Source organism: Thunnus albacares, chromosome 10, assembly GCF_914725855.1.
Source record: "Thunnus albacares chromosome 10, fThuAlb1.1, whole genome shotgun sequence".
Taxonomy (NCBI): Eukaryota; Metazoa; Chordata; class Actinopteri; order Scombriformes; family Scombridae; genus Thunnus; species Thunnus albacares.
The window spans coordinates 21,020,127-21,133,376 of record NC_058115.1 but is presented as its reverse complement, the minus strand read 5'-3'; the positions used below and the strand labels follow the sequence as shown (position 1 = coordinate 21,133,376).

The following is a 113,250-nucleotide window of genomic DNA, read 5'->3' as shown; positions in this document are numbered from 1 at the left end:
TTGTTTCATCTCTGATCTGAAAGGGTTGCTTTAAAGCAAACCTTGTCTCCTAGAAATTACATGTATGTTCTACTAAGTTGTTGTGTCAGTCATGCTTTGAACAGAAACATTACTGCTGGCTGGATTATGTTCTAGTTGAAGAAGCACTACATACATGTACCTCACTGAATTCACAGGGATGTGGTCAGGGTTGATGGAGGCTGTACAAAGTGCAGTGGGGTTCACATCCTGAGTCATGGGTGTGGTTAGGTTTAGGCAACAAAAGCACTTTGGTCAAAATTAGGGAAAGACTGTGGTTTTGGTTAAATGATATGGCTGGTGATTTTCTATATTACTCTTATTATCAACAAATCTCATGTGCAGAGCCAAACCAGTAAAGACCTAATCCTACTTACAAGTATTGTACATATATCCAAAGACTGATATATCTTATTCCTCTGTCCTGTAAACCTCTGCTGTTGTCCAAAAACTACTAAAAACATGTCCATGAGTCACATCATTGCACTGGATCATATGTTCCTTTGCCCAGAAGAGTTTTGGGCCTGGTAGTTTGTTTAGAAACACTCCAAAGATTAGCGATCAAGTTTTCAGTCTCCAGAGAGTAGTTCCATGTAAGGCTGACGCCACTGAGCATGCAGAGAGACTGTAATTCTGTTTACAGAGCTTCGCTAGCTTGTTGTGCTACATATCACAACCTCTTGACCTTGTACTACATTGTTCATTTCTTAAAGAAATTTAGTACAAAGTCAAGAGGTTGCGATATGTAGGACAACAAGCTGGCGTGCCCAAAACTCTTTGTGGCAAAGAAACATGTCACTCAGTACAACGGTATGGCTATACGGCACAGAGGAATAAGATATGTCAGGCTTTGGGTGCACACACAGTAATTAAATTACAAGTATGACCAATTTATTGTTGGTTTGGCTCTGCACAGATTTGTTGACAGTAAAAAAATATGGAAAATCGCCAGCCATATCCTTTTAATGTTAAACATAACTCCTTCTGTCTCATGCTTAAAGTCACATTTGAATTTTTTAATGTTTAAATGAGACCAAGAGCTTTCCCCAACCCTTACCAAGTGCTGTGAGAGCCTATAACTATAAAAAAGGGTGCATCATTAATTTGCTACAGATTTTGTACTGCGAGAGTGGATATTGTAGTAAAAAAATGAAATGTGTTGTCAGTGAATTTTCCTTCCTATATGTTCAGTATCAACATTTTGCAGCTTGGCAGATACGTTAATTAACAATGTTTCCTCATCATGTTGATAGAAAAATGAATCTGGCTGGCAATATATTTCTTTCAAAACATATTTGCCTTTGCAAATAGGTGGTATATAAACTTAATTTCTAGGAGGGTTGTATAATGAACAACCTCACCGAAGCATGTTTGCGTCTCTGTGAGGCAAAGGTACAGCTCGTAGGTAAATGCAAGCTGATGTGGCAAGACCTATCACTGTTATCGCTACTCTGACAAGAATGAATTATACTCCCTCATCATTTACGCATGTAGGTGATGGGGAAGCATCACACATTGTGCCCTGCCTTTCACGCAGGCGAGACCATTATCATGTGTGCTGTGTGAAATAGAGTGGAGGTGACTGCAGCAGTGTAGCTGCAGTGTGTGTGTGTGATGCTGTCACTCGGATGTGTTATGAGCCATTAGTGGAGCTATGAAACAGGGGCTCAGAGGGAAAAGTCATTGATCTTTTGTGTGTGTTTGTGTTTTTATATGTGCACCTATGTGCAGTTTTTTGAACCTCTATAAATTTCAGGTTATAGGTCTGTAAGTGTTGGTATGGATGGTTGCATATGTTTGTGTGAACACTGTGAGTATGCTGTACATCAGCCCTCATTTATTATTCTGTAGACATTTCCACAAGGCTTAACACCTTTAGAGCTAATACTGGAGCACAGTAATTGTGAGAGTGAGGGACATTTCATTGGTACCCATTGGTCCTAATACCACCACTGAATTGCCCTTCATTAGGAAGAAGTTAATCCCTGCTTATAGTGGTAGAGGCAGACACTAAGAGCGCTCTGCAGAAGTCAACACATTCATTACTCCATAGCCTTTGCTGGAGAAGGGCATTTATATTAGGTGATGAGGGCAAGTCTGATGTTTTTAGCTGGAGTTTAACAACAAGGAGACAGGACGTATTTGTGATATTTTGTATTTCTAAGGCATAGCTCCTCTCTCTATATATATTTAACTCATTTTCTTTCTGTTAGTCCAAAGCTATTCCTTCATCTTAAGTCAAGCAAACACTTGCAGGTGGCGTCTTCTTACTGTACCTACTGTAATTTACATCGTCTGAACTTAACTAGGAAAAACGGAGGAAACCTGTGCCAAGATGAGGAGCACATGCAAAGGTCATGCATGCAGACTATGCTGGGAATTAAACCACTGCCATGCGTGCAGTACTGTGGTTCCCATTTTGAACATTTACTAATACTGCATACCCGGAGAGGTTTAAAAATAGGCTGAACTCTAGCAGAACCTTGCATTCTTTTGCTTCCTGGCCATGATGTTACGCCAACTCTTTACACTCGTCTTTATCAGTTGTCAATGGGAAAGAGGGATTACATCCTTTCTATTCTGTTTATTATCATTACAATGGCCACACAGTCCACACAATCACATTTTCAGCACAGAAACAAACAGGAACAAGGGGAATTCTGCCAATATACCAATGTAAAAATAAGTTCTTTTGCAGTTTTTGTTGTTGATGTGTCAGTTTACTCTTTCCTCTGTGTACTTAGTCTTTAACATTTCAGCTCAGGCAGCAAGCTTGTAAAATGAAAGGTGTAATAAAGTATGAATAAATCCCTTTTCATTTAGCAAAAATTCATAAATGGTCTTACGGGCAATATTGTGGACAACATTTGAACTTAAATCATGCCCAGGAAGCTATACAACCCAAGGTTATGCCAAAACTCTGTATCTCTTCAAAATATACATGTGTTTTTCCTCATCACAAATGAATTTGCTCCAGATTTTCTCTTCAAACTGATGAATATTTTTACAGCTTCTCTCTCAGTCCTCGCTCCTTACTCTGTCATTGCAATACCAGTAGTGCCAAAGTAGAATTTCTCATTATTTACACACAGATTATCCACTGCTGACTTGATTATTTGAGTTGCAGTGTAGTATCTTACAGCTAGGCTGGTGCAAAGTAATACTATAATTTTCAGATGAGAACACCAAGAAAAATGACCAAGCAAGCTTCCATTACCTAGCTGGTCTGTCATCCGGCTTATCCACTTAAAATGCATGAGATAAAATGGTGTTATACCAAAACTGCATTATTTGTGCTTTAAAGAACTCGGGTGGCATAAAAGAATAATTACAGAGGGCATAGCTTTGTCTGCAGAGTTCTGTAAGCAGCTCAGGGTCCACCATCCTCTGAAGTAATGAGTCAAGGATCTGAGCGGTATCACGCTGCGGAGAAATGGCTCTGATGTGGGAGACCTTACCCAAATTATCAGAGAGGCAGAGTCATAAATAATGCTGCATTTGGTGGATGACAGCTCACCTTGAGTCCGTCTAATGTCTGATTGAACAGTGGCTCCAGGCGGCTCTGAAACATCACATGTAAATGTATCTATCAATTGCAGTAATATTAGGTAAATAGCCTTGCAGGCCTCTCCTCACTTTGTCAGCAGAAAGATGTGCTACTAGAACTGACTCGTTGCCATGAAGGATGACAGGACACATCTGAGCAGCAGAGTGGAAACACACATCCTGGCTCACAGGCTGCTTTGAAAAGTTCTGTGTTCGCGTGTGTGATGGCAATAGGAGTTATGTGGCTCTGTGAAATTGAACAAACAAGTTAATAAAATCCCCCGGCTATCTGTTACCCAGGAGTGTGCCGAAGTTGACAGGCGTGAGCTGATATGTGTGGCGCGGATCGTTATTTGTGTGACGGACGCCTTAGACCCGCAGGCTTTCATCGAGAACAGTGTTTTCAGTGAAGGTATTCTCCAGATTACTTTATGTTTGGATTAACTTGTGAATGGATGCTGGTCAACTACTCCCAGCTCAGAGTCTGATTCCACAGCTGAACTGAGTTGGACTATGGGTTGCCATGTCACGGTGGGGTCGGATGAGCAGACGGCGTGGGCGCCTGTGATTGAGAGCGCTGTCACAGCACCTGCGGTCACAGCCTCTGACGAACTCCTCGGGGGGCATGAATAATGTACACAGTGGGCCTGAGTGATGGGTGGTGTAATAATGCCAGGCAGAATAGCGTGACCAGAAACCCCAGTGACGGCCAATGTCTTAACCAGCCTGCCAGCCAACACACACACATAACTACCAGGGGAGAGAGATGTATTTAGCTTGCAGTCTGCTACTGTATGGTCTCTTGAGTGCTGCTGTGAAACTGTTTTGCTTTCCTTTAACATCTGAAATTTTTATGTAGGTTTGGAAACATAGCCTGGCTGCTCAGATGAATTAGATTTTACAGTTGTTACATTTAATGAACTGGGACCCAAAAGCAGACTCCTGAGACGAGGCAGATTTAGTACAAACAGGCTTTACTTGAAGGTTGGTCAGCATAGGTAAACAAGTCCTGAGGGTAAAGGCAGGAAACCACAACAGCAGAGATGGAAATCAAGAATAGGTGCCGGCATTAAAGGATAGGTTCACAATTTTTCAAGTCTGTCTTAAAGCAATAGTCAGGTGCAGAAATTAATTTTGAAAGAGGTTTTTCTTACTGTAATCATTCCCTCTGTTCATACTGGATATTAAAAATCCCTTCCTAATGCATTTTCAATGTAAGTGATGGGAGACAAAATCCACAGCCCTCCTTCTGTACAAAAACGTATTTAAAGTTTTATCTGAAACTAATATGAATGACGGTTAGCAGCAATGTTCCTGGTTCAAGTCTCACCAGAGACTTCTGATTCTGCCATGATTGAGATTTTTTTTTACTCAAATCCCTGCAGGATCTGACAGTAGAGTTACATAATGATGGGAAGTCAGAGATGCATAAAATCAACTTTTCAACCATTCTTCTCTACAATAACATTTTTCCTGCCCTAACTTTTGCCAGAATCTAGTTGGACATGTGTTGTACAGGTTTTGTAGTCAAAGGTCAAGGCAGCAAAATCTGACGGAGGTCAGAGTACACCTTAGTTCGACTTTCATCTATAATTTGCAAGGTTGGCCAATAGAAACAATATTGTCTTGATGCATCATCTGTCTCTGAAAACAGAGAGCTGTTATGCTAGTGATATGCTATTATCTGGCAACAAACTCAGGCACTGCTCTCATAGACTGTTTACAGTCTATAATTGCTCTGCTCAATATTTTTTTACTACCTATAAATTGACCTGTGAATTAGTGCGATTTACTGGACAGAAGGCAAACGTGACTAGCAGCAATAAGACTAATGAGTAATGAAGAGCAGCTGTGGAGGGATGTGGCTGATCACAAAGGATGTCAGGTGATCCAGACATAAGGAGCATTTACTGAGGATAACTAATAGGCAGGTATAGTACAACAAGGTCTTAAAAACAGAGAAAAAGGAGATGGCACAGGCGTCACTATGACGACAATGTGCTTCAATATGGCACTACTTCACAGCCACTTTGAGACACATCCTGGTGTGGTGTGGAGCATTAGTGGGTGTGACATACAGTTGAAGACACTGGATCTTCCTGTCACCAGTGCAAGGTGGTTTGTGGTGAGCCCAAAAAAAGCTCCTGTCTCTCTGACGTTGCAACAGTGGTTTCTCCAATAACATGTTGCTTATGTCTTTCTGGGCTTAATTTTCTCCTAGTCCTCTCAATCTCCTTCTTTCTCATATCCTTGTTTTTCTTTTTCCACTCTCCCCCCTCCTCATCTACCCAACATCCTACCCTGAAGTCTTTGTCTAAGTGAGTCATTTTCTTGGAAATGTTGATTTGTTTCTACAGAAAATGTGCATCCTCCAGTGGGGCTTGGCCTTGTTGAGTACTGCTAAGCTCTTTCCCGCTCAGATCCTCGTCTTTCATTGACATCGACTCCTCGTTGTTTTCCTCTCCCCGTTATCATTGATTCTCCCTGCATCCCTCGTCGCCACACTTTTTCCCTGTCACTTATTGTCTCTGTACTACTCTGTGCTATTAATCTTTTTTTTATGTGTAGTAAACAGCTATGCAGGTAGTTTGCGACAACTCAAGGCTAATGGGAATAAAAGAGACATGGGAAAACACTACCCACTCTCTTGCCATTGTCCTTAACATCTCCCACCTTCTCTGGGATCGAGTGGAAGAGCAGGCGGGTAACAAGGGAGAGGAAAAAAGGAAGTAGTGCAGATTACTGGAAAAAGACAACGTCTTTTTCTTGGCTGTTGATGGGGCACCAAACACCACACTGCATGGCAGCACTGTGATCTTCAAAGCCTTTCTCCCTCAGTCACTTCTCACTCCCTTGCTCCCATGCTCTGTCACTAGAGAGACTGTATATATCGGCTAGCTTCAGGCGGGAAACTGTTGTAGCTTCAAAGTTGTGATCCTATCATCACAGGCTATCTTTTCTTTCATAATTATTTTAGCAAAAAGAACACTAAGGTAATACATTTTGTGTTTAAATGCATCATAGTGACAGTGCCTGGAAAGGTTAAGGCTTGATTCATTAAAGTTTCCAAGCCAATAGTCACAGTACATCACTCTCTTTCTTTTTCATGGCTCATACCTGTCTCCCGCAGGACAATCTTTTAAACATGTCACCATGTACCAGCTCTCTCTTCAATTCTCGCTCACTGATGGCTGGCATAGAAGAGCTCGATGTACCATTGAGGACAATGCTCACATCTAAAGCAGTGCCATTGCCTCGATTTTTCAGGGAGAGGAGAGAGGACTTGCTTTGATGGGGGTTTGCTATTTTGGTGCTTCACAAAAACCTTCCATGTGCTGTTTTCTGCTTTTGAAAATCCCTTCCATTTAATCCAGTTTTTTACTCTTCACAGACCCCCCCCCCCCCCAAAAAAAAAAAAAAAATGGACACAACATTTGTCATGGAGGTGTCGCTCAATATTTATTTAATCAAGATGAAATATTGTTGTGGGCCTTAATACAAATGTTAATTAAATGCATGTGGTAATATCTTAATTCAGGATCATGACAGAGTGATGGTAATGTTTACCCAGCAAGGTGCCTAAAGGAGGCTTTTCAGGATGGTTTATGAGTCTGGTTAGACACTTGATTAAAGACTTGCTTTCCACAGGGGCTCCATCCTCACTGGAGCACAGAAAAGACACAGCAAGCTTTAAGTCTTTCTTCCATCATCTGTGGATACAGAATGTATGGCACTTCAAATATTCATGAGGCAAATTAAGCTGAAAACGTGTGAAAAATGCCAGTATTAACAACATAATCTGCTGTGAAAATAAGCCATTTGTTCATTGATTATAGGTTATCTGTTTTAGTTGTTACAGGTGGCAGAAACACACTGATGCAATGGCTTGGCGTTTAAATGAAAGCTCTATACAGCGAGCAGCGCCTGTGATTTTTGCACTATAAGAGCTACTAATCAAAGTCATCAAACTTTCATTCCTCTTCCCTCAGCAACACCTTGCCTTCTTTAGTGGTAGCAACAGGAGAAATCAGAGCAAGCATTAGTGACGTCAAACCTTGACACCAGAAATCAAACTTATATGTTCATGTGGAAAAACTTGATCAAACTCCTAACAGAATCTGTTTGCAGTGTTGTATATTACATAATAAGCCGGAATGGATAAATAAGAAACTACCTGGGCGGATGCCACGTCCCGTATGAGTTCCCTGTCTAGGTTTGGCTGGGAATCGAACCATAATTATTTCATGAGTTCTTGTCAGTGTCAATCCCAATGCACTGTGTGTGTGTGTGTGTGTGTGTGTGTGTGTGTGTGTGTGTGTGTGTGTGTGTGTGTGTGTGTTCTAACTTCATGATGAGTTGGCACTAAGAGGGCAAAGTGTGCTACTCAGAGAAGAGCAGCAAATGTATACAGACATTTTTACAAGTCATTGGCTCATCACTGTCAGGCTGTAGATCAGATGTGTCTTTGTCACACCTGTGTGCCTCATACTGGTGGGAGGTCTAGATGAAAGCTGGCACCCCTGTGCTGCTTGGGCCATCTGGGCAATCTCAGGATACAGTGAACTCACCAGTGATTCTTTGAGTCTCTATTTATCAGTACCAGACAGTAACTATTTGAAATGTTTCATATATAATTATTAAATTGTCAGATTTTAAGTACAATTTGCTGAATTATGTATTACAATTGGTGCAAAGTAACAAGTAAATTTTGTACTATTTTTTACTGTTTTTAAAGGATAATTCAAGCATTTATTCAATGATTTATTACAACTTTGATCTTTTTTTCATAGTTTAAGTCATCACTCTTATCGGTTATGATGAAATTATACTCAGCAAGTTAGTTGCTGAGATCTGGGAACACAATGACATCGCTAACAAAAAGTCTGAGCAAGAACCACAAGCAGTAAACTTATGTTTTAAACAAACATACAGTATATAGACTGTGCAATAACAACAATTTTACAGGTTCACTGCATGTCACATTGTGCGATATGGGTCTAATAAAGTCTTGGTCTCAATCAGTCAGATCAGAGTGTACAATATCAATTTTATGGCATGTCAGATGTTGAAACGTAGCACTTTAGTGTAAAAACAGATTCAAGCATAGACACGTCATCAACTTATTTTATCCATCTGCGCTGCTCTCATGTATACAAATGTAGCAGAACAATAATGCTGGCAGCTCTATGCATCGAAAAAACATCAAAAGAAGAGAGTGTGGACCCAGTAGTGGGAAAGAAAAAGAAGGCAACCTGATATGTTGATTTCTGGATATACCATGACCTTGATAAGAATCTTCACAGATATTTTGAAAAGTGAGTTTGAGTTTTTTTTAGCAGCATTATACTAGCTTGTCAGTGTATTCTGTATCATTTCATGTATTCTGATCGGTTGGTTTGTTAAAGAGGGTCGTGGCAACAGTCACATTGTAAGATTTGGGTCTTACATTTCTGACACTGGCAAGGTGTGTTCAGACAGAAAGCGAAGCGTGTTTGCACCTCGCCCCATCTGCATGTTTCTGACTGCTGGACTGTTTGTGTTTATATGTCCCAAACAGCCAAAATACCAACTGTGCATTAGCTGTAAGCTAGCAACAGATGCCTACAGTATGTGTCTATTCGAGTCCGCCTGTGTGTTTGTGTTCAGATCAGCTTCTCGCTGAACTCAGAACTTATCAGTTATTTTGGTTATTGCCTTCCAGTCTGTCTCCTTTTTCCTCTCGTCTCTGTACATCTTCAATCAAGTAGATTCATAAAGCTCTGGGATACGTGCAATTTTTCGCTCAGGTTGAAACAATTACAAGTCACGCGGATGTGTCTTTGCATCAGTTTGCGCCACCCTGGGTGAATTTGCGTCCTCCCGTTGACTTTGTATGTAAGCCTTGGTGGACTAGTCTCACAGGGCAACCACTGTTTTTGATTTTATCAACATTTGTCTGGGACAGCCCAACATCGCAGTGTAAAGGGGCCTTTTACCAAACTTATTTGGAAGGAGAAACCAAGGTGTTTGCCATGAAATTATTCCCTAAGTTGTCCTTTGTCGCAGTTCACAGAAGTACTTCTGGTTTTAACTTTAACCTACCATACTTAGGTGTATGTGCAGTGAAGGATGTTAACGACCTTTCGGGTACCCTTACTTTTGATTTTACTTCCACATTAAGCAGTTTAGATAACCTGACTTTATTGGCTTGTTTACAACCTGTTTATGTTTCTTACTCTATCAGACTTTGTTGACTTCATGTTACTTCACACTTTAACTTCAGTATATTATAGTTGAAAATATTGTACTTTTTACTCCACTAAGTTTATTTATGAAAAAATATTGTAATAACACGGCCAGTGGCTTAAAACCTTAAGCCACCAGACACCCCACTGTTATTTATTTGACAACTTTACATAATAGATTGATTTATTTATTTATTGAATGGGACAGTGTGCAGTTTGAAACATAGGGGATGCACTGCACCAGAGTTAGCCTGAAGCTAATTTGCATCTGTAGTCCAAAAAACATACAACAGCACAACAAACAGTAAAATTCCACTGAGTTGTGGCTTTCACAGAGAAAGCTGACTGCCCAAATGCAGTGTGACAAAATGGTATGGTACAATCTTTTATAGAGGATATTCTTATCTAATCTAATAAAACTTACTGAGCATGTGTACACAAAGTCACATAGTGGAGGAGGGGCCAAACCATTAAAAATTTTATAAACTAGACACAAATAATTATCTCAATTTTTTCACCTTTTATGAAAATATCAGCATTATACAGTTGTACCATAGTCTTAGAGAAAAACATACTCTTTGTCTTGTTTACATTTAGACTCAGACATGATTGATCAAGCCAATGTGTGATCCTTTCGAATGCGATTGTTAGCTTAGCAGCAGCTAACTCAGCTGTTTTTGCATGTGTGTACACAACGGTGTCATCTGCATACATTTGTAGTTCTACATCATGACACTGTTGAGGGAGATCATTAATATATAGGCTAAATAATAGGGGACCTAACACTGACCCTTGTGAAACACCCATTGTGCACTTCATGTTACTGGACAGTGTGTCACCAACTTTAACACATTGTCTCCTATTAGAAGTTAAATTTAGAGAGTTTCGATATTAAAACATCATGATTGACTGTGTCGAATGCTTTATACAGATCTAAAAATACAGCACCAACTACTCCTCAGTCAAGTCTTGATTTAATTTACTCTATTAAGTGCAAGGTAGCAGTTTCAGTGTAATGATTTGCTCTAAAGCCAAATTGCATACAATGTAGACCAAAATTGCTTGTATTAAGAAATTCTGTCAGTTGTTTAATGACAACTTTCTCAGCAACCTTTGAGAGTACTGGCAGTGTAGTTACTGGCTTCAAGGCAGTCTCCAGATTTTAAAATAGGCGTGACAATGGCACATTTCCAGTCATCAGGAAAGGAGCTGAGTTTAAAAGACAAGTTAATTAAATGAGCAATAGTGGGGGTTAAAATATCTTTGTGTGATTTGACAAACATGATGTCAAATTGGAAAGCATCTCTACTTTTGGAGCTTTTTAAGGAGCTGATGATTTTGTTTACTTGTAACTCATTAGTTTTTACCAGCTCGAAAACCTGGCCTGTAGCATCTATAGGAACAATATCCAGTTTCCTTTTTGTAAATTTTTTTCCTAACTCATATACAGACTCAAGAAAAAATTATTAAAGACAGAAGCAACAGTAAGATGATCTTCAATTAACTTTCCCTGTACTTTGAGTTTAAAATCTCCTAAAAATTTTGGGTCCCTCCTTGTGAGATTATCAATGTTTTTCCAGATCAATTTACTGTTGCTTTTTGCCTCATTCAAATTATTGAGATAAAAGCGAGATTTAGCTTCTCTTAGCTCTTGGATAACTTTGTTCCTTAAACCTTTATAAATTTCATTAATTTCCACAAATTTTCATTAAACCATGGTAAATTGTTTTTATTTTTAGATTTTATCTGTATCCTCACATTAAATCTTTCCCTTACAGAGTTAATTCTGTAAGTAAAAGTATCATACCCGTAGTCCAGATCATCAGAGGACAGTACATCATCCCAGTTCAAGCTATTAATTTCATTGGTAAATTCCTCTTGCTTAGCTCTGGGTATGCATCGAAGGATCATTGTCTTAGTTGCTGTGGTCTTAAATCTACTTTTAGTCAATTTTCTCACACATTCTGTCACATTCTGTGAGTTGATCATAGAAAGTGTCATCTGCAGAAGGGGGCCTATAGACACCTATGATGTTAAAAGACATTTGTTGGGATAACATTATTTTTATCCCAACATATACTAACGTGTTACCCGCATTATAAACCACACGTTCACATTTGATTTTGTCTCTCACATAAAAAAGCAACCCTCCTCCTCTTCCATCTGGTCTGTCTCTTCTGAAACATTGGCATCCAGGTACTGTGAACACATTCGCAGGAGTTGTTTGTTTCAACCATGTTTCAGTCAGACAGAGAAAGTCCAGATTTGAGTCAGACACAAGATGAGTCAGCTTATTGCTCTTTGCAGTAATGCTTCTGATGTTAAAATGTCCACCAAATAGCCACTTTGGTTTCAGCTTCTGGTCCCATTAGACTTTAGGCCCAAACGCTTTAAAAGCGATAATTGACAATTGACTGTCAATTGATACTCCTATGGCGCACTGCAGGCATCAGATTTGAAATTCCAACACAGGTTTGTCATCTTGTTCTTTGTATTAATCGCTGCATTAATTGGATGTAATAAATGAATGAAAAGGAGAAATGCAGAGGAGGAAAATTAATCTGAAACTAAGAGCGTCTGTGTCCACAGTAAATCATCTGTTGACTGTTTGATGGTTATTTATTTGTGCGTTAAAACGTAACTGCCGTGATATAATCAGAATAAAACGTTTTATTTCTCTCATTCAGAGGTTTTGTTCTTACCACCGCTTGCTCTCCTTGCTCGACCAACGCCGCACTGTCTCTCTCTCTCTGTCGCTCGCCCGTACTCAGCTGGCTTGCGCTATCTCTCTTTTTTGGCTGCAGAGAAAACAGTTTTGGTCGCTGGGTCCTCATTTGACAATCCAAAAATCGAAACAAGGTCATAGTAGACGTGTCAAGGCAGTTTGATGTGCGTCATGGCGCTTCTAGTGCGTGTTCGGCCTTTAAAAACAATCGGTGTACTTCAAAATGCGCGCGTCAGATGCTTCCAGTGCGTTTAGGCCTTTTTGCATGATTGACAGTTTGGAAGGTTTTGAATAACCTCTGCCTCCTCACTGCAAGGTTTTGACACGCAGTGGTGTCAGCAGCAGGTTTTGTGAGATAGACACTGGACCTATCAAGGTTTCCACAGCCCAGTAGTGAAAAGTTATTCATGGAGCCATCATGCCTGGTGTTAACAAAGTTTAGTCTGTTAAGGGAGAAGCCCGGCTCAGAAAGTTGCTGCTCATTCGTCACTGGCACCAGAGGAGTCCCAGACACACTGGGGCACAAATCAGCATCGAAGTTCTGCAGCACTCCAGGTGTCACTGGTCCAGGTTTTAGCTGAACATCTCTGGAAAGCAGGATCAGCATGAAGAGGAGACCTGCTATTCTCCGAAGTGGGGTGGCAGATGACTGGTCCACTGGATCAGTGATTCGCTCTGGTCCATGCTGCAGGACAGAGGAATAGATTGCAAAATATCCCAGTAAGTTATGATGAAAACTCACTGTAGGAGCATCAGCTGGCCATGAGCCAGCATTTGTCCCAAGCCCAATCACTCAGTGTCCCACTTGTTTTCCATCAATGCTGACTGCTCTGGCCAGACAGACACGTACAGGCAATACAGCAATGAGTACCAACAGTAGTCCAAAAAGCACTCCATGAAACACAGCGCAGGTGTTTTTGCTGATGAAACACTGCTTTGAGCTTGACGCAGGTTTTGACAGACATTCTCTGTAGTACGATAAACTGCCTCGGAGGACAGTCCTATGTAGCAATCCCATCCAGGATCCCAGTGGCCAGAGGGTAGAAGCTCCTCTTAAGCCCCTCAGCACCAACCTGGTGCACCTGGCCGCCATCTGGGCGGTTAGGAACCACAGAAGATCCATGTGGCCAGGACCATTTCCTTCAATGTTGAGATGGATGTACAGATGGTCTTACTTGATATTTAATCTGATGTTTATGTTTGAAAACCTGGACTGGCCTGGTAGCAGAGTCGGCAGGGGGGTGAGCTGACCATCTCCCCATCCCGATGAGTGACCCCCAGTCATATGCCATTGCTTCTTGAGTCCAGGGTGCATAGAGAGGCTCCAGCATTCGTGGACTACATTACCAGCAAGGATCCTTTAAGTTTTATTCTTGCTTTAATAAACAAACAAACAAAAAACAAAACTGTTAGCTTCTTTAGTGCTGTATCTCCGTTGGAATATTGGTAACAGCAGGTAGCAGTTAGCAGTTGACAGCTAGCTAGTTGTTTTGATTTGAAAAATATATCCAAAGATGATGTTTTCTCTTCTGTTCTTGCTGATCAATGCTATTACTTCTTCTATAGAGTCCTTTCTGAAGATTTTTTAGTGTTAATTTGCAAAATGTTCCACTTTTTTGGGTCCAAGTTTGAGATGTAATCAGGAGCTCACTCCCAGTGCAGCCACTCCAAATGCTAATGTTGTCTAATGTAATAACTAGTTAACATGCAGATTGAGATTTAACTTACAAAAAACTGATACTCTTTACAGTTCTTTATTGATTACCAACCAGTTTATAAAATGTTATCTCCTTCTCAACTACAAGAATAAAATGCTGCTTACATGTTCATGCAACAGTAATAATAGTCCAATTATATAATATATAGACCTATAATAATATAACATTCTTAAAAGGGGCCCTGTCTGCATACTGTCACATTTTTATTTGCAGAAATGATTTGAATACTTCTTCCACCACTGTCTGTCACATTATCATCATATTTTATAACGGTCAACATATTATTTTTACTCAGCAGCATACACTGAACATCATTCGTTGGCACTAATTGGACAGAAAGGATTGAGCTATAATCTATTTTTCTTCATTAGTGAGATTGAACATCCATCTGCGTGTGAAAAAAAGCACACACACAAAAAACAACTTGATTTGCTACAATTTGCTACCACGGGGCTCTCATATGACATTTGTTGAAATTTTCCATTACATTATATTTTTTAGTCCCTACCAGCCTGACATCTGACACCTGTTTGAGCATTTATTCTTTCCAGACCATTGCTGAAATTGTTAGTGTTGACTGTTGTTTATCATTTATTCACCACTTTATCGTCCTTGGCCATTATCAAGAGGCTTGCCGGAACAGACCATTATGTTCCAAACTGGTTCCAGAGTTGGGAGAAATGAGTCATTCAGAGTTTACTTTTTATGCAATGGTATATTCAGTCATTAAATGTCAGGTCAGTTCTTTCCGTCCAGCTCTCTGCCTATTGTTCTTCAATGAAAGGACAGTTTGTTTGGGAATATGTTTGCAAGGCCTACTCAGCTTTTTCTCTTCCAACCAGATTTGCAGTCCTGTCCCACGTGTGATGATATACGGCAAATGCTGTGGGTCTAAAATAGGATTTATTCCCCTTTGGGGTAGAATCTTTGAAATAATCAAAAGGGAGTCCATATGAATAGACCTTGAATTTATGGAATCAAGAAGGATAAAAAGAAGTGAGCGTATGTTAATGCAGGTCTCAGAGTTTCACAGAAGATGAGTTCTACCTGAATATTTTAAACTCTCCTCCATCATTAGCTCTTCATTAGTGCATTGAAATCCATTTGCTCATGTCTGACTTGTTATTTAGGTTAAGTTTTGAAGAACTGAAACATTCATTTTCTCATTTAAGTTAAGCTCTTTGCTTTTCTTTTGGTGCTCATTCTGTGTCCCAATTTCATCCCAGTGTTTACCATTTAGTCCGTCCTGTTTTGGTGCATGTAAATGATTCTCGAAACATATTTTTTTATAAATTCATTTGTGTTCAGCGAGAGGAAAACAGACATGACCCTATTTACGTAAACAGCTGCCTTCACACTGGATTTGTGCCTGTCCCAATTACATAGTTAGTCAGGCAGGGAGTTAATGTCCCAGTGTTTTGTGACACAGGCAAAGCATCAGTGTTGCATTTTCTATTTCTGTTGTAATGTTAGTTAAATCTGTATGTCTCCTGTGTGTTTGCATCTCCTCCTCTGTTCGGCAAAAGTGCAGTGCTGCTCAGTGCTGCTCTCTCTCAGTCAAACTCTGATTTATGCCCTACCTGCAGCTCATTCTGTAGGCTGCAGATATTCTGTAGAACTCATTGTCACCTTTTTAATGGACAGCAAGCTGTCAACTAGATTCCCGTCTCTTGGAATCTCTACGGCTCCCTCAGCAAATAGGAAGTGACAAGGCTGACAGGCAAGTGAGTGTGGACAGTTGAGGAGAGAGCCAAATGTCACACCAAACCCTGTCAGAAGCCTTTTCTTGCTGTTATAATGAGATTCGTGCTTTCCAATGAGCCTTGGTGGAGTGTTGAATCCATTAAAGCTTTTTCCCTGTTGATTTGTGCTTTCTGCAGCATTTATTACCATGGATGTTCATCATTAGCACATACCAGCACTTTATGCACAGTTGTGTGAATATTCAGTAATCATACTTTATTCTCCTTTAGATATTAAAACCTCTCTCAAGGCATTTTGAGCATCATTTTTAAAATATATTTTCACTTCTCTCTCTTGAAATCATATGATTTGTAACATGTCAAACATTTATACATGTCTCTCTGTCAATGGCAGCAGGTGACTCAAAAAATCGGAGAGGACAGGAGGATAACCAACTAATGGCGTCATGTTATTTTACACCAGTTTGGCTATGTATCTCTACTTTGTTATGTTGAAATTATGTTATGTTCTAATGTTCAAATGCAGGGCCGTGCAGAGACCTGTAGAGGGACAGGTGCTCAGAGTTAAAAAGGGGCACATGGAACAAGATTTTAAAACACCATACACCAACATAATTTATAGCATAACCTGCTGAATTATAGCAACCCATATTCAAACAGAACGTAACGTGGAATCTTACAACAAACCGTATCGTACTATATCATTAAAATTGAAATTGGAGGGAGGGACAATTTTATGTGTCTTACCACTGCTTTACTCATTTATACTTACTTATGCTTACTTTTAATTAACTTTACTACTTATTGTGTTCACTTACTTATACTTATTTACATACACTTCTTTGTTTACATCTTTACTTGGTTAAACTGACGTCTATTTTTGCTCCATAGTATTAAATTATATGTACATGATGCAGGGGTTTTCTACCCAGAGGTTATTGTAAACAAACATTGTGATTGGTTCTATATTGATCACAGATCTGACAAAAGTCTGGATGTAATAACGTCATTTAAACTGCTGTTGAACTGTTAGAAGTTGCTACTAGCAACATAATGTTAACTGACACCAGCAGTCTTTGTTTCTCTTTGTTTTGTGAAGGTGTTGCCATCATTTTGTTTTCTGTCTCATACAGAGTACAGATCCAGTATACTTCTGTCATAACACCAGTTTATGAGGACTGGTGTGTTTTTACTTGCAACTTCTAGATGTTTTCATACAATATTATTTATGTTTGGTCTCTGAGGATCTACTTCAGGAAGCAAAAGCGGTGAGAGTAAATGTCACAATGGGGGCGTCATCAAATTGAGAAAGTGCAAATACTGAAAGCACTACATGAGAAATGATTTGGAGTGAACCTGCCCTGATGACAGGATTAGCTTTTAGTTGCTAGCAGTAACTAGCAAGACAGCAGTAGCATTAATAGCACGTCATCTTTAGCTTGCCATACAAAGTACTGTGTGTAATAAACTGCTAGGATCTTTTATCCAAACATTTTTTTGGCCAACTGATGAAAAATGACTGCTCACTCTGATCCTGTTTATTAGTTTATTCCTGATTTTTTACATTTTTTTTGTTTTAAGTCTTGTTTTGGCAAAGTTCTTGTATGAATGTTTGTTAAAGACCATGTCTTGGCAGAGAAACCAAAAAAAAAAAACAGTATTCAAACTTTTGTAATGATAAATATTTTAGGAGAAATGAAAGGAAACACTTTGTTGGAGGACATTTTTGAGCTGAAGCCCACCTCATATCAAATAGCTCTCTGGGTAAAATGAGAAGTGCAAATGCATTTCTTGGAAGCTGCATCAGGCAAATGGTGTATAGACAGGGTAGACAAGGTAAGCACTTCCTCCTCTGTAAAAATCTAATTAAAATATGCATATTATTGTTTATTTCACGCTTTTTATGTTCTCCTTGTTATTGTAATCATTTTAAAACATACTAAATTTGCACTTTACCTGCCTCAGAGAGTGCCAGCTGTTTCACATACGGGCTATTAATCTCAAATGCTACACAAGGCTGTTGCAAAACCCTGGCTTTTAATTTGCATTATTTTTAATGTTGTTGTTGGCTGCTGTGTCATCTAATTTTGTCTGGACGGATGAACGAGTGGATGGATAGATTATTAGCATCTGGTGTTAAGTCACAGTAGACTACATGTTCAAGGAAATTAAACAATGACAAAGCGACATGCTGCAGCCATGTTTACGGACCAGTTGAGAGCTGAAATAATTGAATTATGATAAGTTATAAATGTAGCAGGATGAACATGTCATTGTGGGAGCACTGTGGCAATAAAGTAAACGATGAACCAGAGAACATAATGAAAAATAGTCACTGTTTTTTGTGAACAGGATCAGAAAACGTAAAAATGGCTTACTCTTTGTCTTTCATTCTCCACCAACAGAATATTTCATCTCCTGGTCTTTGCAGTAGAAGAAACTCATCTTAATTAGCAAGGATTTCAATTGGGGGTTTGCTAAATTACCTCTTTTCTGAACCAGGCGTTCCCTCTCCACACATCACTGCATGTTAGAAAGCAATGACAGGGTTGACTTTTAATCAGCGTTGCTTACACAGTAATTGTAAGGCGGTATGTGCATTTCTTTGTGTTAATTTTATTTAATTAACTCTAAACACAGCAGATGCTCTTGTCAGAAAATGGATATTTCAAACACAAGGGATTGTCTTAATTTATTGACTTCCAGAGATTTCAATTTTTTTGCACAGCACTCCAAACAATGCAGCTGATGCCACAATATGAACTCCTTTGAGATGAATGGTTTTATGTCTCAGCTAATCCCTTAAATGCCTTTTGATATAATTATAAAGCTCTGACTGACTAAATAATCTGTTTAAGTTATGGACTGATATGTTTTAAATCCTCTTTAGTGGTGTATTGTTCCAGTTATTTGCCAGTTTCCACATCATATACTGTATATATTATACCACTGTACTGAAATGATCACAGTATACATCCTACATGCAACATTGCATTCCGAAAAACTTTCTTGCACTATGAAAATGGCATTGTCCTGACATTTAGGGCATTTAATTTAATTCATAGTAGACAACATATCACCCGCTGTATCATATCTAAAACCCACAGCAGAATTGAGTTTCCTTTTACATCTGGCTGCTTAGTCTCAAAGCTGTTCCTCTGCATTTTCAGCCCATTTATTTTTTAGTCTGCTCACTCAAGTTTGCCGAAGGTGCGCTCGAAGTCATTGACCCAAGAAAAGTATTCCAATCTGTTAAGTTAATCACCATTTTTGCTTTTGATTAAGTAATGAGCTTTGACGTCCCTGAAATCAGCCGAGTTCATTTTCTGATTTCCTTCACAAGTAATCTCAAGCCCTGTGGTCGTCTGTTTTTAATTTGTAACTTTGATTCATATCTGCTTGTCATTTTCAGAAACCGTTTCATACAAGGAGCTAGTTTTTTTTTTTTGTTTGTTTGATAAAGGATGAAATATCTATACTGTCATCCACTGCCTTAAAATAGATTCAAGACCAGAAACAGTTCCTTAAATCTCAACTCTATTAAGCTCTGTTCATTTGTCATAAACATAATTGAACAGATGACAAGTGAATATGAAGGTGGACATTTGCATGTAAGATGCACACACACATGAATAGAAATGCATTATGGTTAAACAAGCTGCATGTGAGATTGCATGACATTATTCAGCTTTCATTATGGGTGCACAGCTGTAAATTCAATTTTCATGAAAAAAACAGACAGCAGGAGAAGGCAATATGACTGTATGAAAGAAAACTGGAGAGTGTTCACAATAAGCTCATTAGGATGCTGTCTGTACCGATAGCATCAAGCAGCTGAGTAAAGTGGATATTTGCTTGTGATCTATTACTTGCTGGGGGAGCAGTTGAAAGCAGAGACCACTCAGGGCACATTGCAAAAATAACTCCATCTTACCAAGTAAGTTCTGTTTACCATTTATCCCTAAAAGTCTTGTTTTCTTCAAACAAGTGAAAAAAAATCTGCCAGTGTATTAAAATTCAGCCTGTTTCCATAAACGAGTGCCAGCATCTTGAAAAAGAAAACAAAGTTAAGAAATTGGATGAATTATCCGGGCAGCCAAGTTTTTTCAAGTAAAAGTCATATCAGTTTTTGCATTTATAAGTTACTGACAGTTGGAGCAGTTGATGCTTGGGTGGGTATGAAACTCTCCTGGTTAAATCATCATTAAAACAGATGAGCAACTAGATTATAAAATATTTGTTTTTTTTCATTAAAAAGGGAAGATTTTGGTTTTACTGCCTGCAGCTTTGCTTTTATATTCACCGCTCTAACCTTCACCATCTCACTGCTCTAATCAGCATTGTTTCCACATGCAGTAGGCAGTCGTTTGCAGCAAAAAAAGCGCTAATAAACCCCTTCTGCTCTATCTGCCCAGCACCAAAGCACCAGACAGATGGACAGCATTAGATACTGTAGCTTAGATACTGTAACTGGCCATGTGAGGAGTAACTCCTAGAAATAAGGGGTGTGTCAGTCCTACGTTTTTGGTCTAAGACTAATTCACTAACTCATTTGCGGTTGAGTTAATAGGAATCCAATCACTGTACGAAAATACTGAAACGATACAATAACACCAGAGATAATGGTTTACACAACTCTTTACTCTCAACACTGGAAAAATGCAGTTTGGAGCGCTGATTAAGTTAGAATATAACCGCTGTCTGTCAGAATTATTAATCAAAAATATGTGTACATTAAATAATCACCGACTGCAATAAATAAATGATTAAAGCTGATTTCATCAAAGGGTGAAGATTTACTCAGTCAACTGAGAAAATAAATCTCACTATCAACATGTAGATGGTGTTTGATGTCAGATATACAGTCTACTTGACAAGTCAATACTTTCCTTTGTTTCATGGAGGAAATTTGTGTATAAAATATCTTAAATATTTGTTCATGAAATGCAATGTGCAATCATGCCCTGTGTATTGATGAATATTTTCCCTAACATTCACAGACACAGGCCAGTCATCTGTCAGCCAATCACTGTGGATATAGTGATTAAGATCATTGATGAAACAGGATGTCATCCATAGCAACAAGGTCAACCCGCCACTTCTCTCATCTCAAACGTTGCGCTCATTTTCTTACTTAAAGTTGTTCTCAGCAGCTTTGTGAATCAGTCTTAAGAGAAAACTCTTCTCCAGGAACTTTTAGCGCCAATTAAGAGTGGTAAAATGAGATACTTTTCCAATACAGTTCTACAGTATCGCCTCTGGAATTGGTCAAGAGGACATGAGGACGGTGGTAGCATGCATACAAACACATACAAACTATCACATAATAATCAGCCAGCCAGTTGATACTTCACTGCTGCTCTAGAAGCACTTCACCCATCATGCGGTTGAATGAAAAGCATAACCACAACTCACCTGATGCTTGAATCAACACAACGAGGGTCCAGTAAAGTGCTCAAACAGCGCTTTCCCACTTCCACCTCCAGCGATAATGATGTTAATGTCAGCCAACCTCTATTTTCACTGCCGTGCTCTCGCTTGAAAGCCGTCTTTTCGGGACAAAAAAAAGCACCATGTAAATATAAATAAGTGTATGGATGGCATGTTTGCTCCGGGGGGAAATTACTTTGTCATTGAAAAGATAATAAAGTACGAAGGGTAATGAAATATCTGGTTGGAGGGCAAAACACTGTGAGCATGACAATGTTTCAGTGGAAATGGGAGTACAGGAGGAAGATGGCAGGAGGAGGGGAAGAGAAAGTCTTCCTTGCTCCTGCTGTTTAGTTAGGTGCTTCCAATCACAAATCACTCTGCCACATGTCTGCAGACTAAAGGAGTCAAGCATGGGAAGAGTGTGGCAATGTTTCGGGGGGGAACAGTAACAGTTTGACAGCTGCCTGTGCCCAGCAGGGGTGTGGAGGGTATACTGTGGCTGATGTAGTTGGAAATGTGCCTTTTTTTCCTTCAAGTTCATGTGTGTCAGCATGAGCTTGTCTCTATGCCTGCCTACTGTTACTAGACTATATTCAAGAGTGCCTATGTGAATATGTGTGTGGCTGTGTACTGTATGTGTGTGTGCTGTATCACTGGAGTTCCTCCAGCCTCTCCAGCAGTGTGTGACGGTTGCAGCTGTGAGGGGAAGCTCAGCTCCCTCATCCTGCTTCAGCAGGATGAGGGAGCTGAGGGTGGTCGTGTGTGTGTGTGTATGTGTGTTTTCCCCCTTCTTCTAACTGGTGGCTGTTGAGGGGCTGTGGGACGGCGGGACGGAGCAGCAGGGAGGCACTGGTCCAACCTCCACTAACCCCTATCAGGCACAAAGCCAAGAGTCTGCTACTGAAGCACCCCAGGACACACACACTCACAGAAATGCACAAGTATACTTGCACTGACTTGTATTCACACACTATTTACCAGCAGGCCTCCTGGACACTGATAACTCTGAGTCATTGTTGGCTTGGCATTTATTTGTTGAAGTTAAATCAGTGTTCGGCACATTCAGTGAAGCCCAGCCGTTGAGTTCTAGGCGTCCGTATCAGCACTTGCCAGTTCTTTTGGACAGTGCATAATGGTTTATCACTTCTGTTAAGTGTTGTAATTGTGGGTGTAAAAGGATTACAAATGGTTGTTGGCTTTAGCCTGCTGACAGAAGGATATGTTCACAATTACAGTACAGAATTAGTTCCATTGCAGTACAATCACTCCATCGGTCACAGCTGATATATATTTTAATATGAATGTCTAATCTCTGAGAATGAAATGTCCTCGACAAAACCTTATGCTCCCTTAGGCCAGACCTTTGCCTCACCCCAAATGAGTTTCCTTAATCCTTATCTTTTCAACTATTTCCCCCCCATAGGACAGCTCTGAAGAAAATTAGTTCATATATTAATTAGTTAGAGGATGTGTTTCACAGCTGTAGTCATTGACCTGCCTACCTTGGTAAAATGCCTCCTCCTGTTTCTAACAGCTATCATACCAGATCATTTAGATGGTTAATCTTCCATGTCTGCAGAGTCAGATCTGATCTTGGCAAAACTGCATTTTTGTACTACGCATGCTGGATTTGGAATAATTTACAAGATAAACTTCATTTAGAAACACCGCCTTCATATCAGCCAAATGCCAGATTCCAAACATGTTGGAATGAAGAATGTAACAGTCAAACTCCCTCTTTCATGCCTCTCGAGTTCTGGCCAAGTGGAAACTACCATGACTTGAGGCTGACGCCAATGTGCAAGTACCTTAAAGTATAATGCCACTGACACTTGCTAGATGCTGGCTCCAAAAATCCCTGCCTTCAATTCAAGTCAATTGCTAAATTTGGGCCCTCTAATGAATGTGCTGGCGGTCATTTGGGAAATTATTGCTCCGTTAATAAGATTTGAAGACGTATAGTAGCTTTGATGACTGCCGTGTGGGCGTTGATTGACAGCTGTGTTTAACAGTTCACTCATGTGCTGCTCTCCCCGCCTCCAAGTGGGTACTGGGTGGGAGGCTTACCTCTGACTTTCAGCTTCTTTAAAAAAAAAAGTCCTTACAGCTGACCTGTGCAGATGTGTAGCAGAACACAGAGCATTAATTAGTGTCAGATCCCGACCAATCTGGTGTTAATGAAATTACTGCTGCTGTGCCGCATGCGTAAATGTGCACAGCCTCTTTCTTAGTTTGGATATGCACTTATTGTTTCAGCTGCTGTGTGATGCTGCAGCCAGCTGTGACACACAGTAAGCTGTGGGCAACAAACAGAACGTCAATAATGATATTTCTGCAAAATCCTCATTCATTCATTTACATTCAGTGAAACCTGAACAACATTATTGTAAGATTCAAACATTAAACTAACATGTTTCATACCTGCCTGAGTCACATTAATGGCTGTATTTTTACAGGGCAAATTGCACTCAGTTGCAAAACTTTATGGGTATGTTTGTGCCGTTATATAATTACATCAAGTCATCCTATCCAGCACAGTTCCTGAGGGCTTGCTACCAGTCATTGTTCCCAGTAAGCTAGCATTTGTTTCAGTCGGGGGTGTGTTTCCAGAGTGTGGAAGTCTACATCCTGCACTCCTTATTTGGAGGATCCTGGTTCCAAATGGAAAATATGGTGCCAACCATAAACAGCAGCTCTGGGCTTCAAACTGGCTCCAATGCAAACCGAAACAGTCTATGGTCCTAGCTTACTGAGCTTTGTATGTGACTATGTGTTGAAGCAGCTAAGTATGTGATATTATCATCACTAAAATTCCTTGCAATGCTACAGAGCATTTTAGTATCTTTCAGCTGATCAACCTGCAACTTTACTGTTTTGGTTCAGTCTCAGGCACAGTAGGTAGCAATTTTCAACATAAAAAAAAGCCAGTGAACACCTGAAACATGAACGCTAATGTTGCTATCTGCTGGTATCTCCACATATCTGCTGGATGTTAAAATAGGAAACTCTTTGCTAACATGCTTACCAACTTTAAAAAGGTGATATAAAGTTACAGAATATGTCAGTGTTGGTTTACAGCTTGTTTTTCCTGCCCTGAAGTAGCCAGAAAAATCAGTTATTGTAGGTTTAACCTATACTGCTGTATCTCAACAGACTTCCTTGTCAAATAAATAAAATAAAGTTGTGACATATACAGTCAAAGATTCAAACAACAAAAATCTACAAATGAAAAATGATCAGAAATTAACCAGCACTTGCTCTTCATCTGTATTCTCTATATCTGTAATGCATCTGTCTTGCTGTTATTTTTTATGGGCTCAGTGACACAACATATTTCCTTGTTTTATTATCACCGTGCTGTGGCTTTGACCCTTACCGTCCTTATTATTTATTGTGTATACTGTTGGAGCACACTAGGAATGCAATCTTCTGCTGAAGGATTATATTGTTTTATTTTTATTTTTCTCTGACTCAAGACCATTAGTGCATTCCCAGAACCATTAGTGCAGGTTTTTGTACATTGGTCAGAGTGTTTGTGTGTGTGTGTGTGTGTGTGTGTGTGGGTTGAGGACATCAGGCAGATGGCCTTTTCTTCCCAATCGTATAGTGGGGAGTAGGGGGTCATGTAGGTGTGAGCAGGAATGTGCAAGGACAGAGAACTCTTTGACCAAGAGACAAGTCTCTGCTTATTAGGTCACCCATCTCTCCCCATGCCTGTGTCTGTCTTTCCCTCCTCACCCTCCCTCTCTCTCCTACCTCCATCTCTCTGCCTGTTTGTCTCTGTTTCTTTTATCCCTCTCTGCATGCCCAACTTATTTCTGCATTCTCTACCAAGCCAACCAACAGACAGGATAAATAATGTCAACACTCAGTTACCCTCAGTGACAGGTTTAACAACGTGAGTCTGAGACTGGAATTGAAACGGCGCAGGAAGTCTGTACTATTAAGGTAGGCATTGCACATTGTGAAAGAATTGCATTTATCTGCAGAGCTCCAGTAATGAGAGTAAATCCAAGCTATCTTCTTGCTTCTCAGGGATATCTGAGCTACAGTCTTGATTCCTTCAGATTAATATCAATGTGTAGACATGGTGTTGCAGCACAGTGGCTTTGATCCTCTGATGCTTTATCTCCACAGTTGAACTGTCTTTTCTCTTTACCCTGAAATTCAGCAAAGCTTAATGTGCTATCTTTTATCATTTTCAACTCCTTTGATTTGAAATTCACATATTGTCTGGAAAATGTCCTGCCAGGTTGCCTTGGTCAAGTGGCAGATACACTGTCTGTGCTTGTCACATAAATGAGCGATTTTTAAGGTGTTGAGCTACGATTTCTGTAGGAAACAGTTACGAGTACATGGAGGTGAGAGCTGTAGCCATAGCAGCGAGATGAATATTGTGTGTGTCACTTTGTGGCATGTCAGTGAAATCTCTGCTGGTTTTTCAGCATCTTTGGAAAACATGCAGTACATGCGCTTGACTGAGCAATGCCACATCCGATCAAGGCTGTAAATGATGCATGTTTAAAGCTTGACTCATGTTTTTGAAGTTTAAAGCGGGAGACAGACCCACCTAATGTCTTGCACTGTGGGCTGATACATGCCTGCATGATGCAGATGTCTATGAGATGGAGATAATCGAAACATTTGCGTGACATGATTATTGTAGACATCATTCCCACATTGTGATGGCTTTTAATTTGTCTCATAGCAAAAACAAGAACAGATTTTAAAAAATATTTAAGTTCATAAATATGATTCTTCCAGGTGCAATGATGTTTGTGTGAAACCCTGGTACTAGCTGTCTGAGAGAAAGTTGAAAAGAGTGACAAAGAAAAGATTTGAGGGTGCAGACAGACAAAGCTATCTGTCACTTGTCTCCCTCTTCACTAAAGAAACAAACCTCTCAGAGTTATCTTTTGCCTGCAGGGTATTCTCTTGGTGTTAGCAGTGGTGTAATGGATGGTTGTCTTTGTTCAACTTCATTTCACATCTTGGAAGACGCAGCTTTCCAGAGCAAACAAACAATCGTGCTGCCATTCTGTCCTTAAACTTCATTGTGTCATATGTAGCCTCTGCTGCCTTGTTTGCTTCCATGTCCATGTTTTATTCACAAACACAGAACAGTGATTTGATTCTGCACAGACAACACTATTTAAGTTATTATTTTTAGCTGTATTTGAGCTAAAGTGAGGTCCTGGAAGCGTTAACAGTATGAAGAGTCACACGTGACCTCTGATTACCAGCGAAGGGAAAGAGACAGTGAGAGCAGGAGAGAGTGGGAGAGATGTGCAGGGTATTGCTGATTCATACAGGACTCACCTGCACTAACAGGAGCTGTCTGAGGAAGAAAAGAGAGGGAAGGAAGCGGAGAGATAAGGGGAGACAGGAGTGGGAACGAGATGGTGATGATTCATGTGAAATAGAAAGAAAAAAAAATCCATCCGGGCAATCGGAGATGGTCTGCAGAACAAACTAGAAAGGTAGAGAGAGAAGAATGAATATGTTCAGGGGAAGGAGAGGAGGATAAAGTAAAAGGGTGAATGTGCTGCAAGAAAGTCTAATGCTGGCTGGTTTCCCTCCCTCCCACAGGGGAATCGTTCACTCAAATGTTGACACTGCAACAAAAAAGTTCCCTCTTCCTGGTTCATTTCAGGCTCAATTTGTTTTAGACAAACCACCTGAGCTCAAGAGAGAGGTACTCAAAAGAAAGGAATGAGTAAGACACATTAAGAGCTTATATAGCCTTTGATAACTATATATCCAAGTGAGCGTAATATATGTGTGTGTGTGTGTGTGTGTGTGTGTGTGTGTGTGTTGCAGTAAATGGATAGCTGAGTGCTGCTGTAGAGGTTAAAGGTTGTGCCTTCCTGCGGGGTAGAATAAGATCGACCAGTTTAAAAAACGATGAGATAGGAGCCCTCTGACCACATGCAAGGAAGGGGTTACGGAGTGTGTGTGTGTGTTTGTGTGTATGTTGTAAAGCTGACGGTGTTAGCTGAGAGGCCCAGCTGCTGTTAAGGTGAAGGTTGTGAATTGAACAGAAAACACAGGAAGCCTCTGACAGCCCAGTGACCAGACACAGGATTTATCATGACCTGTGAACCTGGAAAAGCTTCTTCCACTCTGAATGCCACTTATTATGGTCTGCATGTGTGTATATGAGAGTGCCTGTTGGCTCCTTTTTTTCCCCGAACTCCATCAAGGGGATTGCACCTCTTCAAGTCTGGCCTCACATGCCCCCTCACTCTAAAAGTCTGTGAAAAAAGAGGCTTTTTGTCTGTGTTTGTTTCCCTGAGTTCAATGGAATGGAATAATAGGATAAAACTGCTAGTGTCCCATGATTTAGGTGTTCTGTCTTACACACAGGACAAAGTTATTCAATTTTGTTCTGATTTGTTGACCATATATTTTTATGTGTGTGTGGGGCTTCACATTTTTGAACACTTTCTTTAACAAGGCAAGTATAGAGGTAGACTAGTAGAGGTATCTGCGGATTTATATTTACTTATATATTCCCTTGTCTTACACTAGATTATTTTTCATATCGAGGATTAATGTGTCCCAGTTTCCCCCTTGTCATACATCATGTCTTGTCTTAAATAGTTGCTAACCCTAAAATATAAAAAATGTCATGTCAGTGTTTCATTGCATTTTTCTACTTGGTCGAGCATAGTTTTCTGGGGAAGCACTAAATATTTGTCAATGTTTTGGAATTGTTTGGCAAAAAATATGTGCCCAATTAAAAAAAAAAAAAAAGTTAAAGTCATTGTAAATTTTTGTTTGTAGAAAAATGTGAAAATCACAAAACTGGTCTATAGACTTCTGGGTCAGCAAGCTAGGAGATGGCGACATAGGAAAATGTGCTTCCAACATTTTGACTGAACAGTAGTCCACTATGACCCAAATCTGAAAAAACTTTTGCTACAATTTAATTCAGGATTTTTGGCCTCGAAAAGGAAAGAATAAGAAGTCAATGCAGTACGACTTACTTGCAGGAGATGGAGTCAGCCAGGCTGTCCCTGCTAGCAGCACTATAGAGGATAACGACATGCAAATGGACCTCAGAGGGAAACAAACATACAATGTGAAACTGGGTCTCATACTGAAAGAATGAACAGTCAGCAGCTAAAAGTAATTCGGGACGAAATAAATAAAACTAACACAAGAATCGGGGAGGCTGAAGAGAGGACTGATGTGGCCAAAACCCGAATACAAGCTACAGAGGAAGCCATAACAGAGCTGCTGAAACTTCACCTGGCTGTTAAACTGATGGACTTGGAGGCTGCTTCAGACGAGACAATATCAGAATCCATGGAGTTAAAAAGGGAGCCAAGGAGAACTCCCCGACAATGGTTTCTTACATAGAGCACTTGTTACAGGAAAATTTGGAGCTCCCAGCCTCTCTGGAACTACAAGTTGAAAGAGCACATTGCACCATGATGCCGAGGCCACACTTAGACACCTCACTAAAGTCCACTGTAGCCAAAATGTCAAGTTACAGAATAAAAGAAATATTGAGACAGGCTTTGTTAGATGACATTAGATGGACCTTACATGTAATAAGCCATAAAACAGAGTATAATTTGGAAGCAGTGTTGGTGGGTTTAGATGTGGAAAAAGTTTTTAATTGTGTGAATTGGTCATTTTTATATAGAGTTTTGGATACATTTGGCTTTCATAGCACTTTTAACCAAATAGTACAAGCTCTTTATGATAAACCAAGGGCAAGAATTAAGATAAATGGAGCAGTGTCCAACCCTTTTGTTTTAGAACGAGGAACAAGACACGGCTGCCCAATTAGTCCTCTTGTTTGCTTTTTATTGAACTCCTGAGCCAGTGGATTTCCTTATTTGCTGACGACATATTAGTGTATCTGTCCAACCCAGAACATTCACTTGTACAGTTATTCTCACTTCCAAAACAATATGGTTCCTTCTCTGCTTATAAACTGAATGTTTTAAAAGCACAAGTTCTCAGTTTTAAGTACAGCCCCTCAAAAAACTTGACAACAAAGTTTCAGTTACAGTGGGAAACAAAATCCATGAGATAATTGGGAATAAATACACCAAAAGATCTAACAAAATTGTTCTCCATCAATTTCCTCTCTCTTAATCAAAAGATCAGGGAATACATAAGGAGATGGGACCTAATATCTCTTCTTAATTTTGGTTCCCAAATGGAATTGGTTAAAATTAATATTTTGCTGAGATTACTGTATCTCTTCCAGTCCCTTCCACCAGATCTACCTGAGCAACAATTTCAGGAATGGGACAAACTTATTTCGAGGTACACTTGGCAAGGGCAAAGATCTATAATTAGATATCAGAGTCTACAGTTTTTGAAAAACACGGGAGGGGTTGCACTCTTGTATTTAAAAGATTATTATATTGCAGCTCAATTAAGACATTTGATGTGTTGGTGTAATCCAGGATACTCTGCTAGGTAGAAGGAGATTGAGGTGGCTATAACAGGGGAGTATCCAATTCAAGCTGCAATTCGACAAAAGGTTTGGCTGAATAACTTAATTGATTTGGGAAATCCATGGATTTGCTGGCCACTTAAGCTGTGGAACAATGTAATAGCCCAATATCATTTAAAGGCTATCAAAGTTTTGAGATGGTGTGCACTTGACCTGGATTTTGTATCTAAAAGATTAGACGTAAGATTTAAGAGGTGGTTGACTCAAGGCTTAACAGCATAATGTACCTTTTTTTCATCAGGGGTCCATGAAGAGTTCTCAAAATCTGAAGATTATAATGATTTTTACTGATTTCTTCAAGTTTGGCACTATACTGAGCAATTAATGAAGGTAAATAAACAAAAGAACTTGGATAATATACTAAAAGTCTCTTAAAACGTTATAGGGATCTACAACAAACAAAATGTAACTCATTGTATGTAAAACAAAAATGCGAAAGGGAAGGAAACCTAGGTATAATGGAGTGGGAGAATTTATGTGAGTGAAAGTAAAAAACTTCAGGATCAGCTTTATGGAGAGAGTTTTGTTGGAAAAAAACTCATTAGGTTCTTCATTAGTCCAGTTCAAAAGAGTCATTATACCAAATCTTCCAACTGCTGGACAGTTTTGGTTCTCTGAGGCAACTCATTATCATATACTCTGGTCTTGCCCATTATTAATTCCTTTCTGGCAGGAGGTTCATAAAGTTTTGCAAAGAGTACTCCAGGTGGACATTCTATTTAAACTACAGATCCTGTATTTGGGCGTCCTGCCATCAGAAAATGTTACCTCTTGTCTGGGATATCTATTTATTTCTATCTATTCTAAGCGCAGCTGGCAGGAAAGCTATTACTAGACAGCAGTTAAAACCAGAAATACCTACAGTGGATGATTGGATTGACATTATTTATATCTCTAGGATGGACAGAATTGCTTTTTCTATTAGATTGCAACAGGACAAGTTTTTCTAAAGATTGGAAGGTTGGATTGTGCACATTACACCTGTACGACCATCATGTCGTTGTTTACTGTGAATTTCTTTGTTTTGTTTGTTTTTTCTTACCCTTTTTTGTAAAGTGATATGAGTATCATGAAGGTACACCCCAACATTCAGGTTCTATTTATTTAGTTTGGTGTTCTATTTTGTATTTCATTTTCTATTTTTATACCTGTATTTTTTATTTACGTTATTGGTCCTTATAAGCTTCTGTATTACCTATTTATTACCTTCTGTTACAACTGTGTTTTACAGAAGCTTGGCTAGATAAGGCTTTTAAGTCCTATGAGAATGGTTGATTGAATGACCAGCATAACCCAATGAAAAGAGAATTTAAATTGCTTTCAGCACTTGTATTCAAAATGATTGGGTCCGTTGGATGGAGAAAGGGCAGTGGCATGCATTGCTGTTTTCCACAATGTTTGTTTTGATACCTACCCTGCAGTCGTCAAAGTCACACAATTTATAATCCTGCCCATAGTGGCTTTAAATATCAACACACAATGTTAATTATCCGCAGACTCAATCAAAAAATGTGAGAACTGACCTTCAAAAACCCACATCATTTGACGTTTCTCTTTTTCTTTGTTTGTCTTTATGCATCTTCAGCTGCGGGGCGGCCCTCGTGGCCGGGATGCCACTGTGTGCCGTGCCAGTCCACAGTGGACGGTGAGGGGCAAGAGGAGGGGACCGAGTGCAGGAGACTGAGAGGAGGTGGCCCGCACCAAACAGGAGACATGAACCTCTGCTGGAACGAGATCAAACGCAAGTCCCACAACATTCGGTAAGAGGGTATTCACACTTTTTACTGGGCCTGAGACACTTTGCAAAAACCTGTGGCAGCCCAGAGGGTTGGATGTTTTCAGAACCAAGATACTACATGTTTTTATGGAGAATGAACTGGCTGAAGGTCACAATTCAAAATCATTTCCTGCGTCACAGTGACCACATATTGAGAGAAAACCTTCTGCACACCCAGTTGGTGTAGAGATGAGTAATGGAACCAATAAAAGCCTTTCTGTAGCAGATTCTGCCAAACCAAAGCTGTCATCCTGTACAGACTCTTAATTGTGAGGAAAATAGCATTTTTTCTTACTGAATAATAGTTGAGAACAGCATGTTTAATTAAAGCACAGTGGCAGTTGTCCTTTTGTGATTGAGTCTGTTGGGAAATTTTATGCTAATATGTTGAAGTTAATGTCCATCCAGTCTCACAGCAGAGCCTAATGATGTCTAACTTCTAATATATATACCGGCTGCATCTTTGTTGGTTTTCCATTTTCCTCCTAACGATTCTTCTTCTTGCCATTTACAGTCAGGTTTCAGGCAATTAAAAAAGTATTGTCTAATAATGTGCTGTCACACAATAATGCATATTCCAGTACTCCTTCCAGTCAGGTTATTAATTATTGATATAATATGGGTTAATACTGCCACTGTACACGTTACACTTAAGAGGTTTGCCAGTGAAAAACAATTAGAGGGCGTTCATGTTGTTCTTTGATGCTTAATTGGAAACTGTCCAGGCTTGCCGCATCATTTCTGTTTCTTCAATTCAGCTGGCATCCTGTTTAGACAATTGCCCCCTTAATTGCTTACTTGACCCTGATGTATCTAGGAAGGGGGAGGGGGAGGATAAGGAAGGATAGTTATGAAATTGGTTAAGACAGTTTCCCCTGCAGTCCTGTGTAATGAGATCACTATGGATGGCCTGCAGTGGCTGTTTATACCGGAGCTGCACTCTGACTTCATCAGGCTGAGAGAGGAAGGGGGGGAAGGAAGGAATACAGGAAGGAGTCGATGGAGGGATAGAGAGAGAGAGAACAGACAGCTGGTATTAAATCATCACAGAAGAGAAATGGGATGCAGGGAAATGGGAGGGGCAGAGGGAAAGAAGAGTATAAGAATGAATAAAAGAGAAAGAGCTTTACTGAAAAGCTGTCTAACCTTGAGGGTGAGCGCTGTCCAGAGGAAACGTCTGACTGCGTTTTGTGCCAGCGGCTGGACAAGTGCACACGACTGGCTTTATAATGGCCTGTCTGGCATTGATTGACAGGTGGTTGAGGCTCTGTTCCAATAAAAGTCATGGCTGCTTCTTTCTATCCTTTAAACTGTCGTACATTATCCCCCATAGTATACTGTACTTTGACTGGAATTAAATTAAACTTTTCCTGAAAGCACCTGTAAGTTCCTATTCCTGAAAACATCCAGAGAATTTAGCAAATTAAGATAAGGGGTAAATAGTGCAACAAAACCCACTAAATGTTTAGAGATGGCAAGAGAACAGAGAATTTATCAGTGTGACACAGTGTCGCCCAGCTAATTGGAGTCAGCGCTGATAACAGAAGGTTAGGGGTTTGATCGCTTTTTTGGTATCTTTTATGGAAAGTAGGCAAAATCACTACTCTGTCAGCCACTATACGCACACTCACCAGCTGCATGGCATGTGTTATTGACTACAAAACAGTGCTTTGATGCCATTGGCAAAAACATTTTCGCATGCTGTTTTTATTGCTGTGTGCTTTGTGCTATATCAAGTTGTGCGTTAATGTTTTATGCAGGATTGAGATAATAGCCCTGATCAAACAAGTGGACCACAACACTGTATTGCGCTGTGTCTATTAAATCACCACTGAATGACTATGAAAATATATAGAAGAAACATGTATTACTGAAAGCATATTGCTGAGGCCATTCAGCCATCTGTAACTACTGTGTAAGAAAATACTGTATGATCATGTGGGAGGTTTCAGTGAATTTATGCTATTTGCTCAGTTAATAGTCTCCATGCTGAAGAAAAAGATGAGTTATTTTTTAAGGTTTTTGTGCACTTGTGCAATCCATTCAGTAAAAAATCTGGGATTAATCTGAAATTTCCTCTTCATTGCTTCTTTTGTGTACATTCATCTGAACTCTACAGTACATCTTCAAAGCATCTGAGAGATGCAATTAGGCGTATGACCATGCCTTCAGCTAATTAGATATGAGAATGTCACCTGTTTTTACTGTGTTTAAAAAGTGAAGCTCCTGTGCAGCTGTTACATTAAATCAATCTTTTTATTAGACATTTAAATGATGAATTTCAAAGGGAAAATGTGTTTTTAATGCGTCAAATCCCTGTATTTCTGAAGCTATTGTAGCAGTGTGATAGTATTTCAGGAGCACGTTGGTACTGTCACAGTCACCACTCCACTCAGCGAGAAGATAATTCTTTATAAACACCCTCAAGCTCAAATGGCTGTTGTCCTTGGGCTTCTAGAGCGGGTGCTGTGCATATAATAGTACCAGGAGATATGGGCACCTTTTGGCTGACAGACTGAGGTGAGTGAGTTTTCATCTTTGAAAACTGCACTTGTTAAGCCCTTAAGAAAAGAAAGCAACCTAGATACCTCTACCCTCAGGTTTTTAGGCAAAATTATAGAGAAAGTGGTTTTTAATCAGCTGACACAATTCTTAATTTTAAATGACTATTTTGATAAATTTCAGTCTGGCTTTTGTGCCGATCACAGCATTGAATGGCTCTTTGGTTGTTGTTGTTTCTGGAACAATTTTAAAATGGCTGAAACCATACTTGGAGGGCAGGGATTATTTTGCTGATATTAGGAACCATAATTCAAAACACAGGCCCTTGCCCTTTTCTGTACCTCAAGGGTCAATTCTCAGCTCACCTGTTTTTAACCTGTACATGATCCCACTTGGCCAAATCATTCAGAACAATAACCTTGCTTATCATAGTTATGCTGATGATACTCAAATTTACTTAGCTCTCTCATAAAATGACTACGGTCCTATAGAGTCATTATGCAATAAATGAAATAAAGAACTAGATGTCTCAAAATTTCTTGCAATTAAACAAAGAAAAACAGAGGTAATTTTATTTGGCAGCAAAGATGAGAGGCTCAGGGTTGCTGCTCATTTAAAGGACAAGGCACTAAAACCAAAAGAGCAGGTTCAGAATCTTGGTGTTTTAATCAACAAGTTTTAACAGTCATGTAAAAGCAACAACAAAATCAGCATCTAACACCTTAAAAACATAGTCAAAGTCAGAAACCTTATAACAAAACAAGATTTGGAAAAAATTGATTCATGCTTTTATCTCCAGCAAAATTGATTGACCTTCAAGCACCTGCAGCTTATTCAAAATTCAGCTACAATAATTCTTACCAAAACCAAAAGGACAGCCCACATCACCCAGTTCTTAAATCTCCACACTGTTTGCCAGTAAGCCACAGGATTGATTTTAAAGGCTTATTACTTATTTATAAATTTCTACATGGAGTTGGCCCTGAATATAGGACTGATATGCTTGAGCAATATAACTCAGTGAGACCTCATAGATCACCGGGGAGTGGACTGCTAGTGGTACCCAGGGCAAAATCTAAACAAGGAGAAGCGGCTTTTAGGCATTATGCAGCGCAGCGCAGCGCTGGAGAACATTTTGGGAAATAAGCTTATTCGCTTTTTTGCTTAGAGTGAGATGAGAAGATCATTGATACAACTCTCATGTCTGTACAGTAAATTTCAAGCTACAACCAGGAACCAGTTAGCTAAGCTTAGCATAAAGACAGGAAACCGGGGGAAACAGTTAGCCTGGCTCTGTCCAAAGGAAAAAAAATCTACCTACCAACACCTCTAAAGTTCACTAATTATCACACTATGGGCCCTATTTTAATAATCTAAAGCACACGGTCTGAAGCGCATGGCGCAATTGCATTGAGGGTGTGTCCAAATCCACTTTTGCTATTTTAACGGCAGAAAAATGGTCGATGCGTCAGGTGCATGGTTCAAAGGGGTTGTCCATAGTCTCCTAATTAATCATGGGTGTGTTTTCGGTGTAACATGCAATAAACCAATCACAGTGTCGTCTCCCATTCCCTTTAAGAGTCAGGTGTGCTTGCACCTTGGTGGATTACTATTATGATGGCGCATTTGCCAAGTAGTAAGAAGGAGCGCTTCTCTGCAGAGGAAACGGATCTGCTTGTGCGCAAAGGGAAAGTGCACGATCCATAACGAGCACACTGCTGCTCCTGGACCCTCCCGTGGTCCGCCCCAGACCACCAGTTTAAGGTCCTGTACATTAATTTGTTGCAAATTTATCTTCGTTTGGTTTTTGAAAAGGTTTATTTTTTTTAATTACAGCTTTGGTTTCTTTAAAATCGTTTTGTTCAGTCATGGAGTAACAGGTCAAATCAGCGGGGTTTTAATTGCTGAAAATATGGAAACCTTATCACTGTACTCTCCAAAATGTTAAAGAATATTTGTTAAATATTGTTCAAAAATTAAATCATTAATTTTAATCATGTAAAGAATCATCAACACAGTTATCAGGACTTGATCAGCTCTCCAAAGTGCTGATCCTGCTGCTGGCAGCAGCTAGAAGCTGTGCAGATGTATTTCCTTCCTTAGTTTAATAATTGTTTTCACCTCATTTATTTCCTCATGTGTTCCTCATGTCATCATGTATTGATGAAGCAGGAAAGTCGATCTGTTTCTGATCCGTTGTTGTCCGCCTGTTCAAATACCTACGGTCAAATACCTATGGTCAAATAATTAAACAATTTAATCCATCATTACTGTGATTAGTTAATTCTGATAAATATTATGACTAAGCATTATGACATGTATTTTTTAAAATATATTAATATACACAATAATAATCTTTCACATTGTAATCCTTTTATTTGTTACCTTTTGCATGTTTGTGTGCTGCTGCACATCCTGTGTGTGTAACAAGCGGAGTGTACAGTGGTATGAAAAAGTTTAGGCACCCCTGACAATTTCAATTATTTTCATTTATAAATCATTGGGTGTTTGGATCAGCAATTTCATTTTGATCAATCAAATAACTGATGGACACAGCATTATTTCAGTAGTGAAATGAGGTTTATTGGATTAACAGAAAATTTGCAATATGCATCAAAGCAAAATTAGACAGGTGCATAAATTTGGGCACTCTAACAGAAAAATCACATCAATATTTAGTTGAGCCTCCTTTTGCAAAAATAACAGCCTCTATACGCTTCCTGTAGCCTCTAATGAGTGTCTGGATTCTGGATGAAGGTATTTTGGACCATTCCTCCTTACAAAACATCTCCAGTTCACTTAGGTTTGATAGTTGCTGAGCATGGACAGCGCGCTTCAAATCATCCCACAGATTTTCGTAACTTCAACTTTGTGACTGACTCTTGAACATTATTCTCAAGAATCTGCTGATATTGAGTGGAATTCATGTGACCCTCAACTTCAACAAGATTCCCAGTACCGGCACTGGCCACACAGCCCCACAGCATGATGAAACCTCCACCAAATTTTACTGTGGGGAGCAAGTGTTTTTCTTGGAATGCTGTGTTCTTTTGCTGCCATGCATAACGCCCCTTGTTATGACCAAATAACTCAATCTTTGTTTCATCAGTCCATAGGACCTTATTCCAAAATGAAGCTGGCTTGTCCAAATGTGCTTTTGCATTCCTCAAGTGACTCTGTTTGTGGCGTGTGTGCAGAAAAGGCTTCTTCCACATCACTCTCCCATACAGCTTCTCCCTGTGCAGCTTCTCTTTGTTTTGAGGCGCCCATGTTGCCACTCTTCAGAGGAGAGTCAAAGAGAAGAGCAACTTGCAATTGGCCACCTTTAATACCTTTTCTCATGATTTGATGCACCTGGCTATGAAGTTCAAGGCTTAATGATCTCACCAAACCAATTTTGTGTTCCAATTAATCAGTTCTAAGTAGTTACAGGTGTTCAAATCAACACAATGACAAGGGTGCCCAAATTTTTGCACAGCCTATTTTTCACATCTGATTTAATTTCATACAACTTAATATTGCTACACTAAAAATCTTTGTCTGGAAAATACCCCAGTACTCAGCTTTTATTAGAAAATTAATGGCATGCCAACGTGATCATTTTTTTGTGAAGACAGAGTAAATTATTATGCAGCCTCAGAGGGTAGCCTAAACTTTTTCATACTACAGTATGTTGTGCACCTGCCTCTGTAGGCGCATATTACTGTCTTGATAATGTGCCCTTGCAATAACAGTGAAACACTGGGCCATTGACTTTAGACCAGGTTTTTGTGGGTCAATAGCGCAATCACTCTCTGCTGCCTTAAGAAAGCAATGTGCCAATAATGTGCCTGACCACACCTTACTTTTAGACCAACACGCCCATGGGCGCACTGATGGGCGCAAGTGCAATTGCTATTTTAACAGCGTTGGCGCTGGATGGGAAAATGACAACTGCGTTGGTCTTAAAACAGTAAAGAGACTTGCGCTGCGCTTAGCGGGTGTGCCGGGTGTAAGATAGGGCCCTATATCTCTTTTTTAAGTCTGTGCAAAAAACATTACCTCACAAAGCCCTGTTTCCAGTCTTAATGCTAAACTAAGTGCTAAATTGTAACTAACCATCTGCTTGTTCCAGCTACATATTGTCATTCCCCTTCTCATCTCTCTAACTATCAGCAAGCAACTGAATATACATATTTCCCAGTATTTCTAACTATTCCTTTAAGGTCAATGAAATGGGGTGTGTGTTTTTGTAACTCATCTCCAGCCTAGCGTATTTTAGCGTTAGTGATGTGAGTAAGGCGTATTTCTGCTGAACACTACCTGTAATTCATCCTTTTTTTGCACTTTTATACTATGGCAGTCTAACACATGAGAGCTTGTTCACCCAGTCTAGTATTAGCACAGAATGCCTCTTACCTCTGCCAGAATGCCTCCATTGCAGGTATGAGTTAGCTTATGCCAAACAGCCTTCACATGTAACTTACTGATGATTACAGTGTCAACCATACCAATAACAATATCATGCATTGTTGAGGTTCGGACTGTGCCACATAGGGAGGTGCCCACTGATTTGCACTGCAGGGAATGCCCACCGAGGTTGGTGTGGGTGGCTCGGTGGCATGTTATGAATGTATTTGCCGCATGGCTCGGATAACTGCACAGAGCCAACCGCCCACGCTCAGCATCTGTCTGAGGGCAAGCGGAGAACTCAGAGTTTGTTTTTGTCTTTGTTTTTGTCATTCTCACCATGTCTCTATATCTATTCACAAGTATATCTATCTATTGCTACCCCTCTCATTCAATGTCTTGTTTTTTTTCTCATTCTCTCTCCCATTCAGTCTTTGCTCTTTCTCTTCTTCTGTTGCTATTTTTTTTTTACACATTTTCCTGTATATACCCATCCTCCGCCTTTGAATATCTCTCTATCCTCCTTTCTTTGCTAGTGCCTTCTAGAGACAGTCAAGGCTTAGTGCAATGCCCTTTGGTGGTTCTCTGCCCCACTTTCCCTACATCATCTTCAGGCAAGCTACAGTACACTGCCTGCAGGAAAAATTCAGCTCCAATTACATGTTAATGATAATTCTATTGTTCAAGGTCAGGGGTGAAATCAGGTGCTGCTAGAGGGGATAGTGATGCAATGTCAGGTGTGTGTGGGACTATGGGCCATCGGGTGGATTGAGCCATCAATCATTCAGTCGCTTGAAGCAATGGATTTTGCTTTCACTGCTTGCCTGAGAATCATTTAGAGATTCTGTGGTTCATTTCAGGGTAAAAAAAAAAGACTGCATCCAGGATATTATGTGTAAATTTGTTTAGTGTTACTGTATTGCTCCATAATACTGATGGATGTGATTTGAGCTGCCAACTGTTGCAAAGGTGACCCACGTTCCAGGTTTTTGATTTTAACCGATGTTCCATTTGTAAGCAAGTGACATTTGTTGACATGTTAATCAATTAATTCAGCCGTGCAGTTATTAATTTAGGCCTCACACAAAGCTCCATTCTCTTTTCCTTGAGAGACTTCCATTTACATCTTGTGTATATCCCACTGGATAAAGGCTGGTGAATGATGATTTAATAAAGAAGGAAACACAGCTTCAAGACTTGTACACCTATGTCTGGTGGTTCGGAATTTGTTCCAATTGCCAGGGCTGATGAAAACGACTTTGACACACCTTAATGATAAAACAAACCAGTGGAGAATTAGGACCCCCCATGAGTAATTTGATGAATTACTACTATATATGTATGTGTGTGTGTGTTTGTGTGTAGAGCTTGAAATTAAATGAGTAAAGCTGTGAGGAGAGCACTGAACTGGGCCTTCACACCAATCATCTGGTGCAGAATAAATCAGAGGTGGTCTCGCACAGATTAGGGACGATGTTGGACTTTTTTGGACTGCTACAGTGTCTGTTTGACTAACAAGAGAAGATAATCAGGTTTTGTGCACAGGCATGCTGAATGGTTTATATGAAGCAAATCAAATCCCCAATGGAGTGAAAACATTGTGCTGAAAAAACAATGAGGGCTTCAAGATTGCAGACACGCTCTGTGCATTAGCACCTGCATGGAGGTGCAAGGGGTACAAGTCCATTGAAAACCATGATCAATATGTTTTTAGACTACATGAAGGTGAAGTGTATTCAGATACATAATTGACAAATTTTAGTTAAAAATCTGCTTTTTGAGTGTTTTTCAACTGATCATAATGTCCTTGTAGTTAATTGGCCTGGACTTAGTTGTAGTCACTGTTAACCCTTAGATCCATTAAATTCTCCTCTGCTCCAATCTTTTACTGCTTGAAGAAAGTGTATTCACATCCCAACATGATATCAGATGCAAAAAAGCAAAAACAGTCTCATCTGATGAAGACATAATGTTGAAACATCGTAATTCTACTAAATAAATCATCTTTTTTGTGAGCATCTATTCTGTGTGGGCGCCTTTTTTCTTGAGGTTCTTTTCTGCTGTTTTTACAACCATCACTGTAGAGAGATTTAGTCATTGCCTGGTCTTACTCAAGGTATTAAAACATTTCAATCTGTTTGATGATGTTTAAAGCTGGTTCCAATCTTGTTTTTAATTTTTTTTTTTTGTGATAAGGACATTTGGATTAAAAATTGTATATTTAAACATGCCGGTACACCTGCACATACACATGCACCTACACATAGACACACGTAAACACAATCACTTTGATTGTCTACTACTGGTACTGAAAATAAAATGTTTTTGCTTGTCAGAAAGACACAGAACATTTGACTTATTATTATTATGACATATTTGCCTGGACCCATGTTAAACTTTATGTGCTAAGGACTTCCTCTTCAACAAAGGACAAAGAGGAAAATAAAATGTGTAAGAAGTGGTTGCTAGATATTTCATTCATAATGATTCACCTGTTGTCCAGCTGCAGATTTGAAATCACCTTTGCAAACAAGCTCTTCTTTTATCTGCCTTCTTCAGCACTTTGTTTATCTGCCTCTGTCACCTCTATTTAGGGGGGACTGTCACTGTAACATCCAATGTGAAGCCCCATTTATAAATCTTCATTAACCTCAGCCAACTATAGCAAATTAACCTGTCAGAGTTAAGTAAATATTTTGTCCAATGCAATGAAAACAGTTAAGAGTTTCCATGGTGTGGGCATGAAAACAAGGATTGAAGATTTCCACAGATCAGGGCTCAAGGCAAAGTTGTAGCACACTGACTACAAAAACTCAAATATAGCACGTGTATGTTTCTATGCTAATTAACTGATTAATTAGATTTAATTATGAATGAAACACACATACAGCAAAACCTTAGTGTCAGGCAAAAAGGCAAAGTACTGAGTGATAGGCCTACATAATGATTAAGAATGTCTGGCATATTGTGTTCATTACACTCACTCTGAAGATGATCATCTCTTATTGATCAAGAGCTTCACAGGATTTCTCATAGTAATAATTATAAGAATAACTACGGAAGCTGAGAACGTGTTACGCGTTATCTTGAGATCATGAGTTAATTATATCGTTACCGTGAGAACTTATTTACTTACTTATTACTTATAATGTTTATCAGAGATCAGGAGTGCCATGCTATCATGCATACATGGCGTCTTGACAACTGTAGCAACTGATTTAAGCTGAAAATGTCAGATCATGGAGTACCCATTATTGTTAACAGCACCTTTATTAATGACATCTGTGATGAACTCCTGGTCATGATATGATGGGATGTTTCATGTAGGAGGACTACCAAACAATACCTTTCAATCATTTTCATTTTATTAGACTTAATGAGAGAAAGGAAAGTGGGGTGGAGAGATGGAATAAGAACCGACACGTGACATGTCCAAGCTGAAGGCTTCTTGTGTTTGATCTAAATAGATGAGCTATCCATGTGAGGGAGACATGGAGAGGAGAAGACAGGAATGAAGAAATGAGAATGAGCTCCACTCAGGGTCGGGCTGCGAACAAAATTCGGCCCTGGCAATTTTCGTCTGGACTGGCACCATTTTTCCCCAATATACGCACTTATGAGTTGCATAAAAAAATATCAGGCTATTTATAATATATAGGCTAAGCAATAAATATCAAGTTGGCACCCTAACAACACACGGACTTATGGAGTTTCATAAAATAATGTAATAAATAAATAGCCAAAAAAAAGCTTAGAGGAAAAGTCCCCAAGAGGTGCAATTAAAATTTTATTTATTTGATAATTGATATGGGCAACCCAACCCTCGGTGCATTTATGCTACAATCTGTAACTTCACAAATAAAACAAATTATGACCTAATCATATGTCATGAATGTAGTCTATGACAAAATGCAATGCTGTCATCATGAAACAAAATAGCCAAAACTTAATTTTTGCACTGGACAAAACCTTTCCTATAGGCCTAGCCTAATGATGATATGGAAATGCATATGAAATTGGACATTAATTAACAGCACTCTATTTATAGTCAATCATCTGACATTATGTTCGCAGCTGATCTGATGCAATTCACACTTGAGGCTTAACAGTCAGGATTTCATGCTACTGACACTATTTAAACGTTTATTCACTGCTATTATCAGGCTGTGACAAGCAGCATGCCTGCACCCTATTGGAGCAGACCCAGAGTGACTAATCAGCTGAGCCATATTAACACTCTCGCTTTGATATCATTTAAAAAAACAGCATAGCAAAGCGGTCTTAAGCAGCAAATAGAACAGAATAGCATGTTCTACCTTACGGGGGTGACAAGTCATCTCATCAGTGCACTCTTCTCCTGTCGATTATTCTATCGGTGTCCAAAGCTACAAGAATGTCTTTTTCTGTCTCCATAAGCATGAATGCTTCAAGATGGTCTTGTGATATAGTGGTCCGTAATCTATTCTTGATGAATTTTAAAGTTTAGCAGCTGTGCTTGCATGCCACTTGGGTAACCAAGAGGATTAGAAGAATTTTTTTGTCCCAGTCCAATAAGGTGGTAGGTATCAGTCAATAAATTGTATTGACGGTGGACCTTGGTAGTAGCATATTGGGCAGTTTTTGCATGATGAGCAAGACTTATTCACCAGATCCTATTCTTCTTCACCTTGTCCCGCCTGGTGCAAAATAATTGATGGGTCCTCAGTATGATGAATCCACTCTGGCCTAGCTCCACTGTTAACACTGTCACTACATGAACTAGCGGTATCACCTTGTGGGAGGTTGTCACGCGCCTTTCGCTTGCTCTGGACAGCGGCCTCCTCTTCTTGCTCCTGCTCTCCACTGGAATCAGCCTGCTGATCGGTCCAGACTCTTTCCTCCTCCTCTTCATTTGCCGGTTGATTGTTAAAGTTATCATTGCAGCTAGGCTTGCTAGCATGATTTTGCGTGGCAGTGGCATTGGTATTTTTGAATAAATGTATTAAGTTAAAACATTTTGCAGCATCAGCCTCGAGTTTTTTTTTTTTTTCTCTCTTACTTTTTGCGCTCCACGGTTTCGCTCTTTGGGACCTTTATCCATTTGTATAGGCTAGCTTTCTTTTCGATTCAAATTCCACTCTTTCTATCTTGATTTTTATTTCCCACTTGACCTCTGACATTTCATGGATGGACACATTCCACTTGAAGGTGTGGTGGCAGGATGAGGGTAGCACTTCCTTTACCTGCCAGTAGGGTCTGATTGCAGCTGCGGCGGGGCATTCCTGCAGAGCGATGGGAACGCCCACTGCTTTGATTGGTTCGTAGAGCAAAGGAATGCCCACTTTCTCTTCTTCTCAACTTTGCATCCTTTTTCCACCGAAACAACCTTTCTGCAGATGTATTTCTGTGCAAAATATGAATAAATTCTATAATAAATTATATAATTATATAAATTATATAAATAATATTTTTTGATTTTCAAAATTTGACAATTATTGTAATCTTAAAAATGATTCTATTCACACCCATTTGGCTTTCTAATAAAAATGAAATAGAAGAACCCAAGAACTGATGTTAAGTTATACTGTATAACTATGTTTAATGTATACATGAGACAGAAGTTAATTTAGTGTTTTCAGTTTAATTAGAAAACTTGATTTTCACACACACACACACACACACACACACACACACACACACACACACACACACACACACACACACATATATATGCTGGGTGAGTCTCCAAGGAGGAACAAGCAAGTTGTTCAGGAAAAGTTATCTGGGCTCCTCTGCTTGCCCTTTTCCCACCATAAATCCGATCTGGATAAGCAGCTAGAAAATGAATGGATGGATCTTATTATGTGACTTAATCATGAGGAATATCAACTATTTAACTTCATAAATCACAGACAATGATATTGTTTGAGGAGGAGTCATAGCATTAGCATAGAAACTGAAATTAAAATTAAAGTCTCAGTTTTTCAATTTGTTCATGTTTCCACAAGCTAAAAGTTGCAAGATCCAGGAAGGAGGATGATCTAAGCAATTCAAATGTACAAAGGACATGAAAAAATATAAATATTGCAAATTTCTGCCATTAATACTACATAAATGTCATGCTGTCACAAAGGTCTGGAAACATTTTTAAACTGAAACTCCTATCTTTATTAGTATGAATTTGGACAAATTGGTATGCATGTTTCCACACCAGTAACAGGAAGCTTCATATTAAAGGCTAGCAGTATTAACAGTAAACAGTCCCAGGCTGTTAAAACATTGTATGTTGTCACAGTAAGCAGGTACTAATAAAGCACAGACACAATCTCTGTACTTGTGAAACATTGTGAAGCCTACAGTTCAACTGGATCAATATGTTGTAAGGATCGTCTCGATGAGGATGGAAATTGTGTGGCATTTGAAATGCTGTGAAATTATTGGCCTTGCTATTGTTCAAAAACCCAAATAGCTCCATCACCTATGTATCTACTTACCTACTGCATAGAACCAACTGCTCAGCTCAAAAGCAACAGACCACAAAAATATGAAACCACTTTAAAATGTATACCCAAAGTAGGACTCTTCAGTGTCATAAGTGCAACAAGTAGATCCATCTCAGTATCCATCCGACCCCCCCAAGCCCCCACCCCATCCACGCCCCCACTCCCTGCTATTTGTATATGGAAGTGTGGAATATCAGATGTTTCCATCTTCCCGTGTGTATATGATTTAGACTACATTAAATCAAGGGTAAATTGAGATTTGGATCGAAACCTCAGTTATACTGCTGAAATGGAAAACAAGTTTGTCATTGAACGTGCCATTTTCCCATCTTCCATCAACCACACTGAGATAGACTACAGCCAAACTCATTTTCTATTCGCTCAATAAAGCTATATATAGTTGAATGTGCTTACAATGTATATCTATTCATGGATTCCATCATAACTTTCACACTAAACTATCAGATGATGCATTTGGGTGTGTATGTGTGGGGGTGGGAATGTTTTTGTTTAGATTTCCATTATGAGTGTGGGAAAGGGAGCCTGAGAGGACATTTCTACTTCCATTTCCTGAGAAGTACTCCACTCTGACGAGTTCCAGGTGATCTTTGTATAGGAGATGATGGAAAGTTGAAGTAGGAAAAGCTGCTTCACATACTGCAGCTCATGTTGTTTGGTCAACCTCAGGACGAGATGAGAGGAAAGTAAGGGGAGGGAAGACTGATGTTATGTGTGCAGGGGTAATAATAATTCAGAATCTCTTTATGAAGTCTGGGCACTTCACTGCAGTCTTCATTTTGTTGGCTTTCTCATGCAGCTGTTGCTTGGTTTCCTCATCCAAATTCCCCATCAAGTCCCAGCCAGGTACAGCCATCTCACTGAGAACATTTAAACAGGCCACGATAAGAATGTAAATGATGAAACAGAATTGCCACTGAGATCCTGACTGATTGTTTCACGCCTATAGTACATTGCTTTGCTTTTGCTTTGTCCAGCCTGTGAAATGAACAGTTATGCAAATGAAAAAAGGGGAATGCAGTAGAAAAGATGTTGGATAATACCACCTTGTAATTGCGTAAATAATTTGCACCAATAGGGCCAACAAGGGACACAATTAAACATGTCAAATACCTCTGGTAGCAGGACAGCAAAAATATATTTCACCCTGTCTTGTATGGCTCTTTGTGGAGGGGTGGTGTCTAACAACTTCGACAAGAGTGTGTACACTCTATCAAGTTGATCTTCATTGAACCAAACACTAAGCCTTCTGCAGCATGCTGCCAAAAAGCTTTCTCTGTCCGTCTGACAATTGCCTACAAGCACTTGCCTTTAGTCTGTTTTAGTAGTGGGAGGTAGTTGATTTTAAATAAGTGTGTCAGTGACAATTAAAAGCATAACTGTAAAAGCCTAAGTTACAACATTGAAGGACACAGTTGTAACAACTTGTATTTAATCAAGTTATAAAATGTCTGGTTATCAACACCAAATCAGAAATATGTTCATCTACAAAAAATTGTCAAGTTTGTAACCACGTACTAATTCTGTGTAATAGAATAGAATTAATTTAACCACAGTTCAAAGTTCCACTAAACATTTCGCTACCAGCATTACATAATTAGCATCCATGGATGTTAAATTGCTTGCTAGCTAAGCCAGCAAGCCCACACTCTGTTAAGATCGAGTCGGAACAAATAACTTAGGTTAATGTAACACTAAGCAATTGTTAGTTTGCTCCACTTGTTTCAACAAAGTCACAAATAATGGTAAAATGATTTAAGAATTTGACAAAACATGAGTCAAATCAAACTTAAATCTTAATGCATAGCCATTGATTTAAACCATCTCAAACAAACTGGACAATACAGCAGTCGTGACGGGTCTACTGCAGCAGTTAGTGATGTGGCAAAAAAAAGAGGCAATCAGTAGCTACTGGGTGTTCCTGTTCTACATAAACCAATAATCTATGTGTGCATTCCTGTCGCACATGATAGGAACAGCCTGCCACGGCTGCAATCAGACCTGTCTCACACCTGCGTTACAGTATAGGTAGCCTATTGACAACAGGGACTGTGTAACTCCCAATCAGATGGGTTGTTCTAACGTCAAGTGGGCTGCGGCCAGCAGGTCGAATATTTTTTCCCATATTCCTGGCCTTGCCAGCCCATCCGACATTTGCCAGAGTTGCCAGATTGCCAGTTCGAACCTGGCTCCAACCGTGATAAATCTCATGATAAATTATCTCATTCTCTCAAGAAATCGGCCTTTTGTTTTCTGGAGAAAACAAGGTAAATTAATTTGTGATCTCAAGATAACGACATTAAAAAAATAATTGCATGCACGGCCATTCTCGGCTTCCGTAAATAACAGCAGTTGCAGTAGCAACATCCAAAATACTAGTAATGGTACTTCTTATTTTTTTATTTGGCTGAGAAGGAGACTTTACCATAAGAGGTGGTAGCTGTAGCCACTATAGTCACTGAGAGTGAGAGAGAGTTGGGTTCAGCTGACTGACCAGCAGTACAATTTAATGATCTGCGCTTTCATGAGCCAGTGCGGTCAATAACCAATCAATGATCAGCATTGTCAGCCCTGATCCCCTAGACAAATCACCTAAACAAATCTCTTCAGTGAGTAAATAGTTTTATTTTAGTTGGGAAATATCTACAGTAAATAATGGAAATGCAATTTTCTTTCAACAAGTTGGAAACTTTTTACTCTGGTCAGCTGCTTGTTGAGTTGCTCTAGCAGGCAAAATAAACCACCTATAGCAAACATATTATATAACATTGCTTTGGAAAGTTAACTTTAAAAAAAAAAAAAAAACTCATTTAGGCAACACTGTCCAACCTTGTTTCCTATACAGTATGTTTATATTCAACTAATCAGTCCCTGCTGATCCTCGCCATCCCCTGTTTAAGTTGCTGCCGTCTCGCTGCAGATACATTCTGTCTACATACAGGACCTATAGGCTTAGCAATTGTTTTGTTTGGGCTGCCATTGGCCTTTTAAACAATGCATATTAATATCATGTTGTATGTTATGATGTATTTATTGCCTTTAATATTCAACGTGTTTTGTTGTATTTAGTGTTTTGTCTGATGGTTGTGTGGTACTGCTGGCTGTGCAACAAATTGCCCATCAGGGATAATAAAGATTTCCTTGACCTTGAATTTGCACAAATTTAAATAAACTCATTTACATGTTGAACAAAACGTAATGCCAGCTTTTCTAGTAACATAATGAGGAAATATTGTGATTAATGTGTCTGACAAGTCACAAAGTCTTGATACTGAATGTATCAATAAAATGTTTGCTGACAACATATTTAATCTTTTTGTTCCTAAATATCTAATTTTGCAGTACAATATCCACTCATAGTGACTACAGCGTTATTAAACTTTTTTTTATTATGTTTAGGCACTGGCAGCACTTAGTTAGATCATCCAGGCAGTAATTATGTTTATCACCACAAACTAATAATTTAGTAATGTATTAATGTGATTTCTTGGAGACAGGAATGCACTGTCACTGCTCAGCAGAAGATGAGCAGCTAAGCCAGCAAGCACAAACAGATGCTCTTACCTAAAATTATGTCCCATCTGAGGCTATAGCTGGACTCAAATATTGGGCTGAAATAGTGACAACAATGGAAATTGCTTACACAGTAATAACACACAGAATGGCTACATGCCATGTTGTCGTGTGAGATAGATATGTCTGGATCAAGGACAATCCAGTTTTGATTCAAGACACTTTGCTATTCTTTTGAAGGACTAGTATTTATTTTGGCAGTATAACTACGCCTAGCAAGCAGAGCACGTCCACTCAATGGACACATGACACAGTGAGTCCCTGTTCCCAGTCACTCAATATGGTATTTTTATATTGTAATCTGATAGATTAGCACCATGAGGGAAAAACTGAATTGATACAGTAATTCTACATGCTTCCCTGCACATAAACAGTGATAAATCTGTAGATCTACATCCCCATGCACACATACACACTAACACATGCAATAAAAATGAACAATGATTCTGATGCATTTTTTTTTGGACTGAAGACACACAAAAACATGTACACAATAAACCTGAGAAATATCATTACAGTTTTATTGTCACCGCACTCACATATATTGGTTGGTTTTAGGAGCAGAGTGGGATTGTCTATGTCCATTTCAGCAGTGGTCTCTTTTATATTTCTCATCTTTTATTGTCAAGTGTCCCCACTTCCCACAACACCTCTTACACCCTCTCTGCTACCTTCTAGGTTCACAACATTTATTTCATAAATGAGTGTGTGTCAGTGAACAAAAGAAGAGAAAAAAGCCTCCTTCTGTGTACACATCCATGCATGTTCATCCCATTTTCTGTTCATCTACTGTATGTGTCTGCGAGTGCATTTGATTTGATTTGATACTCGTCCTTCTATAACAGGGCAGAATGTCTGATGCAGGCACATGATCAATGAATGCTTTTAGCAACACACGAACGACTTAGCCAGACACACAGCAAGCATGTCTCTGCTTACTGTACCTAATGGCATCTGGATATACTTTACAGAAGAGTTTGAGATGCCATATCTGCAAATTGTTTCTGAGTATCAGTATGATGCAAAAGTGCGCATGATTCATGAATGTGGGTTAATTATAGCAGTGAGTCACTCTGATACAGAGGAGGATGAGCTTGTTCTTCTTAAGTAGGTTTAATATCTGTTCTTAAAGCTACATTAGCTGAGATTTCTTATTTTTCTCATTTCAAATGACAGCATTGTACTTGTTCTGCCCTGGAAAAAAAAATCCCTTTCACTCTAATTGAGAGCTGTTTTATTTGTCCAAATTATTCTAGCTTTAAGTGTGGACACGTTTGCCTTCACAGAAAGTGACAAATTGAAACTTGAAAGTTAAGAGTTTCTCACCATGAAAAGAAAGCTGGATTCATCAGTGTTAGATCATGTGCTTCTCTTACTCCATTGCAGTGTGAAGTTTAGTGTGAAGGTTGGTAAAAACAAGCATGCTAAGTGCATTTAACTGATGTTATATCTCATAATTTGGTGATATTGATGCTTAAATGTGATTATGAATTTATTTAATTTCTATACAATTTCTGATGAACCTTGTAATGCTATTGGACATGTTGTGTATCTGTAAAGAATGTATTCCCTGTGGCCATCAGGTGCTGTAGATCTTCAAATGTATTTCCAGTCATGGGAAACCCCCAATGGCTGGTCTACTCTTGTCACTCATCATATGTGTTCCCCACAAACCTCAGTAAGATGGCTGTTGGAAGAGAAGCTTAAGGCAATGCATCAGTAAAACTCCTCCACAAGAGACGTCCCTGAATGCATCATACACAACATGCTCTACCCCTATATTGCAGAAAATTAAAAAGGGAAACAGAAACAGGGAGAAACCCAAGGACAGGCTGGAAAACATGAGCATGTTGTATCTGTATGCAGTTTACAGAGATCATGCCACATGATTTATTAATACTGAACTTTCAAGTCTGACTTATTACCACACAATGTTGTTTTCAGCAGTATAGTGGAAGAAGGGCCCTCATTTTTCACTACTTCATGACTCGTCCAGGGTGTTGTGCTCTTCTTAGTTTGGATCACGTGGCTCCACCTGCCCAAACATTGCTCTCATTATATGTATGTCAAAATGAGCACCAGTCTCTTTTTCTGGCAATGGTGGTAAACTGCCACACATTACTGATGAGAGGATGATGCAAGCAAAGCGCTGATCAGAACAACAGAACTAAACAAGTCAAAACCAACAGGACTTGAATATGGGGGGACTATGAAATTGCTTTTTTGATTCAAACAGCCCATCACTTTTTGTAGCTGCTTCACAATAAAAGCTCTCCAGCAGTTTGCTGGCAGAAAGCTTTTAATGTGAAGCACCTACAGGAAGTGTTTTGTTAATCTCCCAACTGCAGTGGAAAAATAAATAACTAAAGTTATTTACAATGTACAATCTAGTGCAAAGTCAAGAGGTTGTGATATGTAGAACAACAAGCTAGCAACGCATTGAAAATGGAACCACTGTCCTACGTCTGCCTTACACGGAACTACTCTCCAGAGACTGAAAACATGATTACTGTTATTAATCTTTGGAGCTGTTTCTAAACAAACTAATCTTTGTTGTGAAGGAACATGTCACCCAGTGCAACAGTGCCATAGTTTCTGGACAACAACGGAGGTCTACAGCACAGAGGAATAGGATATATCAGGCTTTGGATACAGGCACAATACTTGTTAGTAGATCAGTTCATAGTTGGTTTGGCTCTGCACATGAGATTTGTTGACAATTGTAAAAAAAAAATATAGAAAATTACCAGCCATATCCTTTAACTTTCATTTTATTCATGTTCAAAATATCCAAGGTTCAGATTTTGAATGCACTTCTTCACTGTGGTGGTGACACAAAGCAATACAATGCCACCACTATGCAACACAACTCAGCAATAAGAAATGTAATAGGACACAAGACAGCTGAGCCCTGTTTCACTTCAGTCTGAGTTCTTTATGTTTAAACTTATTGCCAAACTATTTCCATCATGACTTCTTTCCGAAGTAGATAGTCTGCCTAAACCAGAGCCAAATCTCAACCAACTACTGTAGAGTGACAACACAACACAAGAAATGTGTTGCATCTCAAACTACTTTGATTCAAGGCTTTCACAGTGTGGCATCTCTCGAGATTTTGAAAAAAGTATACATATACACACCTTTGAATCTGCTCATACCCTTTCAACTAAATGCAGTACTGCTGTGTCAATGTGGCCCATCACACACCCTCGCACTTTTTTTGCCAGCTCTCGCAACATCTCTGCAATTGAGTGAGAAAGAGACAGAAGGAGAGAGAGGGGGAAGAAAAGAGATAGGAATGGGGCTGTGCTCAAATCCTCTCTGGGCCCCGAGGCAACACACCAGCTAGCTTCTCTCTCCTAAAACAGCAGAAACACCGCTCCAATCTCCTTTGCATTAATTAATCATTGAACTGAGCACTAAGCTTCTCTCTGTAATCTCTGACTGATTGGGGAGTTGGATTTCTATTTGACCATGTTATTTACTTTGGATGTTAACTGTCAAGAAATGTGGGGATACAACAGTAATTAGCATGCAACAGAGTTGTCTCAACTGTGAGAACATTGCGTTACAATGAATACAAAACTCAGGGTTTGCAAAACTGCAACGCAGTTTTATATTTACACCCAAAACATTGTGATTAGGATTCTTATCCACAGCTAATAACTGTGATGAGCTGATAACAGTTCAGTGTTGCTCTCAAGGACGCATGACTGTTGATTATTACCTTGTCTGTTCCATGAACCTGCGTATACAGATTTTTTGATAACAAAGGTTGGTCTCTGTAATGTTGGGCTGCCTATTTTATCGCTGGTGAATCCTTTGCATGAAGCTAATGCAGGAAATGAAAAGGTCCAGGATCTTTATTACAACAATATTATACTTACCATTTGGACAGCCAGTCTCATCATGTGTCCCCTTATGAGATCTTTCAATCTTGAAGCTGTTGTCTCTGATGCTAATAGACAACTCTGTATGTTGAGTGTGTCTGATGTCGAGGGCAAACACAGGAAGCAGTCTGCCATGCACTCAAGTCACACAGAATCCCATTAGCCCATTCTTATTGATTATCGTGGGCGTTGTCATCAAGCCTGTTGGCTGTTATTGAGCAGCCTGAGATAGGGACACTCACATATGCCATCTCACACACAAACAGAACATGACCACTTCTTTCTGATAATTGTGCCTTTTTATTATTGTCAGACAGATACACGCCCTGTTGCCAAGGAGATATTCTAAATCTGCCCCAAAGGACACTTAAGAAATAAGCCTACCTTTTAATAAATTAAAGGCATGAGTCATCCTCTGACACACACACACACCACACACACACACACACACACACACATATGCACACACACACACTCACACATATGCACACACACACACGTTTGTACACATATGAGGACCTTCACTGACGTATTTCATTCCCTAGCCTCTAACCGTAAACTTCAGTCTGGTGATATTCTATATTCTTATTATTGATAAGAAATCCCATGAAAAGGCCAAAATCAACAATGAATTGATCCTAATAACAAGTATTATCTGTTTTTTTAAAGTCTGACCCCTCTGTGCCGTAAAACTATACACATCAATGAGCCATGTCATTACACTGTGGTGACATGTTACTTCATTTCAATGAACTTGGTCACTGTGGATTATATAGAGTAAATCCCACATGCACTATTTTCAGAGAACCTAAAAGTGCTCAAAAAATTCACTATTTCCTCCTTTCTAACTAATGTTTGCTTAACACTACAGTACCCAGCTGTAAAACTGTATTTAGCCTTAAATGTAGAGTAAAAGTATATGCATGACCCCTTTTTAAAGATTTATGTCTTCAGTAAAGGCACAAATTGAGTTGAGGCTGAGCTCCACAGACAGGGTAAGGAAATCTGAGAGCACTGAGAGATGGACTTACACACTGCTGATTTTGGACTTTTCATGGTATTTGTTGACATCAGCTAACCCCTTACCTTAGTGACTAGCTGGTGGACATAGAGGAACGTTTAGTTGCTAAAGAGACAGATATTTCCATCAGGAGTTGGTGAAGATAAAAACAGAGCTAAAATCAGAGCGAATATTATACTTGCGTTCACCAGATATCCAGAAATACAACTTTAAATGACTGATAATGCTGCTCTGTGTGTTTTCTAGATGTTTAAATGGGAAAGTGCTAACACATTTGCCATCAACTTTAGAAGGTGATAATATTGGAAGGTTGTACTTTAGGGTGTGCATTTCCATCACTGAGGCCAGTACGATATTTATCTTGATGCACAGCCAATGGTCTATTACATTAAATATAGGAAGCAACTACCAGTGAGATACAATACGATTCACTCCTATTGCATTGCAGTGCGATTCAACATGATTTGATTTAACACAATGCGATTTGATGCAATGCAAAAGAATGATGCTATGCAATTAAATATGATAGAGAGTTTGGTTTTATTTCTTAAGCATACAGCAAATCATAAATTAACTAAAAAAAATGCCATTTTTACTTTACATATTTGTTTCTCTAGCACTGCAACTCAGTAAACATCTCATTTATGCTGTTTCTTTTTGTCCTCTAAAATAACACTTTACAAACAGGCTGATGAGGAAAACTTGTACTTTGTCCAATAACTGTCTAACAACAATTTGATGATGAATAAAGATGAAAAAACTCCACAGGCTCCAGTTGATTCTTCCTTGAATATACGAGGTTTACTACAAACAGGTATCTGATATCAGAGGAGCCCTTGATACAGAGTATACATAAATACAGTTACACGAAAAACTTAACACATACAGTAAAACAGTAATACTTATAGGGTAGCTTAGATCACGCCACCTGGGAGGGGAGAAACGTGGGCAACACTGGATCTGAGTGATCTCTAATTCAAAATAATGAGGATAGCTTCGTTACCCATCCAAGGCTACCACCTTCTTGCGTGAGAGACCGTGAAGGCCAGAGAGGCCCTTTCGATTAATTCATCATGGCAAGGCATTTATTAAAACGTTCCTTTATGAACATAATTTCACATATTGAACATCATCCACAAAGGCTTTTTCACAAGTCCTTTGTAGTGTAGTGTTCTCTGTCTCCAGTTTACATTTATATGCTCCATGACCCAAACAATAAATAGAATAATAATAAATTTAATAATCCTCTTACTCTGACGTGTGGAACAATAATTCTAGAATGCGAGTTCCATGCTCATGGAATCAACTGGAGATGAGAGAGCGTGGAGCCCTTTAGAGGGGGGGAATCAATCTAAATATCAAATTATTGGTCACCAATTATTGGTCACATTTCTAAATAATAATGGCATAGGGCCTTTACTAATATTAATATATAAATAAATCAGATTTTACTGATGCAAAGAAAGAAATGATGCATCGTGAGTTCATCCCAAATTGTATCTGGTGCACACTTTTTTAATCAGGGCAGTCACATCATGATCGTTTATGCAGGTGAATCTTCCTCTGTGAATCTTACCATCCCAGTTGTGCTTACAGCTTGTTGCTCTGACCCCAAAGGAATCAGTCAATGCAGGTTTATGGTATAAAGCTCCACATGAAGATAGAAGCAGGGCTGCAACTAATGATTATTTTCATTATCAATTAGTCTACCAATTATTTTGTCGATTAATCGTTTAGTTTATGAGTTGTTACAATTTCACAGTTTTCCACAGCTCAAGGAGATCTATTAAAATGTCCTGTTTTGTCTGACCAACTGTCCAAACTCAAAGATATTTGGTTTAATGTCAACACATAAAAGCAGCAAATTTTGAGAATTTGGAAGCAGAGAAGTTTTGGCATTTTTGTTTAAAAAACGACTAAAATTAATTTTAGATTATCAAAGTAGATTAATTTAGACTAATCAACTAATTGCTTCTGCTCTAGATAGAAGTACAAGGTCCTTTTTTGACTGCATTTCTGTTCACACACACACACACACACACTCAAAATCCCTGGCATCACCTGATCGAATGCAGCTGAACTTGGCCCATTAAAAGCACTTAAATTAATATCATGATGTGTTCACGGGAGATGAAATACTGTAGTTTCAGTCTGCCTCCTAGACTGGCAAATGTTTACCCTGGCCTCCCTACAGCTTATCAGGGCAAGAGTTGTTCTTGGCAGCACCCACCATGTGACAACGATTCCATTACAGCACAGGCAGTGCTCTAATTGTCTCACTCTCTGTGTGTGTAATGGACGCAGGGTGAATGTGATGTTAGCTGTGTGTGTGTGTGTGTGTCTGTGCATGTTTCTGTTTGTGAACGGGAGGTCTGCTGTGTGGTTTGAAGCTTCTCTACACAAGTGCCAGGGTCATCTCTTGATGGATGACCTTACTTAGACGTATCCAAGGCCAGGGTTCTCTCTGATTTGAGTTAGAAACCTCTCTCTATTCATGCTGAGTGAGTGTGTGTGTGTGTGTGTGTGTTTGTGCTATTGCATTTACGTGTGTGTATTCACACCTGTTGTGGACTGAGAGCCTGTTCTGCAGGGGCCACAGAGAAACAGTTCCTCACTGATTCAATTACCGCAGCAATCTAAGCTGGAGGTGCAACAAGAGGCTAGGGGACAGCACGGTCTGCTTCACACAGGTTTCCTGACACAGAGTTGAACAAAGAGGCCTATCAATTCTGAAATGTGCACTTACAAGCTTGATTTCACCTTTCCGTCTTTTTCCCTTTAAAGTCTCAAAGCTTTTCCCCACATGCCTCTCTGCAACAGACATCCTTGAAGTGATGCCTAATCCCTCATGTGTCTGAACTCATCGGTGCCAACTTCAGTGTGCAGGAAATTGCCTTACAGTTCTTTTCCAGTCGCTAATGTGACATTGCTGATGGTGCCATGCTAACAGTGAAAGTGAGAGATAATGGATGAGCATCTTGGACTCATCATTTGGCAGTGCATAAGTTAACCTTGTGTTTTGTAGAAATGCATCAGTGTCATTATTGTGTGTGACTAGATCCAGAAGTCTTAAAAAGTGTTCCTGTAATTTCACTTAGGCTGTCATCTGAATATCAGTCCAATTACACTTTTTGCAATGTTCCCCCTCATTTATAGTTGGGAGCAGTGACACTTAGACTGCCTGTTTCTCTTTCTGACTCTTGCTCTCACTCCCACTCATCATCTCCGATGTGACAGTGCTGGCAAATTGTGATGTACAGGAATAATGATGTTTGAGTGCTGGCTTCTGGTGTGTAATTGAAACACTGGGACGCTTTCACACCGCCCCCCCACCCCTCTAGTGCCAGCTGTGCCACTGATACAAGAGCAGTGGTTCCCTAAGATATATCTCATGCTACTGGCAGGTGGCAAGCAGATAAATTCGCACTGTTGTTTGTTCCTGGTTTAATCCAGCAGACCTGCAGCGGCAACCTGTTACTCTGTGTCTCAACTTGTCTTGCTTGTACCAAAACATATATGCTATCTGCTTGTTTTGCTGTGACTGACTCCATAGTGATTTATTACTGTTGCAGGTAGATATACAGTATGTCTTATACTCTTGTACTGTTTTGTAGTTATTTTTGAAACAGTATTCTTTGATAATTTCCTCACATTTTTGCTTTTGTGTTTTTGATTTTGGAAAGGCAATAAACAAAAGGCATCTATTGTCCTACTATGGCCCCACACACACACATTTTGCATGTGGAGAAATCTGAAGCTTGACAGACCTGCAGGGTGCCTAGTAATGGTTGCTAAGCCATGATTGAAAAAACACTTTTTGAGGGAGGGGTTTAGCAAACAGTTAGTCAGTTATCATAATGCCTTTAACAAATTTAATGTTTCATTGATTATCACTTGATATCACTTGATTATCATAATTATCACCATCCCTTGCTTATTCAAAATCATATTTGATAACGCTGAAGGACGCAGATACAGAATTGTTCAAAGTGACATAATCAAATTTCAAGCACATTTGATTCCAACATAACTTGCTCCAGACACAGTTGAAGTGTTGACCTTCTCATAACAGTGTCCTCAAGGCCCTGCCAAAGGTGTTTGACAGTTTGACTTGACATCTGGTACAGGATATAGCTGCCCAAAATGAGAAAAGTTCATTCTAAAGAGGCAGTGAAGGTCCTGATTTGTATTACACACCCAAATTGTGTATAAAAAATGAAAATGCCTGTTTTGCCCTAATAATTGAATGGTTCACTGACCTACCAGTCATTTTTTTTTCTGGCACAGAAGATGAACTGCAGGGCTTGCAGAAACCTGCTCATCTTTAGTGGATGGCAATTAAAGTTTTGAACTGTACATACCAAATTTTTGGATGTTAACAAATCTAACATTCTGGATAGTGGGAGGCATTGACCAAATGTCATCCGCAGTATTTGGTTGGTTTGTTGGAGAACTGTTTGCTGAACTAATCGTGTGTGTGTGTGCGTGTGTGTGTGTGTGTGTGTGTGTGTGTGTGTGTTGGCAGGGTGCGGCTAGAGGCCTTCTCTGACAACAGTGGGAAGCTGCAGCTCTCTCTGCAGGAGATCATAGAATGGCTGACAGCCAAGGACGAAGAGCTGTCGGAGCAGCTGCCCATAGGAGGCGACGTGGGGGCTGTCCAGCACCAGAGGGAGTTCCACCAGGTAATTTGCACAATAATACCTTCTCAGTGCAAATAATACATATCCTGTTCACGTATTGATGGGATAGAGTTTTTATTCTGCCGAAGGGGAAATGAATTTTCACAGTATATACGCTGCTTATACCCTACTCCCTCAAGATATATCTATAGATCCATACAAAAACACATATATACAGAAATAGACTGAGTCAGTAGATTCATACAGACATAAATAGATGTATTCAGTAGGATATTATCTTTTGTGGCTGTGTGGCAGAGGAGCCCTTTTCCACTTTTAAGTCCTATATCTGTGTCCTTATGGGAGTAGTGTGAAAAATGGATTGAGGGTAAGCCCAGGGTCATGTGCTATGATCTGTGCAATGCATGTGATGGCTCTGTCATTTGGATCTGACAGGCTGGGAGTTGGGAGGCCAATGATATTGTAGGCAGTGTGTGTAATGTGGGTATATTTGTTCTTGTTGGAGACAATTGATGTGGTGAAGAAACATGTGAAGCAGTAGAATAATAAATGTATGCTTTTGTAGAGCAGCAACAAAAGTTGAGGAACAAACTGGAGGGTTTTGAGTATGCAGATATCAGATATATTGATCAAAGTTGAGTTTATTGTCCAGTCTGAGTCAATAGATACTTGAAACAGCTCAACTGCCACTGATATCATTAATGAAGGTGGGTCTCTGCACACTACAATCTGCTTTGGACTTAAAGCCTACTTAAAGACACATGATTTTACAGACACTGTGACATAAAAAATACATCTTTCAAGCTCCAATCCTGTGTTCTTGTGTTATTTGTTCAGTTATGTCTTATAAAATAGCTGTCATGACTCTTGAAAGTGGGGTTATATATATAAATTCAACTATTAAAACAACCACTTTTCAGCGATCCAATCAAATCTGAAGGATATGATTTAAATCCCTTTCTAAACTATACTTCACACACATACTTTATTTGGTTTGACTCCAAAATACTTCACATCATACTGTAGAAGATATAGACGCTCTGACTGCCTTTTCACTGTGACTTTAAGGACATTTGGAAAATGTTAACACTCAGTTGATTAGATGAAACAATAAAGCAATAAGCAGTTTTTATTTGCCAAGACATTCAGGTGAAAGTCAAAAGTTTTTGTGTCTCACAGTCTAGCATTTGGCAATCCAATAATTTATTTTTTCGTCCTCATTTAACCAGTCATGTTGACTACATTCTTATTCACAGCTGTGGCCTGGGGGATTAGTTGCAGCAGGCTAAGGACGTACACATAGAGCACACAAACACCTAATTTGCACAGTACAACCATCATTTTAAAATTATTCAGTGATTCTTAGGTAAATGAGGATTAGCAGAATCACCTCAGTTTTTCTCTTTGTGAGTTTCTGATGGGTTGTGTAACACTTATTGGTTCTGTGTGTGTTGAATAATGGCCAAAAACAAGCTTTAATAAAACAATCTCTAAAGCTTCATTGCACATCAAATGCTAAACACAGAGGTGAAATTGTAACGTTTTCATTACCCAATGGTAAGCTCACAGGATTGGTAGCCATTTCAACAATTTATTTTTTCATTATTAAAGTTTAAAGCTGACGGGGACATCAGTTAGAGTTGCTGACAGCAGAATGAAGCACCTCCTCCTCCCCCTTTCACATAATTCCTGCATGGTTCAGTGATTTGAACTGGCCTTGAAATCCCTTCAAGGGCTTGTGTAGATAGAAGGACACACAAACTCACAGGCTCACAAACTCAGAGACTGAGACCTTATCGATAATGGCACAAATCAGCACTTGTTTGTCTTTCCAATAAATATTTTCATCCTCATATTGATGCTAGAGAAGCAAGGCTCCTTTTATATCCTGCCATCATAATTTGACTCGGTTGTCAACTGATTCTGTATTTGGGGACACATGTAAGAGCTTGAGGGACAGGAGTGCATCAAGAATTGTCGATAAATGTTTTACTTTCAGAGATAGAGAGCAAATAAAATTCATATCACACAACAGGATACATCCCCACGCACAGTGGTGTTTTAACCTATTTTGCCTAATGAGACCTCTCAGGACGGTGCTTGCATATACAGATTGTGCTTGATTAACATCTCCCTCACTCTAATAAGCCTTTTTCTTGGAAGACATTTTAACATGTCACAGTAATAGAGGCACAGGTGTAAATTATAATATGAATGATGTCTGAAATCCATTTAGCTACTTCGGTTTCAGGGTCCTGGTATTGTGCATGTTGGATCACTGTCACACTGTCATTGCTTACTTGAATAGAATAGAGCCAGTGTTATTAATAACGCCTGTGCTTTTCCTACTATGGCAAGTCAAAATGTGTACTGGAAAAAAAAAGCATATTAGTTGTTTTGCAAGTTCACAGTTGTTATGAGAACTGGCAGTTCAGTTCCTGGAGTGTCTCGGGCAAGTTCATTCCCAAACATAGAGCGTGCATTTGGAAGAGAAAGCTGTCTGGCAGTTGGTTGCATAGAGCCAAGTGGCCAGCCCAGATGGTGTTAGTAGACAGTTCTTGTTCAAGTTTTAGTTGGTGGTGGTTTGTCCAAAACAAAACAAAGCTGCAGGTAGTTTCAGTTTCAGTTCTCCAGGCCAAAGACAAAAGCTGCTCTGGTGTCGGGTCTCTTGCTCTCAAGGTTGTTCATGGTTGTTCAGCACCAAAATCACATCTAGATGCTGCTACCCAGAAGCCTTATCACACCTGGGCCACGAAGTTAACTGATAAGCCCTGCTCACTACCAGCCAGCTAAAAAGAAAGAAGGAACCACTAATTTGACTTCTAAAGAGCTGCTCAACTTAGTGACGACTCAGACATCCATGATTCTCAGAATGATATAGAAAGTTTGCCATCAGGAAGTTACTGTTGATTAGGTGAATAAGATTAAAAAATAATATTGCATTCTTGTTATTGATGTATCTATCCAGTGTAGCTTATTTCAGTGTGATGCCACAACTATTCAGAGACAATTCAGACAAACTTCTTGTGTCGTAATCTTTGGTTGATTCTGCAAAGAACTGGCTCATCTCAAATCAGTCTTTTTTTATTAGTAATAAAAAAACACTTGCAAACATCTGTGCATTTGTACAACCTTTTAATTAGTATTCAGTGGCTCATATTTCGTTAGCTTTGTGTCCTTCCATCTGTCACCCATCTTCATCAGTTACTAAAGACTACAGGGGAATGAGCTGCCTCTGTCTTATCGGGCTGCACCGTGTCTCTTTAAAGGCCCTGCACACCCACACAGGTGTTTTTAGTCATTCTGGCTGATTAAAACTGCAGTCAGATTGAAATCCACCTGGTGAAATGAACTCATGTGGTGTGCCCAAAAGGAAAAAGCGTGTGTACTGTTGTAAAAATAAACTGTGGCAGTTAGCATGGCTAGCGTGTCCATAAAGTTGTGAGTCATACGGTGTTTTATCAAACACTTCACTGTCATTAACCTCTGTCACTGACCTTAGCCACTCTCCAATCAAACAGCATCTCTTCTTCTCTTCTGCTGGTATTATTATGCCATGCAGTTATAAAACAAGAATATGAACAAACAATATTTTGTGAATGAGAGGTCAGACCCACCCCTCTCTCAAACCAGCTGGATATTAGAGAGCCTTGCGATTTCATGAATCAAAATTCAATCAGATTGAACAGATTGAAGGAGGCGGGTCAAGTCGAATGTGTCTCACTCTGTTCCACATAGACATGAACGGAAAGCAAATCTCGGTCTGACTGCACCAATAGGTGATGCTGGAATGAGCTATTTGCTGGGGTCACAAAAATTACAGGTTAAATTGTTTCATCTTAAAGGACCAGTGTGTAAGATTTAGTGGCATCTAGCGGTGAGGTTGCAGATTGCAAACAACTGAATACCCCTCACCCTCCCCTTCCAAGTGTGTAGGAGAGTGTTTGGTTTGTCGGTTCTGGGCTACTGTGGAAACATGGCGGTGCAACATGGTGGGCTTCATGGAAGGGGAACTGCTCCCTATGTAGATATAAATGGCTCGTTCTAAGGTAACAAAAACACAACATTTCTTTCATGGGATTATACACCAATTAATACATACTTATGAATATTATATTCCATTTCTGCTAAGTCTGTTCCACTAGATGCCACTAAATTCTACACACTGGTCCTTTAACAGGTGCAACAAAACTAATTGGAGAGTCAGGGAGATATCAGTCTTTAAGGCTGTCGACCTTGCTGCACACTTGCATCACACACTGAATAGAAAAGCCTCCGGTCACTGGTAAGATTAAATCCATATATAAATACATATATACAGTCAGTAAACACATTTATAACAGACTTCCTTAATTTAGTGAGCCAACAGAATAATGGGAGAGAGTTTCAGTATTATGTCAGTAGCTTTTGTTTGTTGGATAGATCAAAAGAAAATAAATTGCTTTCCTGTGTGTTAAGGATACCCACTGGTGAGACAATAACAAAAATCCAAGGATGTCTTTAAGGGAGGAAGGTCTCTCTACTGAAATCTTTTTTAATTGACATGTTATATAGCCCTGTGTGCACTGTGTTGGGGTAGACTCTCATAAAGTTGGTACAGACAGGAATTGCCCAGAAGGCAGGTGTGTGTATGCGTGCGTGTGTGTGTGTGTGTGTGCGTGTATGTGTGTGCGTGTGTCATACAGATTGCTGTTCTGTTCAAAAATAGCTCCAGACAACAGGCAGAATCTGATGGTGAAGATGACGGTTTTAATTGTTATTTTTGACATAAAAAAACAATATTGAACTACTATAATATCTCAAATAGATTCAAATGAAAGCACACTTGAGGGTGTGTGTGAAGCATAGAACCATTAAAATTTATACTATCCTGTGTGACAGGAAGTGTTTGGAGAAATGCTACCTGGGATGATAGGGATCATTTCCCAGTAAATCACTTTAGTTGCGGGTGATGTATGGCGCGAACTGGAACTAGTGTCGACATGCCAGCAAACACACACTCACACTCACACTCACACTCACACACACACACACACACACACACACACACACACACACACACACACACACACACACACACACACACACAGTGCACTCACACACACTGTAATTGGTTCTGTAACTACAGCAGAGTTTCCACCCTCCACCCTCTTTCCAATTTTCTGTGCTGTCAGTTTGTGCAGTGTCTCTGGAAGGCGACTTGTTTTGACAGTGAGAGGTTTGTGGCTCCCGCTTCACCCCAGTCCAACTCCACCTTGACTGGTACACTGTGAAATCAGCCTGCCAATTAACAGAACAATGAAAGAAAAAACCCAACACTTCATACTATCTTGCAGTTACTTCTCTCCCTCCTTCTCTCCTTTTCTATTTCGCTTATCTTTTCTTTTTTTCTCTCAAATTTCTGCTTAATCCCTCTTTCTATCTTCTAACTCCCTCTTCCTTGTGCGTCCTCATCTCTGTTTTTCACATCTGCTTTTTATGCTTTGAAGTCACTGTTCTCTATTTCCACAACTATCCCTCCAATACTGATTGTCCAATTTAGTGATGCACAAGCTTCCAAAAATCTCCTCTCCTCTCCTCTCCTCTCCTCTCCTCTCCTCTCGTCTCCTCTCCTCTCCTCTCCTCTCCTCTCGTCTCCTCTCCTCTCCTCTCCTCTCCTCTCCCAATGTCCCATTTTCAGCACAACACGACTTATAATCTGCGATGCCTCAGCTTCCCAAGCGTCTGGTTGCTCTAAAACTTTCCTGACAAAGCAGAGAGGGAAATTGCATCCCAGTTTTCTATAGAGAATTAAAGCGTTTTAAGAAATGTGAATTATTGATCTTAAGTGGATTTATACTGATGTCTTTTTTGTGTGTGGGATGATTTCCCTCTGTGCTACATTTTTTGTGTGCATGTGTGTGTGTGCAGTTGCATGTTTACTTCTTGTTTTTGTATGTGTGTGTGTGTATTTGAGGTGGTGATGAAGGGGATTTTGGGTGAGAAGCTATGTTTGTTAGGGTGAGATTGTATGGTTTTGTGTGTTTGGGCATGAAGATGGGTGAGCATTCCAGCAATGGGAGGGATTTTGTGTGTCTGTAGCAACTCCAGAATCTTCTCTGCCTCATGCGACAGGGAAAATGAAATGAAAATCTATCCGCCCTCAGTGTTGTCAGAAGCACATGGAGAGGGACTGTCCAGAGGGAGGAGTAAATGGGATGCCATCAACATGTTTAGACGAAGTCAATGAAGTCATTTCCTCCCTCTGAATTTTTCTACTCCATGCATAATGTATCTTAATCTGATCTGAAGGCTTCACTCTTAATGTTCTCTCAACCAAAGATGAAGCCTCTGAGTGTGAAATTTAGCTGGAATTAAAGTTTTAACATGACAGCTGGCTCAGGGAATCCAGGGCTCAGCTCTTCTTTGGGCAGCAAAGCAGCTAAAGAGAGGATGGAGAGAATAGAGAACTGGAGAGGATAAAATGAGGGTTAGCAAAAGGAAAAGAAGGGAGCAAGGATGTGCGGTAGAAGAGGGAATTTGCTTGTGATTACAGAAAAAAGCACAAGAGAGGAAGGAAGGGAAAGACAGACGGCAGGTTTTCTCCATAACTGTTGCACTGGGAATCTTATCTCATGCCACAGCTCCCCACTGTTACACACTTTTGCATGTTTGCTCAGTGCTGGTGTTTGCTGGTGTTTCACTGGGGGCTTTCTGTTTAACTCTGCTCAGCGGGTGTTATCAGGCCTGCTGGGCTCTGGTCCTGGGGTTTTAATAGGCACTGAAACACTGTCACTGCTGCGCCGCACCACGCAGCTAATTCCAGCTAGTAATGTAGATTTTCAGCTAAAATTGTAATCTCTTCATACCGTAAGAGGATTGAGTACGCTGGCTTCACCTAAATAAATTACTTTGAAGAGAGGGAATATCCCTGGCATTAATTCACTCACCTGCAGTATGTTTTAGAGAGAACAAAGATTAGTATAGAAGACTGAAGAAGGTTGACGCACTGGCTTTCTTCAAGGCCCTGCGGAGGCTCTGGGTATCTTCTCAGTGGTGGAGTAGAGACATATGTGTGTGTCTTCTTACACACTGAGCTCCTGGTTTGTGATTTCCATAAAAGGAGTGCTGCTGAATGTGGACCAGTGGAGCCGGGTTCTCCAGCTAATTGGCTCCTCTGCGTGAGCAGGTCAGCTGACCAATACTTTTGGTCTCCTTTTGTGCTCTGGGCTCTCCGCATAAGCAGACAGCCCTGTAATCCCATGTGGTCCTGCCAGCAGATCCCTGCTAGTGTGTGTGTATGTGCACAGTGACTGCTATAAAGTAATTCATGTGTTCAAACAAGCCAACTGTCCCTCATGTATATCCCTTGGTGTTTCTTGTACAGTATTTGCTCCTCAGCCTGTGTGCCATGGTATCATCTTAAAACTCTTTCTACTTTCTTTCTAATTCTAGCTTCTCTTTACAGTATGGTACAGTAATAAAAGCTGAGAAAAACAGAAAATCAGAAAATAAATAAGTTAAACAATTAATCAATAACCCAAATGGTTACACATTAATTTTCTGTTGTTCTAATCAATTAATTGACTAATCATTTCAGCACTAGAATGTAGAGTAATACTTTATTTTACAGATCCCTTAATTTTATACAAATTTCCTGGAGTTTTTCTGAGTATTTTGCAGGTATTAAGCAGTCATTTTTTAGGACATTTTACAGAGAGGGTGGTGTAATTTGGTACAAATGATAAAAAAAAACAGAAAAAAGTGTTAAGTTAGTTTAGTTATACCCACTAGATACATAGTTGTTAATTTGCAAAGATTCTTAATAAATTAGACTCATAATAATTCTTTAACAGACAGAAAATAGTTTTTAGTGTGAAATAATATATTAGCATATTAGGCTCTGTTACTGTTAATTCTTAGGACATTTCTTTGAAAGGGTTATGTAATTTGGTAATATACAGGAAATGCGCTCATTAAAGAGTTTTTAATAAACAACCTAATGTTATGTTATGTTATGTAGTTTGACATACAGACACCGAAAACTAAGTACTTTCTGTCTGTTAAAGAATTGTTAAGAGTCTAATTTATTATGATTTTTTGCAAATAACAACTACACTTGTACAACACTAATGTACAATAGCAAATTGCACCTCCCTTTCTGTAGAATATCCTAAATATTTACTGTTTAATACCTGCAAATTACTCAGAAAAAATACAGAGAACGTGTGCAAAATTAAAGGACCTGTAAAATAAAGTGTTACTGAAAGTACAATTACATTTGGTCTCTATGAGGCAGGGTGGTCTCATTCAGAGAGGAGGCACAGTTCAGTCTGGCCCTCAGGATCTTCCTTCAGAGGATCAAGTACCTGACTTGGGACACAGTTTATTTCTTTGATTCCCTTGCACTTACCCACACACTCTCCTCCCCTCTCTGCTTCTCTCCCGCTAGGCATTCATGGAGGATGTCAAGTCTCGCGGGCCGTTCATCTACTCAGTCTTGGAGTCTGCCCAGGCCTTTCTGGCTCAGCACCCCTTCCAGGAACCAGAGGAGACCCTGACTGATGGAAAAGGTCTTTTCTCTTCATACTCTGTGCCAACTGCTGTGCAGCCAAAATATCATACACACAAACTTCTTCAGCTAAGTCCCAGAGTTCCTTTAGTAGGACCCATGCAGGTCTTCCATTAGTAGTTATTAGCAGTGATCTGTCCTCTGGTGTCACACTGAGTTTAAGGGGACCTATCAGACCTTTCTTTATTGTCATATATATAATGTCACAATGTCAGATGTTCATATTAAATGTGGCCGAAGTGTCAAATAATGAGGTAAATGTATGTACAAGTAATCCCTGTCAGCAAAAAGCACCAGCTTCAGACTGGTCTAAACACTCGGTATCCAATGGTTTTTTCTACTTTCAGCCTGAGGCAACGTCAAATCGTGATGGATTCTTTATATGGTCATCTGCTCCACACACAGTGCATGAGTTCACTGCTCCGCTCCGCCACATTATGGCATATTTTCATTGTTTTGGGGGGATAGTCATGCTGAGCCATAACTCGAATTGAGCTGGCACGCTGTGAGTGATTTTCCATTACGCAGCAGGGCAAAGTAAAATAAGTAGTTTACCTGTTGGAGGTGTGCTGGTCATCTGCAGCTCTTCATCAAACATCATCATCACTGTGGCTGTTTCTGCTTGTACTATACCTCCTTGCATTATTTCTCACTGCTCCTCTGAACAAAGAGCTCCAAATATTAACATATGCTGTGTCAACTGGTTTTTAGCACTACTAATGAAGCTCTGCTAGTTCGGTGAGGAACGTGCTTTATTTCCTGTAAATTCTTCACAATAAAAGTCTCTCTATTTAGTCATTTAAAAGCTTTTAATATGATGCAGGAAATGTTGGGTTTTCATCAGCGGTAACTCAACACGACTCTGATACGGCTGCCCCTCGGCAGCTTCCAGAAAGGTGGCCAGTCAGAACAGAGTGGTTTCATCGAGAGGGGGACCTTAAAGAGACAGGAGCTAAGACTGCCTGTTAGAGACAAAGGCTGAACTGAGGGGCTGCATAAAGGGCCAGTATACAATAAATAAGGAGTTTTTTGAACTGTGGATCATGCAAAGCCACTCTAGTGGAGTCCTAGAATAAGAATATAGAGTTGGAAATGAGCATAATAGGTCCCCTTTAGGGAAAGTGTCTGGGTCGGGACCAATTAGCTCTAGTTCACCAGCTCTACAGTGCCATCTGCTCAGATCAATAATACAGCAAGCTTTACTGTTTCTCCGCCCACACGTCCACTTCGTAATGTTTGTTTCTCACCACTGGCTGCTCACTTGGGAAATACTGTAGCAATCTACCATACTGTGTTCTCCTCATGTCTCCAACTTGTTTTGCCCCCTTGCCCCCCTTTTTCTCTCTTTCTTTCTTTTTCATTGAGTTGGTCTCCAATCATTGCTCCTCTCTTTGTCTGACTTTTAACCCTTGCTTTCCTCTTCACCCTGTTATTTCTCTGTCTACTCCATTTTTTACATTCTCATTTGCACCTTCATCCTTTTGCCCTCGTGTGGCCCCATGTAACCTCTTCCACCTTCTGCAGAGGTGTCTCCACGCCGGCGGATCTTGAATGTGAGCCGCTCGGTATGGAAGCAGGCGAACGTGGCCAGTGACCTGTGGGAAAAGCTGACGGCACGCTGTGTGGACCGCCATAGGTCAGTCTTTATTTTACATTGTGTAGATCCTGTTTAGACTAGGTGTAGTTTCTGTCTTGTTGTTATGCCAATGTCAGTAGTTTTAAAAACACAATTGGGAAAACACTGAAGGTTATTTTGGATGGAAAATGAGTTTTTTAGGCTAATCACAATGCAAGTTTTGTAATCAAGGCCAGTGCAGCGAACAAACTTTGGGTCAGATCTCTCTGTTCAGATAGCAGCATTATTTTTGTCCTCTGAGAGCCTTGCAATTCCAGTTTTTGTGATTGATTTTTGATTAAATGAATAATAATAGCTCATATGGGAGTAAAGCAAATTGCAGTCCTTGTGCTCATGGAACCACTCCAAATGCCATTGAGCTAATGGTAACATTGATTTCTCAGATGCAAAACAAGTTGGCTTCTTTTTGTTTCCTAAAAGCAAAAATTTGGCAGTTAAGAAGTTATTTGTTACCACATGAATCAAGATGCTTGAATATAAATATAATTGTGTACCATACAGGAAATGAAAGATAGGCTGTTTAGGGTATTAGTGCTCCTACCCTGTTTTTGTATATTTCAATGCTGTTGATAGTCCCTCTCCTTTTTCCTTTTTAAATAATTTGGGTATATATAACAAGAAAGAAAAGTAAGAGAGAATGCTGTTTAAATATGCAATGAACAAAGGCATGTATGTTTATTGATAATATAAAAGACTCCAAAAAAGTGAAAGATTTATTTTAACCATATAACAGCAATATGCTTTCTTTTAGAGCTACAAAGTTGAGAGTGTAATTTCCTTCCCGATGACTCTATGGTTGTGTGTGTGTTGGTCCATAGTAGGGTTATACATTTCACATAATATAATTACCATAACCTGATTACAAAATGTGGCAACTACAATCTGTTACAGAAACAATTACGAAAACACATTTATCAAGTTTTGGATCTTTGGAAATTCAGAGTTTACTTTGAAAACTAAAACTTCTTTTCAAGGGTAAAAACATTTAGATTGTGAAAAAAATTATGACAAATTTTAATAAATAGCGTGTTTGACTGCATGCTCCATGGACTTTTATATGCACAGATTTTTAGTCTGTTGTTTCACATTAACTTCATATTTTAATGGTGCAGGTAGTTAACTGCAATGAATTGAATTTTCAACAAAACCCTCAGACACATGGAGAGGACGTTGGAGCGTCTACTCCAGATCCAGGCAGCAATGGAGGAGCTGGCAGTGGCCTTGGAGCAGGCAGAAGGGGTGAGAGATGCCTGGGAGCCTGTCGGAGACCTCTTCATCGACTCTCTGCAGGACCACATAGATGCTACCAAGGTAGACACACACAGAAAACCACATTACACACACTTTCTCCTCTTTCTCTGTCTCTTTATCTCTCTCATGCATACACACACTTGTACATGCAGACCCATTATCATGAATCCCAGATATTTTTTTTTTTGTTTTTTACATTTGGAGTAACTTAATTGTCTCCTTTGAGATAATTGCCTCTGGCTATCCCTGAAAAAGCACACATTGTGACACTTTGACACGTCGTAAACAAACATCAAACAGTGACATCCAGCTTTTTTTTATATCACAAAAACACAGCAGTGATATGTTACTCATGAATAAGTGAGATCTGTATCAGGCTGTGTTGCTTTAAAATGTTTGTTGTGCCTGCCTGTGTACACATCCCTGTCGGAGTAGCTGTGATCTGACAGATGATGACAAGGATGAGGCACTTCAAACTGACACAGTGAGATTGCATGGGTTAGAATCCTCAGCTGAATAGATGTTGTTAAACAAATGGCAGGTCGTTGGTTTAGTAATTATGGAGTGCCGAGTGTTGCTACCGCTAAGTGAGGGCAATCTCTGCACATACATCATTCTGCACAGTGAAGCTCAAGCATTCAACTGTAGGAACAAGAAGAAAAACACATTTTTGAGTGGAGGGGGATTTTTTTAATCATTAATCAAAATAGTTGCAGATTAATTTTCATTCGATTGACATTGACACATCAGTTAATGGATGAAGTGTTTCAGCTCTACAATATTCACCAACACACAAGCATCCACACTTGCTCCTAAGCTCCTTATCATGAAGATGATGCATTTTGTTGCCTCTCCGTGCTGGCATCTAAACACAGTCAGCATATTTGGAGATATCAGGTATTGATTTCCTTACCCTTAAGAAGAAAAGCAAGAAAGTTTTCCCTGTAAAACATGTGATGGGAGGCTGTCCTGTGGTCGTGTTCATGCCATGCAGTCACAGCTTCCTTGTTTTGAATAACACTTTCCTCTTCCAGTCTTTTTTAAGTGTCTTCACTGTGTCCCATCAAATAAAGTATAGTAAGTATAAGTAAAATAATAATCAGTGTGCAAAATATAATTGTAAAAACATGTCACACAGGCAAACATTCTTGTCACAATATTTATTTATTTAGCTTTTTAAAAATTAAATATCAAGTGTCAAGTGTAGCACTGGCATTTGTAAAATGCTTTTTACATCTACACTAAAAGTTTTCACAGACTGCAAAAAAAAAAAGAAAAAAAAAAAGATAACACTCAACCAACAGTGCATAATGATGCAGCTGTAAACAAACAAACAGACGCACATATGAACTGCCCACACACTGACATTCATGTCTATCCTAGGTTAGACACTGCTTACTGTAATTCCCTGGTTTCCTACATTGCTCACATATAAAATCTATGAACAGACGCCGTTGGTGGTCCAACTTCATTATACATTCTTTTCACTTTCATTTTGTAAGTTAATACATAGATGCTGCCAAGTAGTTTCTAAAACTAAGCCAGAAGCTATCATGAATCACATTTCAATTGACTTGAATTGAGTCGGTGCAATCTTGTTATTTGTGGACAGCTATGACTAATGTTTTTCTACATTTGACATTTTTTATATTTCTCTTTTATTCCAACACTATCTTTTCCATCTACCTCTATATGCTCTTCTCTCTCTCTCTCTCTCTCTCTCTCTCTCTCTCTCTCTCTCTCTCTCTCTCTCTTTCTCTCTTTCTCTCTCACACTCCTGCAGTTATTTAAGGAGGAGCTGACCCAGGTGAAGGAGGGTATGAAGCACATCAATGATCTGGCCCATCAGCTGGCTATCTCCGATGTCCATTTGTCGATGGAGAATGCTCGTGCCCTGGAGCATCTCAACAACAGATGGAAAGTGCTTCAGGTAGAGTTCGTTGCCAGGTCTCTATTGTCTGTTTGACATTGTCAGCAGCAGCTTTTCCAGCCTACAAACCCCAGGCAGATTTCACAAAGTGATCCCAAGTGTGATGTTTGTCCATATGCAGTTATGGGTTTATTAGAGGCTTTCATATTTATCCACACCTCAGGCTTTTTGGGCATGTGAAGGACAAGTGGAGTGTTTTGGGGGAATGGATAAAAGGCCATGTTTTTGATGACAAGTTCTAACATCACACCAGGGGGTGGTCAGAAAGTCTTTGCATGCCAAAAGATGAAAGCCTCCTCATTTGCCTAATTTACTCAGAGATCATGAAAGCCACTGAACTTACTGGTCTATACAAGCATATATATGATAGAAATGTAGCAAATTTTGTCCACTTGCTAATGATAAGTGTTAAGTGCTCTTCCCTCTTGCCTAAAAGCTTGCTTTTTTTTGAGGACTGTTTATTTGTTTTTGAACATACCAATACCAATAAGCGACATAATACATAGACAGGGGCAGATATAAGCTTAACAGTGCAATAAAGGGATGAGACATTACACACAAAAAATTTGCAAGACAAATTAAAGTTGCTACAGAAATCAAAAATACAGTATATGATGGAGCACACAGATAGTAATAAATGGCTGTTACATTTGTGTGTACAGGTTATCAAACTAGTGTTAGCATAATTGATTGAGAAAATGCAGCCATATTTTGTTGAATTTTTAGAGGATCCATGAAGCATGTACTTGAGCTCCTCCAATTTGAAGTGTTGTGATTGAAAGTGTTACCTCCATAACACAAATGATGTGTATTTAACATTTTTGATCACTTTTGAAGACTATACCGTTTTTTAGTTTCCGTTTTCTTAAATATCAAAGTAACCTTTGATTGCCATTAATTTTCACATTGTATGAAAATCAATTAATAGACTTTATTAACTTAATAGAAATAGATTTTATTTCTATTTATCATAGTGAATGGAAATAAAATGAATGGAAACAATAGATGCCTGGAATGATTGTTACAATATATCCAAATGTCTATAACAAGCATGATTCGGTTAGTTGTGACGTGAAGTAAAAATGGGCTAAAACATGTAAAACCAGGAGTTTGCTGCTATGACAGAGGTAAAAAAAAATAAATAAAAACTTTTAACATCAACTTCCATATTGTACTTTAAAATCTGACTAAACTGTAGCAGCTTCACAGTAATAGACATTCTCAATATTCCTTGATTGTAAGGTGTTTACTGTGAAGCAGCTGCAGCAAGTGTTGAATTAAATAACATAATAGCATTCTCAGTGTAATTAATATTCATTCCAACAACCTTTACACACCAGTCTCTGTATGAACCTGTTGTCTAACCGCTTTTGTTTTTCTGTAGCACATCTTTCCTGCGATGTGTTGAGCTCACTATCTTTTTAATGAATTCAGTTTAGGGAGATGAGAATAACATTTAAAGGACGTTTACTCTTTATAACTATAGTATAACTATTGGTTTGAATTTTAACGGTTTATATGTATCATTGCACAGGCATGGGACACATCCCAATTCCCTTCAATTGTATCCACGTTTCCCTCACTTGCGTCTTTTCCTTGCATCTTATTCCCTCACACTAAAGATGCATGAAAAGATGCGAGGAGAGAGGTAATGAGGATATATATTTTTAGAGAAATGCAACGTCCTTTCCCATGAAGCATCATCTGAAGCGATGTCTGTTTCTGAGGGCAGCGGGAGCTGATCACAGCTGAATCAACTGTCAGTCAGCTTTAACAGCTGTAGAAACTTTTGATGGAGTTTGTGTCTGTGCACATGTGCACTGTCCTAATATTAATAAGATGTACAGTTATCACTGCCAGAGCAACAGCGTTCTCTCTCTGCAGCCGGTTACCTATTTAATAAACACCTGCACATGAATAAAAACCTGCAGTCTGCATTTATACTGTGTACTGTGTCCTGCTCAGAGGCACATGAACCATTTCTACTGGCAGAATGAGCTTTATTATTCATTAATTATTGGCATCTGTATCTATTGACAGCATCCAATCAATAACTGCTTTCCAATAAGGGGGCATGTCAGCCGGTAAAAGATTCCCGCGAAGGCTAGTCTCATGTATCCTCGCTCACAGCTCCTCAGAGATCCTTGCTCCTCATTCCTCGCTCCTCAGAGCAGAAATAAATGCTTTGGGACGGCCTTCATGACGGCAATAGGAATAACTTTCAGGTCAAGTGAGGATTGAGGAACGAGGAATGATCAAATTAGGGAATTGGAATGTACCCACAGTGTTTGTTGTTTTTGCATGTTGTGAATTGGAAGGTGAAATACAGCAGAGTAGATAAATAAATGTTTAAAAAAAAAAAAAAAAGAATCAAGATATGAGCCTGTGCACTTACATGAAGAGGTGAATTCTTCAATGAATCCAAAGCACTTACTCTTAAAGCCTTTTAAAATTTTCAAGAATAAAGTGCTTTGGATTCAATGAACTGCACTTGCCCTCCCCTCGATGCTTAGCTGAATGTATGGATGCATTATCCAGTGAGCATTAGGCTACTGTAACTCTACAGTGGGCAACTTTCAGGCTTAGGCTGCATTCTGCATCATCACCCTGTGTAGTGCTCATATGAGCACAACAGAACTCATTCAGCCTTCACTACACCTCATGTGAGAACACCCTGTTCCCATTAGATAACCTTCATGACAACTTCTCCACAGCCTGTCGTTCGCAGCCTTATGATGATGTTTTAATTGCCACTGCAGCTTCTCCTCCTCTGTCTCTCTCTCTTTTGAACATGATGATTTTAACATCCCTTCAAAAATTCTTTTAAAAATGAATTTCCAGTATCCCCTTTTGCATACTCTTTCATATTGCCTCTGTGGGCCCGAATGAAACAGTTCAAGAACAGAACAGAAGCAGAGCAGATCAGCATAGACTAGTTGTGTGTTTGTTATTTGTTATATGGGATTTGTTAGCCAGTGTTTTTCTGTGCTCTGAGCTCTGAGTGAAGCAAATAAAGTCAATTGCTTCAACTTGAGCCTTTGTCCTCCAAGTGAAACCTATTGGATTGTTTGCTGCAACAAATCACAGCAAGGCAGAGTCACACACCAGTGCTTTTTGAAGATTTTCTCCAGGTCTTGGCTTAGGTTGGAATATTGTAGGTAGCAGTAAATTGAAGAGTTTAGATGATTTTTAAAAGACACTTTTCTCGTGTATGGTTCTCATATTTATTTCTAGCTCTGTTGATCCATTTTAGGACACTTGTTTGACCAAACCGATGAAGTTCAAGTGCTCTTTGTTCAGAAACATATGAGGCACTTATATCCTATACAAATGCAACTATACTGACATTTTTCCACTGTGTGGGATGGGATAAGCACGCATATAATAGGAACATCTGCCAGTCTTATTTTTAGGCACATCAGTAGCCTATCTGCCCTCTGTTTCAATTAAAATGTCTGAAAGTTTTTTTATTCAAATGAAGTTTAAATGGCTTTTAAAAACATGCAGATATGCATAAAATCTCAATAACACACTTTCTGGAGCCTGAAATATCAAGGAGACATCCCCTACAAATTGTTGCCACCGTGCCATGTATTTTAGGAAAGGATTGTTGGGACTCATTACCCATTCTTTTTCAAAAAAGAGCTACAAGGAAAGGGGAGAAATTGGGACTCAGCTAGCTCTCTATTGATGTCCCTTTGCGTTGGAGGTAAAAAGAGTCTTCATGAAAAAGTTCTTTTACAGGACAATTTCTGCTAAATCTTTGATGCGCTGTGTGCAAGGTAGTGTGTCCTCTGGTCTTTGATTCAGGAAGTAAGTGAGAGCCTCTAATCCCCCCTGAGGATCAACATTGTTAAAAAGGCTTTTAGTATCCATAGTCACCAGCACATATTAATCTCTCAGATGCTGAATTGTTCTCAGAGTTTCAGGGATATCAGTAAAGCTTGAGTGATATAAGAAGGAACAGGTGTCGCAAACAGCGAATCTAAACACCTTTTTCTGTGTATTTCGGCATTCTTCTAGCTGCTTTACGCCCTGGTCGATCTGCTATCTCTACTCAATCACTCTAATTAATTTCAAAGCAATAAGATGCACCCACCTGGCATCTTGGTATCTTTCAGTGAAATCAAGCAGAAAGGAAAAACCTTTCTCTTTGCCTCTATCTGTTTGGCCAATTTCTCTCTTAATTAAAATGATAAATCCTAAATCCCCGCAACATCCTGTGCCCTGTTGATGGCTGCTCTGACACCAGCGAAAATGTATTTCCAAATTTGATTTTCTAATATTTGTTGATCATGGATAATTTAGTCATTTGTCTTCCTTATGGCAGCCCAAATTGCCTGTACAGCAAATAGATTGTACGACACCCCATGGTTGGCAGTAGCATCTCCATGGTGTGTTGACAATTTTCAATATTAGTCCAAACCAATTTAAATCACTTTCAAGATCATATTGTTTTCTGGCGAGGGAGCAATGACGTGTGCACAGTGAGAAACGCCAACTTAATATATCTAACTTTACACATTACTTTGCTTTTCTTTGAAGTTTAAAGGCCTATCACTCTGTCTCTTTTCTCTTTCTCTCCAAAAGTACCTCACTTCGAGTGGATTTTTCCTCCCATTGTTTGAGGATGCGTTTCAACATCCAGCTGACAATGATTCATGTGCCCAATCCAATACATTTCAAATAAACCAGGATTAGGCAGACTAAATCCCATTTTATGGGAAACATAACTGATGTGAAATGCTTTTACAAAGGCAATGGCAAACTTAATTTTGTCAACTCAGTCTCCATGGTTATTGACGCAACACATGTGAAGCTCACACACTCCTCCCTCCCCCCTCCTGTTTCATTTCATCTTCTCCTCCACCAGCTCTATTGCACGCTGACACTGCAACCAGGAATCGTTGTCCTCGTTTCCACAAAATATATTATTTTGTAATCTCTGTCTTTATTTCCTACCTGCTGCTCTTCAAAGGCTTTCAGAGTCCTTCAAGAGGGGCAACAGAGGGAAAAAGACATAATTTATATTCCACAGTTAACTAATGGAGGAAAAGCAGGTGGTCTGTGTGCTTGCATTTCTATTGTGGGGATTTGTGATGAAGAGGGATGAACAGCACGATTCCCTTTGATTTAACTCTGCATATGTGTGTGTGTTTATTTGTGTGTCCTTAGGGTTCCATAGAGGAGAGGCTGAAGCAGCTCCAGGATGCACATAGAGACTTTGGCCCCGGATCGCAGCACTTCCTTTCTAGTAAGAGTCCTCCTCTGTTATTTGAAGTTGGTGCTTCATGTCGCACCAATCTGTGCCATGCTGTGCCAGGGCACTGTCTCAGAGTGTGGGGAGATGAAAAGAAGGTCAGGTGTATTGCAGTTATGATTGTGATAAGGCTATAAGACACGGCCTGTGTGTATGTGTGTTTGTGTGTGTATTTGGGTTAGAGGTGGAGCCGGCAGGCTTTGTTTGTCTGTCTTCATCAGTTCCAGCACACTGTGGAGATAAGCATCCCTAGTGATGCTCATCACAACAGTCATTGCTCTCATTTGAACAGAGATACATATTTGGATTCTGTCTCTTCCTTTACCTGCTGCTCTTCAAAGGCTAGCAGGGGGGCCGAAAAATGTGATTTACTTTGCCTAGTTTGAACTGATGAAGAAGTGGAAAAGCTGTGCGTGGCCGTGCTCTCTGTGGGAGTGTATCTCAAGTGGTGTGTGCTTGTGTGTCTCTGTTGTCCTCACCAACCCCTTCCAGTTTTACTGCTGTCACGCTCGCTCAGAAATGCCACACTGGGGCTTATATAGCACCATGCCATTGCCAGCTCAGCCCACTGCACCCTGCAGGAACGTCTGGTTTTGCGTCTGTGTGTTTATTTTTTTTATGCATTTTTTATTTCAATGTGTTTTTCAATATAACACATAGTACATATGGTATGGTGCATATGGTGCTTAGTGTACATAGGTATACAGATTTGTGCTGTAGTGGCTTGTAATTGAGTACATTCACTCAATTAGCACTGTACTTTAGGACAATTTAGAGGTACTTGTACTTTACTTGAATATTTCCATTTTCTGTGACTTTATATTTCTTCTTCACAACAGTTTTAGTAGGAATTATTGCATGTTTTACCCCACTATACATTTATTTGACAGGTATAATTACTAGTTACTTCTTAAATAAGATCCTTGGCTCATGACCCCTTACAAAAAAGCAAGGTCTAGTTCAGGCCCCTTGTCACATTGTACATTTTGCTGAAAATACCTCTGTAGTTTTACATAAAGGGGACATATCATTCTTTTTGTGATTTTCTGTTATTTTTATACTGTTATGATGTCAGATGTCTATACTCCTTGCGAGTCAAAAGCCAGGGCTTCAGCCTGGTCTGAATGCTTCATTTGTAAAGTTACCTCTTCTTCCTCCTTGTGATGACATCAGATTGTTTGTGCATGGACATAAATAGCTGTCCATTGGTAGCCTATTTTTCACATATGCAGAGCAACAGCACATAAGCCTGCATTGTGCCGTGTCATAATACATTTATGGACAATGACACAGTGTGTGTGTGTGTAAGCTTGTGTGTCTGCCTTTGTATCAGTGTGTGTCTGTCCGTATTGTCTTCCTCTTGCTTCTTCCAGTGCAGTCCATCCTCTCTGATCCTCAGCTGAACCCCCTGTGGTTCAGTTTGGAGGCCGGTTAAAACGCCGCGGTCACCCTGTCTCACCGTCTCCTCTACCTCCCATATTCTATCACACCGCGCCAAACAAACCAACACTCTGTGGAAACCCAACACAATAGACTTTTCTTTTTGGCTTTACTGCACCTGTTGTACACCAGAGCAGCTCTTTTAAGGTCTGAATGGATATTCTGTCTGCTGTCAGGAACATTGTGCACAATGGCTTTTCATGCATGACATGCCTGTTTTGAAATAGATTTCGTCTCTGTGTGTTCGCACAGGTTCAGTGCAGATACCATGGGAGCGTGCTATTTCCCCGAACAAAGTGCCCTACTACATCAAGTAAGTGCAACTTCAGGGTCAGTGTCTGCATTGAGGGAATATATGTACTTTTTCTGTGGCAGGTAAGGAAGCTGGTTTAAAGAGAGGATATTTTGTTATTTTTGTGACAAATTGGTACAACTCCTGTATGTCCATGAAGCACATTAGTTACAGTTTTTGACCAATATTTATTTAGTTTCCACTGCTCCAAACTAACCTTTACATAGTGAAACAGACTGTTTTGAGCATAGATATCGGTCGCTCTCTACAGTAGAGAATACTAGACTTCTGTGCAGCATTTTAATGTTCTAAAGAAAGACATGCCAAAACCAAGGCACAGGGAATATTTTTATGGGAGAGCAGTTATTTCACAATACTTAACGATATGTATGAACGTTATATGAACATGTTTAATTCAATATGCTGATCACTAAGCAATGTGACTTTTATTATTACTACTTTTTATTATTACATTTATGCATTCAGAGGGGTGACTAGACTGGACCAATATGGTGGTAATATGTGTATATGTCTATGGTTTGTAGCATTATTCAAAAAACGATTACTGTGATTGGCTGGCAGTATTCCCGGCCCTGCTCCCTCCTTTATATTTTCCCGAGTGGGGGGGGTCAGTTCAAAACTGCTTGATTGAATTGTGCTGAGTGATTTGTGGCAGTTTCATAGCCTATTAATCGGACTCAAAGAAATATGGGCAGAAATATGTGTCACTCGAAACTGAATCTGAATTTGATTTACTCAACTTGAATTTATAATTGCATTGAAAAACTGAATCTGAATTGCATAATTTGAAATTGAATTTATTACTTTGGATCCAATAAACTTGAAAGTGAATGTAATATTATGACATTGAATTCAGTTGCTCTGAAACTGTATTTGATCCTCACTGAAAATCCAACTCTCTGTATACTTCCACATTCAGCTCTTGCAATTAAATTTCAGTTCACTGAGACACACATCCAGTCGTGGAGGAAGAGCAATCAAGTGCAGATTCACAGAACTTTTGGCCAATCAGCACCTATTCCCTCTGCACCACCATCTATTTTTGACCATTTCCTTCACCCCCATTGATCCAGTAGGTGAAAAGAAGTTCTGTGAATCTGAGCTTGATTGCTCTTCCTCAACAACTGGATGTGTGTCTCAGTGAACTGAAATTGAGTTGCAAGAACTGGCAGATAATATTTCTGCCTAGAGTCTTCATTCTTTATCCGGCTTACAAAGTTCTGATTGGCTTGGTGGTTTTTCTAACCGGGAAAAAAAAGCCATCAGTGAGCACAGCACCAGACTTTTGCATTGCTGAAATCTGAGGTGTTTCAGCTGTCAGGAAAAGGCTACAACTTTCATGCTTTGTCAGCAGTTAAATGACATCACCAACTACAAAATCCAATCCAAGTCTGGTCAATTGCTGTTTTCTGTAATTCTTCCTCTTTAAATACCATCTATTCCAGAAAAGTTAATTGTTTTAGGGAAATGTGGAAGCTCCTCTGACGACAAGGATGTGTAGGGAAACTGGTTTGGCTGTTTCATTGTGAGTTAATATGCCATTTGTACAAGCAACATCAGTAGCAGAGAGTGGTAGTAGAAACCATCACTGTCTTCCCTCTAAGTGCAATATAATTTATATATTCAAGGGGTTTTACATAAAAAAAAGCTTTCCTTTGTCCAAACATTTGTACAGAGTTACCATTAGAGAGCAGATAAATAATATATGATTCAGAGAGGAACTTGAATATTGAGCTACCGTGAGCCCTATTTGCCTGAGCACTCATCTGTTTATCTATTTACCTCATCAATACCATTTCACCTTTAGAGTGCTGCTGCTTTTATCAATGAGTTGTAACTTTGTGTGTGTAGGTGTGTGCATGCCTAGAGGATGGTATTATTAAGTGTACAGTTTGTTCCTCTACAGTTTATCAGTATTTATTTTCTTAATCATTTGCAAAAGAGCCTCGTGGGTCTTGTTTTAGTCTGCTAGTCAATTCTTTGTGGGCTGTATTACTGCACCAGTGGGGATTCACAATCACATTATATTATTGTCCCATGTTACCTAAAACAGGAGAACATAACAGCCATCATGATTTCAATTCATTTTATTGAATGTGAAGAATATATTTCTGAAAGGTGATTTTTGAATTATGATTTAAATATGGGTCACATGTAACCCAGAACACGCTACATGTATAGAAATGTATATCAGCTGCACAAACATTTTGAAAAAGTTAAAATATTTCCATTTTTGTGTATTCTAGGTCACTTTAGGAAAAATCATACATTTTCAGGCTAAAAGAATAGTGTTTATGTTGTTTTTACTGTTCTTAAAGTAAAAATGGGTCAACTCTGATCTGAACAGTAAGGGTTAATGCTGAACATGCTCATAGAACCAGCCATGGGAGAGGAAGGTGGTGTTACTGTATGTTTTTGGTGTGTGTACATTTCTTGTACTGTTCATGTGAAGCCTTTTAAGTTACTAGCAGTATATATCCAGCAGAGTAACGAAACTTTGATGCCTGAACATGAATTCTTTTACCATGTTTGACGTGTGTCTTCTCCTTATGGCCTGAAATCTCTTGTAAACAATGGTCACCCCTTCCTGCCCTCTCATTTTTTACACTCACTACCCTCTGATCTCAGTCCTTTTACCGTCTGCCACACCTGCCTGTCTCTGCTCCCTCGACTCATTTGTACTCCATTTTACCTTGATCTTTTTGGCCTGAAAATGTATATCCCCCACGAATTCTCCTTGCCTTTGTTTCACATTTCTGTTTTCTCCCAGCCATCAGGCCCAGACAACGTGCTGGGACCATCCAAAGATGACAGAACTGTACCAAGCACTGGGTGAGTAAGAAGACAATTAAAACACTCTCCGAGTCGTGCTTATTCGCCTAGGACCCCCTCTGGGCTACAGCAGCACCAGCACCACTGGGCGTCTGCTTTGAAGGCCCTGTCACACAGCTCATTAAGGGCCCTGTATTTCAAACACCTTAGGGACTACATTGCTACTGTCATTAACCTACAAGGCCCAATTTGCCAGCGCTGTGATTGCTTTTTGCTTAGCCTTTAATTAATTGTGATTAAACGACATCATGAGTTTTACTGTTAATCTGATCTGACACAGGGAGCTTGCAGGGGAGATAGGCGTGCTGTTGCATGCACATGCTCTGCCAGATACACACATGCATGTGCACAGACACGTACATATGTAGATAATAATAGCAATAGAGTATACTGCTAATGACTGGCTGCAATGGTGTGATAAACAGGGGGAGAGATAGTGATGTCTAATTCCTCAATGAGAGGATGGAGTGGTGCAGGGTGGGTTTGTTTTCTCTCCTCTTTTCATTTACTCTAATCTCTTTCTATCTCTCTCTGTCTCTCTCTCTCCATTAGCGGATCTGAACAACATCAAGTTCTCAGCATACAGAACAGCTATGAAGCTGCGGCGAGTTCAGAAGACTTTGAGATGTACGTTCAGTATTTCATGGATGGTATTTCTGTCTGCGGCGCTGCAATGGCTGGTTAAGTGATATACTGTTATCCTGCACCATCAGTAATCCACTATGACAAGCTCTCTTCTCGAATGAGATATAACGATCAGCTCTGGCACATTTCTTTATCCAGTTGTCGAAGGAATCATAGCTCCTCTCCACACTACTTAGAGAGACAGTTGAAAATGTTCTCCGCAATCTTTTATGGTTGACTTTAAAATGCAGCAATCAAACGTATTGATAAACTCAAGAGCCACTGGAACTATGGGTGCCTCGTTACAGTTAAAAGTGGGGGTGCAAGATTAGTGACAGGCAAGGGGAGGTATGGCAGGACAATTTTCATTTAATTAACACCTGAAAGTGCCATTTCCTGCAATATAGAGCCCTTAATCATGACCAATAAAGCTGCTCTTTCACTTTAACGCTCACTTTTTATTGCACTATATATTAGAATGTTAGGTCTCTTTCTGTCCTCCCTGAGTCTGCACTGTCACATCATTCTACATTAAGGAGAGCAACACACTTATGAAAACACTAAAATGGTTTGAAAAATGAACTTAGGTTACTCATGTGAAGAAGGGAGGGAGAGTGGAGAAGACAGAGAGAGAGAGAGAGAGAGAGAGACAGAGAGAGAGAGAGAGAGAGAGTGGTGTGTGTGTGTGTGTGTGTGTGTGTGTGTGTGTGAGAGAGAGAGAGAGAGAGTGAGAGAGAGAGAACTATAGAGAGCTCTATTCATATCCTTGCACACCACACCCTGACCTTCAACATTTCACCTGGCTCAGCCAAGCTGTTTAGCTAGTTAATGTTAGCTAGCTAGCTATTCCAATGACACACTAGCCAACAGACTCGGATGGTTGTCTTAGCTTTGACATCATAGATGTATCATAAGAGCTGGTTCGGGCTCTGTTGCTCAGCCTTGTAGCTTTGTGCCTTGCAGCCTTTTGGCTCACGGTATTGCAGCAAAAAATCCCCCTGTGGCCCAAAAGGCATTTTCGCAATAGACCACCATTGTAAAAGAGACATTCATAAAACTGTTGACAGTACACCTAGAACTGCAAACAAGGTCAATTATGATTCTTTCTATTATGAATTTTTGATCCATGGACGTTTTATATTTATAAAACTTTCCTCAAGTCAAGAAAAGCAACTTAAAAATAAAAAATCTGTGATGTCAGCACAATGTAAAGTCTACAGGCCATGCAGGAGCTCACGGGCGGGGCCAGTGAGGGAAACACTACTGAGCATACTCAGTGGACTGCACAACGCAAAAGCAAACCCAGAAGCTAGAAACCTTTTTTGGCGTATGCGCCAGCCAAGCAATTCTTATTGAACTGAATGGGCGCCATTTTTGGCCCGGTATCCAGCTCTTATAATACATCCATGTTTGACATCCAACAAGCTATCTAATCTACCTGTTCAAGTGCTTGCATCATCATGTCTCACCTTCTTGCTGGGCAGTTTGAAAAAAATCAACAAACTTTGGTGTTTCATTTTTAGCTTGCACCACCAAAGTCAGAGTGACTATCTAACATCGATCTTGACTTGTCTGAATGCGGTACGATGATTGAAAACCAACCATTCAGATATTCAGAATGCAGTAACATAGTTAACGTATCTTATGTAGTTATCCAGCTGTAAGAGACTAGGTAAGGAAGGGATGCGACAAATGTAATTTTTAAATTCATATACTACATATGAAACAGCCAGATGTAACTATTTAATTTAACCAAACTAGCTCAAATGCTGGAATAGCAATGTTGTATAATCAAAAAGTGGGGATGCAAAAGCATACGTTTGCTCCCCCAAGTTTAATAGTGGGAGTGCAGCTGCTCTACTTGCTCCATGGCTCAGACACCTATAACTAGAACCACTGAACCTCTGGATTCCCTCCTCGTTTTCATCAGTGCCAGGATCGCTGGCGTGCTAGGTAATTAGAACTATTAATTGGTCCATTTGACTTACAAAAGAGAAGACAATTAGTTTTTTGCCGCATGGTTGAAGCTTGAATGTGTGCCCCTTCAGGGTCACAGCTCATGGGCCAGACAATCTCACTCTCACTTGTTTCTGACTGTAAGAGAAGCAGTTTTCCTGCCTGCTCTCTCAGTTTCTCACTACCTCAAACCTGGCCTTTCTCTCTCGCCTTTTCTTGTGCTCACCTCCCTTGGTCTCATCCATCTCATACATGACCTGCAGTGCTCCTAGCAACTCCAGATCAGCCCATATTTGCCACCACAAATGGCCAATTTCACACTTTTCCTTATTCATGTTCACTCCCTTTCCTCCTCTCTCTGCAACCTTCCTTCCACTTTCTCTCCCCTCCATGTCCCGGGTTGCTGTAATAAAAACTCAGCATGCCTGGACTACTGTAAAAAATCCCTTTCAGTGGCTCTTCCTCTTTCTTTTTTCTTGTCCGCTCTCTTATCTCACCCTCCTCTGGTCTACTAGTTGATATCGCTACAGAATTTAATTGGCAGGCTGCCTTGATAACTGCAGAATTCTCACTCTTTCTCTCTGCACACTTTGTGAATGACTGAGCAGTGCTGTATAAGAGCCCATCAGAAATACATTTTTCGGCGATTCTCTCCCAACCCTGAGAATACTCCTGTTATCTCGTCTCTCTTCTACTGCATTATCATGCTATCCAATTATACCTGGCATCAACGGACACCCTTTTAGCCCCACTCCTAGGGATGGGCCATCAAATTAGTTTAGAAGAGCAAAATCAAATTTGTGTCACTGCTCTTGAAACATCTGGCAGGGCTTAAGTGGGCAAAAAGGGTGAATAAGCACGGCTGTCACCCATGCTCTCATTTGCTGAGGTGAGGATGATGATCCTGCTCTCTGTGTGTTTGTGTTAGAGAAAGAATGTGCAGTCATGTATGTAGGAACATACTGTGGGTGTATACATGTGTAAATGCATCTCTCTTTTTATGGTATATGTCAGGTTACTATTAAAAGACCATGTAGCCATAATAAAAGTGTCAGAATTAAAATAACTTGTCATCATTATCTGTCCTCAAAAGGCACAAAAATAATTACATTTCATAGATCACCGCTGAATAGAGATGTCTCTGTTTTTCCCACGGATCTGTATTTCCTAATGCATATGTATGATCATGTCCAAGTCACGTGTAGTTTTTATGTGTCTGTCTTTAGTGGATTTAGTGGCGCTGAGCAGCCTCGGGGAGGTGTTTCGGGAGCAGGAGCTCCAGCAGGGGGAGCACGTGATGGATGTGGTAGAGGTGATCCATGGCCTGACGGCTCTGTACGAGAGGCTGGAGGAGGAGCGGTCCATCCTTGTCAACATTCCACTTTGCGTTGACATGTGTCTCAACTGGTTGCTCAACGTCTACGACAGGTGGGTAAGCTGGGGTGAGATGTTTCTATCTTGAAAGCAGTGAGAAATATAACTGAAAGTAATTTATTACAGTCCATAGGCATTAAAAACATGATGACGTGATTTTTGATCAATAGGAAACCTTACATCCAAGACTATTATATGATATATCACAGCCCTGGATGGCGTAAGTCACCCATAGGGACAGCACAGGAGATTTCATGTCAGTGTCAAGCATTAATTAATGTATGTATATTAATAGGTATAAGGGCTAACGAATATATGATATCAGTGCCATATACCTACCTTTACATGAACTCATGAACTGTCCCGAGGAAGCTGTGGGTTCTAATTTTGATCAATGCAAACAATGCAGGTTTCAAAAGCAAACAAAACAAAATGGTGGAAGGAAATGTGTTTAATGAGTTTGTTTGACCCAAAAGGCACACATAATGTGAAAATCAAAATTATCCACCGCACACTGTAATGACTTTACTGTGATATTAAGAGCGAACAACGTGTTTTGCCTGTAGCCTCTTCAGGTTCACTCAGTACAACTGCTGAGTACTCACAAGTGTGATAAATACATTTGAGTCACATGACTAATTATCACAGTCTTCATTTTCTCAAAGTGAACATTTTACAAAGGGCACGAAAATGAAAATATACATATTACAAAAAACACGACGTGATTAATGTCTCACAAGAATTACACCATTTAACACACATAACGTTTTTAAGTGCGCAATGTTGAACATAAATTGAACAGTGTTTGTTCAAAGTAAAAACTCTTCAGGTACCTTTAAATGCCAGAGATGTATGCGTCACTTGAGTTGCCATGGTATGTGAAGCATATTGTGACGGTGTTGAATCAAGTGCTGCAGTGTTGGGTATTAATTCTCAGTGGGTTCAGCACTGCTAAGAACTGTACCTATTCACAGTACTATGAGTCATTTTAGTCAATGAGCTCTAGAGCACAAGGTTATTAATAAAGCCTTTTATAAGATGCAGCAGCTAACGTTTTAACAAACCGCATATCTACACCAAAGATACTCTGACTACCTACTGTTATTTGAGTCAATGTTAGTGTCAAAAATACATTGTAGTGGAGCTTTAGGTAAATATACATCCACAGACACACACTGCACAGTGATGCACAAGAATTCACTATTTGTAATCTCATGCCACCAAAAACAATTACAATAAACACTATTTTAGACAAATCCTCACTGTCCTTGGACAATAGGCTGTCTGCAGATTGATGTAACTGGTTCAATGTCTTGTTGTATAGATGTCTATAAAGAGCCACAGCATGGCTAAAGCTCCAGTAACAATGTCCAGGCAGAGGGCCAATCATCCCCTCTGAGACACAGTAGAAACAAATCCTCTTTCACACTAACATTCACCCCATCTTAGCTCCTGATTGACTATTTCTTGTCATCTCCAAAGAGGATCCACTGAGCACAGACAAAGAAATACAGGAATAACCCCGTGAGCGCTGTAAATTTGGTTGGTGGCTCCTAACTACTTGCTGCTAATGAGAGACAATCAGAGACTTTACCCTCTGCATAAATTTCAGTAATTGCTTTTTGTTTTCCAATAAATATCAGCAGTGAATCTGAATGAGGTGTGTTTCCATTTTTATGTGGGTTTGTTTTTGTTTGTGCTGGTGCATCATAGTATATCACCGCGTGTGTGTATGTGGATATATAATTGTGTGTGTTATGTGAATCCTCCAGAGGTGTGTCACTCTAGCAGGGTGTGCAGGAGAGACATTACCCCTGGGGAACAGCATTGGGGTGAATATTGAAGATGGCATGAGGTACATAGCAGAGAGTGTTGACAGCCAGTTGTGCTCTCCGGCTCTGAATATAATCGAGGGAAAAACAGTAATGCTTTCCTCATGACCTCTCATGTTTCTTCATGTGACTTCAAGTTTCTCAACCTAATAGTCTGGTCTAAGCGATGTTTCACTTCCTCAAGTTACGTATGACCCACCCCTCACCCATTTAAAAATGTAGTGTCCCTACTTTGTTTTTGAACACATTTGAGGAACCATCCAGCTCTGAAAATTGAACTTACTCTTTGATTCAATTTTATACTTGATTGATCTGACGTTCTCTGATGAATGTCATGTTCTTGATAATGATTCAAATGTTAATTTGATAAGCCTGTGACTTATGCCAATGCTTCTCAGCTCAGCAGTTAATTCTTCCAGGTTGTGTTGGCACAGAAGCTGTGAAATTTTCAGCGGTGTGTTTGCCTCTCAAATCCAGCCTTTCCAGTGTATCTGCCCCATATCACTCTTTTTTCTTTCAAGCAGAAAAAAAAATAATGTGGCCCTTTTAGGCTCAGGTCAGGGCACAACAGCATCCATCTCACTGACCTTGCCATTGGCCAGTGATCAGACTATTTGTTCAGCTGGGATAGCACTTCTGATCCTCACAAACACTGAATATTTGTGTAATTTATGTGTGTGTTTATACAGTATCCATGCATGTTTGTCTGTAAGTGACATTGTGGTGTACTTGAGTTTATTATTGCTCCTCTGGGCATGAACCCACGGACACAACACTTCATCAAGTCCTTGTAGTGCCTTTAGTTACTCTAGATGTGCTCTAATACAATTTCACACTATTGCACTGACCTGTACTATACTGCTTTGACCCACGTAATTCCTCCACATTTTGTCCCTCCCAGCAGGGCTCAGCCAACGTATGAATACATTACAAAGACACAATACACTACAATTTGAGATAATCCACAGTTCAAAAACTATAACCTTGGAATTTCTTTTTTTTTCCTCTTTTCTTTTCTTCCTTTAGTGCTCGGAACGGCAAAATGCGTGTGCTCAGCTTCAAGATGGGATTGGTGAGCTTGTGCAACGCAGATGTCCAGGAGAAGTACAAATGTGAGTCTGATGCTCGCTCATGTGCCTAATGCACCTCCTCAACTGCAAACAATGAGCCAAAACATAACGGTCCTGATTGCCCATATTACATAAAGACATCCACTTAGTCTAATGGAGGAAATGACTCTGCTGCCATAGTGGAGAAAGCTTTTTTTACTTCTACAAAGTATACCGGGGGCCTTAAAAGGATTGCTTGCCAAAGACACCATTCAGGCACACTCTCTTTCTATGGCTCTCACTCTCATTTATCGTTCTCAAATCAACTAGCAAAGAGCTGGGGCCCTCCCCTCCTTCTTTTTTGATTATAAATTATGCTGTAATGTTTTATTAGTGTGCTGCTCCAGTCAGAGATATGTTTTTATTGTTCTATTGTAATCCTAGTTCATGAGTCATTCTGGAAATATAAGTAAAATGCACTTGAACTGACGATAGTTGGACCTAGAACAGCTTGTAGTGGATTCAGGATCTGAGACAACACTGCTGAACCCATGACAGGATTATTTTTGTATGGCACACCATCTGTGTCTGCTCTTCAAGACTGATATAGACCAGATTTGCCTTGAATTGAATGGTCTCTGAGGTGAGTCAGCTGTCTTTTTCTTGGTCTAGGTAGACATGTGGTGGCCTTAGCAGTTTGTCATTTCTCTGATTGTTCCCCATTTTTGCCATCTCCAGACGTCACTGGAATAATATTTGCAAATAAATGTGAGGCATTTATATCAACCTGCTTTGAGATACAGATGGTGGGTGTTTATTCCATCATAGTCACTGTTTGGCTTGTGATTCAGAAAATGAATGTGCTTTTCATTATTTGTCATCTCAAAAATAATCACTTTGCCATATGGTGATAGAAGTTTGTGATACTATGTCTTACTTTACTTGCTTTTGTTTAACATTTTACTCTGCACAAGCACATGGAATGCTTTCACACCTAATTGGACAAATGCATCACTTATTGTGCTGGCACTGGCCTCTGCTTCTAATTTTCACATTGAAAAAAACATGGCAGGTGTTTTAAAATGTTTTCCTAAATTGCACACTAAAATCATTTTTAGTATATAAAGGGAGGAAAGAGGGAGAAATCAGTCCATACAATTACAGAGTACGACTTTGTATATGTATATTTGCAATGTTTAAATAGTTGTTGATGAAGTAACTTACAGCATGGCTTTGTTGATTCTTAATGGTTGTTTTCCAGACTGATTTAGTCAAATGACGTAGTCCATTGGATTTGCACAGCTAGTTTTGTCTTACATTATCTTTGAAGACTGGACAAAGTGAATTACCTCAGATGGTCAGTCGGTCGGTCCACCACTTTAACTGACTGAAATATCTCAACAACTGTTGAAAAGATTATTGTGATTTTATTCCCACCCAAATACTTTGGTTACAGCAGAATACCTGCAAAACTTATGACACTCCCACCAGCTTCAGCTGTACTTTGTGTTTAGTGCTAATTAGCAAATGCTAACATGCTAAAGTAAGATGGTGAACAAGGTAAACATTGTACCTGCTGAACATCCACATCTTATCATTGTCATTGTCAGCATGTTAGAGTGCTCACGTTAGCTCAAAGCACTGCTGAGCAAGTGCAGCCTCACAGAGCTGCTAGCATATGGCTATATTCTTCTTTATTAATTAAAGGTGGTCATTTCATTAACTGGCCCCACAATGCTCCAGTGAAGCCATGTTTTCATTGTTGCTTACTTAGAAACACACTTTACTTGGGGCTTTATTACCAAAACTGTGTGAGTGATGTAATCCCAACTTAGTAAAGAGGTGGTTTCATACGAAATAGTAATTACTAAAAACATATTAAGGGCTTCACAAACAAATTTAGTAATAAAGGTACAGATTGTGCAGTTTGTGGCTGGTGTATCCAAATCCAGGAATACAATAATCTCACTGCAATGTCTACAGCTTTGCAGGCTGTGTGTTTCAGATGTAATAGGCCTATATACTGTGGCAGTGTCTCCATAAAACATGTCCAAAACTCATCTCTATCAAACAGCTCAATGTGAACATTGTAAATGTAAAAACGTCAATCATGTCGGTTATGAGGACTATATAGGGGATTCTGCTCAACATGCAGGTGTTAAAGTCAAATGTTGACCCCATATGGTTGAATAAGTACACACAGAGGGGGGATACATGGGATGCTTAACTGGCATTGTGCAGCACCCTCACATGCCTGTCAGCATTCATCTCTTCAGAGACAGGCAGAGTCACAGTGAGTAAAGGCCTCATTCAAAACCTGACAAGACTCCACTTATGCAGCTCTTTCATCTCCAAGCAGACCAACCGGGCCATTAATACCGACTCTGTCTCTGTCTATATTTCACAGAGTGAGTTTTATCTCACAAAACAAGGTTTGGTAAACTTGTTGAATTCTTGAATTTGAGGTTCATCATGAAAAAAAGATGAAAAACAGATGTGTTGCTGTTGTGTTGACACGTCATTGGTGGTGTAAACATGACTGCATATAGTTTTTATGTTCATACTAATGTTATAGTATTATTTTCTAGACAGAGTTCTATATTTTATAAATTGTGAATGCTTGTCTTTGGAATTAAATTCTTAATTTACATTTTGAAAAGTTCAGAACATGTAGCAATAAATATAATTGCCCTAAATCAACAGATGTAGACATATAGGAAAAATGCATATATGATGATGATACACATACAAATAACTGTTTTTCATGCATACAGATGCAGTGAACACTGTAACACTCACTGGTGTAAAATCTGATCAGTTACTGCAATATTGATACATTCCTGCATGTATGTACTGGTGGTTGCAGACTTATTCCGTCAGGTGGCTGGTCCTGGAGGTTTGACAGACCAGCGTCACCTCAGCCTGCTGCTCCATGAGGCCATCCAGATCCCCCGCCAGCTGGGTGAAGTCGCTGCTTTTGGGGGCAGCAATGTGGAGCCTAGCGTCCGCAGCTGCTTCCGAATGGTGAGGACAGAGGGAGGCACATGTATGTCATGTCTAAACACAGTCACAGATAGGCAATAGTGCATGTACAGTTTGTCACGCACATGAACACAGACACTATAGAGAATAAGCACATATCAAGTCATCAGTATGCAGTAGATTGTGAGTCCACCCTGCTCCATTTGACTGGATATATACTGTATGCTGGCATTGATGTAGTTTTATGTGTATTTATTATATCAATGGCATAAAGTCACTGTTAGACTAGCTAATCTATTCCAGATACAAGTGAGTTACTGACTAGTTATGTTGTTGTCGATGCTAGTTTCAGTGCTTAAATGATAAGAAAGTTGAAGGTGACCTTGAAAACCCCTTTATTCATACTATTTCAGTATCCCAAACCTGCTAATCTATTAATTAGCATGCAGAAAAATGATGAGTGACCTCCACAAAATCAAAACAGAACATATCGCTGTCAAGAGAGTATTTCAAATACAGAAACAGAATTTTTAAATCAGTAACTTTAAAGATGAATGGCAAAATCAAGCCTTTGGATGCTTTCCATCAAAAGCCAAGTATGAAAAAAAGATGATGTCACACCAGGAAGCTGCCAGCTATGTGGAGCCCATTGTGATTTACTGACAGTCCGACTTTCATTAAGAGGGAGAGGAAGTTTAATGCACCCTCTCAGGAAGTCTTCTTGAAGCACCAAGTATTCAGAATGATGCCTTACAAAGATGCAGACATTACAGCGCATTAATATTGCATTGCGTTGCTTTTAATGCACATAAAATACAGTTACTTGTAGATAATGCATGATGTTACTACCCAACCAGAGACTGTAGGTCAAACCTAAGAAGTTTAAATGGGAAAGTTGCTTATAGAACCTTATCCATTGGGATATTGATATGATGAAGCAAAGTCACAGTAGCTAATGAGGAGACATGTTCAAAGCATGAATTCATTTCACTTTGCTGGTTCTGAATGCGTCTGAACTTGTACGTTTGCTGCAGGTTACAGAACTTTACCTTGTGACATTCACTTTGGAACACCGCATAATTACAGAGTGGTTAGAAGCGGTACAGAGCTTTTTTGGAAGGTGGCCTATGCAAAGCCTTTTAATTCCCTCATTTTCGAGGCAGATCCTAATTATACCCACTCTATTCTGGTCCATGCTTGCTGTATCAGCTATGGCTGATTAAAATCAATTCCTTTCTCTATTTGCTCCATGTCAGGGCATTTAGTTGCAGATGAAATATCCATGTAATGCAAACTGGGGGTGTGACCCATTTGCCCATTTATCATTTGGCTTAGAAATGAATGACAACAGATTGTGGAGATGTAGATACAGCGTTTGCTGCTACCTCACATGGATATGACTCTGCTGGTAGAAGAGTAGATGAATTTGACTTAAGACCGGAAAGACAGATTATGGAGATTATACAGAGCAATATGATGTTGCTGAAGGTGTTATTGTATGTGTGAGGTTATTAGGTCAGAGTCAACAGGGAGTTCTGAGAATTAGCTAACAGTGTTCACATTTAGTGATCATTTTCATACTTGTGAGAATATTGCATAGCTTCGGTGCAGAAATCAAAGTTTTGATGGACAACTGAATGTTTATCACTCTACTTTTCCAACGATGTCCAAAGCATAACATCTGCTCAGTGCGCTGCTTTGTGATATAGCAGCATGCTCTGAATAATCAGTGCCAGTTCCAGGTGTTCGGTATGTGAGGGGCTGATATTTGACCCCCCACATGGAGCAAAGCTGGCTGCGCAAAGAGGAGCTTCTTCATCCCGGGAGACTCTACACCTCTGTACACCTTGCAGACTGTGCGATCAGCGTGCGCGCACACACACACACACACACACACATACACATTTATTATGCGACTCTGCTTGGGCAGTGGAGGAAGCCCCAGGGAAATCAACCTCTTAATGCATCTCTGATGCAGACTTAATGAGAATTTAGCACATCACGGATTTTCAGCGCTTGGCAAGTCATTCTTTTATTAGGTTGACTTCCTTTTTATCCCACTTTCTGGAATTCTCAACGAGGTATCTCAGGGAGAGGCGGACTGTGTGCAGGCACACAAACACAGACATACAGTACAGTATAAACACAAATACATAATTTACTTTATGTCTGCTGTGTTTTAGCTTTATAATTGTTTAAAATGTTGCATAAAAGCAAAAGATATCACAGTGTAGCACATCTTCTTTCACGCCCTCATATCGTTTGTATTCTCTTTGATTCCTTTTTTCACTGCAAGACCACATTTGGAAAGGAAGCACACCCTCTCTTCTCATTACTTTATGTACCTGGCCTTCTCTTGGTCTATATTTGGGTTGTTTACTGTCTCCTGCACTTTTTTCCTACCCTCCCCTCCCCCCACCTTCTTTGTCCAGGCCCCAGGGAAACCTGCCATTGAGGTGCCTCACTTCCTGGAGTGGATGAGCCTGGAGCCTCAGTCGATGGTGTGGCTGCCTGTCCTCCATCGTGTGGCTGCTGCAGAGTCAACAAAGCACCAGGCCAAATGTTACGTCTGCAAACAGTGTCCCATCAAGGGCTTCAGGTAGGCATTCCTGTGTAGGTAAATGGACACACATGCAGATGTTATGTACATAAATGGCTAACATAAAATTAATCTTCAGTGATCCCAGTGGGTGAATTAAGCTAATGCAACATCAAATAAAATTAACAGAAAAGAACAAAGAACATGAAAATGAATGTAGTTACAAACACACACACACACACAAAACAATAGAGCATGTCAAGAATAAAAATGTAAAAATGAATGGATTACAGCATTATGTAAAATAGAGGTGATGGTGAAGTTTAACGTAAATATGTTTAAGTGTAACCAGGATTGGGCTGTTGCTAGTGTATGTATTATGAATGCAAAAGACATTTTCTTTAAGTATTTTGCACTTTAATTACAGCTTGTTAATAACTAGATGAATAAGAATATTACTCCCAGGAATATTTAAACTTTAAATGGAGAAGCCAGCTGGTATTTTCTGTTTTCATTATACTAGTGCAGTGCCCGTTCAAAATCTGCCTGTTTGGCATGGGCCGATTTCTCAATGCCTAGAGAGAACAGTACCCGGCCCCTAAATGCCTCGCATGCAGAATATCTGGAGACTACAATTTTGAGTTGAACCGAAGATGATCAGATGAACTGTAGTGCCCGTTCAAAACATGCCTGAGACATCCAGCAAGTCTTGAACATAAATACAAAGTTCCTGCACATGAGGAATGGGAATAAAGCTTAACTCTCTAAACTTTTTAAAATTCATTCTCTATGGTAGTTCTTATGTGGGTTGCAATGGCAGAGTGGTGCTCTCCATATTTCCACTTGTTGACTTCACATGCAGAAGAGGAAGCAGAAGCAGTATTGTTTATGAGGTTTTTTTTTTTCTGAACGTGCCTGAGACATCCAGCACTAAGTCTTGAACATGCCAAGTTTCGTTCACAGTACACAGTTCAATAGTAGAGCTTAAGTCTCTTAAACTTTTTTAAGTCATTAACACTGCAGATGTAATCCCACCTCTGACCACAATGTGGGTTGCAATGGCAGAGTAGCGCTGTCTGTATTTCTGCTCGTTGACTCTACAAGCAGAAGAAGAAGCAAATCAATGTTGTTTATTAGGTATTTTTATATATTTCTTGAAAACCTCTCATCCAAACAACTTCACACATCAACCCTGCACTTCCTTGAGTCCCCAGCAAACCACCTGCCAGGTATGAAGTAGATTGGATGAACAGTTCTCGAGATATGTGAGGGACAAACATACACACAGACATCCAGACAGACAGAGAGACAGAGATTCCTTGCTTTATATATAGAGAAGAGAGATACTGTATCAGCAGACAAAGGCTTGTTGAAGATGCTGGAGCTAAGATACTATATATAATAATTGGAGGAGCATCCGCACACACCAGTCTGTGCAGTATTCATTTAGTGAGGCAAGCTTCAAGTATGACTGCTTGAAGCTCCCTCACTGAAAGCTTTCCTCAAAAAATGGTTATTGCGCAGTTGGAAGTGTGCAGATACTATTCTTATCATTATTAGAAAAATATTCTCAATCTTTGATAAATCTGGCACTGAACAGAATTATTTATTTATTAATTTATTGAATTCACCTTCTCTTATCTCTATACCTTGGTCAGAAAGCACACAGCCAAAATTAACCACCATACATTTTTTATTAGTATGCAGGAAAGGGATGTGTGAAAAAAGCATGCATGTAGACGAACAAAGATACATAGACACACATCAAATCTGACACATACACACACACACGCACACACACACACACATAGAGACACACACACACTCCTCTCTCTACTCTGTCCGGTTCTCTTGCAAAGCCTCTCTGTTTTATTGATCTTGACAGGTATCGCAGTCTGAAGCAGTTCAATGTGGACATCTGCCAGACATGTTTTCTAACCGGCCGCACTACCAAAGGAAAGAAGCTGCACTACCCCATCATGGAGTATTACACCCCAGTAAGACAAACATTATGTAGCGCTCTAACTGAATACAAATTCAGGGCTCCAGGGACGTATAAAACTCAGCTGTACTCAAGAAAAATACCACTATCTCCTGATTCCTTCTGCCAGATATAGATTAGGCGGCTCTCCACTCTAAGATCTCTATCATCTCTAAGTGTATACTGTTACATATGCTTACATTGTCTCATCCAGCAGCGACTGAGTGCCACTCATCCTTTTTGGCTCACATAGTGCACACATAAAGTGCTGTTTCGAGCACACATTTTGCACTAAATCCCAATAAAACCAGAGTCTTAGGCGATTGCACACACAGTCTCCGAAGTCGAGTTAATTCCAGAGGAGTAGCTGTGGCACCGTAACTGAAGTGCTGGAGTGTACTGAGATGGTGCCAGATTTAATCTCTAATAAATTCTCATCTGTAAAATATGGCAAAAGGCCATCTCTACAATGATTTTTTTTTCACTGGACAATATTTTATATTAGCTGGCAGCAGTTATTCACAATAGCTAGGTGGACAGGTGCCCATAGATTTCTACTAGATGATAGAGAGCAGGAGATAGAGAGCCAGAGAGACAGAAAAGAGGGAAAATTTGAAACAACATACTGTAGAAAGGGAAGGAAGCTGAATTTGAATGAGAAAGCAGATGGATGAATAAGTTAGTAAAGTCAAAAATAAGACAAACCAGCCCAGAGACAGGGTGGACAAATTTCAGATGTGGTCATTTTGTAGAAAGCACATTTCTAAGAATTCTTAAATGGTGTAATTTGTCTCCCACCCATTCACTCCCGCTGCCGCCGCCGCTACCAACTCTCAACCCTCCTCCACCCCTCCCCAATTCCTCGACTCATAATCACAATCCAGACAACCTCAGGAGAGAAGATGAGGGACTTTGCCAAGACTCTGAAGAATAAGTTCAGGTCAAAGCAGTACTTCACCAAACACCCTCAGAGAGGTTACCTGCCGGTGCAATCTGTGCTGGAAGCTGAGAGCTCCGAGACGTGAGTCCCACGCGTAAACACTCGCACAGACAACTCTCTGTCTCTGCTTTTTTGTCATATTTCTCTCATTTTCTCTCACCATGCAGACACCTGCTGTTGCAGGCTAATTATCATGCTCTGACAATTTCGGGCACTCTGACTCGCTGAGATGGGTTAAAAGGCACAGCTCAGTATGCAGAATTAACATAATGTTATTCCTGTGATCTCAGTGTGGGTCAGACACTCTGTTCACATGAGCGAGTCTCACCCAAAGGGAAAAACAAGAGCAATGAGACTAAAATCCATGAGATCATCAACAAGCATAGCTTAGGGCTACGATAGTACCCAGAAAGATTTAGCATGATTATAGGCCCATGTTTTGGCTGATTGTGTCACAGTTGGGGTCACCTTTTATAACCTCAAACAAACATTACACGAGTTAATGAGTTAAACCTTCCATACACTGACATAGAGCAGAAATGAGAAGTATTCAGATCTTTTACTTAAGTAGAAGTAGAAATGTAGAAAGCTATGTAAATTAATATTCCATTATAAGTAAAAGTCATGCATTTACTGTAGTAAAGTTTTGAATGCATGCATAAGTATAGAAGTATTATAAAAATGCATCAAAAGTAATAATTATGCAAAATGACCCTTTTCAGCGTGTTATATTATTGCATTTTTATTATCACTGATGCAGGGGGGTAGGTAACTCCAACTCATTTTTTTACTCCACAACTCATGTTTCAGAGTCAAATAGTGCAATATAATGGATATAAGTTTCTTCAAAGTACAATGATAAACATGCACAATGGCCATATTACACATTTACAAGATCATACTTTGGAAAATCAAAACCCTTAAGCATGAATGTGCCACCGTTTTTTGTCCACAATCAACCTCTTGTTGGGAACTGAAAACTATTTTACAGTATTCCATTTAGTGTTCAGTGTAACTCTGTCTTCCAGTATAGTATATAAGTATATTATAAAGTAGAAAAAATGGAAATACTCAAGTAAAATACAAGTACATAAAAAATGTACTTATGGTCAGTAATTGAATAAATTTAATTAGAGATGTTTTACTGTTGTAATATTGTGAATTCAATCTTGTTTTAACTAACCTCTCTTATTCTGGATTATTGCAGTAATATGTGTGAATTAACTTTGAGTTAGGCTTTGCTGCAACCACATACACACACTTGCAGACTGTAAAAATGCCTTGGTGAGGTGTTATTGTTGGTTTCTGTTTTTCCCAGGCCGTGCTCCTCACCTAAGCTGCCCCATGCAGACACACACAGCAGGATTGAACATTATGCCAGCAGGTACGTGTCTCGCTATGCTGTGCAATACATCCAATAATTACAAAAAACTCTCCCTCTTTCACTTTCCGCTCTCTGAATCAACCCCCCTTCCTCTTGATATTAACTCCACCCCTGTTTCCACCTCTTTGCCTCCTCTGTCTTCTCTGCTCCCTCACCCTTAGTCTTTGCCAAACACTGATTGAAGTATTGATTTGGCTGCGTTGTACACTGTACTCCAGCAAGGGTAGAGACTGTACTACGCAGCAGTTTCCTTCACTCCTATTGTCCACACAAACACACGCTGGCACACATAAGCAGAGCAGTTTGTGGCTGCTGTGTGTGGAGGTCAGCGGGGTTCAGCGTGCCTAGCGGCTTGTCACTTGCTAGGGCAGTGAGCCCATTGGTCACCTGGGAGCTGTCAGTGTGGATTAGTGTCTGTTTGACAGGTTATAAACAGGGCACAGCACTGGACCCCCACACTCCTGGCAGCTCTGCCCACAGTACTGCAGAGCTGAACACACACGTCCATTTCCACTGAGCCGGCTATGTGTGTGTGTGTGTGTGCGTGTATGTGCGTGCATGGCTGTGTGCACGCTAGTAAGTGTGCCATTGTTACATTACTTCCCCGAGGCTCTTACACACAACTGCTTTACACCCTGCCAAAACAGAGGGAACACACACCAACAAGAGAGCAGACACAATTGTCCTCTTTACCCCTCTTATCTCTGCCTTTCTTCTGTTTTCTGTTTTTATTCTTATCTTTGATCCCTCTCTTCTATTGTCTCCCACCCACATATTCATTTCTCCCTATTTCTCTATTTCTTGCTCCCTCTTTTCAATTCTTTGATATCTCTTCTGTTATATTATCTAACACATTTACTCATTTGTTACCAATTACAGTACAGTACAGTGCATCAAACAGCTCTTGAATTGTGTTGGTCACTTAAAAAAAAATCTTAGCCAGTGTGATACTGTAGCTACTTACAGCCTTCACCCAGATAAAAAAAGTGGTAATGACAAAACAATTTAATTTAGTAAAGATAAGACATGTTCAGAGATAAAGTTTGTTCTCAACGTGCTGAGAAAAATGCTAGAAAAACTCCCACAGATGAATAATGTTTTGTATAAGTGTCCTCTGTATCTCTATAGTATCATAGCAACTTTGCTCAGCCTCTCATCTTATTGCATGTCAAGAAGCTTCTTTGTTTCTCATGCATCTTGTTTTATACATAAGAATGAATCAGGAAGGCTCTTCATTTGAGACAATAACATACTCTATGATTCCTCAGGCTATGCTTTCAAACAGTGTTCTGTATTAGTAACACTATAGTTCAACACCCTGGTTTAGCATCTATAAGTAGTATATAATCAATTAATAAATGGTTTATAACACAGTATGATGTAGTTGTAACCATTATATGAAGCAGCTGTTACTGTATGTATAAACAGATGTTGAATACTTGATAAAACAACATACTTGTAATATTATACTGATGTCTCCATGTGTTCTGAACACATTTATAAAAGTTTTAAAGCATAAGGCTGCCAATAAAAACTTCTATATTTTTGTTATTGTCAACAAATTCTATTAAAAGAACAATACTTTGAGACTCATGAATATATACTTTTATTTTTAAAAGGCTCAGTATTTTCCTAAAACAGCTGGCACTGTAGTTTTTAGCTAATGTGACTCAAACAGGAGTAAATAGTGCATTTGTTTTCAGCTGCAGATTTGGTGCTCTAGCGAGTATTTATGGCAGCAGGATGGTTTATGTGGGATCGACTCAGAATAAACTACAGTGCCAATGTTCGCCATAATGAAGGAACATGTCAGCCAGTGCACCAGTGTGGTTCATTTATGTATTTTTAAACATTTTTGGACAAAAATGGAGGTCTATGATACTGAAAGAAAATCAGAGATGTATAGATTCAACTCTATGGTAAGTTTAAGGTAGTGGTTGTATTAGTAGTAGTAGTTGTTGGATTGGACTACATGATATTATAAGATGTTTTCTTATTTCTGTCCCCCCTTTCCACTTGTAATTCACTGACCAGTAGTACATTGGTCCAGCATGCTATGATATTTAGACACAACAACAACAAAAAAAAAAGAGCAGTGTGCTTATTTTCCAGTGTGATCTGAGCACCGTGATAACAGAAGTAGACAGTCCTTATTATAGCGAGGGTGAGACTTCTATCTGCACTCTGGCAGCATGCAGAATTGACTTCAATCGACTTTTCTCTCTTTCTTTCCCTCTCTCTCCTGTCCCTCTACCTGTCAGTTCATAAACGATATAAAGGGAGAAATCACATTTCTTGTTTGAATTCATTCCCCGCGTTAATCGTAACTCAGCACTCACTTTGGACACTAATGGAAAGTCAAGCTGATATCAAAAAACTGGATGTCATCACTGTCAGGTCAGTGTCAGAATTTCTTCTCTTGGGATGACACATTAGACAGGTGTGTGTAGGAGTCTGTGTGTGTGTGTGAGTGTGTGTGCGTGTGCATTTGTGTAAAAGTGCCCTTCAGCCAATGAGGGGTATACGTGTTACTCTGTGGCAATAATGCAGTCTCTAGCCATCTCAGGGGAGATACGTTATTTGATGTTTGGGGTGAGGAAAGCCAGATTTGTCGGCATTTCAAACACAGAGACAGCCTCTGTCTCTTCCTCTCTCTCTCCTCTGTCCTCTCTATCTCTCTCTCTCTTTCTCTTTCTCCTGCCCCTCCCCCCCATGCCGATGCAGAAGTAGAGTTCATTCCTTTCATCATCAGTGCTGGTTCGACATCTTATAGAGGATGGATGAGAAGAAGATAATAAAAAAACTCTTAGAACTCTGTCAGGATTTCTCCCCTCTTTGCCTTGCTCTCTCTCCAGTTTCTCATTTCCCTTCCACATCCATTTACATTTATACAAGAAGCACATGAAAGAAACACACATGTATGCACAAGACACTCACACACACATATACACACACACACGCAAACTATTTCCCATTATTTTCTGCCCTTTGCTTTCTCATTTGCTGTTGTCCCTGACTGAGACTCTGCTTTCTGGTGAATTGTGTCGCAGATTGAATTATGAGTAGTCAGGTTCAGAGGCCGGGCCCCTATAACAGGACATGGATAAATCCTAAATTTCTCAGTGTTAAGGTCTCACTGGAGACTGGAAAGAAATGAGACGTAATGTGAATGTCCCTGACAGGTTCTACATCACACACCCCTCCTCCCACCATCACTCACTCCTTCAGCTGACGACATTCTGAGAAAGATGATGCAGCATGGAGGGTGTCAGTGCGTGTGTCTGTGTGTACCGCTGCAATGCTGCAGTATAGGTTTAAGACTGCTTTCATGTCATGAGTGTGTGTGTATATATGTATAAGTATGTATGGGGCCAGCCACAGGGCTCCCAGCACATTTGCATCAGGGGGTTGGTTATCTGTGCTGGTTAATTACCTTACATGAAGGAGAACCCTATCCTTGGATCATCTAACACTGTTATAAATCATTAACACTTGATATTCAGCAGACTGCACCAGTTTGTGATGAATCAGATTGGTGGTGTAGCCACTTTCATTCATTCACTTGTCTCATCCTACATCTACTTCAGATCATAGCTTCCTACATTTTCTTTTCAGTTGCCAGAGTATGGGTGACCTTGTTGCATTCAGGTGTGAGCTATATATGTAGCTGGAGAAAGCAGAGTGAGCATTTTTCATTGAAGAAAAAGTAAGAATTGCTGCGTTATGAACTATTGAGGCTCCTGTTAGGGGGAGATGATACTACATTTAATTAGTGATAAATGGTTAACACAAGAAAACACTACCAATAAACACTAATTAATAAACAGCATTTTGTGTGTTAAGGAGGGCAGACTGGGTCCTAGAATATTAAAAGATTATCAGTATATTAGCCACAAAACACCAATAATTGCAGATGCACACTCAAGTGAGTGAAGTGCAAACAACTGAGTATGATATCAACTCATGTAAAGAAAAGTTGTTGCACACTTAAAGAGTGTAAGAAGGTATGCTAAATATTTTAACAACACAGGAGTAGTTTGAGTGTTTGACTACTTTTGTTGTTTCGAGCTTGTCTATTAGTAGCAATAACATACACAACAGTAATCATTAGCCAAAATATGCAACACTTTTATATCTTCGAGTCATTTGGTTTCAGTGTCTTGCTGAAGGACACTTCAAGATATGGACAGGAGGAGCTGAGGATTGAACTGCCTACCCTGCAATAAGTGGACAACGCAATTTAAGTTTTGAACATGAATCATCATTTTTACACAGTGAGGTGATTGTTCTAGCTGTGATTTTTCTTTTTTTTTTATATCAAACCTAACAGAATGACCCCACTGTATTTTAAATACACTTTTTCCCCCTACCACAATATTTTTTATTTTGTGTTATAGTGAAGCAGCTTACAGAGCAGCGTGTGCAGTGCAGTTGTCCACTGACAGTCAGCAGGATGTAATGCATAACTGGAAGCGCTGTCCTTGGTCCTGGAAAGCCACACAGCAGCTCACTTGCTGCTTCCACACACACACACACACACACACACACGCACACATACACACACAGTTGCTGTCCATGGTGCTGGACAGCAGCACATTTCTGAAAGGCTGTTTTATTGCCTGCATGCTAGTAGATGCTACAGTATTTTATAAGAATTTTATCCTCCCTCCTTGTGGACATTTTTATAGCTCATGCTGTGTGGCAGATAGATTCTATATTATTATTTTTTTGCATTTCTGCAACTCTGCAGTCTTGTCAGTCAGATTTGTCTGGGTGGCTTGCTGTTCAGTTGCAGTCCATAATAATAAAGTAATCCACAGTACTTGAAAGGTTAAACCGTACTTATGTTTGTTTTATCTTGTATTTAAGAAAACATAGTTCCCCAGTGCGTATTGCTTTTGCTCTTACTAATTTACTCTCACGTGTTTCTCTTTTGTGTGTCTGTTTGTATACATATGTGGGTAAATTTGTGTGTGTGTATGTCTTCTCCTTGGTGTGTGTGTGTATATATAGATTGGCAGAAATGGAGAGCCAGAATTGTTCATTCTTCACGGATAGCCTGTCTCCTGATGAAAGTCTGTGAGTATGCTGCCAACCCCACACTACAAACCCCCCTCATTATAACCACAACCTTTACAGGGATTATGTGTGTCTTTTGTGTGAACACCCTTTCATCTTGATACACCGAATGTTTCTGTGTCTATGTGTGTGCTCACGCCTTGTACATGTATGTTTGACTGTTAGGGAAAGATTGGGTAATCACATAAATAATCAGCTGCATAATGAAAATGACCCACAGCGAGCAGCGTGCACACAGTGCCCCCTTCATCATGCACATCCCTGCTGTGATTAAAGTCTGTGGCATTGAGTAGATACACAAAGCCCCACTGAGGAGAAAGAGGGATGTCTGTGTATTTGTAGAAGCTGTCTGAGTGGTTGGGCGGTGCCGAGGTTAGAGCGGTGAGAGGAATAGGGATGTTTGATGTAAATGAGGCAGCCAGTGAGGTGAGTGGAAAGCTGACAAAGTGCCAAGTGGAGAGAGAATGGTTAAGGTTGTTTGAGATCATGTACTAGTATGCGTCCATGTCTTATTTTGTTGACATCTGTGTGGGCTGTCAACCATTTCCTCCTTCTCTGAGATGGTCCTCCCTCTTTTTTATCGTGCTTTAATGTCAAGGTTGCATGCCCAGCAGCTCCGTGCAAAGTGTTGTCTGGTCCCCCAGGGCTCCAGGTGTGCATCTGTGTGTATGTTTTGTGAAGTGTGCTCATTATTTCTTTTCATATGTCTTTTATATGTGTGTGTGTGTGTGTGTGTGTGTGTTCTGAGAGAAGGCTGTGATTGACACCACGTTAAAAGCCAGTTTTAGGCTCAGACTACTTTGCAGCAGTGCAACACTTTTTACTACTGACATCTGTGCTTCTAAAGTCTGCTCCCTATGTCTCTGTTGCCATGTGAATGCATCTAGAGTGTTGCTTGGATGGAGTTTTGTCACAAAAATGTTTGCATATCAGTACATACGGTATTTGCGTCAGTGCTTGTGCGTGATTCATTGCCTGAAAGTGCGTATGTATGCATGAGCGTCTCCGTCTGTACATTTCACTTCTACCCCTTATGTGTAGTGGTGTTGTTATCTGCTCTTGTGCCGTTGTATCTTGTTCTTACTCTGCAAACCCGTCCTTCTGTCTGTCAGTGCCTCTCTGTTTTTCCTGCTGCATGGCTCTCTATGTGCTGCTGTGCTATCTGTGCCTCCAGCTGGTGTTTGGCTGGCATCATACCGTTATCTGTCCTCCACCATACTGCCTGCCTGTGCAGCCTTTACACTCCACCTCTATGCATTGTTCTGAGTTCACTGTAGCTGGTCATTACTGGTTAATTGAGGAAAAGTATTAAATTGGGACACAAAAAAGTGACATATCTTACAGTTGCAGAGGTCTGTTTGAACTAGTCCTTTAAATATGCCTATGTATAATTTGGTATTACAGTGCAAAGCTTATAACTCGCTGTTAACTTTGGCTCAATCAAGCAGTTTGCTTTTGTAGCTTGCAACATTATTCAAACATATAAATTGACAAACAGCTGTCTTTCCATTAAAATAAATGCCAAACATTCACAGATCCGTTTATTGTTTTGCAGCCGTAGGCCTAGACTCATACATTAAGTACTTACACATTTAAGTTTTCTGCTCCATTGTCAATAAAGTGTTCATTTTTTGGACAATATATTGTGTTGTAGCAAAGGATCCACCTTTCATTTTTAATAACTGTGAGTGGGTTAATGGTTCGGTCAGAAACTTATATTCCAGAATACTTTTATTTGGACTGTGAGCCAGGCACAGTGCAATGCATTTGCCACAGTGTCCTGTCCCATTCTGTCCTGTCTCGCTACAATATATTTCCTCGTCCTGCTTGGTTCTGCCTGGCCTTGCTTTGGTTTGTCTGCTTCCCCCGTGCTATCCTTGGCTCTGCTTTGTGCTGCTGGTGGCTGTGTGCTGGTGGCTCAGTGTGTTGTCTCCTGTGTGGGGGACTCAGGGATGAAGATCAGTACCTCCTGCGTCACTCCAGCCCAGCCCTGGACCATGACTCACCCTGCGGACAGCACATGCTACTGGCCCACCTGGAGCACCAGGACAAGGAGCAGCTCCAGTGCACCCTGGCCCGCCTGGAGAATGAGAACAGGTCTGTAGCAAGGGGAAAAAACTCAATAAAAACAAGAACAGGACCCCAAAATTTGTGTTTTAGGGTGTATTCAGACGTGGCTCATTGAGTCTGGAGATTTGTCCCTTCTTCATTTGTTCGGATTGGGGGAGTCACTATATGTTTGCTTTCCTCTTCTTCTTCTTCTTCTTCTTCTTCTTCTTCTTTTTCCTCTGCTCACCACAGCAGATCAACCATTTCCATCTTTTCCTGTCCTCTGCATCTTCCCCTGTCATGCCAACCACCTGCATGTCTCACCCTATCGATAAACCTCCTCTTTGGCCTTCCTCTTTTCCTCTTGCCTGGCAGTTCTATCTTCAGCATCCTTCTCCCAGTATAACCAGCATCCCTCCTCTGGACACGTCCAAACCATCTCAATCTCGCCTCTCTCCAAACCGTCCAACCTGAGCTGTCCCTCATTCCTAATCTTGTCCATCCTCATCACTCCCAATGGAAATCTTAGCATCTTCAACTCTGCCACCTCCAGCTCCACCTCTTGTCTTTTCATCTGGTGCAACCACCTCCAAACTATGTAACAAAGCTGGTTTCATTACCCTCTTGTAAGCCTTCCCTTTCACTCTTGTTGGTTCCCTTCTGTCGCAAATCACTCCTGACGCTCTTCTCCATCCACTCCACCCTGTCTGTACTCTCTTCTTCACCTCTCCTCCGCACTCTCCATTACTTTGAACAGTTGACTCCAAGTATTTAAACTCATCGACCTTTGTTTTAACACACATTAAATCCCACTGAACAAGATCGATTGCATATATGGAAAAAGAGTACACTGAGCCACATCGTAAAATGTACTATATTAGTAAGCGTTGAGAACTGGGGATGAATTAGATTTAGTTATAAATTTGAATGATGTTTACATTAGGGTTTGGGGTAAGGCATGTAGCAGAGATGCAAATGTTTGGTTTGGGGAGTCATTTTCATCAGTAAACCTCCCTAGAAGCATAATAACACAAATATAAGTGTGTTTATCTGGAGGCATAACACTCTTTTTGGTAAGTCTGTTGCCATTTGCAGACCTCCTGCAGAGAGTAAACACATTCACACTCTAAATCCTGTTGAACAGGCATAAGAAAACAAGACTCCTCAGTGTGGTAGTTTGTCAGCATCCTGCACAAGGGACAAGAAGAGGCCAGAATGGATTAATGACTCACTGGTGTGATACAAGTGTAAGACATATCTGTAACACATAGATATCAATGCTTGATTTGGATTTAGTGCATCCTAGTAGCTTAAAGGTTCAAACATTTTCCATAAATGAAGAAAATTCATCTCTCCTGTCCACTTAATTGGTTACCAGAGGCACCCTTTATGTGAGTGATTCATATGAATAATTTTCTCTTGTCCTCTCTTGGGTTGTGACCTTTCCAGACACACAGTGACACACACACTTTTGTCCTTCAGGTGTCTGAAACGTTGACCCAGTTCAGTTTTTCAACAAAAATATGCCTCCTGTTATAACACTGCAGTCACTGTAGTCCTTGTTGATGACAAGTGGCTGCTGTAGTTTAATTTATATTCTCTCCTGTTATCCTCTCATGCAGCTCATACCTTAACAATAAATCAATACCAGTATCAAACAGTTTTAATTAATTATTGCACTGGTTATTTGGCCATGATGACAATGTGATAGGTACTGTTTTTCTTTGTTCCAAACAGATGGATGCTACCAATTTAGCACATAGACCAGCGTATTCTGAACCATGATATTCCAGCAGCTACTTCAATTAAAACACTTTTAGTAACGCTTCACAGCTCACAGTCAGTTAATGGCCTTAGCGTCACACACGTAAGAGATGGGAGACACGGATTCATTGCGGCTAATAATCAAAATAGAGATGATTGCTCTGCATGTAGTAAGACGTCAACAATACATTAGCCCCACGCTGCACTGTTTTTTTGTGTTAGTGTTTATGCATGTAGAGTATGTATTTATTCTAAATATGTAACTCAACATTTCAGATCACTATATGTATAGTAGGCACATTTTGTTCAGACGAGTGGTGGATAAATGTCTCCAGTTTTGTTTTGTATGCTGCACCAACATGTGGGACTGATTGTCTCCCCTCCATCTGTCCTCTGTTGCGGGTCCTGCAGGGTGCTGCAGGGAGAGTACAGGCGGCTCAAGTGGAAGCACGAGGAGGCGGCGTCAGTTCCTATGCTGACTGAGGCTGGAGAAGGAGGGCCGGGTTCACCCACAGCAGAAGGTCAGCAGGATGAGGAGCTCCTGGCCGAGGCACGGGTCCTCCGGCAACACAAGACGCGCTTGGAGACCCGTATGCAGATCCTGGAGGACCACAACAAACAGCTGGAGTCGCAGCTGCGCAGGCTCAGGGAGCTACTGCTACAGGTAGACTACTCTAGAGACTGCTGACTACTTTGTATGAAGAGAGGCATGGTGGTAACAGGGAAGGGGTGTCACAGAGAGAGTTGAGCAGTGGTGTAAGAACTGTAGTGCAGTTTTGAGGCGCTTTACTTGAGTATTTCGATTTGTTACATTTTGTTACATTATTGTTACATTATACTTCTACTGGACTACATTTTAGATGGAAATAATGTTTACTCCACTGCATTTGTTTAACAGCTGTAGTTACTAGTTACTTGGCAGATTTCAATTTTACATGCAAAATATATGATCACCCTCTAAATTTTGATTATTTGTTGTAGATTAATATACTCAACATCACATGAAGTTGTTAAAATTCACTTTATTTCATTGTTTGGTTTGTTTTTATGTAGGCATTTTAAATCTTCCATACAAAAAAGACACTATTTATAATACTACAATATATGATTGTAGTATATTTTGCTGGTAGTACTGTTTTTTTTTTTAATATAGGACTTTTACTTGTAACAGAGTACACTATTTTGACACTTATGTACTACTACTTTTATTTTCATATGCCATCTGAGTACTTCTTCCACCAAAGAAGTTGAATGATTAGAAACACTGAAGGTCACATGAATCCCAGCAGTCACAAACATGCCCATCAACAGCATCCTGTCTGTTAGGGGGCTCTGGGTAAATGTATCAGCTATGTTTCTAACATGTAACTGCAGCTGCAGTTTTAACAAAGGACACAGGCAGACACATTCAAGTTCAATGTACTCCAACATTTGTATGCGTCACAGTGCATATATCAGATATCACAGTGCTTCACATATATTCTTAAAGTGCAAAGAGGTGTAGAAGGTAGTAGAAGTAGAAGGTTGCAGAAAAACAACTGCCCTGAAAATGTCACATCTGAATTTTGAAGATATGATATTGTATGATAGAAATAACAGTGGTATGGGTGCAAAAAAGCACAGAATAGAAAGAGTTAAGAAAGAGGATAAGCATTAAGACGAGCCTTAAGACACTCTAGAGTGTAATATAAAAGGATTTACTGCAGTCTAAAGGAAAGGTGTGAGAAAGAGATGGATAGGAGAGCGGGAGCTGGTACACAGTTACTCAGTAACTATAATATGAAAGTATAAATTGTTAGCAGCAGGAGTATGGATGCAAATTTGCGTATGCAGGTCAATGAGTGAAGAAGTGGCATATAAGGAGACAAGAGGAGAAAGACGGCGAGAATAGGAACAGGATGCATATTCTTCAGGTTAAAGACTTTAAGGAAATTGAGAATGAAGAAAGGAGAGTGTGGCAGAGGAGGGATGATTTCAGAGAAAGAGGACATGCCTGGGTGAAAAAAACTTTTCAAATTCATACAATCCTTTCCTTCCTGCACCAATATTGCAGTTTCATCTCCTCAAAAAATAAAATCCGCCTTAGTAGTCTGAATGTCTGAATCCCTCCCATTCTTTGCAGACACCCCAGTTTTGGTGCAACTACTGAACTTACTCACCTCTTGAGTATTGCTTCACTGTTGCTAAACCACTTCAGAGATGGTGGGTTGTGTACATGTGGTATTTCTGATTGTGATTTGAGACCCTCCTCCACCACTAACAGTGTGTTTTATGATGTGCTGCTTTGTGCGGTGCAGTTCACTCCTTTTTTTATCTGTCTATCAAAGCACAAATAACAGTTACCCGGAGGTTTTGTTAAACAGCTGTTGGGTAAAACTGCCTTTTAAAAAATAAATAAATAAATCTTTCCAGAGATGCCGGTTGACGACTGATGGCTGAGTGCCATTAACCATCACATTCATTACTATCTGAAAGACTAAATAACATGACTCTGTAGTCTGTAACATGATGAATATGAGCAATTATTTGGATTGAATCATAATCAGTCTTTCCTAACAGCCCAAAGATGATTCGGAAGCCAATGGATCAGAACCGTCAACCCTGTCTTCTCCTGTGTCTGGAGGGGGTCACCATGGGGAGCCGGCCAGCAGAGAGACCACTGACACTGAAGCAGCAGGTCAGCGACGCGCAACGAAACTCAGATTTAGGGCTGACACATGCACGCAAGTTGAATTTGAATCCATGCATCCTCCCTTCCCACCCCTATCCATTCATAGAAGTGTAACATCTTGTGTGTATTTGTGTGTGTGTGTGTGTGTGTCAGGAGATGATATGGAGCACGAGCAGGACACGGTGCTGCAGCTCCAGGAGGTCATCGAGCAGCTGAGAAACGTCTTCCCCTCAGAACCGGGTGAGTTTGTCTCGGCCGTGTGGGTCTCAGCAGCTGTGGCACCCACGCTTCAGAGACAGACTCTTTGCTCCTCCATCACCCGCGGGAGAGTAAGAGATGGAGAGGAGTGCAAATATGTACTGCTGCGGGTCGATAGTCGGGGGAAGGGACAGGGAGATTAAATGGCAGCGAGGAGGAGTAAAGATAAAGAGAGACGGAGACAGTAGCAGAGCTGGAAAGAGAGTGTCAGTGTCACACACTTTGCAAACTGTCCCGTCGCATTTAAAATGGAATTTGCCGGGCAGTCCAAAGCTTGTAACTTGAACAAAGAAAGGGATTATCATAATTATAGCCTTCTTAGCTATAACCAAGAACATTTTCTCAGTCTTCTGCGTGTGTTCTTCAAATTGTAAAAGCTTCACTCCACAATTGCTTCTTCTCTTTCCTAATTTCAGGCACCACCTCACACATCTAACCCCAAGTGGGCCCGGAGGAGCAGCATGAAAGCCTGAAAGGACGCCTGATGGCAGAGGGAGGAGCTCCATATGGCTGGGGTCAGGCCACAATACAACCAGGCCCTGTGACCACTGCAGCAGCTATGATACCCAGAGCTAACCCTCCACTGGAACTCTGTGCACTAAAAGCCTTTTTCATGCAAACTGCTAGAGGCTCACGCTGATGTCCGTTTGGCCAGGCTGTGCTTGATAACTTCAGTGGCGCAGCCTGACACCATGTTAACGAGCCAAAGGAAACTAACGTTAGCAGCAGGTCAGGGAGAGACTGAAGTGAAGGAAAACGCCCCAGCCAAGACACTGTGCTTACCAGTATCTGTGTAGTCGTCCGGAGGTGTGAAGCTTTATATCAGTCCACAGCACAAATTGGACCTTCCGTGAAAGGAACTTTAAAAAATGCAAAAAGGAAAAGGAAGGATATCCCCTTGTTTTGTCAGAATGCCTGTATCTTCAGTGTTTTTGTTTTTTCTCCTTCAATGTGTTACCATGGTTGTTATTTTTGTTTTTTGAAGGGAGGTGGTGCGTTAAAACTCGCTTGTGTAAACTAGATCAGGGCTGGGCTGACTGCATTTCATGTGGCTGCGTGGTTTAGATTGTCAGGGAGTTGACAGCACCCACAACAAGCTTATTTACTTTGTGAGAGTGACACATCATCAGTTAAATCCATGATTTATTTAAGACAGCCAAAGTGCCCGCTAGCACAGCGCCTCTGTATGCATACACTGTGTTCCTCTAATCCTCTCAAACTGCTTGTCGCTCTCATTGCTCGCTTCTCCTAAGTGAGCCCTTAACGCTCATACACAACCACTTGCACTAACTATACATGCACGCACACACTTGCTGCTACATATGTGCACATCCACACTCGCTATTTACAATGCACCCCTCCCTCATTATGCACAAATACATAAATGCTTCCCTGCATGATCAATAACATGTACTGTGCTGCATCACTAAAGATACAGACTACATACACACCCATGAAAATGGAGATCCATTTCATCTCTTTGGCTCGCGGGATTCAGACTAGCTCTCAGTTTTGAGCCAATTTGTTTTGTGACTGAAATTGGTTTTGCTGAGGAAACGTCTGCCGATAAATATCAGCAAGCAGGCGTCCGCTCTGGGATCTTAGTGTTCTCCTGCTGTGTGCAGAAAAAGGGAAGGAAGAAGCTCCAGGCGATACTGCTGCCAGGCTGAAGCTTTCTCTCTTTCTGCTAGGCCAATTTCAAACACTATGGGGGGGAACAAGGCACACCACTATAACATGATCCTACACTGATTTCATCCTTAATAATCCCTCCTCTCCATGTAGATTTGAGAAGAACAGTAGCTAGTCTGCTGGAAAACACTGTTGCCTCATTTTCCCTTGCTAATGTCTACTTAATTGCTTTGATATTCACAAAAAGACGAGTGGTTGGGATGGCTTTGCCCTCATCTTTTGAGGGTCATAGGGTGCACATTCTGTTCTAAACAGCACAGTAAATTAATGCCTTACGATCTAAATCCGTAGTTAGTGTTTCTGAATACACACAACAGACTTTTAATTGTGTTTTGAAATTCAGGGAAGGAGGTTGCATCAGGCGAGTGTGTTTATGTGCCAGCATCTGTCAGTCCCTGGACAGGCTGGTGGTTAATTTGGAGGACAGAGTAACAGGAAGAATGGAAAAGTGTGGATCACAGTACGTGAGCATCCATGCATTGAAACCAGTTAAGTAAGGCTTTCATGAGTGAACCCGTGATGCTGGGGATGCTCGAAGGGACGAAAGATCTGAGAGACAAGAGAGAAAAAGGTGGAAAAAAAACTATTCCATTTGTTGCTTGAGGGCTGGCGGGAGAGATCCACTTTGATGTGCCTGCCACAGCAAAATCTCCAGAAGCGGACAAGAGGTTGGCTGAAACAAGTAAGCAGTGGCTCTGTGTGTTTCTCAGCAATCATACCGCCTCATTCTCACAGAAAACACAGAGATCTACACAGAAAGGAATTCATCTTAAACCTTAAAGTGACACTCTGACCTCATCATACATGAGTTTGAAACCCATGTGCTGCATTCATAATGGGCTCCCCCTCCAGGCACACAGCGCTCATATTTGATATCATCCTCCTCAGCACTCGCTGCCAGTTAGTTTTGATACTGTTGCTAGGGAACTATCCCCAAGGACGCAGTTCCACAGGTTTGTGAGTTGGAAAGGTGATGTGCCGTTCATAATACAAATGCTAATAGCCTTAAGGGAAGCAAGAGAAGAGCGCCTTGTTTCCCAAACACAACTCTCCTCTTCCTCACTCCACCTCCATTGAAGCCTGCCACAGTTTAGCTGCTGAAGAGTCATTATCATCTGTTGAATCCATCTCTGCAACAGCATCGCTTAAGAATTTGTTTTGTTAACGCTCTCACAAGTCAGAACAAAGAGCAGCAGCTCGGCACGTAGGGAAAAAAAAGAAAAAAAAGCCATGAGAAGCAATGTTTATTCATAGACACTTATTTATTGGTATTTACGCATCTCATTACACATTGATGATCACCCAGCGCCTTCACACTACTTCTGTATGTTGGTCCTTTGTGTGTACACAAAATGATGTAACAGTGACAGTGTGTGAAAAAAGAAGAGGAGGCATTCCCCGCAGGATTGCATGTCAACATTCATTATGTTTATTTTTAGACAATATAGAGATTAAATGAGAGGAGGCAGAATAAAATATTAAATACATTAGGTTGTCATATGACAGATAGTTATATTACCATACAGTTTGTCCCCACATTTTACTCTGCTGCTGTTTGACACCATTGTCTAAATTGCCTTTGATGGTCATCCAGCTGCAGGAGAGTCACTCAGCAAGTTTCATCTCTGCCTGGCTGTGATCATGTGAGGTCTGATCCATGTACAAACCCTAACACATACCATGCTCCCTGTGGCGTGACTGAAGCTGTGTGACTGAAGAAAAAGG

At 40.0% G+C, this 113,250-nt stretch overlaps 1 protein-coding gene and 1 long non-coding RNA gene across 2 annotated transcripts; both read left to right on the top strand.

The window, feature by feature from the left end:
- The first annotated feature begins 19,623 nt into the window (after positions 1 to 19,623).
- On the top strand, positions 19,624 to 23,354 carry LOC122990659. Its single transcript, XR_006405433.1, has 3 exons — positions 19,624 to 19,634; positions 20,298 to 20,299; positions 23,242 to 23,354. It is a non-coding gene; the product is annotated as an uncharacterized LOC122990659 (long non-coding RNA).
- A 1,838-nt stretch (positions 23,355 to 25,192) lies between these two features.
- On the top strand, positions 25,193 to 111,696 carry drp2 (dystrophin related protein 2). The gene is made up of 24 exons (XM_044364093.1): positions 25,193 to 25,315; positions 31,432 to 31,606; positions 58,024 to 58,180; positions 66,570 to 66,690; positions 68,214 to 68,325; positions 69,480 to 69,636; positions 71,360 to 71,506; positions 76,682 to 76,760; positions 78,459 to 78,519; positions 81,290 to 81,351; positions 81,904 to 81,978; positions 85,158 to 85,359; positions 88,164 to 88,249; positions 91,053 to 91,210; positions 93,601 to 93,767; positions 95,593 to 95,704; positions 96,573 to 96,709; positions 97,947 to 98,012; positions 103,026 to 103,091; positions 105,042 to 105,188; positions 107,316 to 107,568; positions 109,464 to 109,581; positions 109,729 to 109,815; positions 110,250 to 111,696. Exons 2-24 carry the CDS (start codon positions 31,560 to 31,562, stop codon positions 110,267 to 110,269), a joined length of 2,637 nt encoding a protein of 878 aa, XP_044220028.1. The 5' UTR covers positions 25,193 to 25,315; positions 31,432 to 31,559; the 3' UTR covers positions 110,270 to 111,696.
- Positions 111,697 to 113,250: the final 1,554 nt, after the last annotated feature.

Coding starts and splice junctions, on each gene's coding strand:
- drp2 (XM_044364093.1), top strand. CDS start 31,560: ATGAACCTCTGCTGGAACGAGATCAAACGCAAGTCCCACAACATTCG. Junction 69,637..71,359: donor ACCACATAGATGCTACCAAG/GTAGACACACAC, acceptor ACACTCCTGCAG/TTATTTAAGGAGGAGCTGAC. Junction 109,582..109,728: donor CACTGACACTGAAGCAGCAG/GTCAGCGACGCG, acceptor TGTGTGTGTCAG/GAGATGATATGGAGCACGAG.